Below are 106,094 nucleotides of genomic sequence, written 5' to 3'. Positions count from 1 at the left end.
CCAGCACACTGTGCGTACCTTCATTTCTTAACATAGGCAATGGCTTCATAAGGAATTTCAATGAATAGAGACACATAATAAACATATCTATACAGGAGATCCCAGTTTTATCTTTTTGGATTCCCATATTCCTACCATCCCAACACATTTACACTGCTGCTCACTGATTGGCTACACATAGGTAGTTTCATTCAGGAAATTTGAGATTTTTTTTTTTGTGTTATTGTTGTGAACATCAATATTTAAATAAAAGCTGTTATCAGCATAGCTTTGCAAAATTTTGGAATATCAATTACAGTAAGTTCTAGAAACTTTCAGTTTCTCTGTTTCCTGGTACATATGGAGCCATCTACTTTCTTCCAGTAGTGATTGGACCTATTTTCATCGCCGGTGGGATTGCATACACGGTGCCGGCGATTTGCAAGATCGCCGAAGTTGCCTCGAGAGGCAACTTCTGCCTTTGTGGCGCCGTGTATGCCATCCCATCGGCGATTTACATTCTCGCCGGTGGGATGGCATATCGGGGAGATTAGTCGTCCGCAACAAGGGAGATTTGTCGCGGGTGACTAATCTTAGCATGTGCCACAGCCCTTATGGGGCTACAAGATATTGTACAGTTACAAGACCTAAGCTTTCTAATCTTTTGTTTATATTTATTCAGATTTTTAGCTACAAATAGTGAAAGAGTGAAACAAACCACAAGACTATTCACTTGTTTTAGTGGTCTGTTTAAAGTGAAAGCTTTTATTTATTGTATCACTGGTGACACACAATTTTAGGGGGGAAAACGGGACCCGGAAAAAAAAATTTGCAGGTGGGGGCCACAAAGTTACATCTGAACAGCCCTATGAGTGTATTTGTCATTTAGGCACAGGCTAGGGCAGCGTTTTTCAACCACTGTTCCGCGGCACACTAGTGTGCCGCGAGATGTTGCCTGGTGTGCCGTAGGCAGGGCACCAATGTACTAGGGGGGCACTGCTCTTGGCACCAATGTACTAGGGGGGCACTGCTGCTGGGCACCAATGTACTAGGGGGGCACTGCTGCTGGGCACCAGTGTACTAGGGGGGCACTGCTCTTGGCACCAATGTACTAGGGGGGAACTGCTGCTGGGCACAGAGTTAAATTTTTTAACATTTTCTAATGGTGGTGTGCCTCGTGATTTTTTTCATGAAACAAGTGTGCCTTTGCCCAAAAAAGGTTGAAAAACACTGGGCTAGGGGACAAAACAGGCCACAAGGACTGGGAGAGGACTGGGAGAGGACTACATTGCTTCCTTGAGCACAACAGTGCTGCGTTCTCCACATTTGTACTGAAGCAAACATTGCCCAGGGCATAAATGTAATTTTGCTCAGTTTTTAGAATGCGTCTAAATGAATTGCTGACTAGCCATGCAGGATGTGGATTTAATATATAGCTGGTATTAAAGGGGTGAGGTGGCAACCCTACTCCCAGGGCAAGCCCCAGCCCCATCATCTCCTCGGCTGGACACAAAACACATATCCCCCCCCGGGCACGAGACTTGCGCACCAAATACAGACAGCCAAAACTATGGAAGGCAGGCAGAGTTATGTCCCAACATCATTATGCCCTAGGCATGTGCCTTTTCCTACTTCTAGTTCCGGCTCTGCTTTATGACTCCTTTTGTGCATAAAATTGTAAACAAACGGGGCTATTTATAAAGTTTTTGCAGTGCATTTTTTTTTTTGCAAATGCGTGTTTGCACGTTTACCCCTAAATGCTTAAAGTTTGCACTGCTGTGTCCATCTTACCTTTTTTGCAAATCACAGTGAAAAGAGGACTGCACACAAATTCGCAAATGAGTTTGCAATCTACATGAGCATGCCCTCTGTGCATGTTTATTATCTGCAAATATAGCGCCACTAAAGTTGTGGTGTAACTCGCAGTGCGAGTAAAAGTTTTGCAATTATGTTTGCACTTTAAATGCACCAGTCTTTATCAGTTTTAGAAATATAAACACGGGCAGGGCAAATATGTTCACTGTGCAAATAATTCTGTGCTGCGTGAATTTTATAAATGATCCCCATTGTTTCTACAACATGTTCTGCCCAGTCAAATCCCTGATTTGGCCCAGGCTTAAGTCACTTCCTCTAGATACTTTTAGACTTGCAAATTTAGACTGTTCCATGAAAAATGGGCCAGGTAGGTGTAGGCAACAGGACCCTGGGGCAAGCTTCCCCCTGAGGGCATCAGTGCACACTTATACTGCCCCATACTTATCTTTAGGAAGGTATAACTTGGTCTGTCCATGGAATACTCATTGAAGAAAAGTCCCTTGGAGTGTACAGCTGCAGAACAGCTGTCTGATGGAGAAGCTTTGCTGAGGCATTCAGTATAGCCTGTACAACCAATATATAAGGAATGAATTGTGAACACAGTGTGCCATGATCTTATATCACTGTTGTCCATTTGAAGAGTAAACAAATAAAAGATAAATATATGCTTTTTACCATGTATGCTATATGAATACTGTGGGATCAGAGATCTAAAGGGATTGAAGACATGGAAAATCAGTTCCAAGGACAAAGAATAAAAATCATTAGGAATCCAGAAATGGATCAATCTGCAGTTATTCATTTCTTGTTTCATAAGAGCGTTTGCCGCTTCAGAAAATTGATAAACTCCAATTTCAAGAGCAGATTCTACCGTTGCCTCATCCGGTTTTACTACATCATTCGTGGTCTTACCAAGGATTGCATCCTAATCCTCTTCATTAAATGACCCTACCAGATGTTATCAGGGATGCATTAAACTGGCTCTGGACCTCTGCGTACTACTCCCAGAGTGGACCTTCAGTTAATAAATTGTTCCAAGCGTCCCCATACAGATGCAGAGACAGCGAGACGCAGGACGGTATTGCAGAGCAGCGCACACAGCACATCTGGTATGCATTACAATGCTGCTCAGTGTTCCATGTGTTTTACTAGACAAGCAAACAAAAGCCCAGCTAATCTTTTCATTAAATATACCTTGATGGACATATTTGTTTAAAATAAACAAAGAATTTGTAACTCAGTGTCTGAAATGTTCAGCAAAATCCACTAAAAGCCGCCCATATCATTTCTGTCTGGAGTTATTACTAAATGGATGTGTGAGTAGGCAGTGCACTAAGGGATTTAGTCTCAGTTTTGCTTTCCAGCGAATGCAGCCACTGACTCTCCAGATGTTGTCTGCAGGCTGTTCAAGGGTTCTGGGAGTTGTAGTTCAGTCAAAGATTAGCCATTACTTATTCCAGTAAAAGACAGCTGAGATTAACTCCTTTCTAACTGAAAGTTACCTTATGTGAGTTGCGTAGATTTAGACTCATTTATAAAGGAGGTGCTCGGGCATTTTAGTATTGACACTGTCAGATGCAGTCTTAGTAAACTGAGGGATTTGGAGTGCCCAGAACCCAAAAGAACCACTGCAGTACATACAGGTCTTTTTGCCATTTTGCGCTCAAGAGCTCCAAGGTGGCAGTAGTTCTAGGTTTCCCCAGCATCACTCATCATAAGGGGCACTACTGAGACACTGGTGCTTAGTGTAACTATGCACAAGAGTGTGTTTGGATGCAAGTAACTTTAATGATGCCTCATTATGCTCACTATTTGCATCCATTTTAGCACATCCACACTTGCAGTTGGAAATAAACCTTACAGTGTTGGGCCTGATTTAACTTTGCACCAGAAAATTCCACCCCTTAGGGCTGTGACACACGGGGCGTCAAAATTTCCCTTGTCGCGGGCGACTCATCTCCCGGAAATGCCATCCCACTGGCTAGAATGTAAATCGTTGCTGGGATGGCATACACGGCTGCGGTGCGTTTTGTGGAAGTCGTTGAAGTTTTCTCTCAAGGCGACTTCGGCGACTTTGGCAAATTGCGCTGCCACGTATGCCATCCCACCGCCGATTTACATTCTAGCTGGTGGGATGGCATTTCGGGGAGATTTGTCGCAGCGCCCTTCGTGCTCATCAACAAAGCACAGAACAAAGGTTCTTTATCTCTGTCCTGAACTGTATCTGCATTTTGGATTTCCCAAACTGACTTTTGGGTCAGATCATCATGACTGCAATTGTGTATGAGACACACACAAGCTGTTATTATTGAGGTGCTAGAAAGCCGAATCTGTTTCCCTGTATATATTTTCTGTACTTTTATGCTGATAAACAGACCTGCTACATTGTTTCATGAGTCCAGAAGATGGAAAGGGGTAACATCAACTTAAATTAGATCTACAAATAACTTTAAAACCTGAAAATATTTATATTATGTATATTAGAAAGAAAACAGTGTGGGGTGGATTCCCTTTATATTTATTTTTAAAATTTGGCATATGTTTGCCTATAAACTAAGGCACTTGAACATGAACCATTTGTGGACCAGGAATATTTGGGAATTGGTCCATAGGGGTACAAGTACAGTACATAGCATAGGGGTGCAAGTACAGTAGATAGCATAGGGGTGCAAGTACAGTACATAGCATAGGGGTGCAAGTACAGTAGATAGCATAGGGGTGCAAGTACAGTACATAGCATAGGGGTGCAAGTACAGTGGCTGCACTGAGCCCTGGGACCTAAGCAAGGCCAGGAGTTCAGATATCCACTAGATATTAATCCTGCAATTAGTTGGGGGGGGGGGGCGGGTAGTGCTCAACCTATCATGAATGTGTTGGGGATGTGGAATAAAAAATATGTTAGCAATTGTTTTCTGGGAAAAAAAGGGGGACTTTAGTCCAATTTTTCCAAGTGGCCCTTTGGTTCCTGTTTTTCTCAGTTCCACTGATAAATACTTGCAATGATCCTTCTACCCATACTACTAGATCTTGCTGTTCCACACCAATGTATCTGTGCTGCACAATTAGCAAAGGGGATGACAGGCAAAACTGCTGCAATATTACATTTTAGGCATTAAATCATTCAGCTCAAATATGTGAAACCCCGGGCCCCCATGCTAAAACTACCAGTATCCAAAAACAAGCAAGAGCAGGAGGACTCAAAGCTTTATTATTTGTCTGACAGTATGAAGGGTGCCAGCGAGTACTATTAAACAACCAGCCCTGAACCTTTGGCTTTTTAAAGGATTAGAAAAAACAATTCTCTTGGCAGCGAACATACAAATTAAGGGTTTGCATACATGACAAATTAGAGTTTAGTATACAGAATCTGGGGAAAGTGCATTTTGACTGCCATGTTTATAATGAATGATATTGTTGGCAAAATCCACACTATTTGTCTATAACCGCTAACTCCAAAGGAAAGTAAATATGATTATGCATGAATGGATGGATGGCGAATTCTCCCACTTTCATGCGTGAAACTCATTTGTTTATGTACCGTACTGCTGGATAGAATATCCCAAATCCAGAGAGGAGAAGAGAAGCGCACGGAGTAACAATCTGTGACCCCAAACTGAACATACAAATATTTTTCGATTGTCACATTTGAGAAATAAAGGACTTTGCACGCAAGGAATATCCAAGGCAACAGGATAAACATGTGTAAAGCATTTAGGGCTTATACGTAAGTGTACACTGTATGGAAGGCATATCAAAGATGAAGCTAAGCAGATGTTTTGGTACCTAAAATCACTCATGTAAATTGTTTAGCTTGGAAGAAAGGGTGGCGGGGTCTGGAAATTAAACTGGAAACTGGTACTTGTAGAGCTAGGGCTGTTTTGATGGACTGTGATTGCCTGTATTCTTTTCTTGGTGCCAGCAGTATGTTAAACATAGCTGATTTGCATTAGTCCATTACAGACCTCCAGGCTTTTCCCATAACTGGGCTTCGCAATTAAAATCACACTGAAAAGATAATGACCTCAGCTCTTAGCTAATGGAACAGTCCAACAGGAGGCAATGGGGATATGCTTTAAAGCAAAGGGGATTTCAGTCTATGGTATAGTCAAATCTAATATCCCCAAGATTCTACTGAATGGTTATATGATTTATACAGATAAAACATTGTGCAGTAAAATTTCCATTCTAAGTTATATCAGGCAAATGGGAAGTCCATTAAGCCTTCAGTGGTCAGTGGATACTGGGAGCTATAGGCTGGTACCAGATAGATGTTTCTAGCTGGATGTCCTATTTTACAACCCTTTTTAATTTAGCTTGAGGTATGTAGCCCTATCTTGGCTAAAGCAGGCAATATAACTGCCCATAGGTCCAATAGTTCCTATGGCTTTAAATCCCTACCGGTGCATAACTCTGTTTGCATAGGTTATGATGCAATGTAGTAGAAATATCAGAGAATGCTGAGTGTTGCACTATAGCAACAACTGGACGACTGCAGGTTTTTTTCCCATGGGAAAAATGTGGCCACAAAAAAAGTTGTGCATTTTTGTTGCAGTTTTATTCCTATGCGATTGCTTTTCTTTCTTTCGCTACTGGCTGGGAAGCTCTTTCATATTCCAATACATTTTAGTTATACACTTTGTTCCCTTTAATTTGTTTTACCTTTTAGGTGATCTCACAATAGTAACACAATTATATGACCATATGATGCCAGAGACAGACAATTATAGTACTATTAAAAAGTAACAAACATGAATTATTTAAGGCACATTTACTAAAAATTTTAAAAGATTGTTGGCATTTTTCTCCCCCTCCAAAAATTGACACTATTCAGAAAGGTACTTGTGTTTATTGTGGCATGTACCAATGCGCCCCTTTAGCCTACGCTAATGAATTACATGCAAGCACAGTCACCAATGCAAGGGAATCCTGCAATTACTGGCAGCCTAGATCTGTTGGTAATTCTGCAGTTCTCTTGCTGTGAGGAAATCAGATGTTAATATCATTCGCTGGAAGTAATGGCATTTCAACACTAAGGGGCTGATTTACTTACCCACGAACGGGTCGAATGGAGTCCGATTGCGTTTTTTTCGTAATGATCGGTATTTTGCGATTTTTTCGTATGTTTTGCGATTTTTTCGGATTCTTTACGAATTTTTCGTTACCAATACGATTTTTGCGTAAAAACGCGAGTTTTCGTATCCATTACGAAAGTTGCGTAAAAAGTTGCGCATTTTTCGTAGCGTTAAAACTTACGCGAAAAGTTGCGCATTTTTCGTAGCGTTAAGTTTTAACGCTACGAAAAATGCGCAACTTTTTACGAAACTTTCGTAATGGATACGAAAAACTCGCGTTTTTACGCAAAAATCGTATTGGTAACGAAAAATTCGTAAAGAATCCGAAAAAATCGCAATACATACGAAAAAGTTGCAAAATGTTCGTTTTCAAGTCGGAACTTTTCCAATTCGGGTCGGATTCGTGGGTTAGTAAATCAGCCCCTAAATCTAGGAAAAGCGCGTCTGGCTTGTACCAAAATGGACACTAAAAATCAGGGCAAATATAACACATCTCATTTCAAAAGATGTTGACACTCGCAAAAAATTACGAAAAAAAAAGCATTTAACTTTTCATTAATTAAAAAAAAAAAGATAAGCAGTATATAAGATTTTGGTTGAGCGTCAAAATCCCTCAATTCATGGACATTTGGTCTGTCTGGGACTGCTGACATCTCAAAACTAAACTGAAACTTGAGAAAGTAGCTATCTTGTATGCTGCTGGTTACTTTTACTCCATCCTTTTTACCTTGACGTTTTTACAGTCCTTGGAATGTACATCTCTGTACTGATAAACCGTGATACTAAACTTGACAATGCTGAGCCGTTCCCCTCTTACATTTACTCTTATTCCCTATCAGAAACCTGGGAATGTGTTGCTTACTGTGTATGTCCCAATGGAGCTTGCAATCTAAGTTCCCCTTCACATTCACCCAACACATGCACTAAGGTCAATTTAATTAATGTAACTGTATGTTTTTCAGTGTGAAAAGAAAACCCATAGAGACAGGGGAAGAATGTAAAAACTCCATGCCGATTGTGCCTCTGTTGAGAACCAGACTCACTAATCCATGCCAGCCACATAAATCCTGGACAAATGATTCAGCCACATATGAGACCAAACCTGAACCCTAATTTGTATCTGTAAAATTGAGTAGCATAAAAACCTGCATCATCTGAATAGAAATGCTTAGCCTTAGTGCAGCCTCAGTAGTGCAGGTCTATTATCACATAATATCAAGGATTCATATTGAGTTTAGCTGAAGGATAAGCAGTTGGAATTTCTACTAATAAACAGTTAGAATGAAGCATCATTTCAGGGTTTCATCACTAAGGCAAGATCATGTATTTAATTTCCCTCCTATTATCTGGTCCAGTGCTTGCAAAGCAGCTAACAGATGTGATGAAAACAGGGTATCTTCTCAATTATAATAAAAGGGCCAGTGTCCCAGGAATTTCATCCTTTTTAGCTACTCTGTGGCAGCACTTTAAAAAAGGCTAGAGGTAGTGAAGGTATAGGGCAGCCAAATGCAACATATCACAAAATTTAGAGAGGACTTCCACTGCCATGGCCAGATTCCCCTAGAAAAATGAAACATTAACCTCTTTAGCATATAAATATATTGTAGAGGCAAATGCTCAATTAAACATGTATGGGACCCCCAAAGGCAAACTTATTTATAGGAAATCCAATAAAACTCTCAGAACAAATAGCCAGAAGCCCAAGGGGCTCGGGCCTTGGGTAATAAAATCCAGTATGAAGCAAATGGGATATGGGAAGGCTAAAGGCTTACTCCCTGAGAAAAGCAAACACAGAGCACAAAAGCTGGGGAGGCAGCGCTGGCGCTAATAAAACATGTATGTTGTCACAAGGGAGCTAAAGGCAGAACTAAACTTCTAACAAAGACATCATATATGGCCCAGCTAATCTGGTCTGGTAACACAGGACACATTGCAATAAAATGCACAGGAAAAGGGGAAGGGAGTAATAACCGCCAGCCTACATAAAGCAACCACACAGTAAAGTTCCAGGGGAAGTCATCTTGGCTGCACTAAAATATTTACTGTACCTGTGGGATCAACCTGTAAAAGGTGACAATACTAATGGGATAAAGTGTGAATGTACATCTGTGAAGGATACTCAGCGGGACCAAACCCCGAGTAACCTAAGCACACAGGGCCAGGGGATGGATAATGGGGAGATTTAACCCTGCTGTTGCTGCATTGCATCTTTAGCCTTGCCATAAACATGGTTAATAGGATATCAGGTTATACTGAGGTCCTAATGTCATGGATGGTTTTAAGGCAGGACAGATATGAGGATGCTCTCGATCTGCAGTTTCTCTAGAGTACGCTTTGGACAGTTTTTGAAACTGGAGAAATTGCCAGTTGCTTATATAAGCAGATTTTAGAATACAGGACAATTTTCCTTTGGACTGCTGACTTTCTGTTCTTGTCGTGGAAGGCTTTTGATTCCCAAGGCTATGCACACAGGTCTTTGTTTTTGGCTTTACCAAGCTACTAAAAGAAAAATAAAACAAAAATTGATCTATGGAGTTTGCTGCTCAGGAACTGACATTGTCACTGTACAGTATGTCAAATATATTTATAGCACTTAGTGCCCATCGGACCTGCATTTGACCTAACATACAGATTAACTTGCTATAAAAACTAGCTAAACTTGTGTGCCACTGTATGCTCTATTGTACATCTATTGCCACATAGAGAATGCAACACTGAGGGCAGAAGTGGGATATACTTACTCCTAAATATGGCATCTGCAGTTCTAGTGGGTCAACAGGAGCTAAGAGTCCTGGACAGCAGCATAATTATATAGCCAGCTTTATAGTGGCAGTGCCTGGAGAAAAGCAGATTCCAACTTGGCAATACTACAAAACAACTGCAACTGTGGGGGGGGGGGGGGGCGGAGGAGATGGAGAGGGGGTCCAGTTAGGCTCATGCTTTCACCTCCTCCCTCCTTTCCACTGCATTCACCCTCCCTGCAGTTGGGTAAGGCATTCTATGCCACCATTTAGCTTCTGCAGCATGACCAGTTTGACCCAAATTGACCAAAAGTATTACAGGATATAACAGTGCCCAATTAGCATTAATCTAATAAACAGATGCAGCAGATGTGTTTCATGCTGTACCAAACATTTAACCATGGACTACAATTAAGTACTGGTGAGTTACCCTTCAGTTTACTGGCAAGAAATTCCAGAAACAGAAGCTCTATGGACCTCATTTATAGATGGCAGGTGAGTGCAAAGTGCAAAAACAAAAAAAATCCTTGGACTCCAGAATAGAGCACAGGGTCAGGCCGGACTGGCAATTTCTGGTTTTTGGCAAATGCCAAAAGATGCCACAGACAGTCCCTATTTATTGAGCTGGTGGAGGCTGTTTGGGATGTTTGGGATGTTGTGTACATGAAATGCCAGGGCCTTTTTTGAATCCTAGCCTTGGCCTGCAAAAGGCCCTGCACTTTCTAATGAATAAAACTGCCCGTGCAGCACTGTATTCATGAAGGGTGGGCTGGGGGTGGTATGTAATGACAGGGCTGTCATGTCCCTTCATGTACTCTCTACCTCATATCTGATCTTTAATTCAACGTGAGGTGCAGAGTGCAGCATGACACCCAGCAAGTAATTATTTAGTAGGCACTAAGGTGTGCAATACTGCATCTATTAGTGCTCTTCATAAATGACCTTTTATTTGTTAAGTTCTATCTGAATATAGATAAACATTTATAAAGTGCTGGGTTTATGCAATGCGGTCCTTCCACGAGAGTAACTAGCTGCAAATTTTTTCTACTGCTTAATAGTGAAAACAAAATTAGGCACAGTCATCACTACAAAATGAAAGAAGCAAAATTAAATAAGACATCCTGCAGCAATACACCTTGTAGATTTATTCTGTATGTTACATAGCATTTGAAAATATTGTTCTATATTTCACAAAGGATGAAAGTATGTTGTTCTAGACCAATGTTATGCACAATTTCTATATGCCCACAAGAGGGCAGCCTTTTAAAGGGCCTTAAAAATACAAAGCTTATATTGGTAATAAAATCAGTAGTCCTTGTATTTCCATAGCAAAGTGGAACCAAAGCAGCTTCACAGCCTCTGTTACAAGGAAGCAAATTATCTTTATTGACATACTAATCCCGGCGCCAGTAGCTTTCATGGTTTCACCGTGTTGGCCTTGTTTACAAATCACTTATTCAATAGACTGCTCACCTCATCTTATTGCACTGGAATTTTTTTTGTTGTTCATTAATGATAATTAAAAACTGGTCTGGTCAGGAGATACAGTGATGTAGCCATAGTGACTGATGTCTAAACCAACAAAAACAAAGAGAGATGGCAAACAACGCACATTCGTTATTGCATATATTTTGAATTCAGTTAGCAATAAGACAGGGTTTTTGTACAAAAAGCTTTCCCAAGCAGGTTCAGGGCAACTGCTGTAGTAATAATTACAAAAGATGATTACGTGAAAATGTCCTTTAAACATCCCCACTGGGAGGTTGGTTATCTACCTTAAGGCATACTAAACAAGGCTAATCCTGGGAGGTATATTTTATTACAGATTAATGAACCAGGCACCTTTGCTACTTATAAAAGGGCATTTTTGCAGAATTCTATTTTTAATCTAATTTTCATTTAATATTCTATTAATATGCCCAAGGCTGATAGCACCTAGGGTGAGCTGAGAGTGTCAGCAGGATGAGGACAAGAGGAAACTGCCAGGACACTGCATAAGATCGACCAGAGATAGTGAGAGGTTGGGTATGATGAGACTTGAGCTTCATAAGCCTATACAGTGGAGGAAATAATTATTTGACCCCTCACTGATTTTGTAAGTTTGTCCAATGACAAAGAAATGAAAAGTCTCAGAACAGTATCATTTCAATGGTAGGTTTATTTTAACAGTGGCAGATAGCACATCAAAAGGAAAATCGAAAAAATAACTTTAAATAAAAGATAGCAACTGATTTGCATTTCATTGAGTGAAATAAGTTTTTGAACCCTCTAACAAAAAAAGACTTAATACGTAGTGGAAAATCCCTTGTTTGCAAGCACAGAGGTCAAACGTTTCTTGTAATTGATGACCAAGTTTGCGCACATTTTAGGAGGAATGTTGGTCCACTCCTCTTTGCAGATCATCTCTAAATCCCTAAGGTTTCGAGGCTGTCTCTGTGCAACTCTGAGCTTGAGCTCCCTCCATAGGTTTTCTATTGGATTAAGGCCCGGAGACTGACTAGGCCACTCCATGACCTTAATGTGCTTCTTCTTGAGCCACTCCTTTGTTGCCTTTGCTGTATGTTTTGGGTCATTGTCGTGCTGGAACACCCATCCACGACCCATTTTCAGTTTCCTGGCAGAGGGAAGGAGGTTGTCGTTCAGGATTTCACGATACATGGCTCCGTCAATTTTCCCGTTAATGCGAATAAGTTGTCCTGTGCCCTTAGCAGAAAAACACCCCCAAAGCAAAATGTTTCCACCCCCATGCTTGACGGTGGGGACAGTGTTTTGGGGGTCATAGGCAGCATTTTTCTTCCTCCAAACACAGCGAGTTGAGTTAATGCCAAAGAGCTCTATTTTGGTCTCATCAGACCACAGCACCTTCTCCCAGTCACTCACAGAATCATTCAGGTGTTCATTGGCAAACTTCAGACGGGCCTGCACATGTGCCTTCTTGAGCAGGGGGACCTTGCGAGCCCTGCAGGATTTTAATCCATTGCGGTGTAATGTGTTTCCAATGGTTTTCTTGGTGACTGTGGTCCCTGCTAATTTGAGGTCATTAACTAACTCCTCCCGTGTAGTTCTAGGATGCTTTTTCACCTTTCTCAGAATCATTGACACCCCACGAGGTGAGATCTTGCGTGGAGCCCCAGAGCGAGGTCGATTGATGGTCATTTTGTGCTCCTTCCATTTTCGAACAATCGCACCAACAGTTGTCACCTTCTCTCCCAGCTTCTTGCTAATGGTTTTGTAGCCCATTCCAGCCTTGTGCAGGTCTACAATTTTGTCTCTGACATCCTTGGACAGCTCTTTGGTCTTTCCCATGTTGGAGAGTTTGGAGTCTGCTTGATTGATTGATTCTGTGGACAGGTGTCTTTTATACAGGTGACTAGTTAAGACAGGTGTCCTTAATGAGGTTGACTAATTGAGTAGAAGTGTCTAACCACTCTGTGGGAGCCAGAACTCTTAATGGTTGGTAGGGGTTCAAAAACTTATTTCACTCAATGAAATGCAAATCAGTTGCTATCTTTTATTTAAAGTTATTTTTTTCGATTTTCCTTTTGATGTGCTATCTGCCACTGTTAAAATAAACCTACCATTGAAATGATACTGTTCTGAGACTTTTCATTTCTTTGTCATTGGACAAACTTACAAAATCAGTGAGGGATCAAATAATTATTTCCTCCACTGTATATATATATATATATATATATATATATATATATATATAAGCAATATATCCCCTTGTTCAATAGGGATTGTGCTGACCATTTTTTTTGCATTATTCTTTTTTTTGTAACTTAAATATTGAAGTTTTTAAGAAAAAAACATTGCACATTGAGTATGATGCATATCAGTTAGTAGTGCCAAAGCATATATTCCGTAAGTAAAATTTAGATTCAAATACAGGTTGATATTATCTGTATTTGTATGATTATTTTAATATTGAAAAAATCTTTTTTTTTTATGGTGTTACTCCTTGATTAAAGAGGGCAAACGTAGAAACTGACATTTCAGCCCAGGGCCAAAGCCACTATTAATCCATCCCTGGCTAGGACATTTCTTTTAAAGGACAGAAATTAATAAATCCACTGCAGATAAATGTCAGTAACAAAAAAAAATCACAATTAAACAAATGGGCTTGTAGATTGTAAGCTTTTTTGGGCAGGGCTTGCTTCACCTCTTGTATCGGTTATTGATTGCTTTATATGTTACTCTATCCAATGTATGAAACCCCCTTATTGTACAGTGCTGCGGAATATGTTGGCGCTTTATACATAAATAATAATAATAAAATGGGCATCATCAGCATGTTGTGTGTTTGAAACCTGTAGCCAGTTGCCCATGAACACAGACCTGCAACAAATAAACACTGGTTTGTCTGTAATGCCTAAACTGCTAAATTGTTTTTCATATCATGAAATCAATTGGAAATGCTGTTGTTCTGAAGAACCTGAGGATAAGGGGGATTACAAAGTGTAGAGGCCTTGCAATGCAGATGAAGATTGTTACTTTGGATAATTAGAGAGAGAGAAAATCTAATGTATTTGTGCATATGTTATAAATTGTTTCATATATTTCATAGTTATCTATAATTTTAAACCATTTATTTCCCAGAGCTAGGGATCCTGGGAATTGTAGCCCAGCAACATCTACACACACATCCCGAACTGGCTATTCCTTAGGCAACACAATTTACAGTAAGTAGCCTTTTGTGCAAAAACAGCAGTAATCTGGAAGACTTAGCACAAAATAATTGTGTGGGCTCTTTGCTTGGCAACCCAGCATGGGACAAATGTACAAACAATGGTGGCTCATAAAATTTACATGACATTTTGGAAACATTTAGCTGCAGCTCGCTTAGCGCTGAATTGAGGTTTTGTATGATTCAGCCATTACAATAAACACTGCAATTGTGCATTGTTCCCAATCAATAAGACCCACAGAAAGGGCTGAAAGGCTAGGGACTGCAAAGGGCCAGATCGTGCATTAAATTCAATATTCTGCTACATGAGTTAGACATGACATATTTATTGCCCTGTACTATGAATATTATTAAGGTAGGGATTACACTGATATTCTCTGTATAAGTATAAATGTTTGGGAATAATTCCTTGCACCTAACAATAACATGTTTTATGTACATGTAATCCTTCAGATCAATCTGAATGTTACTGCAACGTTAATGTTCGAACCCAAATGGATGATTTTATGATCTGCTGCAAGGTACAAACTAAACTATCGGGTGACAAGAAGCAAAATCACTTCCTTTTCAGAAAACAAGTAATATAAAACATGTATTGATACAGTACCATATACAGGACTGGAACACACTGGGACCCTTTAGGAGGGACCTGAGGCTGAAAATATTTCAAGGTAGTGTAATTTTCCCCAGATTTTTAAATATATATCTGTGAGTGCTACAATGCGCTCTTTCATATGATAGGCAGCAAATAGGATTTTGGAAATAAGGTTCCTTTTAGAAGGGATATTATGTTAGTACAGGTGAGAAGTGACACTGGAAAGTCATGCCTTGAAAAAACGATTCCATTAAACTAAATCTGAGAGCTCTTTATGATATGAAGGTAAAAGATTTTCAGCTATACCATTTATAAGTTTTTCCAAAAACACAATAAATAAGCTGTCGAACCAGTTTATCTACAGCTGTGGTGAGCTAAAAATCAATAGCATCTAAACCACCGGGGTCAAGATTGTGGCCTGAAAAATGAATGACAGCTCCCAGCATCCTAGACAGCGCTGAAATACCTCATGAAAGCGCTGAGGGACTGTGGAGCCAGCCGGGGCTCAATTCCCTCCAGCACACGAGGAGTTAACTTGCTAAGCTACTGGGCGGGAAAGAACGTAGCCCAATGACCCGTAGCAAAAGCGTAGGGAAGCAGGGGCATGACAGAGCCATAGGGCTGATGTAGACACTCTCAGCTAGTGGGGATTGGTGGATTCAAGTTGCAGGGAGTAGCGTCAGCAAGGGGTATAAATAGTGAGAGTCTTGTTCCCGCTTCTCAATCCATTTTAGGCAGCACAGTAAAACGCCCACCCTCCCTCCCTATACAGGTGGAGGCACTGAAGTGTTGTTGGCGGGGTGGTTGAGTCTGGGGAAAACAATGGTTGGGTAGGAAGGGAGTTTAACAGTTAATTGGGGCTGGCACACCTGGAACCTCAGGGGTAAGAAAGTGGATCAGGAAGTGAGTTTTGTTGGGTAGGTGGTTCCAGGCTAGAATGGCAGCTGGCGGCGCTAATTGCGCTGCGCAGTTATTGGGTTGATACGGTGTATGGTTCTTTAAGAGCTGGTTGTTTGTTATACAAACATTTGTGTTATGTTAGACTGTGTTTGAGATGTTTATTGTATGATATTTGTTCTCTATGCTATGTTTTAAATAAAAACTTTAGTTGTTGTTAATAAATGTTCTGTGGCCATTTTCATCCCAAGAACTGGTGTCTGTGTGTTTATTGGGGACGGTAAGTAAAAGGAGGTAAGGGGGGGGGGAGTTTTGGTTGGGTGAGTGTCAGGGCAAGATCCAACGATGCTCATGTCAAGACTCATTACTCCCTCCCCCCCTCCTCTTTTGCCTGTCAGCTCTCCCCTGCAACACAGAGCGGCATCTCCCTCCCCCCCCTCCCTGTTTAAGCGCATTTAGCTAGGGAATTATAGGCCTGTAATTTCGCTCAATTTACATGTTTTATGTTTTCTTTCCAGGTTCTGTTTATTCAAAAAAAGAAAAAAAGATTTATATACTGTATGTGTATTTATAACTGGTCTGTCACAGCGAAGGGCGGGTGATAGTCCTTGGCCATTTAATTTCTGGTGTTGTTTGGTGGTTTGCACATGCCCACTGCGTTCGCAGAAGCCGGCATTCGTTATAAAATTAAAAAGTTTGTTGTGATGTTTGGTAAAGTTTGAAATACATGGCAAGGACTATTTCTGATGTTGGACTCTTTAAAGGAACAGTAACATCAAAAAATTTAAGTGTTTTAAAGTAATTAAAATATAATGTGCTGTTGCTCTGCAAAAAACTGGTGTTTTTGCTACAGAAAAGCTACTATATAAATAAGCTGCTGTGTAGCCATGGGGGCAGCCATTCAAGCTGGAAAAAAGGAGAAAAGGCACAGGTTACATAGCAGATAACTAGTAGATAAGCCCCATATAATGGGGGTTTATCTGTTATCTGCTAAGTAACTTGTGCCTTTTCTCCTTTGAATGGCTGCCCCCATGGCTACACAGAAGCTAACTTATATAAACTGTAGTAGTCTTTCTGAGGCAAACACACTAGTTGTAGCAATGCAGGGCAACAGTACATTATATTGTTATTACTTTTATACATTCATTTTTTGGTGTTACTGTTCCTTTAATAAAGCTGTGGCCAGACTCCACCCACAAAACGGTGTCAGTGTGTTTTTTTTGTGTCATGTGGTTATATGGGGGGATAAGGTTGGAAGGGAGGGAATAAGTCTCCGCAGTCACAGCCTGCTAACAGTTGTAGTGCACTGAATTTTACATCACTGCTCAGGAAAGGGTTAATAAGAATGCTTAAAGCATAGATGCCAATGCTAAAGCCCCACAGCCCAGCAATAATAATGCAGACTGCAAATTCAACTGCTACTAGGGCCCTTATGAGTGAACGGAGTCTAGTTTTAATATAAAATAAAGAGCAAACAAGCCCAGCAATTGAGGTTGACAGACTGAGGATTCTGGGAGTTTACAAAGGAGAGCTGTACTTAAAAAATTATATACATGCATACATACATACATACATACCTTGCATTTGTTTATATTTAAAGCCCTAAAGGGCTACTACAAATGTTACTGTTATGTAAAAAAATATTCCTGGATATGTATAAGAAAGCTTTGCGAGACTTAGAGCCTTAAAAATAGGAAAAATGAGAATACCATTAGGACTGTTCTGTGATAAGCATGATATCTGTCTTTATGTGGCTATGCCAATAGCAGTCGCGTATAGAAGATAGCTGGGGGGTGGGATCCAGGTTGCTGGATTTGCTTCCTGTACGATAGGGCTGTATACGTGGAGGCTTGCGGGCCAGATATGGCCCTCCAAAGGGTTTTTATTGCCCCCTGTTTGTTCAGTGTCCATAGACTTCATGGTAGGACATCATCATTTACAGCAGCCCTGGCATTTGCCAGACTCCACCGATTGCCAGTCTGGGACTGGATAGACAATATCAATCTCAGCAACTTCTGGACAAGGAAATCATGCTGTTCTGTTAAGGGCACTGCCTTTAATGATTAAAACATTTAGGTCTGGCAGTCTGTTTGTCACCAATGTGCTTTCAGATTTCTCTCTGACTGTGCTGCTGTCCTGCACATTTGTAAGTCAGGGTGCTGGAAGGGCTTCTCTGTTCTCCTTGCAATGCAGATTTGTAAAGGTTATCCACAGTTCTTCATGATTTATTTATTTGGGTTAAAATTAGATTTGTATTGCGGCTGAAGCTTGCGTTCAGCTTTTTCCTGAAAAATCTTATATTTTTTGCCTTGCTCCCTAATCCACTATTCTCCTCTAAAAATCAATAGATAATGATCAAGCTCATGGCAAATGGGCCCAGGAAGAAGGCCTAACAAAATAAAAAGGAGATAAAACATTATAGAGGAAAACTTAGGGAATGGATCCTCTCTGTTATAGGCACGCTTTGCCTTTGCTCATGTCACAAAGGGCTGAACCAGTGGTCACAAGAAACGAGAAGGATGTGCAATAGCTTGGTACATGTGTTTTCATTATAAATACAACAAAAAGGAAGGAAAAAGGCCTTCTCTGTTTCAATAAAATCATGTGTGACTGCTAAGGTCCAAAAAAGGTCCAGGTAAAACCCTTAATCATAGCTGCCTCTGTTATACCAGTTTCCTGCACATTCCTCTACCTAAATATTGATAATATGGAATAAGCTGTTACTTTGATCAAGGACATAGGTTACTTTTGCTTTAATAGCATGTTGGATTCTGACACATACTTATACCAGATGACCAATCAGGGTCAGAGTTCACAGCTTTCTTATCACTGTGCTGCCGCTTCCTTCCATGTTTAGGTAAGTGACTATACAATAAGGATCCTCCATCTTCCATAATCTTCCATAATCATTTAAATGGAAATGAGTTTAAAGCAGAATTTCCAAAATAAAAAAAAAAAAGAGCAGCATAGAGCAGTACAGGAAAAGAGTTTTCCAGACTGAGGGTGTGAGAGAGGAAGAAAGGAAAAATATTAGTAATATGGTTGGTTTAGGTTAGTGATTTTTTGTAATTAAAAGTTACCGGTATTATTGCTATCAAAGAAAATATCTAATCACAGAACCAAAGGTGTGACTCTCACTTTTATTCATTGCATATTTTTCTTGGTGCTGTATTTGACTGAATATGGAGTGATTAGTTTGTACAACCTTTAGCATTGCCACTTTATTTTGTTAATGAAATGTGTAATATATATTCTTGATGGTTATAGATGGTAATTCACTATGATCAACACTTTTAAAGTTATGGTATCATATGGACTTAATTGAGCCTTGCACATTTGGAGTGTATGTTATTGTTGAACTACAACACTGAGTTGTTCAATTACACTTGACTAGTTTAAGAACTAATATGGTGCTATTTGACTCATTAAGCTTTTTCAGAGCTGATATATTTTATATGTGATTTTTAAAGTGAAACCTTCTGAATATTGGCTTGGAGAGTACATAAGTGATCAGTGTCCAAACACATCTTTATTTTTACTGCTGAAACAGTAGAACACATGTATACAGTATATAATTTCTTGCTTAATTCTTATTATGTGCTTTACGTCAACTTTAATTATACAGATATGGTATCAATTATCTAGAAGCTTGTTATTCAGAAGGCTTCATATTACAGAACGATCATCTCCCATAGAATTTTTTCAATTTTAATTGAATAATTCATATTTTTCAAATTGATTTCCTTTTTCTCTGTACAACAATAAAAAGATACCTTGTATCCCAACTAAGATATAATTAATTCTTATTGGATGAAAAACAGTCCTATTGGGTTTAATTAATGTTTACTTTTTTTTTTTAATTAGACAAATCATTCCATTGCCACTTTAATCTTTTGTTGGGCTTTAACTCTCACTAAAAAGGTTTCTCTGCAGTTTCAAGGGTACAAGGGTGGTATCAGCATATATAATGCATATTCTTGTCTTCTTACAACTAACTATAGCTGTTTGTTTTATGTATTCTGTGTATTACATTAATAAAGTATAACTCTGTTTCCATTCAAAGTTAGACTGGGTTTGGAGTAAAATAATCACCTTAATCGGCTTAAGGGCAGATTAGCCAACAATCTTGGAGTCATGTAAAGTATGCTTTATAACTCAACTTTGATCTCTACTTTCCTGCTCTACAATTTAACTCTTTTCCTTGGGGCGTGTTGGTAAATCAGCAAACTGCTGGGGAAATAAGCTTCCAATTGTGTTCATTACAGGTAGAAAGGAGTAGAACATTTAATAAAAATTGCTCGATATTATAACTTTTGGGTCAGAGCAGAGGGTGAAAAAGTACAAAATTGTGAGTAAAAATGAATATGAGTGAGTTAAAAATGAGTTAAAAAGAACAAACGTATTACGTGTAAAAATGAATACTCTGTGGGACAGGCTACATGTTCTGTTCTTTCTTTCTGTACAGACTGTGTCAAAGATGTTCATGTATATTGTCCTTAGGTTATTTTAATGATAAAACAAGTCAGATCCACAAATTGACTGGCTGACTATGAACTTATGCTACACTCCAGTGACTGATTTACACAGTTCCAACGTTAGAACACCTGACAACTGATGAATGATGTATGCAAATATTCTTCCTGAAAATCATTTAAAGGATATTCACTTTGGGCACAGGAGCATGTTTCATATTTGATGTTATTTTGCCATGGAGTGGGGGTTGGGGTCAGTTAAGGGTATGTTTGACATAATGGGCATGGTCACGTTGAATCAGGGGCTAAAAGTAATTGGATGAAATGTGGAGCCTTTTCTACCTCGTTGACAGAACCCATTCCTTGCTGGGCCCATCTCCAGCTGGTCCAGGCATACAGTGGGTAAATGAAGAGTATGGGGCCCATGATTTTTAATAGTGGCCCTGCATTTGATATTGATAAAATAGGCCGCTGAATGCAAATGTTCCATTTTAAAATCTGTGATTAAAGCATTTTCTTCTAACAAACAGGAAAAATTAGGTTATACAGCTGGATAACATCCTTTATTTTTAAATTGCATTCCTTTAATTAAATTAGTTGCAGGGCTCTGTGCTGATTTCCAGAGAGATGACTTCAATAAGAATAAATTGTCTCTGGCCTGGAATATTTTTACAAGGCCAGCATGTCAGTGTTTCATCAAGTAAAAGAGACATCCCGGGTTTAAATATTCCAGTGTGCAGACAACCAGCAAGTTATGCAAATATCAAACATTTCACATACACAGCAGATGTCTGCCCAACATAGACCCATGCAGGTCTTACAAGAATTATTTTACTGTTTTTTCATCAATGCAGTTTTTAATCAGGGCTCCTAAAGCCCTAGTCCCAGCAGGGAAGCATTATATTGCATCACACATTTACCTATTAAATGCACTAGCTGCACAGCAGCACCTGTAATAGCATAGAGGCTAGTAGTCTTTCAAGAGGTCTGAGGCTGTGGTATACTGCATATTCAAGCTTGTAACAGGCAGTGATCTTGGAAGGCACTGTGGCTGTGAGATGAGTGTAGCGTAGGGATAAATTTCCTCTGGGAATGGACTCTGGCTGTGAGATAGCAGAAATAGAAAGGCAGGTATCAGTAGCCAGGGTCAGAACTAGACGTAAGGAGCAAAAGTACCTGCCTAGGGTGCAGCCTTTTTTGGAAGGCAGTTGCAGAAATATATTTATTGTGGCCTTATGTCATGGCAAGACACTATTTGTTATCCTTATTAGACCAGATCCTTGTCTCTCTTCATGATTTGTGTTAGGTGTTTGTGGTTTTCAGACATGGTTAATGGTGTTTTGAAATTAAGAGGTGGAGCTAGCAGGTAGCCATCCTTGCCTTGGGTTCTAAAGCTCATTGGCTTGGTTCTGTCTGCATCAAATTGGATAAAAGCCTCTAGGAAGGCACTGTGCCTGTGTAATGGCAGAAAGGGAGAATGGGGCCTATGGGAAAGGATAGTGGCCGTGGGACCAAAATATCTATAGGTTCTACCCAAGTACATATCTTAGCATCCTTAAATAGCCAGATGTTTTGGGACATGCTAGAAGGTGCACATTCCCAAATCACTTAATTAGACAGCTCAGTTCCAGCCCTGCTAGTATTATTAACAAAGTGCAAGTATATTTAGCAACGCTAGACAATAAAAGGTCACATGCATGAAATATACATATTACATACAAATACTGACATATACTGGAGGTAAAGATGTCCGTTCTCCTTAGAGCTACACTCTGAAGGGCTATCCCTGATTATCTAGGTCAGTGCATACAGACATAGCAGGATGTTCTGATACACTGCTGTAGGCAGTTCGATATTTAGTAACTGACAGAAAAGGAAAATGCTGCAGTTGCATCCCAGTGTTGTCAGTGGCTCATGGAAACCAAGAGACAATGGGGACTTCACTGTAAGAAATAAGTTCAGTAAGACATTTCCACTAAAGAAACTAATGCACAGTAGTTAAAGGTCAACTATTACATCAAAATGGTTTACCCCACTGGAGGTACAGGCTAAACAAGCAAAAATATTTCTTCAAGAAAACACCCCATGAATGGTCAGGGCCAGAACTAGGTGTAGCCAAAAGAAGCATGTGCCCAGGGTGCAACATTGATGGGGTGCTTGGCACCTCTTCTGCTTGTCTGCTCCTAGTTGTGGCCCATACTATGTAGGTAGTCCTGGATATCTGGAGCCCAAGTCGTGCAAATGCATGCACAGAGGGTGGGGGTGAGGAGATGAGTGGGAAGGGGACAACAGTGAGTGAGAGCTCCCTTACAGTGTGGGCATCACAGAGCTTGTGAGGGGTGTTTCCTTGAAGAAATGCTATTGTTAGCCCTAACCAGAGAGCAGGCTCTTTTAGCCCACACCTCTAGTGGGTGGAAACAATTTTGTTGTATTTGGTTTCCCTATAACCGAGTTATATGTTGTTCCAATGCAAAACAGTTTCCATGGGTTTCTGATACAGACACTAAGGTACCTAGGCAATGCTTGTGAACAACTGTGATGTATTCAAATTTTGCTATGATATAAATAATATAATATGAAAGTTTTTTATACTTGAAAAAAATACTGTTATCATTAGGAGGTTTGTTCATTAAAATTTGAATTGTACTCTTAATAGTTGATAACATGAGAATTATGCAGACTGTTATTTACATCAATTATTTTGGTAAATGAGAAAAATATCATTTGCATAATAATTTGGAACAGGGTGTGTGTGTATATATATATATATATATATATATATATACGGACTGAGAGCCGCACACACCAGGACTTAGCAATAAGTGAAAAAAATTGTATTGAAAAAAATCCAACGTTTCGAGTACTGACTGTACTCTTCTTCAGGGAAAACCAAATATATATATAGCAAAGATAGCAAACCGATTGCGCTCATGGAGGCTCGTAGTGGATGTGGTACCTGCTGTACATCATCTATATATGTATGCACTCTACCCCCATAAAAATCTGGTTAGGTTACTGACCAATAATAGCTAGCAATTGAAAGATGCAATTTCTGGAGGAAATCTTTAACTGCTGGAATTTGGAGAATGGAAGATTATATGGCAGTGAAATATATGAGCTGGAGGAAAGACAAAGTTAGAATCAGGTTTAGTAAAGGGTGGGCCTAGAAACTAAAGCAACTGACAGGAAGCAGCTTACAAGTCTGTAAAATAATTCCAAAATAATGATTTCCCACATACACTGGTAAGTAATGAGAAGAGAAAAAAGCATCAGAGCGGCCAGTTTAATTCTGAAAATAATCCATTATAGACATGGAATGTGTGACCACTGACCTGTGACTAAATTTCATGATACCTTATGAGCACTGATCAAATACTGATGACTGACAGGGAAGTTGAACATAATCATAAGACTGCACTGTACTGAACTGTATCAAAGCAAAGGATGTTGCGCTGAGTGACTGTAAAAGATGTAGGGATATGATGGATATTTAAAAAAATTAAATTTTCCTGAAATGAATATACACAATATTGCTTGCATTGCATGAGAAAAAGAGACGAAAAGAGGTGGAGACTGCTGTTGGTGAGACAGGATTAACTGAGAATAATAGTATGGCACATACTCAGTTTGAGATAATGGGTTTTAAAGAATGGAAAATTAGATAAACCATACGTAAAACAAAAAAAAGTAATTTAAATAGTACCATTTAAAGGAACATTTGGGGCATATGCAGGGCCGAAACTAGGTGTGGCAGAGTAAGCGGCTGCCTAGGGGAGGTCAGTTAGTCACTCATCAGTTCAGAGGACACAAGCAGGTGAACAGCCAGTGGGGGAGTGGGTTGTGAGTGGCGGTGGTGAGGGGTGGCTTGTGAGCATCCGGCAACACATATTCGGAGGGGTAAGAGATGTCAGCATGTTGGGCCTTGGGTGCCAGTACAACTTGGCAATGGGGACATACATTGGCTTGTTATGACAGGCCAAGGGAATAATTGCAGAGCACTAAGGCATGCATAAGCGTACTTCTCAGTGCTTATTCATCGAGCACTTAGTCCCCCAGCGTGGCTATGGTCTGAACATCACCCTGGATAAGAAAACTCTTAACATGAAATGCAGTCTGCAGTGTCAGGGGGTATAGGCCAGCCCTGTGCTTACTGCTAGCCACAAGGAATGCGGAAATTGCAGCACCCTGCCATCATCTGCTGCTCCATAACTAAAATGTATGGATACAGGGTGGAAGGGGGCATGTGCAGTAACCTATAGCAACCAACAATGTTTGCTTTCAAACAGGTGACCCATAGTTCATTGCTTTATTTATTATGCTGTGTATAACAAAAATTTGCAGAAAAAAATGTGTAAAAAGCTATGTAAACACACCGTTTTTACATGGGGAAGCCTGGCAAATGTTGCCAAAATGTGTGCCAAATGTTGTCGCAGTTTTTACGCTGCATTGTAAATCTACTCCCTTTTATCCCAAACTACACAGACCATTACCATTAAGTGCAGATGTGTATGTATTAGACAAGAGCAGTGCTGTTTATATGTACTTGGTTCATATCTTGAAAAAACTAACTATACAGTTCATGCTTATTAATGACTTTTCACCAGCACCAGCAAGCCAGCACCTGAATTTGCCAATGACAGTGCCCTTTAAGTACTTGCCAAGGTAAGATTTTGGCCGTTGCTTAAAGAGGGTTTTCAGGCTTTTTCCTCAAGACCTTATTTGTGGTCTTGAGGAAAATGTGGGAATGTGCACACACACAGCATATAGCTTTTTCTCTACTATATCTGATTAAAAAGCTAGCATATCACTTAATGCCTCCAGTGCCAGCTCTTTTCAAACTGTTTATCTCAAATATATAGGTCAGGAAAGAATGATACCAATGTGGGTACAGCAACTCTCTAAGGGATTTCTCACATTACCTAATATTTTTAGCTATTAAAGCTCAGATGTAGAGCCTTCTATTTAAAAAGAGATAAAACAACTAGACAGACAACTGTGCACATGAACAAATGCAATAACCGGATTCCTCCAACTGTAACAAATGAATATAAAATGCCCCTAATGATAACTGTAATAGAATTTAGGAGTGTTATACATTCATTGCATAACATTTGCTGTAGGTCTGGAAACCTATAAAAATCAGTTCAGATGTTAGTTCTCACAAGACGAGTAAATGCAGCCTGTGGTTTTGGTTGCTATGTGCTTTTATGTTTTAGCAAAAGATTTTTCATATGGCATCATTTCCAGTTGATTTTTTGCAACATATAAAGCTAGATTTTGACATCTGGGTTCTCTTGAAACACTTGCTCTATAGGCAGTGTGCCATAGCCATTGTAATTATAATATAGTAAAAGAGGCAATGACTACAAGTGGCTTAAGGCATTTGTATCACCATAATTTTCCCTAACTGCCGGAATCACAATAATTTGAATACTGTTACACAAAACCTGGATATACACTACTCTATTCAATGCAAGCAATGTATGGCGTGAATGTGTGATCCTTGGTTCAAGCGTGGGCCATCCTGCTTAGAGCAATGGCAACCCATCTCAGACTCACACCGAGTTGTTGTCCGTGGCTTGACCTATGAGTTGTGGTCCATGGCCTGATCACTGAGAGCATAGTGAAACTAAACAACCTCAAAATAGCATACATTTCTCTTTGATGATCTTCTAACACAGGTTATTAGATGGGTGCTCTTTTGTGATACATGTGGCAAAATTGTATAACTATCTGACACTGAGGTATGGGACAATAGCTTGGGTATCCCAAATATCAGCCTGTGTGTTATCAGTCTTGTGCCTTGTACATAATACTGACTACTGTAAATCTTGTCTAATTTAGATGAGCTGAACTGGAATTTGTGTGAAAGAATGCAAATCATATCCAATAATGTGCACATAATGGCTATAAGGAAATTGCCTGAGGCTTATGTTATTGTACACAGACCTGCTGACTTGTAGAATAATTGCACAAATGTTGTTAGTGTGCTCAAGACCTAGAACTGGCCATATAGGTCCAGTACTAGCCACTCCATTGAGATGTAAGCTCACTGGCCCACAGCAGCAAATCATGGATTTAGTAGCTTCTTAGGGATCAGCATTGGCCCCTATGTGAGTTGACAGCTGGATGCCTGGTTGGAGCAGCCAGATTTGGGCCAGTTAGTGAAAAAGTGATTAGTGATGCAATAGGCATGTTATTTTCCAGGACATCACATTGAGTGGCTGGTATCCTGGCGACCAGAACAGAACAGGGTTAATCACGATGAAGATTTACAAATATAGTGAGGTGAGGTGATTATAAAGGCTGTTCATTTTATACCGACACCCACTCAGTAATGCCATAAAGTTCCAAGATTCTCCCCCCCCCCCCCCCCCCCCCCCCACAGACTATCACCTGCGACTAAAGGAGGAGAAGGTATCTGGAATTATATCGGAATCTTGATCAAGAGCAGGACAGTGAGTGGGCTGGGTGTGGGGCGATACCTGCTGGGTAGCAGAGTAGGGAATAGTGGCTTAGTGGTTTGGGGAATTGGTACCAGGATTACGTGTGAGGCGATTGGAATTAATGGGCACAGGTGTGGGCAGTGTAGGAAGGTCAAAGAGATATGTGTCAGGGGTACTGGAGCAGGGGAGGGGCAGGGATGTGCCGGGGTACAGGTGTCTGTGCGCAGGTAGAAGGCATGCAGGGGCAGGGGGAGAGCGGATACAGCGCAGGGATTGCCCAGGTATAGCCAGAGCAGCGCAATAGCCTCCGGGCACAGAGGAGGGGGAGAGCCCAGGTATAGCCAGAGCAATAGCCTCCGGGCACAGAGGGGGGGGGAGAGCCCAGGTATAGCCAGAGCAATAGCCTCCGGGCACAGAGGAGGGGGAGAGCCCAGGTATAGCCAGAGCAATAGCCTCCGGGCACAGAGGAGGGAGAGTGGCAGAACACGTGGAAGGTGCCCTCCTCCCCAGCCAGAGCCAAGTCCCCAGCGAGCAGGAGGAGGAGCTATTGGTCTCTCTGATCAGGTTTCCACACTTCCTCCGCCAACTTACCCGGACTGTGGCTGGGATTTATTCCGGGGGTGCCTCTCTGCCCCAGCGCCCTACCAATGGCTGGGCACGAATGGGACTGGTTCCAGCGGGAGGAGCTGATAGGGCAGATCAGTGACATCCGGGTACAAAACCTGCAAGGTAAGTGCCCCAGCCTGCCCACTGTAGGGGTGAAGGGGTCCCGCCCATAGGGGGCCGCTGTGCGGAGGTGTTTGGGCTCGTTGGCTCGGCCAGGCTGGGGGTTGTTTAGCGCTGTGAGTAGCTGCTAACCTTCCCATCCCCTGCATGTACATTGCACTTTGCCTGAACAAGTGACTGTACGGAGGGGGCGGATTTCCCTGCACATGGGGAAGGAAAACATCCCTGCTGTGAGAGTCCCCTGGGAAACAGCTGTGTGTGTGGCTCTGCGGGCTGGTAGTGATGCCAAGAGGTTCTGCAGCAGCTCGGTTAGTGAGTGGCCACTCAGCTGGGAAGGGCTTGAGCCTCTGAGGAATAACGATCAGTACTTGGAAGCCCATTCCGGGGGCACCGACAGTTAACTCTTTATACCCGGGACTGCTTTCGCCAGCTGTTACAGTGCTTGTGGCTAGTGATTCTTCATCCTTGGGTTAACGGGCTGATACTGGAGGATTCCTCAGCTATTATTATGTAATTACCGCTTATGTCTTCTCTTTAGCCCCTAGAATCTCCCCTGGTGTGTGGAATCTGCACACTAACAGCATCATTTGCATCACAATAATAAGCTGAGCCCTCAGCATGTTGCTGATTGAGTGAATCCCACTTGGGTTTATCACAGCATCACATGCTTCTCATTTTATTGTGTTTCCAATCACACTGATAGTAATGGCCGGCATCCCTGTCTCCCAACCTGTTTTCAAGGACCCACAATTATGTCCAGGAATCAATTTTCATACCTAAAATTGGTTTAAAACCAGTTGCATGCTTCATATGAATGACTTGTTTCTGTTGTACAAAGAAATATTACATTAACCTGCATCTACCAATATCTTCAGTTAGCACCAGATACCCAAAGTAGCCAAACAGATTTGCTGGATATCAATAGGAAGCCTGTGTTTATTATTTGCTCAGTATTACAGAGTTGGATATGGTGGATTATCTGAGTAGTAAACTGAAGGATGATTATTGGAGTCTTGCGTGTAAATTTAGCAATATGTCCCTGGTTTCGCTTTCATTAAAGGACTTTTTTTGGGAAACACAATTCCCAATTTCCTATGGTGTGTTTACATGGTGCCATAGCTATAAGAAGTTGCTACAAAATGTGTTGTAATTTGCCAATATTCTTCAAGATGGTAGCAACATATATTCATTTTTTCTAATTTACCTCTGAAGAAGTAGATTTTATGAATTTGTATTATTATGAACATATATTTACAAATATTGACTGATATAGGAGCCAAAGAGGGCCCTGGTTATTAGAGCTTCCAACTTAACATAGAGATTCTGCATGATTTTAAGCTGCTACTTTCAAAAAAGGCTGTATTTTATCATTTAAACATTTGTTCTTGAGATCAGAGTCTGTGCATACTCACTAAAAGTGAGCACAAGGGAGTCAGATACAAGGATCACGCATTTTACTTTGCCTAATAATACACTTTGGCTGCTGTCCAAAGGTGGCCATAAACTTTACAATTACAATCTTTCCTGTGACCATTGATCACAGGAAAGATCGCTTGTACCCTCAAATATGTTCAGGGCTGAATCGTCAGATATGGAGGTAGAAACAATAGGAAATTTAGCCCTCAACGCTTGCCTTTGCTCAAGTTTTTCTGTCCCTTCTGATTGAAGAGACAACCGATATCCAAGTCTTTTGCAACATCACCCCGTCAATCCATAATACACGCACTGAATATCGTACAAAATGGATAACATTGGTGCATGTATGGCCAGCTTAATACTAAACGGATGATCCTGTATGATGTATTACAGCTGAGTTCATGCATTAAACAGTAGGGATGTAGCGAACCTCAAAAAAAAAGTTTGCGAACCCGTTCGCGAACTTACGCCAAAAAGTGCGAATATTCGCGAACTTTGCGAACCCCATAGACTTCAATGGGAAGGCAAACTTTAAAACCTAGAAAAGCCATTTCTGGGCAGAAAACTGATTTTAAAGTTGTTTAAAGGGTGCCACGACCTGGACAGTGGCATGCAGGAGGGGGATCAAGGGCAAAAATTTCTCTGAAAAATACTTTGTTGACACAGCGTTGCGTAAAACCGCAAAGGCAGCTGGCAGACCTAGCGGAAATACGCAGCGTTTTTTGCTATTTTGCACTATTAGCACCATGGAAACGGGATTTGCTGAAAAATGCCATGTGTGCGGCGTTTTTAGGCCGAGAAAAAAACGCAGCGGAAAAACGCTACTCGAAGCCAAATTGCGAACATACGCGAAAAGTTTTCGAACTCGCGAACACCCGATGTTCGCGCGAATTAGATCGACGGCGAACAGTTCGCTACATCTCTATTAAACAGATTCTGTATACCTTGGGGGTGATGAATCAATGTTCCAGTTTGATTTCTTTCACGTTTTGATTTTTTTAGTGCTAAAACTCAAATTTGAATTATGGTTCTAAAGTTCCAAAAGTGCAAAAACCCAAAAACTCGAATGGAAAACTTTACCATCTAAAAGCTTGCAAGTTTCTACAGAAGTCAATGGGAGTAAGTCAAGCCATATTTTCAATTCGAGATATTCAAGTTTTATTCAAGTTTGTAAACTCGAAAAATAGAGGTATTTTTTATTTGAACAAGTTTACCGCATTAATAAATAAGCGAGCATTCGATATGCATGTTTATTCGGTTTCAGAAAAGAAACTCAAATTCACAAACTTGAAACCTAATAAATAATCCTACTTGTGTTATTGCTGTTCCATTCTTTCAGGCCTATACAGTTTGCATAATTTTATCGGTACATGTATTGCCTTTGCTTGAGAATTCATATTAGTTTTTAAGAAAGTGTGACATTGCCACATTTGAATTAGCCTGGATTTGGTGTTGTGCTGTAATCGGTAATGCCTCACTGTTTATGCAGAACTGCCCATTATTTGTGAAATGTCCTGGGGCAAAATTGCTTAAGGGGGGGTTAATTTACAACTACCAGCATTACAGTTACTATACCTATACTATATTGTACTAGACCTACTAAACTTATTATTCCACAGGTGCATGTTACACTTTCACCATCTTGCATTACCATGCACAATGGTCCACAGATACTGTACGTTCTCCATTGATTCTCAGGCAATAGATAGTCTCAGAATGGATTTAAATGCTTTATCCTTTTAGCATTTATATTTGCTCGTATGGATACAGACTTACAGTCCTACAGGGCAGGAAGAGATACATTAGCACAGCAAAGTCCAAGATTTTCCATGCTGTGGTCCAATTATTTGCTATTTCACATGTTGGGGACCATATTATTAATAAATAATGATATTTGTGGCAATCTTGGGAATTCTAGGGGCCATAAAAAATAGACAGCCCTGAATTACCACATTGCTGTGCAGTGACACATGAAACCCCACTCCATGTCAAAACAAAAGTAAAAGTTAATAAGCCCGTGATTGGATTCAGCTTTTATTCTGAAAATTATTTTGTTCAGAGTGTGCAAATAACTTATGTAGCAAAAAACTAGGTAAAATCTTCCACTCAGTGTTTACTTTACATGTATAGATGAAACGATATACATGATTTATGTAAAAGAAACCAATTTAGCCCCTTTTTCAACACTGATTTAATGATTGGGGCATGTGATAAACATCCCTTGTATATTGTTTTTATTAAGAAATATGTCATTTTTTGTCATTCTGAATCTGAAAGTAAAGTTACATTCTTCTTCCTGTTTTTTCAGCAGAATCAAGACAAATCAGCAGTCCACTGAGCCTCTATATAATGAACTATTCCTTATCGCAAAGCCTAAATAAGGCTGCATCTAGGCAGAGTGTAGGGTTTGTTTATACAGAGGGCTTATTAGTGACCTGTTGATTTGTTTCGACTGTGCTAATTAAAACAATAGGCAAAAAGTATGTTCACTACAAGCCCTATTAATTGAACTCATGTTGAAAAAGAGGGTATACTGCTTCTTTAATAGACACAGTGAGTAATGACTTTGCAACATGATAACTCCACCTTGAATAAACAAGGTGTTTGTATGGGTTTCCTGGACTCCATGTATGGGAAGCCTTATCCTCTTGAATCTGTGTTAGCTTTCTAGTGGCTCTATGGGGCAGATTGATCAACTATAGCAACTATAGCAACTATAGCAGATTGATCATCAGCGTTTTTATAACAGACGGGAAAGCTAGGTCTTGGCTCTAAAATTTAGGGGCCAATGTAATAAAAATTGTAAACAGAAACAAATTGCATAGATATGATATCACATTTGCATATTATTACACTACAAACTAGTGCAAACAATAACTATTGCAACCTTTCTTACTCTGGCATTGGTTCACTTAATTTCTGGATTCACAAATGCTATATTAAATTCACACAAACACAAAACATTTTCCCATTTCCCATATTTTAATTTTATTTTTTATTCCATGTTCTCTTTTCATGCAAAAATAACTTTTTCAGTAAGAACTTTAATTACTGTATATACATTTTTTTTACTGCTGTGGGATGTGTTTGCTAAATACTTTCTGGGTTTGCAAACTATATTAAATTTGCGAAATGACAAAATTGTTTTTCCTCATTGCAAATACTTTTCTAATACCTACCTTAATTACATTCCCCTTTAATGTTTTCAGATAATACACCATATGTAATCCATTAGTTTTGGTTTCCCATTGTTTTTTCTTACAGTAGCAGCGCAAATCTAAAATGTTACAGATTGATACATTAGCTGATACATTTCACCTGTACTCCACTGAGTATGTGCCCCAAGCTTTTCTTGATGTCTTTCACAAAGCAACTGTTACAGTTTGGTTTGTTGCTGGGACTTCTCTGATGCTGCTGGGAAATTTATCAGCTAATGTATCAAATATTCAGTTTTTTTTTTTAGTTTTGAGTGTTTTTTTTTTTACATGTTTTTTATTCAAAAGAGGAATAGAGAAATAGTTTACTTTATGACAACATATGTTTTGTGAAGGTGAACTATCCCTATATACTTGTCTTAGGGGGTTATGTTATAAAATGCACTAAGTTTGCCCAGGAGCAGTAACCAATAGCAACCAATTAGTAGATAGAATTTACTGGTCTCACCTGTTTGAAAGCAAACTTCTAATTGGTTGCTATGGGTTACTGCACATGGGCCAATATTTTTTATTACATGTGGGGTATAATTTATAAAGATGCTGTTGATGTAACATGTATGCAATCCTTTGGAGGCAACCTTAGGCCCAAAGTACAGCAACCAATCAGCAGGAAGCATTTAAAGGACACAACAGTGATCTTATTGATTGCTGTATGTTACATTTGGGAGTTAAACGAACAGTAACAACAAAAAATGAAAGTAATTAAAATATTATGCAATGTTGCCCTGCCCTGGTAAAACTGGTGTCTTTGCTTAAGAAAATATACTATAGTTTAAATAAATAAACTGCTGTGTAGCCAGGGGGATTAAGGAGTAACTAATAATGGGATAATGGGTCCATTGTCCTGTTATTCTTCAGTCGCTATGTTTGAATGAACAAGCACCATCCTACACCAAAAACCTTGAGTGGCTAAGTGGCTATATGTACATAACTTACATGTTCTACCTGAGTTTATTAATACAGACATATGCAAGCAATTGTACTAAGACATAGCCCATAAGTCACTCTGTTGGTCATACTTAGGGCAGATTTATTATGCAGCGTAAACAAGCAGCAAAAAACTTTGGCACATATCACCAGGCTTTGCCATATAAAATACGGCATCTTTTTTTTTTACACATTTTTTCTTAAAGCAACATCTGTCTGAAATTACTTACACAAGGTCTGAATCAGTGTAAAATAAAAGTGTCAGATCTGGTGTTCGAAGGGCGTTAAATAAAGCACTCCTAAATAAATTCACCATTTATTTTACACAGCTTTTTACACCAGTGAATTTGGTTTTACACGGCATAATAAATAGGACCCCATAAAGTGCACTTCCAGTAAAGGTTGCAGTATTATTAGGAAGTGAAAGCACCGTGTAGAAGATCAGTAACTCCAAACACACTTCAGGGGGTCATTCATGTAAATGAATATATAATATATGGGTATCTCGAGCAATGCTATAATGCCTGACCCCTAGGTGGACACAATGCACACTCTCATACACATCAGCCTGCCCCAGATACGCACCGGAGAAGTTGATGGCTTTGTAATCAGAGCAAGAAAACTTTGCTGACCCAAATAGAAAGGTATTAATAGAATTAATTTATTCTTCTGGCTGAGCTGCAAAATTTACTTTCTCATGTCATTCATTTAATCAGTCAGTCAGAACAAACAGGAGTCTTCACGTGAAATACAGGTATATCTCTTCTGGCAAAATGTTTAGAGAATAGCTTTTTTTCTAGTATACTAGCACTATACAGTGCTAAGGTGTTTTAGCCTTATGCAATACCATTGGCAGTAAAGTCAATCAGTGGAGCAAATAGAAGATAAGAGGCCAGTTGGCACTGCTTGTGGCTGTTCAGGCTGCCCTTCATTCCAATTCTTTGAGCTGCCAGTTTAGGAACCACTGCAAGAAGTGACACACATGCACAGATATATTTGCACTGAAGAATGGTACAGTAAAGTGGGCACGAAATACTGTTTCCCCAATTTGCACTAGGATATGTTTGTATGTGGATACTGAACCTGTCATGCAACCCACTTTGCAGATTCCAGATATACCTCTTAAAATAACACTTAAGTATTTCAGATATGGAAATCTATAGGGATATATATCTTTCATAATAAACCTTATTCAAACTATGATTTTTGCAAGAGAGAGAGGCAGATGTTTTCACGCTCTGGATACAAGTAAATGCTATAAATACATATGTCTTTCTCTGCTTATGAGAACAATGGTAGGCAGAACAGGGCTGTGGAATAGTAAAACACTGACATGCACAGCGGTGAGGCTTCAGAGAAATGAAGCTACGAATCATGGGGCAGGGCAGCACATAACCTTCCCTGAGGCTGAGAATGGCTGGCCCTGGTAAGATTAAATTTAGGAAACCTGTGACCTGCACCACGGGGATTATGGAGATAAAGCAAGACAAAGCTGGAGGAAGGAACAGAAAACAACATTTAAGGAGAAGGAAAAAGTGAAGTCAACATTCTCATTTCCACATATCAATTCTTCCTGCTTTGCTGGCTAAATAAATAGGAGGGGCATGTTGTGAATACCAGTCATGGTGCCATTCCTAACAGAGCTATGTGTAAAAAAGGCATGTTTTTGTCATGGTGCTGTAGACATCTTGAATTCTGAGTCAACAGCCTAAGGAAAGGGTTGTCACTACTCTTGTATATAGATTCTGTGGGCCTCTTTGTAGAGAAAACAATAAAAAAATGAAATTCTGTTTTGACAATATATTTGGTAACATTGCTGTGTGGGCAGTATATGTCTCACTGCCCATCCTGTTTATTCTTACAGGTGTTCTCTCATCCTATATAAAATATCTGCTGCTTTGCTGCACAGTGCAGCCTGTAATACAGTTTCATTTCATGCTGTATAAAGCTGATCGGCCGTGGAACTGTATTTAGGATGAGAAAGATTAATACTTGACAGAAGTGTTTGTAGTGAATGGGGGTTCAGTATTGATATAATGTAGCGGCTCTGAACTATGCTCTTTTATCTGTTGTTGAATTAGAACTCCCAGAAGCTTTGGCAGGCAGCTGTAGGTGCAGGTCGGGTAATAATTAGCTGTTAGTTAACTGTCTTTGTCTTGCTCTAATGCACCCCACTCACCCTACCTACTGGTACTGCCTCCCTTTCCTTGTGCAGGGTCCTTGGAGTTTAAACTTATTCAGACCCATTATAGTGAACTGGTAGAAATTGTGAGGCTTGTGTGTAGGCTCCTGAGCTAGAGTTTGGAATGTGACAAATATGGGGCTTTCTGGGTGAGGCCATGACGTAAAGCTAATAAAAATGTTTAGCTCTAAAAAATAGGATTGTTTTAAATGTTTGGCTCCTAAAAATAGGAGCCAGCAGCTTAGTCATTATCAAGAACTAAGAACTGTTCTTATAATAAAAAAGTCTATTCTACTGTACAGAGCTGCGTATATAAGTAGCGCTTTATAAATAAAGATATACATACATACATGGCACACAAATTCATTTTCTAGGTAAGTTGCACCACAAGCCAAACTTTGCAATGCATTCAAATTACTGACTAAGTGCCCCTCTCTGTGTGTGTATTGGAGAATGGGTATCAGAAACCGTCTCCGTCTCTTTAGAGGCATAAACCATCCTGGAGAATGTGGTAGGTACATATTTATTAAAAGATTGTTTTGTTTGTTTTTTTTATTTCAAGTGCTTTTTGGTTTCTAGTCACTTTTTCTCAAAGCATCAAGACACTGGAGTTAAAGGGGTGTCCATCTTTTGCAATGCCCTACCAGAGTAGTAGAATTTTTCAGAAGAAGACACTTTTGCAGTACAGTACATATATGGTATTGCTTAATGCTGATTTATCTGCAATGACTCTCTCTCCCTGCTGCCTGTTTATCAATCTGCACTGAGCCCAGATTTCATTTATGAAGCAGGTATTTTTTTTAAAATGGTCATATTAGAAGAATTAATTCTTATTCAAAGTACTACCACTATGTTAGAACTTTGAAAAAGGTGGACTTCTCCTAAAACTTCCCTTTATAGAAATACTAAAGTGAATATAGATTTTAGGGTTAGATTACTGCACATTACAGCTTGAATTTCGGACTTACACAGGTTAATTTTTTTCCTGGCTAGGAAGTTTAAAGCGGTGCCTGTGGTCAGTGTAGTTATTAATGATGACTCCAAGTAAAATATTAAGTCCAGAATCAAAAATGCATTGAACAGGCACACCACCAGCTCCTGAAAGCTCCACCATTTATATACAGTGTGCTTAGCTGTAGCATAGGTTATGAAATAATGTTTTCATACACATGGCAGCTGTGTAAACATATTCAATATTAGCTTAATTTTTCTATTTCCTATTGTTTATTCATTCCTGCATTGTAAATTATTGCAGATACACTGCAGGTTCATATTCATAATTTCATTTTACAGACACAGTGAATCAAGGACTATTTATATTTGGCAAATCTCACTATAACAAACTCAGCAAGACTGATTAATTTTTGGGTCTGACATTTACTGGGAATACATTGATACAATAACCATTTGTGTTTGGATCTGGAACTCACTAAAACCTTACAGGTTCACCCTTTGTGTTTGGATCACTGCTACTGCCTACTCACCTAAATTTGGACCATTCACTGCAGTGCTGTGAGTACTGTTGCTATAGGATAGGATGGGGCCTATTTAAGGCGTGCTTTCTGGTACAATGGTTCTCATAAAAAAGCCACCGCACAGAAGCTATCAAAAAACTTTTGTGTGTTAAAAACCCTTAGGCACTGCTGCAAATTCTGGACTCATGTGGTAATTAATTTGTTATTGAAATTAGTCCTAAGGGCTGAAATCTAACAAACAAAAGTAATGCTGGGCGCACATTGGACATAGTCTTGGATATTTGACTTACCAAAATATAGTCAGGTATTCTTATAATGTAAGCACACAAGGCTTGTCAAATTGCGCATACCCAACAAACTAGTCTGAAAGCCAATAAATCTGATCTCTATTCATGTAATGTTGTTTTTTTCTGCATGATCAGTTTTGGAATGCTTGTAGCAGAGGTTGTTTTAGGGCCAGACATACACAAAAACTATACAGCTGCATGTATACAAGTTTAGCTTTAGCACAGAGTACAGCAGTAAAAACATGACTTGTCCTCTGCTGGTTTCTTTAGAACAGGGGTCTCCAAACTTTTTTACCCATGAGCCACATTCAAATGTAAAAATACTTGGGGAGCAACACAAGACTAAAACATGTTCCTGGGGTTCCAAATAAAGACTATTATTAGCTATTTGGTAGCCCCTATATAGACTGGCAGCCTACAGAAGGTTCTGTTTGGCAGTACATCTGGTTTTTATGCCTCCAAAACTTGCCTCCAAGCCAAGAATTCAACAATAAGCACCTGCTTTGAGGCCACTGAGAGCAAAATCCAAGGGGTTGGAGAGTAACATGTTACTCACGAGCAACTGGTTGGGGATCGTTGCTTTAGAACACTGCTTTGTGGATTGAAAGTAAGTTATTCTCCTAAATGCAATCTTTAACAACTAGGGGATAATTCACAAATGTGGAGATAAAACAAATTTGGAGTGAGATTGGACAATTAAATGTTAATTAAACACCAAGTTCATAGTTGTCTAATCTCCAGATTTATTTTTTTTACTCCACTTAACACCAAAACGCCAAAAAGTTGTACTCCAGATTTTAAGGTAAAAGTGGTTTTCATGCACAGATATACAGGACAAAGTGCAAAGCAATGTGATCAGTGTGCAAAGGGATACCATCAGTTCATTGCTTACATATGACTGTAAACTGTTATTATAATACATAACACAAGCAGTTTTCTTTAAGGAGCCTGAAATTCGGTCAATGGTTTCTTATTTCAATTTGTCAGAAAACACAGTTGATAAAAACATGTAATTATTTTTCTTTTGTTGCAGAAGGTAATTGAAAGAATGTAATGGTAATTAAGGGGAAGGGCGTTTTGCTCTTAAGATAGTGTTAAATAGTGGTGTGATCTGAAAAACTGAAAAAAAGAAAAACAAGTACAACAGCATTGGGTGATATTAGGCAAGCAGACAGATCACAATGAAGGTAATGCAGTGTTGACGCGGTCCTTTCCCTGATGGGATTTTTAAACCTGCTGATCGATATCTGGCAACTTTTGCCAGATATTGGTTGGGCAGGCCCTCAGAGGGCCCCATACTCGGGCTAATACGCTGTCAACTCATTCCAGAAGGCCTACATTGACTTTAATTAGCGTGTGTATGGCCACCTTAAGTCAGTTACGTTCATGGAACCCTTTTAATAATTACCTACTCAAACTCTGCCCTAGGCTACACATACATATATTTTATTTGAGGGCAAAAAAGTGGTTGCTGTGCATTTCCTGTGTATTTTTACAACAGATATGGTCCTGCTCAATAATTTGGAAATAAGCAAGTGTCGGGCCTTAAGGAACTAGGTTTATTATTAAGTTCTGAACAGGGATGGAATCTAATTAGTTAACTAACATGTATTAGTTCTCCAGTGGAAAGCCATCTATTGTTAGTCTCCCTAAACTAATACATGTTTATCCGGAAACCCATTATCCAGAAAGTTCTGAATTACAGAAAGGCCATCTCTGATAGACTCCATTATAAGCAAATAATTTGAATTTTTAAAAATGATTTCCTTTTTCTCTGTAATAATAAAACAGTACCTTGCACTTGATCCTAACTAAGATATAATTAATCCTTATTGGAGGGAAAACAAGCCTATTGGCTTTATTCAATATTTAAAGATTTTTAGCAAACTTCCAGAGATCCAAATTATGGAAAGATCCCTTATCTGGAAAACCCTGGGTCCCGAGCATTCTGGATAACGGGTCCCATACCTGTACTGTATTTCACCCTCCTTACTTTCATACAGTCAGTCAGTCAATGTGTGGAGACCCCAAACAAGAGATTTCTCAAATCAAACTTTATATTGGACAGATTTATAAAAATGTGAAATTAGAGCTCACCGCAGAAAAATTCACCCATTTTCTTTTCATTCCTATGGGATTTTTAGAAGTATATTTATTAATGAGTTAGAATTCACCATTTGATAAATATGCTTTTAAAAATCCCATAGAAATGAATAGACAGTGGGTGAATTTTTCTGTGATGAGCTCTAATCTCACATTTTAATAAATCTGACTCCTAGTTTATACACACATGATTGGCCTTCACTTCCATGGAGCAATTCAACCAGTAATCCTATGGCTGATGAGTAGGGATCACCGCAATTTATAGTCACAGCAACTAATCGCCCCCATGTGTCTTCGCCCCTAAGGCAGCCTGTTCTGTTGCATTTATAAAAAACAACAATAATACAATATTACTTTATATTACCAGTATTCTGATCCCATTTAACTTCCATTTAATATAAAAAGAAAGTACAAGTGACAGCACTCACAGAATTTTTCAACTGAGTCACTTTGGTGAAGCAAAAAATGATTTATTGATCCAACGTTTCGGTCCTTCACAAGGACCTTTCTCAAGGAAAAGGTTTTTCCTTAAGAAAGGTCCTTGTGAAGGACTGAAACGTCAGATCAATAAACCTTTTTTTTACTTCACTAAATTGAGTCAGTTGAAATACCCTGTGAGTGCCATCACTTGTACTTTCTTTTTATATTAAATGGAAGTTAAATGGGATCAGAATACTGGTAATATAAAGTAATATTGTATTATTGTTGTTTTTTATAAATGCAACAGTGGGGAACCATATTCTCTTATCTGTATATTGTCAGTTAAAGGAATTCTATAGCTGGCCTATTTTACAGTGCATGTTTTCTGTAGAAATACAGGTTTTGTGCTCCTGTGTGATAGGAAAAATATAAAATCAGATCACGAGCACCTATTTCTTTTTTTTCCATGGAAGGTGACCTTGCATCACTGGCAGATAAAAACAGAGTTCACTTTTGAAGTGTTTAAATGACAAAAACAACCAAAATAAAGAAATAGTTCCATATGAAGTAATCCTGCATCTCATTTGCAAAGCATAATACATATATCTATCTATCTATCTATATATATACACATACTTTGTAAGGCCTTTGTTATTGTGTTTTTTCTTAGACTTATTTTTCTCTTTTGCAAGTAATTGCTGATGTGTTGCTGTATCATAAATTATAATTATAGTGCAATAGTGTGATTGCTGATGTGATGCTGTATCATAAATATAAAATAAAAATATTAATACTGTAATACTCTCTTAACTGCCAGGCAAAAAGGGAATCTGAGTTTCTACAGTTTCTGTACTAATGTATTGTTTTGGTGATATGTGGTCACTCCAGCATGAATGTTCAGATATTGACATGTTTATAAGGCTAAACTGCACAGTATGTTATTATGGAAAATCAATTAATCAATTAATCTTCTAATCCAATCAATTGGCCATGGGGCAGCTCCACTCTGTTAGAGGTTGGCCAGTGACTCTTCTGATCATTGACCAACGAAGGTTTCCTTTTAGAATATCAACTCGGATACTGTCTCTTATAAATACTCCAGTGGGTACTAGGGTCACCACCTAGAAATTATGTTTGATGCTAATAGGGAGCAATGACAAAAATATACAAAAGATGGAGACCCACCTGTGTTAAAATCAGTGATTTGGCTAGTCCATGAATGGCCAACTTAAGTAAAGAAGAGACAGGTACAAATGATTTCTTTGCTAAAAGTCTAAGGACCTATATCAACCAGTCAGCAGGTAGCATAAACTCACCAGCAATCATATAATTTGCACTATGGAATACTGTGCCTTGGAGGTCAGTATTTAAAAAGTATTTATTCTATACTTTTATTGTAAGGCTTTGTACAGGTCAGTTTTTTGTTGTTATAATAAATATTGCCTGCCATGGCAACAACTAGATTTTGCTAATGAGCTGCATTTAAAATTTCCCTGTAATTTGCTCAGTTACCTACTACAGGATTAAGGTTACTTTGAGAAAAGGCCTATTCTGGTACTCTCCGGTGTTCTCAAGTTTTGAAGTAAAAAATATTGACATTTACAAGACACCTACCACAAAGTATGCATTTTAAACCTGAAAGATTAGAAATGATCTGGTTTATGTGTATAGGGAAGAAGGATGTGAGTTGTTGCTTGCCATACAGCTTGTTTGCCCTTTTACCAATTTTTTAAGGGAATTGATTTTCATAGGTACAAAAATAATAACTGGACATAGTCCCAGTGGCTGAAACATCCACTACTTCACAAAAAACCTTAGGCAAGATATTATTACATGGTAGTTGACCTAAAAAAAAAGAATATCCTACCTAATTTCTAGCTAATATAGAAAACAAGGGAAAACAATCCAGCTAAAGCTGTCTGTAGTTTGCCTCAGAAGGAAAAATGTCTATATTTATACATGGCAATTATATCTCTGCACTTAGTCATTAGCCTTGCTGTGCTGGGTCTTATATTCAGTCCTATCTGCAAGGAAACCTCCCCGTATGTTTTCCATGTGTTTGCATGGGCTTCTCCCATTTACCCTAGTTTCCTCCCACACTATATACAGGCAGGTTAATTGGCTTCTAATGAAAATGACCTTAGTGTGTGTTGATGTGCTAAGGACTGATCGTAAGCTTCAGCGGTGACATAGACTGTTGTGAATGATGTACAATCACCTAAAATGGCTACAGTGGAGGAAATAATTATTTGACCCCTCACTGATTTTGTAAGTTTGTCCAATGACAAAGAAATGAAAAGTCTCAGAACAGTATCATTTCAATGGTAGGTTTATTTTAACAGTGGCAGATAGCACATCAAAAGGAAAATCGAAAAAATAACTATAAATAAAAGATAGCAACTGATTTGCATTTCATTGAGTGAAATAAGTTTTTGAACCCCTACCAACCATTAAGAGTTCTGGCTCCCACAGAGTGGTTAGACACTTCTACTCAATTAGTCAACCTCATTAAGGACACCTGTCTTAACTAGTCACCTGTATAAAAGACACCTGTCCACAGAATCAATCAATCAAGCAGACTCCAAACTCTCCAACATGGGAAAGACCAAAGAGCTGTCCAAGGATGTCAGAGACAAAATTGTAGACCTGCACAAGGCTGGAATGGGCTACAAAACCATTAGCAAGAAGCTGGGAGAGAAGGTGACAACTGTTGGTGCGATTGTTCGAAAATGGAAGGAGCACAAAATGACCATCAATCGACCTCGCTCTGGGGCTCCACGCAAGATCTCACCTCGTGGGGTGTCAATGATTCTGAGAAAGGTGAAAAAGCATCCTAGAACTACACAGGAGGAGTTAGTTAATGACCTCAAATTAGCAGGGACCACAGTCACCAAGAAAACCATTGGAAACACATTACACCGCAATGAATTAAAATCCTGCAGGGCTCGCAAGGTCCCCCTGCTCAAGAAGGCACATGTGCAGGCCCGTCTGAAGTTTGCCAATGAACACCTGAATGATTCTGTGAGTGACTGGGAGAAGGTGCTGTGGTCTGATGAGACCAAAATAGAGCTCTTTGGCATTAACTCAACTCGCTGTGTTTGGAGGAAAAAAAATGCTGCCTATGACCCCCAAAACACCGTCCCCACCGTCAAGCATGGGGGTGGAAACATTTTGCTTTGGGGGTGTTTTTCTGCTAAGGGCACAGGACAACTTATTCGCATTAACGGGAAAATGGACGGAGCCATGTATCGTGAAATCCTGAACGACAACCTCCTTCCCTCTGCCAGGAAACTGAAAATGGGTCGTGGATGGGTGTTCCAGAACGACAATGACCCAAAACATACAGCAAAGGCAACAAAGGAGTGGCTCAAGAAGAAGCACATTAAGGTCATGGAGTGGCCTAGTCAGTCTCCGGACCTTAATACAATAGAAAACCTATGGAGGGAGCTCAAGCTCAGAGTTGCACAGAGACAGCCTCGAAACCTTAGGGATTTAGAGATGATCTGCAAAGAGGAGTGGACCAACATTCCTCCTAAAATGTGCGCAAACTTGGTCATCAATTACAAGAAACGTTTGACCTCTGTGCTTGCAAACAAGGGTTTTTCCACTAAGTATTAAGTCTTTTTTTGTTAGAGGGTTCAAAAACTTATTTCACTCAATGAAATGCAAATCAGTTGCTATCTTTTATTTATAGTTATTTTTTCGATTTTCCTTTTGATGTGCTATCTGCCACTGTTAAAATAAACCTACCATTGAAATGATACTGTTCTGAGACTTTTCATTTCTTTGTCATTGGACAAACTTACAAAATCAGTGAGGGGTCAAATAATTATTTCCTCCACTGTATGTAAAAAGTGTTGGCCCTATATAAATAAAGCATAATACCTAAACCATTGCTTAAAGGAAAAGGAAACTGGTATTCACTTATGGATTCAATTGACGCCCCCCTAATGTTGGACTAATCACTCCTGCCTAGGATCCAAAGTTATTTATTGTATTCATTGGGGAGTGCCTTGTAAATTGGCCATCTTGAACAGGAAGTAACAAAAAGGCTTAAATGTGAACTAAATCTTAAATTAAGAAGTAGAACAGAAATGTTGCACATCATGTTTTCAGCTTCTGTACCAGCCCAAGGCAACCACAACCCTTCAGCAGGGAAGATCTGTGCCTCCAAAGATGCCCCAGTTGCTCCCCATCTTCTTTTCTGCTGATTCCCTGCACATTCTCTGTACTGTTTTTAGTTACTGAGCTTAGGGACTGTCTCACAATATATGATATATATAGAATTTAAATGAAATGATATAAGTCTGATAACTAATTAATTCATGTAAGTAAGACTGTAAGTAAGAGTTCCCTGTGTTCCCCTGGCTATGTAATATAATGATCACTAGCTGGATCAGTGGCATGACTTCAAAGCACTGGGCCACCCCTGAAAATCATATTTATTTGGGGGGCTTCCAGCATAAACAGCCTCTGCTGACAGCAGCCCCCCCCCCCAACCCCTTGCTTCCTGCCCACCACCTCCAATTTTTTTGGCAGGTGTGAAGTTTAAGGTAGGAGAGGTGCTGCCGCAATCCAGGTCTGCTGTATTGCTGTTAATACAAAAGGTTGCACTTAAATCATAAACAGGGGAATGTACAAATGAAACAGTTTGCTGTTGATTTGCTCCAGTGTATGCAGCCATGTTTCACCTAGGCTGAAATAAGAAAATTAAGCTGTATAAAATTTTATTTTACTTTCACTTTAATAACCCTTTGCATGCCACAGGTGTTTGATTTTTCAACACCTTACGTTGACAGTGTAAACACAAGGCAGCGTAGATCAAAGGAAAACCCAGAACTGTATAATTGATGACATCATCATGATAATACCTTTATGCCGGTGCTGTAAATTGTACAGCAGGTGGCATGAAAAGTGTTAATTTATCATTCTTTTACCACTTCAGGCACCAGCATGTTTGTGATTTGCTGTATTTGTGACCTATTTCACATTTCTGTCATGCACCATAAGGGTTAAAATCTAGGTTCTTTTTTTTCATGCTGTGTTTATACTTCCTTTATTTTTCCCTTTAAATACTATCACCATAGCAACCTGCATCAGCAGACAAGTCCTGCTTAACATTGTGCCGAATGGAGAGACATTATAACAGAGCTGGCTGCCATCATCCATAAATATAGTAATAATTGTTCTCTAGAGTGCTGTGTTACTGCTGGGAACCTATGATCAGACGTTATTATGTGGGTGATGGTGTATGCTGGGTTGAATTCCGTTACTGTCGAATTTTTTCTGTTGCATTAATAGCATTATTATAGTTTATTTATTAAATGCAAGTCCTCACAGTGCAGTAAGAAGGTAAATACAGGTATGGGATCTGTTATCCGGAAACCTGTTATACCGAACACTCTAAATTACACGAAGGCCATCTCCTAAAGAGTCCATTTTAATCAAACAATTCAAAATTTTAAAAATGATTTCCTTTTTCTCTGTAATAATAAAACAGTTCCTTGTATTTGATTCTAACTAAGATATAATTAATTCTTATTGGAGGCAAAACAATCCTATTGGGTTTATATAATGTAAATAATTTTTTAGTAGATTTACAGCATGAAGATTACAGAAACACCCTTTACCTGGAAAACCCCTATAACAGGATAGCAATTCCCATACCTGTAATAAGTTATATCAGTCCAGTAAATGGATGCAGTGTGTGTTTAAGTGGCGATACATGGTGGATCTTGTCCCGATATCTCCACCTACGCATGGGCAACATCAGGCCAGATGTCGGGCAGGCCCATCGTTCATGCCCATACACGGCCAATAAGCTCCAGAATTGGTGTAAGGACTGATATCACCATCTGAAATTGGCCCGTGCAGGAGATCTTATAATCTTGCAGTATATCAATGATTACAAAATAAGATATATGGTCATGGTTTAACTCTTTGACCACCTATGACTGCATAAACAACTAGCTTATGCTGTCATTACTCTGGAAAATTATTTACACACAAAGTGAAAACACACTCCTTCATTTGGAGCCTTAGAAGGTCAAACAGTAATGTAAGAAAGAAGTAATAGGGCACAATGCCATGTTTTCATGAGCAGCGAGGGCTGGCACGTACCTGCTGCTGATAATAAATTCCCCATGTTTTGCACACAGACTCCTGGGACTATTTGGTCACACATTGTGTTCATGCAGGTCACATGCTGCTTTTCTGGCTGTCCCTGCCAAGTGCAAAAGATTCTGTGAGTACAATGTAATCAAACCCAGGCTGTGTTTACACATTTCTGCATGTTAACCTACTGTGTAACAAGGGCTTTTCAGAGGTCAATATGTCACCAAATGCTGTAGACAAGCTGAAATGAGAGGCTACAGAAGTTCTTAGGGCTCTTGCACACAGGGAGATTAGTCGCCCATGACAAATCTCCCTTGTCGCGGGCGACTAATCTCCCTGAAATGCCATCCCACCGGCAAAAACTTCTGCAATATATTTTTACTGAGACCTGCAATGTACAAGTGTATTGTTTGCATTTAATAGTTTCTGTTTATGCCAAACTTTACTATAATGTTTGCAGATACCTCTGCAATTTTAAATATAAAGTTTCAGTAGGTTAAGGCCAGGGTGCTGACTTGGATCAGTATGAAATGCTTGGTGAAAAAACTTTCTCCCAGAATATATGGGATCCTTGTGCAAAATGCTCATGTAAATAGATAACATTTCTGCTTATACTTTGTTCTTTTGGCCTGCTTTGGCTCTGGACTGCAATATAATGGATCCCCCTCAGTAGTATATGGGTTAATGGCTTCTCTGATGGTGCCCCAATTGCACTAATTGCCGTTACATAAAAAATTGTCTGTGCCAGAAATTCTGTGCCTTTTATAGATTGCTGGATCCTGGGAGTTACCCAAGTAACATTAGTTTATAATGTTTACAGAGGAAATTCAGGCTGCTGATTTGTCACTCCTTTGCTTAATAATTAATCCGGATGTGTAAATATTCAGGGTTGTGTTGAAAGCATGGCAACTAATTGTGTAGATATACGTTTCATGCATTGCAGGGTGTGGATCACCCTGCGTGTAAAAACTATGATTACATGCACACATACAGCAGAGCATGGGCTGGGTTACTGCAGTAGCACATTATGATTCCAGGTGAAATCTTGATTTCAGAGCACACCTTCAATTCAATCACATCTGCACTGTGGAAGGGAAGTACCGTGCTCTCCCTGCCTTGCGATGGAATACAGGAAATGGCAATTGGGTATGGAAATTTCTTCTTTTTGTAAATATTTCATGTCAACAAAAAGTACCCAGATTTGCATAGATTAGGCCAATAATACTAAGTCTTTCAGGCAGGAAAAGAACAAGTAAATAGAAGTGACGGCAGTAATCTAGAGAGATCCTAAAATAGTTTAGTAACCCAGCATTAGAGTGAGACAACATGCCCATGGCTAAAAACTCTTTAATAATAAAGTTAGTAATAGTGATACTAATAATAATAGTGCATTATTTGTGTTTTGGGCCTACATCTGGAAAATTCCACAACAGGAGGTGCAGTCAGTGTATTATTAATTCTTCCAACATGTTGCTGCAGATAGACATCTGTAGGTGCAAGACAGTAGAAGCAAATACATAGCTGCTGCATCTTTAGGCATTTTTTTTAATGAGATGGGGGACTGGGAAGAGTTATAAATACATATTAGCCTCAAATAAACACATTATAATATTCTTTAGCTCATGAAGTCACTGCCTTTGGCTTTGCTGTATGTTGTGTCATTTACTTGGATGAAGAATTGCATTTAATTTTCTGTGTTCAGATCCCAGTTTATTAGCCATTAGCATGCTTTTAAACATTCATTCAGTCTCTCAGGATAAGAAGCATTTGTTGTGTGTTTGTGTGTATGCCTATGCATTAGCCGCAGCCAAATGTGTATAAAAATAACTCATCATTCTCCTTGATAATTTTCATTCATTTTTAATATTGTTTTATAATCACTGGGCAGTCTTATAATTATTTTCCACAATAAAAACTGAAATCTCCATTGAATTAAAGACTGTTCAGTTTCATTTGAACCCAAATATTATTTTTAAGTGGTGTAAACAGAATTGCTGAACTTTTGTGGCAAGGGACTGAACCAACATACCATCCAGGGAATATTTTCTTTATATGAATATGTTGATGCGCAGTAATGTGATAATTTCTGTTGTATTCTGAAATGCAGCACTGCGGGAGTCTGAAGCATGCATGTTCTTATGATCTGTTAATGGTGGAGGTGTTCTTGTGGGTAGGGAACAGCAGCAGGTTGTCAGAGAGTTAAAATTGAGGCAAAGCTAGTTGCAGTAATAATGATATATGCTTCAAAAAGCAAAAATACTTTAACTGCTGTGTATGCTCCTATATTATGGGTTTAGCAGTTATTTGATAGGGTAAAAAGGGGTAGCTTGACAGGTCAAAGTCATTTTGTACATAATACTTTTTTATTTTTTACATGATTTGACACAACTTGGCACATGGAACCACTGATAAATCTCCTTTCATAAGGACAGACAAAACCATATTCCTGCCGACTTGCATGTCTGAGCTGATTGAGGCCTGTGCAGGTGTTTGCTAACCAAAAAGCAATAAAAATAAAGTGTCCTTTACCACTGTGGTGGCCTGTCAAACACTTACATTGGCACTAGTTGAATTGTTGGGCTGGCTTGTGATCAATGGAAAAACCAGAATGAAACTTGTGTGGGTGTGGGAATCAGGGTGTAGCCAGCTTCTAGATATAATCCCTAACCTGGTTAAATATGTCTGCTCTAAAAATAAAACATCCGGCAGAGTACTGCAATTATAAAAGTTAGCTAGCTTCTCCCTTTCAATTTAGGAGCACTGCTCTCTCTTTATCTGCTAGCCCAGGGATGTCCATTATGCGGCCCCCAGCTTATGTGGCCCGGCCCCATTATTGGGGCCCTTTAGTACAGCCTACAAGTTGGGTTTTATGTCATCATTGGAGAATTGCATCATTTTCAGCATGCAACACATAAGGTGCAAGCTAGTGCTTAGGCATGCAAAAGAAGTCCCGGAAGTAGTAGCGCCTCAAGGCATTTGTTACTCACATTGCTTCCTTGTGATCTTGTGACCAGCAAGTATAGGCAAACAGAACAGAACCCCCAAAAGAAGAAAAAGGGAGTAATTTTTTAAATTTGCCAGTGGAAAGCCATTTTCTAAAATTTTAAAATGCCTTTGGCATCTTAACCCGTTTTCAGGTCAATCAGTTATTGTGATTTAACTTCCTTTCTTTTGTTCACATTATTTTTATTGTTTTTTCTTTGCATTACAATTAAAGTTATGACATTCTCAATGTAAACTTGAGGTTTGAAGGAGGTTAAGGGAGGGGGAAAGGGAAAACATAAACAACCGGGTTGTGGGGGTTAAAGATATAAGTGTGTAGAAAAAAATTGTCATCTGCTCTCAAGGCTATTACTTTTACTTTGACACATATTAGGTACAATCTTAGTTTTAGCAAAGTTCCTCTAGGACCTGATATTTCATGAGACCTGCTTGGAAGAGATTTCAGATGTCCCAAGTGTTATCAAACATTTCCATGGTATCATCTACCTGAGTCTTTTTTTTTTGTTTGTTTTGACATAGCATATTTTTGTAGCACTTTTGCATAGGAAAGATTGGTCTTTTTCCAGTTAGCTGCTATGTGTATCCTGACGGCCATACATATACAGGCCCGGATTTGGGGCAAGGCCACAAAGGCCTGGGCCTAGGGTGGCAGGGCTTTAGGAGCGGCATGCCGCCCAGCTTCTGCTTTTAATTTGGGTCCGGATCACTGGGGAGGTGCAGGAGACCTAATAGTTTTTAATGCCCCACGCACCGATCTCCAGGGCTCTGGACCAACTACAAATTTTTGTGCATGTGCGCACCTGAGCAGTCCCGAACTGGAGGGGGCGGCAGTGAGCCAGGAGACAGGCGCCTAGGGGCGCCTGTATTACGAATCCGGCCCTGTACATGTATGTTGGATCAGTTTCTGTGCAGGGTTGTTGTATCCTGTTACTATATGTCCAAGAAGCATCACTTGTGGGTTTACTTGTATTTCTGCATGTCGGACATGGGAAAGTAACTCTGCAGTCTTTTTTTTTCATAGGTCTATCGCTTTAGGACATTCCCATCATGTATGCCACATGGTGCCTATATTGTTGCAGTTCTGAAAATTAACCTTATTTCTTAATGTGACAATTCCTTATAAAAATCATAATCAGAGCTTGCCATATCCCAGGTGCCAAGTTGCCATGTGTTTATTCCAAAGCCATGGGGTGCAAATTTCCAATATCGGCTTGTCTCCAGCTGCTGCTGAACCATGTAATGGCACTCCCTCAAGGCAAACAGAATGTGTAGTCTAGTGATAAATGCTCATAAACCATTAGGCATTAGACATTTCTCATTGCATGCATTATGGGTACATTGGCCCATTCTTATTTATAGTCTCTGTCTTTATGTTAGAATATATAATTATAATTGATATGTTTAAAATAAACAGCAAAATTACTTTGTCATTTGCATTTTAATATCTCTCAATTTTCTGAGGCTATTTCCCCTTTGCAAACCATTATCAGAATATATAATTTGGGTGAGAATTCTAGGGATTATGTCCCAGATACTCTTTAGCTCTACCACTTTTGTTATTTCCCAGTAATTGTACAATGTGCTATATAAGCAACCTGAGACATTCAAAGCCATAAAGTCTGTGATCCTAATGCTGAGAGAAAACTGCCCTTTTATTAGCTCAGCTGGACAAGAACCAGCATGTTTAATTACATTCCTCAGCATTACAGCTCTACATATTTGTTAATGGGCAGGTTTCGGTCTGACGCTAAATGACTAAAATGCAAGAGAGTGTGGACAGTACAGTGACTGGCTATTTATTTACTTTCAGAGAGTACATCTTCCTTACATACCAACTAGTGCTGGACTTGCCCATCTAATTTTTGTTTAACTATAACACATAGCATTCACTGAAGGCAGGATTCTGTGAATTTTAGTTTAGCAACACTTGGGGGGTCAATGGTTCCTAATTTACAAAGTAATTTTTAGTTACAAAGTTTACAAAAAAAGTTATGGAGGAGTTATCAGATGACCAAAAGTCATGTTACATAGGACTATTGTTTATTTAGGATTGTACAGCATTCCTCCCTACTCATGACACAGGCTTTCTCAAAGCTTTTATTTGCTTTTAACTGTAACGCAATGTGCAGCCATCAGTCTAATGTCATACTTTACCCATGAGATTTTCCATAATTCCTAATCAAATGTTAGTTAGGTAAGCCATTGCCATGTCAATAAGCCGCTAACTTTGGCAAGTGTGATAAAGCCCCCTGCTTGTATCAGCTTGGGTGATGGCAGCTTTAGTAGACTGGTGTTCCTAAATGGATTTGTCTGTTTTGTTTTTGTTTGAAGCCACCATAAAAGATAAAGCAATGTTACAAAGTTGTTCTTGAGAACTACGTATGTGTAACATCTAGTGAAATCAGACTGGCAGGGCAACCATTGAACCTCTAGATGTATGCAGATGTACCAGAACAATGCAGAGAATCTAAGGTTTGGAAAATCCTGATTATGAAAGGATAATAACCAATGCCTTTTTGAGATTAAGTTATAGTTATATATTTCTGTTCATAATAGTTGCCCTTTAACCTTAGGGTTTAGTTTCCCATTATACTTTAGGAGTCGGGTATGTATAGCAGGGCAATAAAATAAATAATTATCTCATATGCTACACAAAGCCAGCATCCTGAAAGGAAATAAGTTGCAGAACCACTACTAAATATGATATCAACATTCAGATCATTTAGAAGATTAGAGTACCCAATTAACCTAGGCAAAGTTTTTGTGTCCATTTACTGCTTCAGGAATGCGCTCATCACTTTAGTGCAAGGTCTGTATCCTGACTAATGATAAACCTCAGTTAATCTTTGTGGCCTCAGTCCATATTGCCAGGATGTACTTAAGTTGTTCCTGGGGGCCAGTTAGTTCTTAGCGAGATAATCATTGAACAGGATATGCAGAATGCAATGTTACATGGATGGGCAGCCCATGTATGGCTACTAAGAACAATCTTCATGTGCATTTGTATCTGTATGATCTTTCAGCAGGTCCATAACAATATTGTGAAGAGAAAGGAGCAGAGCGGGACCCATGAGGGTCCTGAAAGATGCAATGTTTGTGTGTTTGCAGTTTTTGTGTTCCCCATAGTTTGGGGAAAGGGAAGGGTGGGGTAATGTGTGGCAGGCTCAGAACCCTCGTATTATATCACTGCCTCTCAAAGTAATATTTAGCTGTGTTTTACTGTAACCTTAATAGAAGATGGCACAAACAGGAAATTAAAAATGAAGTTTAGATCTTAAAAGTAGATACACTCTAAGTTCTGTTGATTTGTAAAAACCTTCCAGAATATATTTCTGTATTTTTGTGAATGCTACATAGTATAAGTATATAGAGGTAAGGTTTATTTTGTTATATATTCGTTTTATGTGCTTTGATTGTGCAAAAGCTAGTTGATATGAGAACAATAGATATGAGAACAATAAAGTGTATGGATGTAAAATTGCTTCCAGCAATGATGTTGCTAAAGAAGTTGAATCCCTTCTGCACATTGCTAAACATATATAAATATCCACAAACTGGCTTAACCACATAGTTCCAGAACATGACATCATTTTACTTCATGACATAAGGGCGCACTGAACAAATTACTGACATATTGGTAAGCAGGTATATGCAGCAGTCAGGGGAATGACTAGCATGAAAACAAATGATGTAATAGCTGAATAAATGCCTGCTCTGGATTAATATGAGATTTGATACATCATATATAGTTTTTGAGAATTCAACCTTACTAGACCTGTCAAGGCAAGTCTTTTTGTTAGGTCCTAACTACTTGCTATACATATCATATGGAGTTATTCTTTACGAGTTATTCCTGGTTCTTTTATCATTATTATTATATAAAGTCTCTGTCAACCTTAGTAAATGGAACAGCCAAAGTTCCTTTCATATCTAAAGTCAAAGAAAAGGGAAGCCACCTGAATTAGTTCACATCTTTTATTTCTATTTCTATTTATAAAAAAAAAAAAAATAAAGTAAAAAAATTGTTATGGAAAATCCCCAGGTGCTTAATAGGGCATCCCTTCCAAGATATATAATAATAGCAAAATAAAACAGGCATAAATTACACTAAAAGACTATACTAGTACTTTGTTTCAATAAAAATTTGTTTCAATAAAATAAAGCATAACCGAAATAACCAAAGCTAAATACGCGTTGCTTTGTGTTTCACTGTAACATTCTTAATTACTTTGCAAACTTTAGGCTACTGTATTGAAAGGTTCTCTTTCTTAGCACTGGTAATGATTGTAATCTCTGTCTGCTTTATATCATTGTGCTTGTGTTGGTAGGATAGCTATGAGCCTCATCTGCATCATTTCTTCTGTGTTTGGCAGTAATCCTAAAATAGGAGATCTAATCTCCTGATTGTTTAGGCTATGTTATTATTTGTTAGATAGGAAGTATATTATTATTATTTATATACCACCGTCCATTCACGCAACGATTTACAGAATAAAGAGGTACAAAAGACAAAACAGTTAACATGTACATAAAGACAATTCACAAAATATGGTTTACAGTTACATTTGGATAAGGATTGGAGACACTAGGGGGAGGGCCCTGCTCACAAGAGCTTACATTATATGTACTATACCTACATTTTCTCTTAAAAAGCAAAGGGTGTCTTGTGCCTCTAGCAAAAATCATATTACATTTATGTCTAGGAGGAAAGTGTATCATGAGGGAAAGGTAATTTGTTTTTATTTCTTTTGTAATTCTCTCTCCAAAAATCTTGTAATCCCCTCTCCAAAAGACAGAATTTTGTATAAGTAGTATTCATCTTTAAATCTTTGGTAAATGTGGTGCCATTGTTTATACGGGTATTGGACCCTTATCCCTAAACCCATTATCCAGAAAGCTCCAAATTACAGTAAGGCCATCTCCCATTTTAGTCCATTTTGAGCAAATAATTTTCAAAAATGTGAATTTTCTTTTTTTCTGTTATAGTAAAGCAGTACCTTGTACTTGATCCTAACTAAGCTGCATGAATCCATATTCAAAGCAATCCTATTGGGTTTATTTAATGTTTAAATGTTTTTAGTAGACTTAATGAGTTGTGATTATGAATAGATCCCTTACATGGAAAGCCCCAGGTCTCAAGCATTCCGAAAAATAGATCCTATAACTGTACTACCAAGTAAGCCACATATTTTTTTAATATTTATGATATTAGTGGGAGTTTCCATTCTGTTTCACTTCAGAGCAATGGTTAAATGTCCATTCTCTGCAAGAAAAAGATGTAAGTAATCTATTTACTTAGTTCTTTGGTGTGTGCAGTTTACTTATGGAAAACAATGCCATAATCATTTTCACCTAGTCACATAAAAGTTAAATAAATAATGCAGATTTAGCCTTTTTAATATACAGTACTGTATCTTGCTGATTATGGTGATTGACTGGTGAGTCTACCAAGATGCCAAAACAGCTTCCTTGGGACATGTCTCCTAAACCAGCGTTTTTCAACCACTGTTCCGCGGCACACTAGTGTGCCGCGAGATGTTGCCTGGTGTGCCGTAGGCAGGGCCACAATTTTTACTTTAAAAAAAAAATCCGGGCCCTGTCATTGGTTGCGCCCCGTGTGTACGGGTGACGTCAGTACGCACGTGGCGCAACGTTATAATAGGGCCTGTGTGCCGTCGCTTGTAGGCAGAAGTGCAGAGGCGGCGCGCGTGAGGGGAAGATGCTGCTGAAGCCACCGAAGAGTAAAATGCTGCTGGGCACCAATGTATTAGGGGGGGCCACGGGGCACACTGACTTATGGGGGCACTGCTGCTGGGCACCAATGTACTAGGGGGGCTGGCTCTTGGCAACAATGTACTGGGGGGCACTGCTGCTGGGCACCAATGTACTAGGGGGGCACTGCTCTTGGCACCAATGTACTAGGGGGGCACTGCTGCTGGGCACCAATGTACTAGGGGGGCACTGCTCTTGGCACCAATGTACTAGGGGGGCACTGCTGCTGGGCACCAGTGTACTAGGGGGGCACTGCTCTTGGCACCAATGTACTAGGGGGGCACTGCTGCTGGGCACCAATGTACTAGGGGGGCACTGCTCTTGGCACCAATGTACTAGGGGGGCACTGCTGCTGGGCACCAGTGTACTAGGGGGGCACTGCTGCTGGGCACAGAGTTAAATTTTTTAACATTTTCTAATGGTGGTGTGCCTCGTGATTTTTTTCATGAAACAAGTGTGCCTTTGCCCAAAAAAGGTTGAAAAACACTGTCCTAAACTAATATCATCACAGTAAAGCAATTATTATGTCCTTACTACTTTGCTTATATCAGTCTTTGCACACATCTCTGGGGTGACATCCATTTTCTCCTCTTGCTTAAATGCCTTTGAAAAGTATGACATTGTCCTTAAAGAGAAGAGATACAACTGTAAAACAAAGACAGGGATGAGGGGAGGGGAATAAAGATGAAACAGATGGAGAGGAGTTTACAGAAAGGTTTGATGTTAGATATATTATTAGTAATTTGTACATTGGTGGAATTCATAGATATTTTACATGTGTTATCCCTTGCTTCCTAGAAGGTATTACGTTCTGTATGCCAAGCTTAAATAAGTGAATCCTCAAAGTTTGGCTCACACTCATCTCCCAAGCATCCCAAAGCACCACAACAGATACAGGCAGATGGGGGTCAAACAAGGCATACTGCAAATCCAGAACTGCTGGCAACTCTAGCAGTAACATATGGATTAGGAAATAGAAGACAGAATGGGGAAGATTAAAAATGTTGTTGCTGAAATTACATATCCTTAAAATAGATCACCAGAATGATTCTCTGATTTTCTATTTTCCTTATCTGAAGAGTAAACTGACTACACCTAAATCCCTAACACCTATTTAATATTGCTTATATGAATATAGGTGATTTTAATGGGTGCTAATGCCAAAAGGTGTATTTTTCAGAACCATCTGTGAGATTAGGTTGGGATTAAGGGAATTACAAGCAATGAATGTATCCTTACTAAATCAGAAGCACTGCAAAAACTTTCGGGAAAATGAATGGAAAATTATTAAAACGATTTTCAAATCTAATATGTATTCAGTATATAAGGACTCATTTCAAGTGCAGCTGAGCTCAGATGGGTGTGTAATGATATTATTCTTCAGAAAGAATAAATCATTGGGAGGTACCAATATTAGGCACCACCCAGTGTAATCACTTACCTGATACCTCAAGATGGTGCTCCTCTTAGCAGAAAACTGCACCAGCATGGGATCTTCTTAGCAAGCACCATGAAGCAATCATCTTCCTGTTTCATTATTCTTGCGCATGTGCAGTAAAAAGCAAAACTTTAACGAAAAAGCTGGCCTTTACACATACATGTGTCTGCCCGAGGGCATTAAAGAAAGAGGCGGAAGAAGAGCATTGATATGTGGTCCTCCCTGAAAAGTGCCATGGACTGGTGCAGTTTTCTGCTAAGAGGATCACCGGCCCAGAGTATCGGGTAAATGATTACAATCATTGGGGGGCATTTTGCACATACCAGTGATTCTGGCTTTCCTTCTCCTTTAAAGGTACTTTTCTTCAAAAATGCTCAAGCTTATTTTCTAAGCTTGGGTGTGCCTGTAAATTGTGCCAGTAAAGTTACTCAGAGCAACAATCAACAAATCACAAAACCTTTGTGTTTTCTAACATGTTTTGGTTTGATCAAATATCATTATTGATTCTTTGCTATGGGTAACTTGGGCATTTGGTGCTTTCTAGCAATTGTGATTCCAGTCGTATTTACTGGCCCTACTAAACCATGTCATTATTCCCTGACACTAAACAGGGCATCTTTACCCCTAAGAGGTGCCATTAAAGTGCCAAAGGGAGATCAACCGACCTCAGTATCCAATGCCATCTGTCGTGTTTGTGCTGCATTATGACTGTTGTATTGCTGTATAACTTATAATGTGCAGTTTTTTGGGGGCTTTTTTTGACTACTTTACCCACAATCGTCTGTAAACCAAGATTTGGTTAATGAATTGATATAATTGTGGACTATTTTGGACAGGCCATGTCGCTATCCCCTGACACTATAATATAAATACTAATAATAGTACTTGTATATCTCTATGATGTGCCATTTAAGTGGCAAAGGGTGACTGACTGACCCTAGTATATAGCACCCTCTGTCCTGCTTTATTATAACTGTTATGCTAGTCTTTTTAACCTTTGAATTTTTTGTGCCTGACATGATGTTAGTGTTATACTAGCTAGTAGCTTTTTTTTTTATATCGGTTCCAGCACACATCAAAACCGTGGCTAGTACAGGTGGGGCTTGGGGGGTTCTTCTCTTTTTCGATCTCCTCAGACTATATTTTTTATCATGCTGCTCTTTTCGGTCTTACTAGTATTTTTCTAGTGACTTCCTTGAATGAATATAAGATAAGATATTGCAGCTATGCTCCCCAACTAGTTGGGATTGGGAAAATCCCCTCAAACCCCTTATCCTTGTCTATATAACAAATCTTCTTACACACTATGGGGTAGAGTTAGCAAAAGGGGTTCTCAGCATGAAGCATATTTAGGATAAGATTTGGGGAAAATGCCTTTTGCTCTTATAGATACTACTGCAAGTCAAATAAAGTGGATTTGGGAACTCCATTCTATATAGTTTTGAATTTTTTCCTCAATGGCTGATACAGAAATGTGTTCATATGTACTTTTCGTATGAGTTAATGGGATCCTGAGTAGAGCCCTGACCTCCAGGACCAAAAAAAAGTGCTAGAACAAGCATCAACTTCACACACAGGTCAACACACATATCTCACAATGTATGCAAGCACAAACTGCCTGAATATGCTGTATTATCATATTTGCTATTATTACGCTGATAGTTCTGTTTGTGTTCATGTATTTGCATTTGCTTAAACAAATTATCTAAAAAGAAACACAAATAGAGGCAAATCAAGGCTACTGCCAAGTAAACACACACCCATAGAAAAAGCATATTCTACACACATCAGTTGAGCAGTAGCCCGTAAATAAGCATGCTTTAGAAAATGTCTCTGAAAACTCTCATTAAGGAGCCCTATAGCGATGTTGTTCTTGGTTGCCATCAGTGTCATTAAAAGGAGACAATGGGGTATTTGTTTAGTACTTGTTCCATCAACTCCGTAACAATGTTTCACAATTGGGAGGCTAACAGTTACAACAATGAACAAAGGGGTTGCTGCTGGTGCAGAAAGGCATCGGGATGCCATCATCCACAGCTGGGTTATTGTGAGGTTAGAATGAAGGAGCTTCACCGGCTATAGCTGATTTAATGCACTGTATGTTGAAAAAGAGGAAGGCCTCAGTGGAAAATCCTTTGTTAAACAAATAAGGAGGGTACTTAAGCCTTTTAAAGAAACTGCTACAGCATTAAAGGGAAAGCATGCAATTTTTATACTTTAGGTAGAGATCTGTCTCACTTTATTCTTCAGTAAATGTTAAGTAAAATGAAAGGGATATACACTATTTTGTATGAAAAACCTTGTTTTTATCTACAGTATCCAATTTATTCTATATATATATATATATGTTGTTGTTGCTGCGTTAAAGGACAAGGCAACGCAAAATATAATGTTTTGCCTAATAAAAGAAACCAAAATCCTGAGCAGCTTTGCAATATACATTTATTACAAGTGCTTGCCTGTCCTTTTCTATTCTCTGCCCGGGGGCTCAGACTGTTGAAACAATGTAACACAAGGCAGCAGACTCACAGACCTGTATTGCTGGAGAAGCAAGACCTTTGCAACATTGTTTAATGTAACAACCAGGAGTTCAGCAAATGCTGCTTTCAATAGCTATTACATTTACAAATAACATTTAAAGTGCTACAAATTTTTAATTATTTCATATTGGAAAGTTGCTTAGAATTCTGTTTTCTTTCATTATGCAAAAAATTATTTTTGGGGTTGACATTCCCTTTAATCACTAAATCTGGATGTTCTTCTTTTCATGGATTATAATGCTACTTTTTGCTAAGCATGGTGGATATTATTTGAAAATGTTTTTCTGCATTGCACTTTAGATTTAATTTTTTATTTTGTGGGATGACAATCTGATATACTACATATTTAAAACAGATACTTGGTATAGGGACCTTGGTATAGAGTTGCAGTGCTGTCCCAGGGCTGCACTGCCTGCATCAAGCAGCACTTAGCTGGTTTCATTTCTAAGGCTGATGCCACACGTGGCGTTTTTACGCAGCGTTTTTTCTCGGCCTAAAAACACTGCACAAGCCACACATGGCGTTTTTCAGCCTAGTACTGGTGACGTAAGCAAATTCCGTTGCCATGGTGCTAATAGTGCGAAATAGCAAAAAACGCCGCGTATTTCCGCTAGGTCTGGCAGCTGCCTTTGCGTATACATAGGAATAGCTTGCTTTGCAAGTACTGGCGTATTTTGGCCTACGCTTGAAAAATCCATGCTAAGGTGTTTTCTAGCGTATTTCCGCATTGTGTGGTTTGCTTCGCGTCTTTTCAAGCTATTGCTATGGATGATGATATCAGGCGTTTTTCAGCCGCCGAGAGAATTAGAAAAAACGCAGCGTAAAAACGCCACGTGTGGCATCAGCCTAAGGTTCATGCTTCACTGTCATTCAAAGCTTGGAGTTGTAAAATATAAGTTCCTAGAGCTAGTTTCTAGTGACAGTGGTGTCATCGTTTGAATGCAATCCAAGCGCTACTGTCTGGTGCTGGCTGCAGGGAGTCAGAAATTAGACTGGGCGGTGGAACATGGAGGGCAGCAGGCCTCACTGAGAGGTGGTGGCAGAAGGGCTCACAATTAGGAGACTGTTAAGGGCCTAGATCCATAAAATGTATTTGGGGTCCATGGTTATAATGCTATTATTACTGTAGTTATACCTCTGTTTATGAACATCTTTAGTTATCGCTTACATTTCCTAATCTGGACCTCAGGTTTTCAGCTGGACAGTTAAATGTTTCCAGAAATTGTCAGGGCTTATGAAACAGTAGGCTGTAGATGCAGTTTTCATGTTGGCATTTTTTAAAACAAATTAATTAGAATGGTGAAGAAAAACCAGCTTTGTCAAAATTAAAAATATACTGTACTCCTCAACCCCCTGCAAAAATGTTGAGCCCTTTGGACAATTTTTTAATTTTTTCAATAATGGACCTTACACTAACCTCTTGCTTTATGTAATATTTGTTATTTCAAAGCACTGAACACAAATTCATTTTTAATTTGACATAGTTTTATGTTAAAATAAACTAAATCAGGTTCTCTACCTTTATTTACCAGTATTTTGCACCATCCATGTTTCATTCTGTTATACCAAGATACCCTGTCCCTACTAATGAGAAGCAGCCCCACAGCTTGGTGCTACCCCCCCATACCCCTTTAGGTATGGGTCAGCCATATGATGAGCTTGGTATAACATTGGCCTGCACTGCAGAGTTTCACAAAAGATAGTATTACTTAAATAGAACTATGAGAAAGAACATCTGGAGTTTGCCAAAGAGCATGAGAATATCCCAGCTGTCTTGTGGGAAAAAGTTTTGTCAGATGAAATGAATAAAGATCTTCAAAGCGATAAATATGGCACAAATGTAATATTTGTCCATACAATAAAACACCATATCTATAGTGAGGATTTGGTGGAGAACTAGAAAGTTCTAGTACTTGTATTTAGAACATTATATACGTTAAATGCATTTTGCATTTTTACAAGCTTCCCTGGTAGTCGTTGGTGAGTTTTTATATGACTTTTTTTGTTTGTTTTTAATTTTTATATATGCAATACTAATACATGCAGGGTCGGACTGGGGGGTGAAGGGCCCACTGGGGCTCCTGCCTCCTCCCCCGAGCGCGTAAATTTAACGCGTCAGGGAAGGAACAGTTGGGCAGGGGGAGTGCCGTGCAAGGGTCGGGTCTGGGCCGCCGGGGCCCACTAGATTTTTCCCGGTGTCCTGGCAGGCCCAGTCCGACCCTGAATACATGTTTGCCAAATCAATGTATGGTTTGGTGTGGATTTTAAGAGAGGGAACCAACGACACCTCAGTATGTTGTACATAAATTTAAGCAATAATTTTACATGCAATTAGCTCTGCAGTAATATATAATAACTTAATATATATATGCCCCCACAGCCGTGTGGCTGTTTATTCTACAATCAGTCAATGCTTTGGTCAATACAACTGAAAATCTGAGACCTTATTTCAAAAGGGGGATACACAAGAATCAGCCAACTAACCTGAACAACCCAGAGCAAATTTGCCTTGAAGAATGGGCCCAAATCTCAGAGTGTTCAAAAAATTTCAAAGAGTGATTTAAAGCTTCAATTGCCACAAATATGGCTCTACAAATTTATTACAGTGTGTGGATTGAATACTTGGAAACAGGATACATGGAACAGGATATTGCAGTTATTGTTTATAACATGAATCAATGTCACATACAAGAATTAGGTTTGAGTTTCAGTGCTTTGTACAACTATCACAGAGATGACAATTATAGGGGCAAATTTATCAAAATGTGAGTTTAGTGCTTAATACATAAAAAGTTCCTCACATTCTATTCATTCCTATGGGATTTTTAAGTGTATTTATCAGTTGATGAAAGTTCACCATTTGATAAAAACACTTTTAAAAATCCCATAGGAATGAACAGAGAGTGGGGAAATTTTTATGTATTAAGTCCTAAACTCATATTTTGCTAAATCTGCCCCTTAGTGTAGTATTTGTTATTCAGTAAATACCACAGCATTGATACAGGGTATGAATAGTTTTGCTGAGTGCTGCTTATTAAGTGTAGTTACTTTATACTACCCAGTTTGAACCATAAATACCCACCTGAGTTTATTAAATATTAGGAATACATTTTCTTTTGCACTTTAGTTGTCTGTAAACCACAGCCAATAAATTATACATACTGGGAAGGTTAACATAGATAAACTATTGAGAAAATGAATTTTAAATGGTTACCGGACATAGCTTTCTGATTCTCTTTCCAAATAAACCGATATATCCCAGCTCACAGGATTCTTGGAAGACACTGAAGTATGTATATTTTATATAGCCCTGGATTATGGAAGCTCTTGAAATTCTGATCTGCTTCTTTTTATAGAGAGAATATTTAGTAAGATCTTTGCTTTTTTATCCTCATGAAAAGCCTGTTTCTAATGAAGGCGCCAGAGTTCTTAAAGAATGCTCTATTATCTCCCACCTATATCCTATATGGTAATTATGTTCAGCTTTATGCAAAATTATGTATGTTTTACACATGACGATTCTCACGGGTTGCCAATATCAAGGTATTTTTGGGTGCTTTGGTGCACGTGAAGAGACAGTTTTATCCTTGTGCAACATCACCTATACTGTAATGTTATGGTATATACTATTATTAAAAGAGATTACAGAAGGCCTGCTGTGGTCAACAGGTCCCTCTCTGCCTGCCATAGCTTCTAATACTAGTAAATGGAAAGCTTATTTTTGGATGCACACAGAGTAGTGTGCATCAGGTCAGAGTGTTTTGCAGTGTCAGACAAAACTCCATGTGTGCTACTGTGTAGCTACTTGGCTATAAACTAGGCAGTTGAATCCCCAGACACATTTTGCCACTTCCACTCTGCCCCAAACCTTGCTTCTGAGGATTTTGGGTAGAACTTCTATATTTTTCAGTGACGGGGTAAGCAAAAGATTCTGCTGCAAATTACTGTCATCCAGGACTGGGCTGTTACTGCGGGTGGCTAGGTGGGGGATTAAATTCAGATCAGTCTTGGACATTTCAGGTAAATTGACATGTTTGCACCCCAGCAAGACATGTATAGAATACTAGTACCAATTAAATACAAAAGCGGCAGTATACCTTAAAGGACAAGTCAAGTTTAAAGGAACAGTAACACCAAAAAATTAAAGAGTTTTAAAGTAAAAGAAATATAATGTACTGTTGTCCTGCACTGGTTAAAGTTGTGTGTTTGCTACTGTAACTCTACTATAGTTTATATAAATAAGCTGCTGTGTAGCCCTGGGGGCAGCCATTTAAGCTGGAAAAAAGGAGAAAAGGCACAGGTTACATAGCAGATAACGGATAAGCTCTGAAGAATACAATAGTGTTTTATCTGTTATCTGCTAAGTGCCTGTGCCTTTTCTCCTTTGAATGGCTGCCCCCATGGCTACACAGCTGCATTCTTTATAAACCATAGTAGTGTTCCTGAGGCAAACATAACAGTTGTACCAGTGCAGAGCAGCAGTACATTATATTGGAATTTCTTTTATACACTTGAATTTTTTGGTGTTACTGTTCCTTTAATACACTGGTGGCTTGGCTCGTTGGCTTGGGTGTGTGAACTTTAATAAAAAAATGTCCTATTTTCCTATTGTGTGCATTTACAAGTCTATACATCTGCAAGGAAGTCTTGCAAATTGCCCCCCGCAGTATATTAACCTTTCCTTGTCCTTTAAAAGTACAAGTTGTAACTTGTAAAAACTCCCATGTAAGTGACTTGTAAGACAATCGAACTAAAGGCATTATTGCATACTGTGAGACAGTGATTGCCCTGCAGGACAACTCGCAGCACTTCCCATTGATTTTGGCCGGTTGTTAAATTGAGCGCAGCAATCAAAACGTCCATGTGACACGAGCCTCCAAAATGCTGCATAGAATTACATTGAAAAGCTATATTTTGAAAGGGATAAAAGATAAAAACAAATAAGATAAAGATAAAAACAAATACATGTAATCTTACAAATAATACTTTAGAGAGGAAAAGTAAAAATTTGGACAAGGTCACTGACTTTTGCTGCTGGAATCAGGCAATTAGACCAGTTACTGTCTGAGTGAGACCCTATGTAGTAATGAATGCTTCCATTGTAAGAATTACCTTGTGTCAACATCTGACTGTATTGTTGCCCTTATTATGGTGTGCTGGATTTACAGCTTATCTCACACTATACACACTGCTTTCCCGCTCATGAGAAAAGATCTGGCGCAGTTGAATGGAACTTTGGATCAAGCTTTTTTAACCTGCGTGATTTTCAGTGTATTAATTTGTAATACAGACTGACAAGCTCCAGATTCCAGAAACCTAGAGAGCACTTTAGTGGCTTTACATTTCTCATTATATAGCTGAATACAGTGTGTCCCTGCCTAAAAAGTAAACATTGTATTGGGGAATGAGCACAGTGTTTTAACACTTTCACTACTAGACTGATTTTCACACTTGATTGCCATTATTGCCAGCAGATTTTTGAGGTTGTTATGCTCTTTGGCTTTAGGGGCAGTATCTGGGGGAACTTTTAATTACATTTTTCTTGCATATTTGCATGTATGTACATTTGTGGAAGCTGCCATAGTTTTCACAGCTGAGGTGAACTCAAATATTTTCTAAAAACATTGACATCGCCATCTGCTGGTTTTATTAAACATAGTTATTCATTGCCAATAAAAACACTCTTGTGATGTATATCCCTAACATAAGTTATAAGGGTGCCTGGCCGGCTTGGCCTGGCACTGCTTGGATGTTGCTCCCAGAGGCCTCAAAGTAGGTGCTTATTTTTGAATTTCTGGTAAGGAGGTAAGTTTTGGTTGCATAAAAGCCAAGTATAATGCCAAACAGAGCCTTCTGTATGCTGCCAGTCCACATAGGGGCTATTACGTAGCTAATTATAGCTCTTATTGGTACCCCATGCTTGTGTTGCTCCACAACACTTTTTCCATTTAAATGTGGCTCACGGGTATAAAAGGTTGGGAATCCCTGCTGTAAATGTTAAAGCATCTTAGAAATCACCTGGAAGTTCCATGCCCTGTATAAACTGACTCAGCCTTCAGCTATAAAATATACATTTCATTTATCTTTCTTGAATATTACTTCATTGTATCATTTTAGGTGCCCTTTTTTTGAACCCCAACCTTTAGTTATATCAATGGCTTGGTTTGTAGCCTGGGGAGATCCTTTCCCTTTGAACACCCCGCACCCGTGTCTGTAACCTGCAATTTACTGCCAAAGGTGCAGAATGAAGAGTACCGTCAGATTTCAGCACAGAGTTGTACCATATTAGTCATAAGAGGGAGAACAAATGATGGGTTACATTACACCTTTTATTGGCCAAGGTTACAATGCAAACCTTTGAGACTACTTAAGCACCTGATGCCAGCCTTGTTACAGTTATTACTATTCTGTTAACAACTGGTAGCTCAGCAAAATACTTAAAGTGATACTGGCACTAAAAAACAACTCTTCAAAATCTGAATGTACATAAAAAGTTGCCTTTAGGTCACGTTTATTGTTTTTCACTGATAGATTTGCTTTTGTAATTAATTAACACTTGAAGTCCCTAACCTGACTGTTTTTCCAACCTGACTGTCACTTCTCAGCCTGTCAGTTATAGCTTCTAATGCTAACGGCCTACTGCTGCACAAATGGTAGCCCCCTCATAGAGGAACATGGGGGATCAGATAATGAATGCCCTTTTTTATACAAGACAGCACTTTATTTGCTTTAGTAGCCACAGAATGACACTGCCTGGAATTAGACATCTTGTTATCTACAAAAACCCCTAGATCCTTCTTTATTAAGGATACCTCCAACACACTACCATTCAGTAGATAGTTCGCGTTTATATTAATTCTACCAAAGTGCATAACTTTGCACTTGTCCACATTGAACCTCATTTTCCAGTTTGCTGCCCAGTTTTCCAATTTTGTCAAATCGCCCTGCAAAGCAGCAGCATCCTGCATGGAACTTATAGTTTTGCACAATTTAGTGTCATCAGCAAAAATAGAAACAGTACGCTCTATGCCCACCTCCAGGTCATTAATAAACAAGTTAAAAAGCAAAGGCCCAAGGACTGACCCCTGCGGTACTGCACTAACCACACTGGCCCAATTAGAAAATGTTCCATTTACCACCACTCTGTAATCTACCCTTCAGCCAGTTCTCTATCCAATTACAAATATTATGTTCAAGGCCAATATTTCTCAATTTATATATACTGTATATATATATATATATATATATATATATATATATATATATATATATATATATATATATAAAATATGAAACTCTCTCTTTTAATAGGTTACAAAGCTCTCTATCTGTGGATTGTGTGAATACATTAGCCTGCAGATTACATTATTTTCTTTATCCCAGCAAGCTTATTTCCCTTGAGCTGAGTGTCCTAAAGAAAATTACTAATGAAATTCCAAATATGAAATCCCCTGTGTTTATAGTTTTAGGTGAAATGTATTTTAAAGAGAAAGTTACAGTTGATTTGCTATTATAAAATGAAGCTTTATGCACATACACACTCATACCAGAGTATGTCTGACATACAAACAATTTACATTTTTTTAATATTGTAATTTTTGAGTAAGATGTTTCTTTTGATAATTGACAAGTGACTATGATGACTGACCTCTTACCATGGCCAGTCCTGGTGGCCCAGGGACATGTGGAAATAGGGAAAAAAACACGGCAGGCAGGAAAAACCATAGCCTGGTTTGTTTTTTAAACAAGGGGCAAGCCAGTCTGGGGTATCAAGTCAGCTATTATAGTCACTTTCTACCGTATTGGCACCCCCAGTGGTTGAACCTTTTTTCCCCTTTAAGATTTGCCTGAATGGATATTTGAGACAGACTATAAATATATAAATATATAAACTGAGATTATAAATGCACAGGTTTTTTGATATTCAGTTCCTGACTGTCATCACAGACAAGTGGAGGTAGCCCTTTTTTGGAGTAAAAGTGGTGGAAAACATATCTCCAGATTCACAGAAATCCGCCAAAATTCCGACTCAACCGCCACTTTTCCGTTTTTGGGAAAAGAAAGACAGTTTACAGACACTTTTGTGAATTTGTCGTTTGAACAACATTTATACAATGTTTTAACAACATTTTTTCAAAATGGAGTAAAGCTCAGTGTAACTGTCAGACCAATTCTAAGCTCTTTTGTTTTGTTTTACCCAGTCTCCATTTCACACCTAAGGTAGGGGCCCCATGGGGGAATCAGTAACATATTAATGGGGATTAGCAGCCTATTGTTAGGGGACAAGTCTCTGTCTAACCCTAGAACAATAGGTGCAAAAAGCCTCATTAACATTTTATAAACAAGTAAAACACTAATTAAAAAAATGTTAATTTATATCTTATAAATAAAAAGTTTTTACCTCACATTTGCATGATTATGCTAGTTTTAGCTTAATCAATGCAAAAATAACATTTTGTGTTAATATATTGTAAACATTTTTATTAAAAGGAAAAGTAAAGCCTTTTCAGTCCCCACCTGTTCCCAGCAGCCATCTTGGTGGCACATACACACTGGCACCCAAACTGGGATATTGGGGTACAGGGTTGGACTGGCCCAACAGGGCACTGGATAAAAACCCGGGGGGCCCTAGTCCTGTTGGACCTCTTTTCACCAGGCATGTTGGGGATTGCTGTTGCCAAGTAATGAGTAGGGGCTAGAGAAGACGGTATTTATACCCCTAAATCTTATTACAGAAGTGGAATTACACAGAAATATAGAAAACATATGAAAGCCCAGATTGTCCTGAAAAAAATGATGTATAGTTTCTCTGGACAAACTAAAATAACCCTGCAGGAAATGCCCCAAAGTGAAATGACAAATGGCATATGAAATGCAAAATCCTGCTGGTAAAATCCTTACCCCAAGGCTCATGTAGCTGTGGGACTGGGTCTGATGGCACCGACAGATTTACTAACAGCTAAAGGCAAATTATTAAAAAAAATGTTGGGAAAATGACAAATTCTGAAAACTGTCTGTTTAAAAGACAAATCACAAAAGTGGAGATAGAGGTTTGTGAATTAGGTGGAAAATCCGACAAATCTATCTCCACTTTTATTTTGTCTCAATATCACCACTTTTGTGAATTCGATACAGCACACAACAGCCATGGCTTAACTGTAAATATATCCTATATTTACACAAGAGCCATAAATATCCTGAAAAAAATGTTTTTATTAACTATGCTCAGTGATGCCATTTGTTATTATTGGTTATTTTACAACAGGGGTGTAGCTAAGTGAAGAGTTACGGGCTGATCAGTTGGATCTAACCATGAGGGTTTTAAAAGCTAGCTGGTCCATAACTAAGAAACAATGGTGTGAATGTGTGTGTACTGCTACAGAACCATGAATTGACAAGAGAATACTGGTTTATAAATCGGCAGTAATCTTTGCACAATACTGCAGACTAATTTTCCTTCTTGGCAGAATTAAAAGCCATATTTGAAGACATTTTGTTGTCCTGACATTTGCTTTGCAGGTATATTATTCCCTAAATAAACAGTGATTGGTGATGGTATTAAAGGAGAACTAAAGCCTAACTAAAGAAGCAGGGCAGAAATGTTGTACATTATGTTTTTGGCTTCTCTACCAGCCCAAGGCAACCACAGCCATTTAGCAGGGAAGATCTGTGCCTCCAAAGATGCCCCAGTAGCTCCCCATCTTCTTTTCTGCTGATTCCCTGAGTCCTTGTAGATAATAAACTTGGTGGTAGCAAGCAATGTCAGGCAGCAGCTGCAAGGGCAAACAAGGTTTTGAGCTGTATTAAAAGGGGTATAGATTCACGGGAGGAGGGGGTTATTTTTCCCCTTTACAGAGCGCTGGTAAGGCCCCATGTAGAATATGCTGTTCAGTTTTGGTCTCCAGTGCTCAAACGGGACATTATTGAATTAGAGAGGGTCCAGAGAAGGGCAACTAAGTTGGTAAAGGGTATGGAAAGTCTCAGTTATGAAGAAAGACTGGCCAAGTTGGGTCTGTTTACACTGGAGAAGAGGCGCTTAAGAGGTGACATGATAACTATGTATAAATATATAAAGGGATCATATAATAACCTCTCTAATGTTTTATTTACCAGTGGGTCCTTCCAACGGACACGAGGGCACCCACTCCGTTTAGAAGAAGGGAGGTTCCATTTAAATATTCAGAAAGGATTTTTTACCGTGAGAGCTGTGAACTACTATAAATTCCCTCCCTGAATCAGTCGTACTGGCTGATACATTATATAACTTTAAGAAGGGGCTGGATGGATTCTTAGCAAGTGAGGGAATACAGGGTTATGGGAGATAGCTCTCAGTACAAGTGAGGGAATACAGGGTTATGGGAGATAGCTCTCAGTACAAGTGAGGGAATACAGGGTTATGGGAGATAGCTCTCAGTACAAGTGAGGGAATACAGGGTTATGGGAGATAGCTCTCAGTACAAGTGAGGGAATACAGGGGTATGGGAGATAGCTCTCAGTACAAGTGAGGGAATACAGGGGTAGGGGAGATAGCTCTCAATACAAGTGAGGGAATACAGGGTTATGGGAGATAGCTCTCAGTACAAGTGAGGGAATACAGGGTTATGGGAGATAGCTCTCAGTACAAGTGAGGGAATACAGGGTTATGGGAGATAGCTCTCAGTACAAGTGAGGGAATACAGGGGTATGGGAGATAGCTCTCAGTACAAGTGAGGGAATACAGGGTTATGGGAGATAGCTCTCAGTACAAGTGAGGGAATACAGGGGTATGGGAGATAGCTCTCAGTACAAGTGAGGGAATACAGGGTTATGGGAGATAGCTCTTAGTACAAGTGAGGGAATACAGGGTTATGGGAGATAGCTCTCAGTACAAGTGAGGGAATACAGGGGTATGGGAGATAGCTCTCAGTACAAGTGAGGGAATACAGGGTTATGGGAGATAGCTCTCAGTACAAGTGAGGGAATACAGGGTTATGGGAGATAGCTCTCAGTACAAGTGAGGGAATACAGGGGTATGGGAGATAGCTCTTAGTACAAGTTGATCCAGGGACTGGTCCGATTGCCATCTTGGGGTCAGGAATTTTTACCCCTCTGCGGCAAATTAGAGAGGGGGGTTAGATGGGGTTTTTTGCCTTCCTCTGGATCAACTAGTAGTTAGGCACGTTATATATAGGCATTATGGTTGAACGTGATGGACGTATGCCTTTTTTTAATCTAATTAACTATGTTACTATGTTACTATGCTCTGTGCTGCTGTCACTTACTGAGCATAGGGACTGTTTCACAATATACTGTATATATATATATATATAGGATATAAATTTCTCAATATAAGGCTGATTAGTAATTAATACAGATAATTACTACCTGGCAGTTCTGAAACCAGTGCAATTAGCATCAGAATTTAATAATCAGCCCTGTAGCATCAGCTTATATGACAGACAAATCTAATTTTCTGCTTGATAATTTATTGTGACCCCAAATCTTAGCTTCTCAACTGATGCCCAGAGCATACTGAGTATATGAGTGTCGCCACACTTTCCAAGATGGGGAGCTCCTGCAACATGATTGATGTCCTGGGTCATTACTGCTACTGAGATGCTTAAACTTTAGGCTGGCACATTTACTTACTAGTATATATTCAAGAAACACCACCATGTATACTGGTATATATTCAAGAAACACCACCAAATTCCTTTTATATCTAGCAGCCTCATAATACAGTCAGTGTTTTTATACTATGCATAGTTTGCTAGTTTGCAGTTTTAAGCAACTGATAACTTGAAATAAAGGCAAAAATAAGTAATGTACATGAGTAGTTGGTTATTAGAGGAAATAAATATTCAAAGAAATGCATTGTAGTGATGACAAGCCAGCCTTATTAGCAAGCACTTGTAAGCACATACAGAACTATGGGATACTCTTAGCTCTGCTCATTTTACAGTGCCCAATGGAATGAATGGAAATATGTGTAGAAACATAGCACATTGTACATGGAGCCAGAAGCCTATCACCCTTGTGCTCTGTACAGTAGAATGCACAATTACAGATTTGGCATAGATGCCTATGTTAATCTACAGAGGTGAAGACATAATGGCTTAATAAAAAGCTTACATGCATAGTGAACCTGTTTTAATGAACCTTAAAAAGCTTCTATTCTTTACCTCATGTGATGTGTGAATAAAGAAATCACAGAGCAGTGTTGCAATCTGTAACTGCTTCTGTGGTGTTTTATATTGACTGTGTTACTGGAAGCACTTAACTTGACCATTTGCAGGTCTTTGGATCTATACCAAAAAATGTATATAATAACATTTCACATAAAAGATGCACTAATTTGGTTATCTACGGGCATTGTCATTTTCAAACATAATTTGTTGGCCTGGGGCTACAGAATTGCTTTGGTCAGTCAGTTTAGGGGTGGCCAATGATACACCCATGGGGAGTCAAATGCCAGTGTGCCAAAACTTGCAGATGCTGGCTGCAAAGGTATTTTTTAATGCATCCTTTTTTATATAAAAAAAACTTTGTTTTTCTTTGCAGTTGAAAGAGAAAATGTGCAGAAGAGAACCTTCACTCGATGGATAAACCTCCATTTGGAAAAGGTACAGTAACTGCTGAACCACTACCTTTCCCCCGCTGGCCTGGTAAAAACATTGAGACCTGAATATACAGTGGTACAGTCCTTCCCAGAGAACCTATTTACCACTACACAACTTCAATTAATCAACATTTATTACTACACTAATATAGACATGTGCCTATAGTTGTGTTGGGTTGGAAACCCCAACATACTGTTCTTCAACTTTGGCTTATTCTTCCGCTTCTTCTTATTATTATTCTTAGCGCCCCCCATTTTCTAAACGCTACTCCTCCTACAGATTTAGGGGTACAACACCCAAACTCCCCACACATCTTCGCCCTATAGCGGAGCAGGTTGCTTGTGCTTTTCTAAGCAATCCCGCCCCCCCATCTTTTTGTGGCGCTGCTCCGAACACCCCAATTTTCCCATTGACTTTGACAGGGAAGATTTTCAAACAGTCATGGGCTCAGCCTGAATGAAAATATGATGATTGCTGGATGCCCAAAAGTGGGTGGAGCTGTGAACAGCCAATCAGATTTTACCTATTGATTTGGCGAAAATTCAACCTGCTGCCATTCTCACAGTAATAACACCAGGGCCCCAAACTTTTTACACTTGGTCACTAGGGGACTGCAGTTTTAGTTTTGAAAAGTGGGCAGAGCCACCAACAGCCAATCAAATTTCTCTTATTGATTTTTATTGGTTTGATACCAGAGTTCCCAAACTTTGCATAGTCAGTCACTGGGTGACTACGCATTCAGGTTTGTTTGTTTTTTTTCTAAATGCAAAGTGGGAGGGGCCAACAACAGCCAATCAAATTTCACCCATTGTCTTTTCTGGGGAAATTGAAACTGCTGCCAATCTTACAGCTTTGAAGCTACACTCCCCAAACTTGAATCAAACAGTCATGGGCTCAGCCTGAATGAAAATGTGATGATTGTTGGATGCCCAAAAGTGGGCGGAGCTGTGAACAGTCAATCAGATTTTACCTATTGACTTGGTGGAAATCCAACCTGCTGCCATTCTCACAGTACTAACACCGGGTCCCCAAACTTTTTACAGTTGGTCACTAGGGGACTGCAGTTTTACTTTTGAAAAGTGGGCGGAGCCACCAACAACCAATCAGATTTCACCTATTGATTTTTATTGGTTTGTTGCCAGGGTTCCCAAACTTTGCATAACCAGTCACTGGGTGACTACGCATTTAAGTTTTTTTGTATTTTTTTAAGTTGGTGGAGCCACCAACAGCCAATCAGATTTTACCTATTGACTTTTAATGGGGAAATTCAACCTGCAGCCATTCTCACAGAATTAACACCAGGGTTCCCAAACTTTTCACAGTTGGTTACTAAAGGATTGCAGTTTTAGGTTAGAAAAAGTGGGCGGAGCAATTTCACCTATTGAATTTTATTGGTTAGTGCCAGGTTTCCCAAACTTTGCACATTCAGTGACTGGGTGACATCGTACTCAAGGTTAGAAAAAGGGGACGGGGCTGCCAAAAGCACATTTCTTTCATTGTTTTCAGTGGGGAAATTTTAACTGTTGCCATTCTCACATGTTTAATGCCAGGGTCCCCAAACATTGCACAGTTTGTCACTGGGTGACTATGTTCCAAGTTTAGAAAAGTGGGCGGGGCCAATAACAGCCAATCAGATTTCACCTATAGACTTCATATGATTAAATTTAAACTGCGGCCATTCTTTAAATATTAATACTAAGGTCCCCAAACTTTGCAGAGCTAGTCACCAGGTAACTGCGGTTCAGAGTTGGGAAAAGTGGGTGGAGCCACCAGCAGCCAATCAGATTTTAACTATTGGTTTTCAATGAGGAAATTCAACCTGATGCCATTCTCACAGTATTAACACCAGGGTCACTAGGGGACTGCATTTTTAGGTTTTAAAAAGTGGGTGGAGCCACCAACAGCAAATCAGACTTCACCTATTGAATTTTTTTGGCTTAAATTTAAAACGCTGCCTTTTTCACACTATTTATGTCAGGGTTCCCAAACTATGCACAGTCAGTCACTGGCTGACTACATATTCAGGGTTAGAACAAGTGGGCGGAGCCACCAACAGCCAATCCATTTCCACCCATTAAATTCCATTGGTTTATATTTAACTGATGCCATTATTTAAGTATTAATTCCAGAGTTGTTAAACTTTCCGGAGTTACTCACTGGGTATTTGCCGTCCAAAGTTAGAAAAAAGTGGGCGGAGACACCAACAGCTAATCACATTTCACCTATTTACTTTCAATGGTGAAGTGTAAAATGCTGTCATTCTCACACTATTTATGCCAGGGTGCCCATTTTTTGTCACTGGATGAACTCGACTCAAGGTTAGAAAAAGTGGTTACACCCACCAACCACCAATCACAATTTACCTATTGACTTTTATTAGTTTAAATTTAAACTGCTGCCGTTCTGTAACTATTAATCCTAGGGTCCCTAAACTTTGCAGAGTTAGTCACTGGGTAACTTCAGTTCCGTTCCAGGTTAGAAAAAGTGGGTGGAGCCACTAATCAGATGTCACTCGTTGACTTTCAGTGGGAAAATCTAAATTGCTGCCATTCAGACACTATTAAAACCAGGGTCCCCAAACTTTGCACAGTGGTTATTACTGTATAACTTTGGTCCAAGTTTAGAAACAGTGGGCAGAGCCAACAACAGATCAGATTTCATTCAGTGACTTCACGTTTTTCAACCCAACATAAAGTTTGTTCTCAAACTTCCCTTTCTAGTTTGTAATATTCTCTTATAATGCAATTATTTGTGTGACCCTGCATGGTTTATTGCACAAGAAGGTTGGACTTTAATATTACTTTCTGCTCTGCTGAAACACCATAATGCATATAGATTTCCACTTCCATGGCAATGATCAGAGTAAATGAAAGCTTATTACCACTCTCAGATATTTTTTTTTCCTTGTGCGCAAGTGGAATATGTATGACAAGAACTTCTGAAGCTTTCAGTGGCTTTTGTAAGCCAAGTACATCTATTTCCTACTGTTGGATCTGAGTTAAAGCCGCTATTACAACAGTACAAGAGCCCCAGTGGATTGATCTTTGCACCCACGGATAACTGTGGCTGACGGCTGTCAAGGGTTTTATAAGTATTTGGCATCTGAAAAAGCTATTAGCATGCTAACAATAATTAGATCATACAGAAACCTTCTGGTCTATGTTTATTCTCTCATACCAGCCCCATGAAGTCTTAGGAACATTGCAGGCATAAGAGCTGATTTGTCTGAATATGTTTTTTCTCTCCCCTTTGCTTCCACAAAGGAAAGAAATAAACCTCCTTTACTAAAGCTTCGCCTGCTAATGTCGGTGTGTTCAGTTTAACTGTCAAGCCAAATCACTTATAGGAATTGTGGGAAAATTTACCCTGGGGTTATCCATGAACTAGCAGATATTCCTTTAGCGGCTAAGATGACAGAAATTATAATAGGCCCATTTAACATACCAAGCAACACTAATCCTATAATAAAATATACTCACGCATGAAATTGCATAAACTAACATTAGGTAATATATGCCTTAACTACAACACGTTGATTGATCATTTTTACAGGTGCTGTGTAGCTTTATTATAGCAAATTTATTTTGCATGCATTCTAACTACCCTGCTAAAACTCTGGAATATTGAAGAAAGTATAAATAGGGTTTGTTTTCCATTTCATTCAAAATTACATTGTGCTTAAATGTCAAAAATAGAAAAATAAACAGCACAAAATAAGTATGGCAACATCACTAACAAACACAGCAGCACGGAACTGGATAAACTAATAAACACTAAGGGGCAGATTTATCAAAGTACGATTTTCGTACCTTTAAAAAGCACAATACAAAAAAAAATTTTGTTAAAAAATTCGTATCTTGAAATATGAAAAAATTGTATCTTATAGTATAATGTCCAAAAAGTACGAACAATTTGTATCTGAAGGATCGTAATCTGTAGGAAAACCTTTCTGACTTTGATCCTTCAGTGCATGATTTTGGAAGCCTCCCATAGGACTCAATGGCACTCTGCAGCTCCAACCTGGCCCAAGGAAAGTCTCCCATAGGGCTCAATGGCACTCTGCAGCTCCAACCTGGCCCAAGGAAAGTCTCCCATAGGGCTCAATGGCACTCTGCAGCTCCAACCTGGCCCAAGGAAAGTCTCCCATAGGGCTCAATGGCACTCTGCAGCTCCAACCTGGCCCAAGGAAAGTCTCCCATAGGGCTCAATGGCACTCTGCAGCTCCAACCTGGCCCAAGGAAAGTCTCCCATAGGGCTCAATGGCACTCTGCAGCTCCAACCCGGCCCAAGGAAAGTCTCCCATAGGGCTCAATGGCACTCTGCAGCTCCAACCTGGCCCAAGGAAAGTCTCCCATAGGGCTCAATGGCACTCTGCAGCTCCAACCTGGCCCAAGGAAAGTCTCCCATAGGGCTCAATGGCACTCTGCAGCTCCAACCCGGCCCAAGGAAAGCCTCCCATAGGGCTCAATGGCACTCTGCAGCTCCAACCCGGCCCAAGGAAAGTCTCCCATAGGACTCAATGGCACTCTGCAGCTCCAACCCGGCCCAAGGAAAGTCTCCCATAGGACTCAATGGCACTCTGCAGCTCCAACCCGGCCCAAGGAAAGCCTCCCATAGGACTCAATGGCACTCTGCAGCTCCAACCTGGCCCAAGGAAAGTCACAATACCGAAGCTTGAATGAATCCGAAACTTTTGCACTCGGCACAACAATACGATTTTGTTGCGCTTTTTTGCCGCAAAGTGCGAAAACGTTTCGCAAATGTATGAAAAAGTCGCAGAAAATACGCAAAAGTTGTAATATGAATTTTATGTATTTGGACCTGTCGTACTTTGATGAATGTGCCCCTAGGTTATTGCTCAGACCACACATAGTACAGGTATGCGATTACTTATCCGGGAACCCTTTATCCAGAAAGTTCCAAATTACGGAAAGTCCATTTCCCATAGACTCCATTATAAGCAAATAATTCTAATTTTAAAAAATGATTTCCTTTTTCTCTGTAATAAAAAAACAGTACCATGTATTTGATCCCAACTAAGATATAATTAGTCTTTATTGGAGGCAAAACAAGCCTATTGGGTTTATTCAATATGTAAATTATTTTTAGCAGCCTTAAGTTATGGAGATCCAAATTACAGAAAGATCCCTTATCTGGAAAACCCCAGGTCCTGAGCATTCTGGATAACAGGTCTCATACCTGTACAAGAGTCGTACTGACTGTTACATTATATAGCTTTAAGAAGGGGCTGGATGGCTTCTTAGCAAGTGAGGGAATACAGGGGTATGGGAGATAGCTCTCAGTACAAGTGAGGGAATACAGGGTTATGGGAGATAGCTCTCAGTACAAATGAGGGAATACAGGGTTATGGGAGATAGCTCTCAGTACAAATGAGGGAATACAGGGTTATGGGAGATAGCTCTCAGTACAAATGAGGGAATACAGGGTTATGGGAGATAGCTCTCAGTACAAATGAGGGAATACAGGGTTATGGGAGATAGCTCTCAGTACAAGTGAGGGAATACAGGGTTATGGGGGATAGCTCTCAGTACAAATGAGGGAATACAGGGTTATGGGAGATAGCTCTCAGTACAAATGAGGGAATACAGGGTTATGGGAGATAGCTCTCAGTACAAGTGAGGGAATACAGGGTTATGGGGGATAGCTCTCAGTACAAATGAGGGAATACAGGGTTATTTTTTCCCCTCTGCGGCAAATTAGAGAGCCTTCAGATGGGTTTTTTGCCTTCCTCTGGATCAACTAGAAGTTAGGCAGGTTATATACTGTATAGGCATTATGGTTGAACGTGATGGACGGATGTCTTTTTTCAACCCAACTTACTATGTTACTGTGTAAGAGAAACAGGCAGTACAGTCCACATCTTTTTGAATACAGCTCAAAATTTAGTAGGGCTCATTTACTAAGTACAAGCCAGATGCACCCTGTCCTGCACTTAGCACCTTAGAATAAAGCACATAGACCTGTTTTTCTCCCATGAATACAGTGCTGCCAGTGTTTGCCCATGGGTGTCGCCTATCCTCTCCAATAACTTGTGCATTATTCAGATAGCTAATTAGGAAGTGCCAGCAGGTGCACAGTGCAGCAGAGCCCTGTGTTTGCCACCCTGCCTTTTCTAATTTGTAATCCAGTGAAAAGTGCAGAAATTCTCCAGACACAAGAGCTGTGTTAATGTATTGGGGATGTAATAAATGGGTGCGTGTAAGCCTGTCTAATATTTCAGTGATTTTCTAAACTTGAAATACTAATACAGCATATTATTGTGATTTCTGTATTAGTTATGTGCTCCCTCACCCCAGTCCATAATTACAGAGGAAGTGGCATCAGATCTCCCGCCTCAGGTGACAGATAGGACAGACGTGACCCTCATTTTATAGTTACAATGCAGTCTCTGCCACTATTCATTGACCATATTTACTTTTCACTGGAGTCCATATTTAACTCTAAACATTATATCATTAGGTCAGTCCACAAAAATTAATTATGTTTTCTAAACCTTTAATAGAGACCAGTGTGCATATTGTTACACAATATATTAACAATTATCTCACTGACAATGCACAGAGTGGTTGAAAGATATCACCATTGCTCCTTCCTTGACAGTTGTGCATTTCTATTGCCAATTTGTTTGGTCTCATTGTCTGGACTAAAAATATGGTCTATTAATATATTTCACTAGTGTGTACGGGAGCTTATTGTCTAAACCAAAAATGACAGCAGCTTTCATGTGTTAAAAATCAGATTATATAGAATGAAAATCTACCCATGAGCTGCTACCTTTAGACTACATATAGTAATTTTTATTATGAGGACAAGTAGATATTGTGGATAAAAGGTCAAACCTTGTATTCCATTCACATATCTAAGTGGAAATTTAAAGCACTAGGAAGGGCTAATTTGTAGGCTTCGCCCAATGAAATGAATTGCTATGGGATCATTCCATTTATAATTCCCAGTAATCCCTGGCCTTGTGCATGTGCAGTATACTAACAGGGTAATAAAATAAGTTGTGTAATGTAGCAACCCATAGCAATCAATCAGAAGTTTGTTTTCAAGCATCTGAACAGTAAATGCTGCCGGCTGATTGGTTTCTATGGATTATTAGACAAGTCACAAATATTTCTATATTGTGCAACCCCGGGCTGTACAAGGTATCCTGCGCATGTGCAAGCCCAAATGGTGGTGAAGTGTGCTTCTGGAAATATCTCCTGGCTCATGCATTCATTGATAGTCTGGGAAACAAAAATGGCCTTATAGCTTGGCTCTCAAGAGACTGGGGACTAAGGCTGCTGTGTATAGCATCCCTTAGCCACAAGGAATTACTTTGTTGCAGCTGTTTATGGACATTACTTGTAAATGCAACCATAGGCTTATTTTGTTTAATCTGCTTCTGGTTACATTAAAGCAGAAATGAGAATATCCCATAATTTAATGTAGGTTTTCCTCAGGAGGTGTACCTGGAATATTACTCATAGTAATATTACACTGAAGAAAATAACTTAGCACAGTTGTCAATATAGCACTTTGCTAGCCAGTTTTCATTACCCTCTTCTTTTCTTTACTGCAACAGTTGCTGGGAAAACCTAGAAAATGCCTTATTATATACATACTGTATATGTTTGTATACAGCTTTTAAAAGCTGTAGTAATGTACTATTTATGGCATACCAGTGCAAATCACTCTTCTATTTTTATTACAATAGTAATACATAATGCTGCAGTGTTCTGTTTATTAATGGCATTTGTTGAAATCCATGAATAAAAATGTGCAAATCAGTCTCTGCCTCATAAATATTTTTATATTGCAAATATCATTTACAGAGCATTTAATGTGCATGACATTTAAACAACACAGTGCAAACAATACATTGTAAAATATTAATTCCCATTGTTTAGGACTGGTGTTAATGAATACAGCATTTAGCATTCCTCATCCTCACTAGTTCAGAGGTAAAATGACAAATCATTATTGTAAATCAAGTGACCATTGGTAATGCTCCATCATACTTCCATTGCTCTATCCTTAGGAAACGCACAGGTTGTTTATAGGAAGTACAGAAGAATAACAGTGATGCATTAATGGCTTGTGAGATCAAGCTTATACAAATACAAATGTGGCCCTTGGTGGAAAGGTTAGGGCTTTACTATCACATTAGTTTATACACCTTGGGGCACATTTACTTACTCACGAACGGGCCGAATGCGTCCGATTGCGTTTTTTTCGTAATGATCGGTATTTGGTGATTTTTCGGAAAATTGTCGCCACTTTTTCGTAGCCATTCCGAATGTTGCGCAAAATGTTGCGACTTTTTCGCAGCTTTCGTGCCGAGTACGAAAGATTCGGATTCATCCAAGCTTCAGTATGGTGACTTTTCTTGGGCCAGGTTGGAGCTGCAGGGTGCCATTGAGTCCTATGGGAGGCTTCCAAAATCATGCTAAGTCTGAAAGTTTCGCCCGCCGCTTACGAGCGCTCAATACGAAAAAGTCGCGACAAGATACGAGCGAATTGTAATGGCTACGAAAAACTTGCGTTTTTTCGCGCAAATCGTATTGGTAGCGAAAAAGTCGCGACAATTTCCGAAAAGTCATAAAGGCAACGAAAAAATCGCAAAAAAATACGAAAAAGGCGCAAAATGTTCGTTTTCCAATTTAATTTTTCCAATTCGGATTTGGATTCGGATTCGTGGGTTAGTAAATGTGCCCCCTAGTATTGACTATTTTTTATTGTAGGAGAAAATATGACTCTTTTCATTTTGATCACAGAGACCTACCTTAAACAGTATGGGCATACCTCCCAACTGTCCTGATTTTAACAGCTCAGCCCACAGCCCGGATTCTTACTAAAAAGTCCCTCATTTCTCTATGATCTTCTGCACTGAATGCTAAAAAAGATACAAAGTTTCTCAGACTTAATTAAATAAGTAGCTTTTGGCAGAGAACCCAGAAAACTTAACAAGCAACACCTGCACTTAAGATACAATTGTAACTAATAAGCTAAACAGGTCTCTTGGGGGAACGCGCAGCTGAAAGGGCAATTTCACCTTTTTTATCAAAACTGTAATAACACACAAAACAAGACCCCAAAACCCCCAGAAATGTGATAATTAGGGGGTGTGGTCGAATAATTGTGCATGGTCAAAAAATGTTCACCGCGCTATGCACTGCATTTCTTTTTGCCCCTCTTTACATTTTTCAAATGTTGGGAGGTATGGTATGGGGACCCATAGGTGAAGAATCTCTGTATTAGGGTATACTGCCATTAAAATAGAGGGATATTTTTCAGTTTTATATATCATTTATATAAATGGAGAATGGAGAAATCTTATTTGTATGAGGGAAAACTTCATTTTGGTAAAGAAAAAAAGCTCCCTGACAAGAAAAAAGCAGTTTGGTGCCTTCTCATTATAAAGTGCCATTTTTAAGTAAATAAGTTACATAGCCTGTTTGCTTTCATACTCATTTCTGGTTTATGTTGCAGCTGTGAATTCTCATGTGGGGAAGTATTTCCAAACATCATATGTTGCTTTGAATGAGACTTCCCAGGTCAATGGAATAAATGAGAGGCAGGATTGTGGTTTGTGTCTTTTAGGCCAAGCAAGGTTTGTACTTCTGGCTTGCATCAGTACTCCAGGGCCACATGTCCCACCGACAGCACCTCCCTCCATACTAAGGCTGCTGGGTCAGGGTACATGATAGATTCTTTGGATTAGTGCCACTGAACATTATGGAAGGCAAGGCAAAGCTCAATAAGACAATGATTGATGAAGGACTACTCTGGAATGTTGTACTTTGACAGAGCAGAGCCTGCCACATGTGAGAATTCTGACATTCCTACTTATATGGAGTCATATGTTATCTTTATTTACATCATACGACATGGGGGCCAAAACACAGGAGCGCTGCAGTTTGTGTCTGACTTTGACAAAAAGCAAAATCTACAACAATGTTCTGGAAATCCCTACAGATTTAACAGTAAAGCTTTTCTTTTTTTGTGTATGTAATAGTTTTTATAAGCAGGCTAGGGCACCAAATGGTTGGCTTTACCATTTAATGTACTATATCGTAATGGAAAACAATTAGCAGTGAAGGTGATTCTTCATATAAAAAAGGGGGCGGCCACAAATATTGTGTGTGGAAAGACAAAAATTAAGAAACTCCAAATTAATATCCACTGAAATATTAGGTTTGTATCAATGCTGGAAACAATGGAACACTGTTCAAAACCTGTTGTCAAAATTGGTACATTAACCTTTAACTACTTTTCTTAAAGGGTTCTAAACCCAAAAATGCTTCTTTTCCCCATAATAAAAGAAAATGTAATTTTAAGCAACATTATATAATTAAATTTTTTAAACATATTTTAAATGTTTTGGTTTAAAGTTATTTGTGAATGTAATTGCAGTTAAAAGCAGTATTTGTTTATCCAGTTCTGTTCTTTAGGCTTGAGTCTTAATACGTTGTAGCAAAATCAGTTCTCCTCTAGGTCTTTCAGTTAGCTGGCTTCTACTACATTCTTTCAGAAGTCAGAAAAACGAATGCAGAGGATGTAAGCAGTCGATGGATAGCTGCTTTTAATTAGCAATTACATTTACAAATAACTTTAAAACCATTCAACATGTTAATTAATGTATACTAAAAACTGCTTAGGACTACAGTTTATTTCATTACAAAAAAAAGTTTATGGATGAAGACACCTTTTAAAAAGGATCATAATAGCTTTTCTGCCCAAACTGCAGTACTTTCCACAAAATAACAAAACCCTTTTTATTTTGATGACTTTATGGCTTACTGAGATGTGCTAAAATCAGCACCATTCATTTTGTTTTTTTACCTAAAATTCTGTGCACCTTATGCACCCAGCAAATGTACTCATAACAGTAGTATAATGAGCACAATTAGGCACAAGTTCATTGTGTATGGCATGTTTATGGGCATGGTTAAGACCATTTTGAGCATTTATATCTGTGACTTAACGTTGAACCCTTGGGATTCGGCATATGTTTGCAAGAAAATGCAATAGGGTTAATTTAATGTTTAAATGTGTTTTCAAGCAGTCATAAGGTATGGTGATCCAAATTACAGAAATATCCTATATCTAAATAAAAGATAATAAACCAATGATAAACAAAACTCCAAAGAATTAAGAGGGGTTCCCAAACTTTTTCATATGACTGGACCTGCGTATAGTTAAGTGTCACATTCTCTAATTCTCCAGGTCTAGGTTGTAGCTACACCAATACAAAAATACATTACACAATACATGCATGTGTCTGTAAGCATTACTATAGATAAGTATCTGTAGTAATGCTTGCACAAATGTGCTACCTGTGCCTGAGGAGCAAGGGAGCTCTGCCTTAACCAGAGCTAGTTGTGTGTGGCGTGCCAACTGAATTGCATGGAGGGCATGTAAGTGTACGTTTGCAGTTACTGGCGTGCTTTAATCTTTATCACATGTTGTTATTTATAATGTTTATATTGTTATCTCTTAACGTGTGTTCCATTTCTAACAGGAGCAGTTACTATATTTATGATACCTGGAGTATGGTGGGGGGAGGCAGAACCCAGGGGATAAACATAGGGGGATACAGAAAAGGGAAGGCACGTGTGATGACCAATGAGCTTTATGAGTTATTATCCCTCTCTTGTTTTCACAGCGCAATCCTCCTATTGAAGTAAAAGATTTATTTGTTGATATCCAAGATGGGAAAATTCTAATGTCACTACTGGAGGTCCTGACTGGGCAGAGCTTGGTAAGTGTTTATTTTTCAGCATAATGATATGCTTTAGCTTGGTTTACTGTATGTTAGTTTGCACATTAAATAAAATAACTATATGAAATGCACTGCTGAGCCTGAGATTAAAGAAGAGATATGTAAATGGATGCTGGAAGCTGTTGATCAGCAATGATCAGGCACTGCAGGTCATTTTGTCATCCTTGGGATAATGAATTTGTGTAACCATGTATAACAGTAATAAGCTGTATTTTACACGAACTCAATATGGTTTGGTGAATTCTTACATCTTTTTACATCATATTTATTTCAAATGAGCTCAGCTTGAGTTCTAAGTGTATGAGCTTCTGCACTTTTAGCTCTTCTGACTTACCTGCATCATTTGTTGGGATTATGGCAAAGTCAAACATTCACTCATTCATAAAAGGAAGCAATTATGCCCAGTGATCGGCTGAAATCAAATTGTCTCTGTTTCAGCTCCAGGAATACAAGCCATCTTCTCATCGAATATTCCGTTTGAATAATATAGCGAAAGCCTTAAAGTTTTTGGAGGACAGCAATGTAAGTTCTATACACTAGCAACTGTATTTCCATTTTCTGCCATAAGTGACAGATTCCAGGTATGTTAGGACCCATAAAGAGTTTTGTTGTACAAGCTGGCTGTACATAATAAGATAAAGTATGGATGAATCTATATTCCTTGCTTCTCTTGCTTTGACAATCTTGTTCAATGTGTGGCTTTTCTGTGACTCTGCAATGTATTGATGGGGGCAAGTCTAATGAACTTGGGAATTAGACTATGGAAAATTATTGTTGGTCTTCTAGAAGTAGATAATGGCAAGCAAGACATCAAGCTTAAGAAAGCAAAAGTAATTTCCAAAGAATAAATAAAGTAAAATAGAACAACAGCTATGGAATCTATTTGCTTTAGTATGTATCCACCACATTTTGAGTAACCAATATGTGATCTGTATTCTTTATTATTTACCACAAATAAAGCAGTTAGTATGTGATCTGTCTGCTTAAGTATGTATCCACCTCTCAACCTTGTAAGAAACACTCAGAGTAGTACAAGTCCCTTTGAACGAACGCAGGTGCATTGTTGCTGCGGGGGGGGGGGGGGGTCATGGGAATTTGCAGTGTATTGCAAGGGCCTGATTTACACAACAGAGACTGTTCATCATTTACCTTAGTCCCTTCTGTAGTGGAGCTTACAGTAAAAATTCCATAGCGCACCCACATGTCATAAGGACAGGAGTGAGCTAACCTTGGAGGACTCTCCCTAAAAAATAAATGCAAAGCTACCAAGGTTGCAACAATTTTCTTTTGCAAAAAAAAAAAAATTAATGCATCCTTTCATGCATGTACATGGAATTAAATGTGGTTGGGCTCAAATTTTCCACTGGTTTCACTGAACTCAAAATGTATCTGAAGCCTCTCTGTTCTTCACGCCACCCCCTTTTGTTATAACAGTATTTATTGCAACTTAAACCTTATAGTAAGATGGCTGTTAATAGAAAGGTGTGTGCATGTGCGGATTAATCTGTTCATTTCTGCTTAATTTTTAGCTACCATAATGCCCAGGTTATCTTGGGTAATATGTGTGAAAACATGCCAACTGACTACTTTGAGCTAGAAATTTTATACCAACTGCATAGGTGATGGTTTGTGTTAGCAGAAAGACTCTTTCCCCCAGAGCCATGTATTGTGCAGAGCACACTCTATTCAAGGATAAATTGATTATTTTTTTGTTTGAATATTGTATCCTTACATAAGGATTGCACTTTGTAGGTTTTCTTCAGACTGAAATGCCTTTAATGAATTAATAATGCAATTTCTTGAAATATTTTAGGTAAAACTGGTTAGCATTGATGCTGCAGAGATAGCTGATGGAAATCCTTCTTTGGTGCTTGGGCTTATCTGGAACATAATCTTGTTCTTGCAGGTAAACATATATTAATGATTATTCATGTTAAAATGGCAGCTGCTATAGTACTTAGTAATGGGGCATGAAAAGAGATAATTTTAGAGAAGATATTATAATACATAAGAATACTGGTCAGTGAGAAAGAGGGAACCTACATCTGCAAGTGCAGTGAGCAAAGTGCAATCTCTGTCCTGGAAATGATGCAATTCACATACAAAAAAAAACAGAAATGTGATTTGCCAACATGGCTACTATGGTAGTTACATGGAAGTTGCAGGACACACTAATTCGCAGACACCCACAATTATCCTGTGAGTTGGTTAAGCAGCACTATAATGTGCTTATATGTAAATATGAATACCAGGAAGCCGTATGAATGACAACAGTTTCATGAACATGTAGATCAAGCAAATAACCTGCTTTGGCACCTGCATTTGATATTGCCTTTGAATATCTCATTCAGAAGCAGAGCAGCCTGGTGCATGCACTAGGGCTTTGATTCTGTTTCTGAAGGACTGCTTATTTCTAAGTTTCAGTCAGGAGCTACAATGCACTGAATAATTCTGATGAGACAGTTAATTAGATTTCATAGAATATCACAGCAAGAAACCTGTAGGAGAAGAAAGGTAGAGAAGGACATGTGAAATGCATAAATAGGAGCATGCATAACAAGGGCAGGTTATACATAAACATAAAATAAAATTATTCCGTTTAAACATGGATTATTATAAGGGGAAGTAAACTAACCCATATCTACTGGAAGAATTTTGATTTAATATGTATGCGGCGTTCCTATACCACCTCCTCACCAGATGTAAAATCAAAATTATCCATGAAGATAACATCCAGAAAAAAGGCTGAACGCTTTCTTGGTCTCCTTCTGATGAAAGAATTAGTCAGGCATCAGAATATCCACTTATTATTCAACAAACAGCCACACTGTTTTACAATTAGTCAGTAAAATCAATAGTAGGATACAATATACAGTAATACAAAATGAAAGAAATATCCATTTATAATGCAGCCCCCTATACAGTATATGAAGTGCAAGAACGGGGCATTTGCAATCACATCAGGCAGTAAACTAACCTGACATAATTTCTTCATTTTCTATTTGCAGATTAAAGAACTCACAGGCAATCTCAACCGAATGTCATCCTCGTCCAGCCTGTCCTCACTGCCCAGCGGGCCTGACTCTGACTCGTCTCACTCCAGCACTCCCAGTACAGAGAAAAGCTTGTCTGTTTCAATTAAGGATCAGCGCAAAGCCATCAAAGCGCTTCTGAACTGGGTTCAGCAAAGGACAAGAAAGTAAGAGCACAGCACTATGTCTGCTTTCATCTTAACATGGTTTTAACAATCAAGGCCACATTTTTACCACGTGATTTTCCAAGTTTTGTAATTCTATTTAATTTCTTATGAAGACATAATAGTGTTATTTGGTTTTCACTTCAATAACGGTTCCATAAACCTAACCGTGGATCAAAAAAACACTACATCTATAGTGCTGGCACTAGAGTAAATCACAGCCAGTTGCGTGGATTATATGATTAATGGCATTTAAGGGTTAAACAATTTGCCTTTTATTGTGCCTCTCTCCAGTGTATTATTTTTATAGACTTTCTGGTTGTGGTGATGCAAACTCATAAGTGAATAAATTCACAGGATAGATGTAAACTACTATTATTTTGTAATAGGTATGGCCCAATTACAGGTACGGGGTCTGTTATCCAGAAACCCATTATCCAGAAAGCTCTGAATTGAGATGAATTCTGTCTCCCATAGAGACTCTCCCATTTTAATCAAATAATTAAATTTTTAAAAATAATAAATCAGTACCTTGTATATAATTCCAACTAATTAATCCTTGCTGAAGGCAAAACTATCCTATTGGGTTTATTTAATGTTGAAATTATTTTAGAAGGCTTAAGGCATGGAGATCTAAATTATGGAAGGACCCCATATCTGGAAAACCCCAGGTCCACATTCTGGATAATAGGTCCCATACCTTTACTAGAGTAAGCAGCAAATAATTCCAAACCGGAAGCAGGAGGACAGAAGTTACATGATTCCAAAAAAAATCCTATTATTACCAATATATACATCATACTAACAGTTAATTTCAAGGTGAGCACAATGATCATGGTATACTTTTCTGCTTCCTGGCTGTGCTAGTCTGCAAAATAAAGGAGCCATTTGTCAACAGGCCATCAAGACAAATGGATGTAATAGTTTCTACTGGTGTGCATTTATAAACAAAATGTGTAGTCTTCAGAATTTGTGATATATCTGTTTTGTTACTTCACTAGGGTATTAGACTGTCACATCTAACACCAATTTTGCAGTTGACGTCTATTAAGTAAAACCATTTTATACAAAAGAAATCATCAAAGTTTATATACAATAACATATTAAAATAATATCAGACTATTAATGTTTTCTAAACAGTGTTTTTTTGTTTGTCCCCCTTCTTGTTAAAAAGGTATGGCGTTGCAGTGCAGGATTTTGCTAGCAGCTGGAAAAGTGGCCTTGCATTTTTGGCACTTATAAAAGCAATAGACTCCAGGCTTGTGGACATAAAACAAGCCCTGGTGAAAACTGCAAGGGAGAACCTGGAAGATGCCTTTAGAATTGCACAAGAAGAGCTCAGTGTCCCAAGGCTTTTGGAACCAGAAGGTATGCTCCAATACAAATTTAATTTTACATTATACTTAGAACATTGCATAAACAAGGACACACTGGGTGGTGATTGGCAGGGTTATGACTAAGGGGAATATTTTTTATGCTGTGTAAAAATAATTTGCAGAAAAAACGGAGTAAAAAGTTGTGTAAAATAAATGGAAAAGATCGCCGTCTGAACGCCGGATATTATGCCGTTATTTTCCATAAGTTCCAGTGGAAGAAAAAACGCGTAAAAAATTACGACGATTTTACGCCGTTTTTACACGGCGAAGCCTTGCGATGTGTCGCAAATTTCTCGCCATTTTTTACATAGCATAATAAATATGCCCCTTAGTGTGTAGGATTGTTGGACTTTGCAATTTGTATATCAGCTTTGTGCATTGTATTCCTGCAGTAAATAAGATAACATCTATCACAAGTATTTAAATAGCAACTCTTAGGTTAATATCATGTCAACAATATTTGACAATATCCTGTCAGTTAAAGTCTTCTCCTTTGACTTCAATTAAATTAGCCACTTTAATGGCATGGTACACTCTGTAAAATCACTTGGTTTAAACCTGTGTTATTATGTTACTGTATTTGAATGTGTACCTGGCTATTAAATTATGAAGTAAAAAAAATGTTAGCTTGGAAAAACCCTCATAAAAACTAGTGCTGTGTGCCGCCAATTTTTACACAGAATGTTAAACCTTTTTTTCATGCCAGAAATTTTTTCCTGAATTTTTCCCTATTGAATTCAATGGGTTGTGCCAGCTTAAGAATGGTGTAAAATAATGAAGTCGTTTTAGGAATTAGTGTAGTGTGAAAACCTCTATAAATTAGCTCTTTGTAATGGATCGTTTCACAGCACATGGTGTTAATTCAAGAGTAGGGACAACAACTGAGCTTTATATTTGTGCCATTTATTTTACAGCAAATTTTACACCCTTTTTGGCATAAAATTTTTTACACAGCTTTAAAAATGTCCCTTGTGTGCCATTGACCTAAAATGCCACTATAATTTCAATGCCAGAATTTGGATTTGAGAGGGCTCAAGACAAGAGAAGAGTTACGGCCAATATTATCTATGGTTTATTTCGTTTTTTATAAGTTGCAAATGAGTCATGTTTATCCTGCTCTTCCTGTATGTTTGCTGGAATGCAAGTAATATGAATGCCAATTTATAGGTAATTTCTCATAGACATTGAGTTACATTCATCTCAGTTTTTCTATGTTTTCTTCTGCAGATGTAATGGTTAACTCGCCTGATGAGCAATCTATCATGACATATGTCACCCAATTTCTGGAACACTTTCCAGAACTTGATGCAGTAAGTATCATATTTGATAGATAGATAGATAGATAGATAGATAGATAGATACGCTATAGGGAATACATGTTTAGTGCAGCTCAGTAGCAATACAGTGCAATAATACCCATTCAAATCCTTATTTCCCAATGCAAATGCGGGGAGAAGAGGTTCTGACTATACTTGGCACTTGAACTAAATGTTCTGGCTATGAAAATAAACTGTTAAATCTAACAGGAGTATACACTTTTGTTGAACATTAAGTTACTTTTTGATAAACTTTACAGTTGAATGATTAACTGGCCTCACATTAGTCTCTATAATGTAACTTGATCCTTATATTATATGATTGCTCCTGCATTAGCTAAGAGACATACATGTCTAATAAGCAGTACAGAAGTCCTTCAGATGTAGCAATATAAAGCGTTTGTGATGTTCTAAAAGCACGGGGAGTAAGATACTATAATAAATATGTTAGGTATAGTGAAGAGTAGTAAATGCAATAGAAAGTGAATTATTTCACAGGTCCCATTACTTCTTGCTGTTAAAGTAGTAACTCCATTATTAAACAGCTGGAAGCACTGCCTTTAACAGCAAGAAGTGAAGGGACCTGTGAAATGATTCACTTTTTATTGCATTTACTACTCTTCACTATACTATCCATTTATGGAAGATGCTTAATTAAGTTACATTATGTCACAGAACTAATCAGGTTCTAACATTGTTCTATTGCCAATGCAAGTGTAAGTGCTTTTTAGCCAGAAAATCTCACATTTTTTTTTCTGTATGTTTTCCATTCAAGTGAAAGGAGCCAGGGGAGAAGATTATAGGTGTTTTTCAGTTGGCTAAAATACACCCAAGTGCCCTGTGTGACATGGTCCTTAAGGCTAATGCCAGATGGGCTGATCCTCACCCTGCAGATAAATACAAACCGAGAATCAGCCCCGATGCTGGCATCGGTGAGGTTTCAGCACTGAAATCTGCTCTGTGTGCCTATACCTGGGCCGACACTCTGGGTGCAGGAACAGGGAAAGACTGATGTTAGAGTAGGCCGATAATCAGTCCTGTCTGGTATTAGCCTATAAGTATCTGACATTCAGTTATGCATAGACAACATCTGTGCTGTACTCATTGGCTACACTAAGTACTTGCAAGTGGGTGAGAAACAAAAGATAATAGATCAAATGCCACCTACTGACTGGAGACACAACCATTCACACCAGTGGACCTCTAGTATGGTCTCAGCTGAGGTTATCAGTGCATTACTTTGGGATGTCATTAATTCATCCAGAAGGCTATAGCAAGAGGGCAGTTTGAGACTTGGATCTGAATTTTAGGTCTCTTTGTATCACCTGCAAACAACTGGGGCTGATTCTTGGTAAGCAGAAAAATGCTTTACAAGAATCAGCCCCTCCGCTCTAAAAATCTTAAAGTTGAGCCTGCACCTTTAGGCACTTAATCAACCAGGGTGCTGGCAGACCCAGCAGATATCGGTTAGAAATGCAAAGTCTTGTGTTTTTGGCTGATATCTCTGGTGTCTGCCTGCACCCGGGTGGATTCAATGCTTCCAGGTTCAGCCACAACTTAAAGATTTTGAGAGCAGAGTGGCCTTACTGAGTGTATAAACAGTATCTAGTAGAATTAAGTCTAAAACAACTGGACTTTTTCTGAGTTTTTCTTGAAAACGTTTCACCACTCATCCGAGTGGCTTCTTCAGTTCAAATGACTGGTAGGGAATTCCCCGGTATTTAAACTCTTGATGGTAATAGAGTCACAGACATCCAATCACAATGGTTCCATTGAACTTGTTCAGTTAGGTGTTAGCTGAAACTGACAGGTGTAAGAAGGTATGATCCAATCACAATGGTACCAAGATTCTCATTGATGAAGGTGTTAATCCTTCAAAGTACATGACTGGAAGTGTGAACTGTTGTGAAACTGCCGGGGTAAGGATGTCAACGCGCCATTGTATGTTGGTGACAAGCGGTGTCTCAGGCCCCCTCCTCTGTTCAGGGATGGTTTTTCCAGGTTGGCATAAATGGCCTCTTTCACACCTCTTTCAAACCATCTGTCCTCTCGGTCCAAAATATGCACGTTACTGTCCTCAAAAGAGTGACCTTTTTCTTTGAGGTGTAGATAGACCGCTGAGTCTTGTCCTGAGGAGTTTGCCCGCCTATGTTGGGCCATTCTCTTACAGAGAGGTTGTTTTGTCTCCCCAATGTATAAGTCTGAGCACTCTTCACTACACTGGACAGCATAGACCACATTACTTTTCATGTGCTTGGGTGTTGGGTCTTTCGGGTGCACCAGCTTCTGTCTCAGGGTGTTGCTGGGTTTGAAAAACACAGGAATGCGATGTTTGTTGAAAATTCTCCTAAGTTTTTCTGATGTTCCAGCAACATATGGAATGACTATGTTGTTTCGCCTGCTGTGTTCCTCCCTTCTGTTTGTAGGTCTGGTCTTTCTGTTGGTCTTTGATTTGGTTTTGATGAAGGCCCAGTCTGGGTACCCACAAGTTTTCAGAGCTCCTTTTAGATGTTTATATTCTTTCTCCTTGGCCTCTGCATTGGATGCCACTATATGAGTGTATAAAGTAGATGTTTTCTGATTTATATTTGTAAATGTTTATAATTAAGTAGTTACTATTTTGCAATCACTAATAAATATTGTGTAAATTTCAGGAAGATTTTTCTGACCATTTGGATTATCTTCCGTTGGAATCTACATTTGTACACTATAAAGATGGACCAGCCGAGGAGGAAAGCAAGATTATCACTTTGAGTAAAGAACCTGATGTTCAGGGTGATATCCATTCACCAGCTACTCATCCAGAGAGATACCATTACCCTGAAGAGTTAATTGCCGAATATTTCCATTCTGATTCTCATAGCAAAATAAATGATTGGTCTCAGTCAAGGAGTGAGCATAACCAGAGCCCAAAAGGGAACAGTACAAAAGAAATCTACAGTATTTTAGGACAGGAAGTGATTCCCTCAGATCATTCTGATTCCTCCATGGAAAGTCCTGCAGAAGAATTTGGTGGCATTGATGAAACCACTGAAGACAGAGAAACCTTAATTCAACCATCCGTGGTCTTTAATGGAAGTCATGCTAAAAATTGTATTTCTTCAGATGAAAATCGCCCCGTTTCTGCCTCTGATAAACTATACAAATCTACCACACATAGCAACTTAAAAAAAATAAATGACATTGATCCATTTTCTTCTATAGATGTTTATACAGCTACTGATAAGGAACCCACTTCAGTGTCCAAAGAATCAACTAATACGTATTCAGAGACAGTGAAATCTCTGGAGAAGGGTCCTGTAGAGGGTACATCATTCATTAATGGCAATGGTCTCTCTCCTGGGCACAATGATAATGTAGATGATGCATGTAAATATATTCCACATCATGCAAATGCCACAGGAAGTGACCATGCAAAGCAGTTGACAGTTTTTCAACCATATAGAGCATCTGCTGTCAAAGAAAAGTGCAAATCCATAAATGAAGGACACTCTGTAGATTCAGTTTCAGACACAAATGTACAAATTCTTCCACCAAAAAAATCAGATGCTATTGACACTATTGACAATGCAGATTTACCTCTGATTTCAGTTATTCCTCATAATCTGTTTTATTATCCTCATTACAGTGTCCCTATTGCAGATGTTCTGCATGCCTTTGCTGAAAACTCCCCAGGTGCACCCATAAGTAGCAACATGGCATCTAGCTTTCCCCAGGAAAAAGATCATGATGTAATAGAATCTTATAATCAGGACTGCATGCAGACATATAACAAAGAGATGGCAGATAAGGAGCTTAACACACAGTTTGTGGATGAAGCACAAGATTTTAGCCATTCTGATAACCCCCCAGAACTGTTGAAAAGCCCATGTTTAAGAACAGCAAATGGCTCTACTCAAAATCCAGCATCTCAGACCAAAGATTCTGTAGTGGAACCAACTCACTCAGACAACACTCAGGTAAATCTGAGGTACACAAGGCATATGCGGTGACTATGGAACTATGACTATTTAGTAAACTGAGAATCATTTAAAAATATTAGTAGGATCCATTGCTTGCCATTTGCTCCTGTGCTCAAAATTCTGTTTGCTATAGGATGCCTTGATATAACATACAAATCAATGATGTGTGATATCTGCACTGTTTTGATTTAGAGCTGAGTAATGTAACAACATATAGAACCTATATTTTCAGGGATCATAGTAAACACATTGTAAATTGCAGAGTATGGAGCAGATATTTAAAGAAGCATTGGAATGAACTGGAGCAGGGAGATGGAAAAGTAAAGTCAGACATGTAATGCAATTAGGTGGGAGAAGCAAAAGGCTGACAAATGGAGGGAGGAATGGGTAGGCATGTATCAAAGCGATTATTAATAGAAGAAAGCAGTGAGCTGCAATATACTGAAAATGAGGAGCAGAGGTAAAGGAAGGAGATGCGACTGACATACCAAGTTAAGCTAGTACAGGTATAGGACCCATTATTCAGAATGCTCGGGACCAAGGGTATTCCGGATAAGGGATCTCTCTGTAATTTGGATCTCCATAGCGTATTCATACTAAAAAAATCAATAAAACATTAACTAAACCCAATAGGTTTGTTTTGCCTCCAATAGGAATTAATTATATCTTAGTTGGGACCAAAGGTACTTTTTTATTACTACAGAGAAAAAGGAAATCAATTTTAAAAATCTGAATTATTTGATTTCAGTGGGGTCTATGGGAGAAAGGCTTTTATGTAATTCTGAGCTTTCTGGATAATGGGTTTCCGGATAACGGATCCCATACCTGTACTATGGTGGGTGGAAGAAGGGAGAAAGCAGCATGCTTTGTTAATGAAGAAAGCAAAGATATGCTTTGTTTTTATGTAAGATACTGCTGTGAAACCAGTGTATTTTTTTGTGTATACAGTGATGATATGTAAATATTTAATGTGTGCAAGAGCCATCTAGACTGTTATAGCATGTTAATTTGGGGGAAGTGTCGGGACTGTTCCCTGTGCTTTGCTAGAGGCCAATATATGAATATCTCTGTTCCTTGGTAGACCATAATGTCATAGTTCATGTAAATTTATATAATCATGTAATTTGTAAATTTCAGATTTCTGAAATTCAGGAAGGACAAAGAATGGCAGCAGATAAAGATTTTAAAAATTCTAAGAAGCTTTCTTTCCAAAAGGCAGAGCCTAAAGAAGATTTTTTGCTAACAGAGGATAAACTACATGACACAGCGCTAGAGCGAAAGGGGGAAAGCCATAACGTTCTTTCGCTCCCTAGGTACAGTATAAAAGAAGCCCTTTTTCTGGGCAGCTGCACACACCATAGATTTCTTATATGCCATATATTTATATGTCTCAACTTATTTAGTAATGTACTACTGGAATCAGAGAAAAGTACTTTCTAATCATGCATTACACTGTTTTATTTGTAAACAAAGAGATGTAAAAAAAAAAACAACTAAATTTAAAAACAATGCTAATGTTGTTTAGTCCTCTATTCTGTGATGACATACAGTACATTACTTAGATTCAATAAATGTGTGGTGGAATCTTTTTAAAAACTATCTTCACTTAACCTTCAATACATTTCTCTTAGTACCTGCAGTGAAATTGAGAGAGATACATCTGTACGTCATAGGCGAAAAGACTGTGTTCTGGATACGAAGGTTAGTACTGCAGAAGATACTGTATATAATAACATAATAATAAAATAATTATCATGAAGCTATTTAAGTTTATATAAAAACTACTTCAACACAAAATTATTAGAAAATAACATGAACTTTTACATATGTTAGAATGTGCTGGATCCAAACACCAAAAAGAATAATGAACAGCATGATCATATAAGGTGAGTTTATCTTAATACACAAATGCAGAAAAATTATTATATATATTATATAACTTCTTGAAATGTTTGTATGTGTTTTATTGCAGTACTGTACAGCAAGCAGTATGTGGAATCAGTATTAGCAATATCTTTTGTTATAACAAAAATATTCATATGAGTTGAGAATTGGAATGCATTACAGTATGTAAGGGAGTAATCATTTTTTACAAGCCAACTCTGCAGGCCACATTTGCGTCAGGTGACTTACATAGTATGTATCACCTTCATAATCAATGCAATCTGATTTGGACCCTCCTAGCTGTTGTAGCTGCACTTTGGTTAAAAATATAAGTGTTCAAATGACTTGCAGGCAGTTTCCTAGAGAAGAACTGGAATATAATTCCAGGGAGGCTGTTGCCTGCTGCAACTCCTTCCACTCTTTACTGCTGTGCTGCAAGTTGGAGAGATATCACCCCCCCCCCCACCCAGCAGCCGATCAGCAGAACAATAGGAAGGCAGCAAGATAGCAGCCCCCTGACACCTGTATTTCTAAAAGTGGTAGATATGAGAATAGCACTCAATAGAAAAAAATTAAGTCCAAATTACTTTAACTGATATGTCTGGAGACATTTTAGAAAACTTACTAAGTGACAGGCATGTAAGTCGCCGGCGGGATGGCAGACGCGGCGGCGCGATTTCGCGCAAATCGCCATCCCGCCGGCGACTTACATGTTCGCCGGTGGGATGGCAGGGGTAGGCAACTCGGGGAGATTAGTCGCCCGCGAACAGGGAGTTTTATCGCGGGCGACTAATCTCCCCCGTGTGCCAGAGCCCTAAGTCTAGAGTGGGTTATACAATGAGATGTACTGCTTACCACTCCAATAGGGGAGCATATAGAAAGTGTGAACTGTTGAGCTTAAAGTCTAAAGGTGGCCATACACGCACCGATTATATCGTACGAAACCTCGTTTCGTACGATATTCGGTGCGTGTATGGTATGTCGGCGAGTCGACCGATATCGCAGGTAGCTGTTGATATCGGACAACTCGCCGATCAGACCAGTTTGAAAATTTTGATCAGGCGCCATAGAAGGCGTCTGACCAAAATCTCCCTTCAGCGCTGAATTGGCAGAAGGAGGTAGAAATCCTATTGTTTCTACCTCCTTACCTGCCGATTCAGCCCTGAACGGTGTGTGGCGGATCTGACGATGTTTCGTGCGACCGATGGTCGAACGAAACATCGTCAGATCGCCACGTGTATGGCCAGCTTAACAGCCATTTATAGCTTTACCACATTTTTTTTCCTTTCCTTTAGTTTCAAGAAAATTGCAGACACATGTCTGGCCGAAAAAGTCACAACTCAGCCAGAAGATGCACCTTCATCTGATTCATTTGTGAATATCTACATCACCATTCTACTTTGGCTACTTTTGTACTGCGTATTGATTCTTCCTGAGCTGGATATGAAAAAAGTTACTTTTTTTGCAAACAATCATTAAGACCTCCAGCAGTTGTATATATGAGAAATATAGCTGCAAACTTTCCTCTAGCAATAAATTAAATGTGCTGGTGTTCATGTGGATATGCATCTCTCAGTAGGGTGTAAGTTTGTGCCTTTGTTTAAACAAACTACTGGGGTACGTACTGTAACAATGCTTACAAAACAAGTTGTAAGCATTTTTATGTTAAAACCCCATTACAGACTCATGGCTTTATTTGCCATAATTGTCTGTAATGTTTAGGAGTTATTATCATAAGTCAGCTTGTTTTGTCAATGCTGGGCTGTGTGAATACAGATTTAACCTTAGAAGTAACTGCTTTACACACATCATTATGTTACTATAATCAAGCCAGCAAACATATGGCATGTTCTCATTTTGGTCCCCCGTATAGAAACCGTTGAACTGCACTGTATAACCACCAGCAGCAATCTGACTATTCTGCACTCTCATTGCAGTATTTACTAGCCTGACTTGCAAACTAGTATAAAAATGACGACACCATACTGCGCTACTGCATATACAAACAGATATGCAGTGAAACCCAAAATAAAGCTCCTAGGGATGAAAAACTGTAGGTGCCAAAAAAATAAAAAAATGTCTGAAGAGAAACACAGAAAGAAAAGCTTATACAAAAGGGAATATATTATTACCTAAAAGCTGGCAAACTTTTTTTTATATATAATAAAGCATTAAACCTTATTTTTTTGGTTACACATCTTAAGTAACACTTATATTAACAAATTGATAGTGATGAGCGAATCTGTTCCGTTTCGCTTCGCCGAAAAATTCGCGAATCTTTGAAAAGATCCCCGAAACGGCCAAAAATTCGCGAAACGGAGAAAGTGTCGTGCGACAAAAAAAATTGTCGCCCGCGGCTATTATTTTGTCGCGCGCGGCTCTTGTTTCGTCGTGCGGCTCTTGTTTCGTCGTGCGGCTCTTGTTTCGTCTCCCGCGGCTATTGTTTCGTCGCCCGCGGCTCTTGTTTCGTCGCCCGCGGCTCTTGTTTCGTCGTGCGGCTCTTGTTTCGTCGCCCGCGGCTATTGTTTTGTCACGCGGCTATTATTTCGTTGCGCGTGGCTCTTGTTTCGTCGCCCACGGCTCTTGTTTCGTCGCGCGGCTCTTGTTTCGTCGCCCGCGGCTCTTGTTTTGTCGCGCGCCTATTATTTCGTCGCCCGCAGCTATTGTTTCGTCGCGCGCGGCTACTGTTTCGTCGCGCGGCTACTGTTTCGTCGCCCGCGGCTATTCTTTTTTGACGCCGGCGACAATTTTTGGACGTGCGGCGAATTTTTCCATGGCGAAATTTTTCATCCGTTTCGCGAAACAATCCGCCAATGGCAAAACGCGGAAATTCGCCGCGAATCCATGCCTGGCGAAACTTTTCGCCCATCACTACAAATTGACACAATTGAACATATAAAGTTGAGAAATGAAAATGTTCCCATGGAGTACATTTGGTTATTCTTGACCTTGCTTTGTGCCCACATACAGACTACCACACAAATGCCCCATACAAACTGGTACCATATGTAACTGGAATCATATCATGTAGAGCAGTGATCCCCAACCAATGGCTCGTGAGTAACATGTTGCTCACCAACCCACTGGATATTGCTCCCCGTGCCTCAAAGCAGGTGCTTATTTTTCATTCCTGGCTTAAAGGCAGATTTAAGTTGCATAAAAACACTGCCAGTCCACATAGGAACTACCAATTGCCAATCCCAGATCAGATTTGGCACCCTCAGAAACTTTTTGCATGCTTTTGTTGCTCTCCAACTTTTGTTATTTTTGAACATTGCTTACGGGTAAAAAAGGTTGGGGGATCCCTGATGTAGAGTCGTATCAGAAAACTAAGGTTGCGGAAGGAAGAAGTTCAATTTTTACTCCCTGATCGTCAGAGAAGCTCCTACTTTTTACCATATTTTATACTCTTTATTTTATGTTTCTGAATTCTCACCAGTTAGAAGTTTCCCCTTTGTTTTAAAAGGAGCCTTTAATATAATGAATGTTTTTTAGCATTCCTGCATTTGTGTTGTGGTGTAAGAATGGAATGGATAAGAATTGATGTTTCCTTGGTAACATATTTTTTTAAATTGATTTGACTAGTTAGTGTTCTTGGGACAGATATATGTTTTTTTGCATGTAAGTATGAATGTTTTATTCACTGCTACTTATAGAATCGGCCCACAACCAATGAAACAATATTCAAATTGCACTAAACTGAACACTGTGGGTACTGGAATCAAATAACTTTAGGTGCTGTACTACATAAGACTTTACATGATTTCTCATTGGAAGGCATGACCTTAAAAAGGAGTACTGCTACTGATTTCTAAATTACAGGTGTGTACTAAATACTGCGGGTATCCTATAAATAGGGATGTCCAGCTGTAAGCATGTATCCCTTAAAAGAATTTTTATGCCCATGTCTATTTTTTTTTCAAAAAACCCCAGTAATACTTGGCCCTAAATGATGCGGTTACAAAAGATAACTGATCCACTTTCTAGGAAAATGTAGATGCCGCCACTAAATTGCTGCAGCTCATACAGGTGCCTATGCCTTCCCAATTTCTTTCAAAAGCCAAACCAAAGTGTGAAGGTGCTTATAACATTTTTAGAGCTCTAGGAATTTAAAGTTTATTATCAGTCCTAATACTCTAAAACTTATGCTGTACAAAACTATTTCCATGCTCCACACCAGATGTATACTAAAGACAGATGGAGTTCACTGTTCTGGGGACCAGAAATGTTTTAAGGGCCAATAACACGTTCTTTATAGAATTTTTCTTAGCAGTAACAAATATTATACATTAAAAAGATGGAAAAGACCAAGTATAATGCAAAATATTTAGTAGCATAGTCAAAAATAGCCAAGCTTCCCAAATCTAGACATGTCTGAGTTTGCAGAGAGCCATGATTCACATTTGACTGTTGTATATAATGTTTATGTACTTAAACCCACACTGATTATGTGTTATCAGACATTGGTGGGTTGGTAAAGCCCTACATATTGCCTCTAGGGTTACTAAGGAGCTTATTTATATACTGTAAAAGGAAGAATGTTTAAAACTAACAGATTTTACAAGGCACGATAACACTACATTATAATGAAATATGACATGTTTTATGGCATTTGCATTAATATTCAATTCAACATTTTTTGCTCAGTTGTATTTTTAATTAATAGCTGGGTTTACAGCCTTGGTACTTTTCACTGTAAATTTTTCAAAATATAGAAAGCTTGACAATAATAGATACTATTTTCCTTAATAAATCTGTAGCTAACAAAAGTGAATTCATTGAAGAATCTTCTTTCTGCCCCCTGTCAGAAGTGGTCTTTCTATAGTGTTGTAAATGTGCTTCAGAACGCAAAAGCAAGAAGATTTAGAAACTGTTTAGACAGTTTGTAAACTGTATTGAAATTTGATGGATTTGGTTTGATCTGACTTGCTTGGAAAGCACAAAGCTCAGTGTACGTGCTGCTTATGTAAAGAGAGCTTCATTTTTAGAATATTTATACAAAATATATTTATTAAAACAATTTCAGGTTATAGGTAATCATGGAGAGTGTACTGTTCTGTTTTTGTACTTTTCGTACTGCAGAATATTAGAAGATTTGGCGACCTCTGTTCTGTAAAATTTGTTAATCCATATTTTGCCAGAGCATCTATAACTGTATAAAAAATATAGTGATGGTGTTTCTCTTGCCTCAGTAGCCAATAAATGATGGCTTCTATTAGTACTGTTTATAAAAAAGAAATATGGGCTTTAAATATGTGTTTCTTGTTGAGCCTATCAGTCCCTGCAACACAAGAACAGCACAATACAGAAAGGGTGTCTATAATTTTACAGAGGAACTTGTATTTTTGTGACTGCCTTTTGTAATTTTAAGGTTTGCATATTTAAGAACCAGACTGGTGCTCAGTATTTTTAAGAAGGATTATCTAATGGATGGTGGGCTTCCAAAATTACCAGCTGTATTTGCACTCTACATAAATGTTATTTTTCACAATGGTTGCAGAATCAAGCAATGCACTAACAATGAAATGAAGTATGATATCCTGTGTAAATATTGATCATTGATATATCTTGTTATTAAAAATATAAGTAATTCAACTGATTATTTTAATAAATAACAGTATGACTTGTCATTGAGTTGTAATTTATTTTCAGAATACATACCACTACACACTTTTTCACATAGGATATGAGCTAGGATTTCAGCTGCTTTGCCAAAAGGAACCTAAGGATGCCATGGGTATACCACAGGATAGCTGCTTCCATACTGGAGTAAAGGTGGCCATACACGGGCCGATTGTAGCTGCCAATATCGGTCCCTTGGACACGCCCGACCGATATCTGGCCTGAAATTGGCTAGATATCGATATACAAATAAGCTATTATATTCTGTTGCAGGCACATATCCAAATTGTACATTGTGCTATAAATTAAGGGGCAGATATTTCAAATTGTGAGTTTATAAAAAGTCTTCCACGTTCTATTCATTCCTATGGGATTTTTAGAAGCATATTTATCAATGGGTTTACCAGCTGATAAATATGCTTCTAAAAATCCTATAGGAAAGAGTAGCTTTTAAGGGGCATCAAGGAAATGCCTGGCTGCAAGTTCAAGAGCACTAACAGGCACTAGAGCAGCCCTTTAGTGCTTATGTATGGAGTGTCTCTGCTCAGGGGTGTGCTGCTCTATGTACAAAGAACAGATCAAAAATATGCTGGTTCATTTAAAGAATGAATGTCCTTACCTCCTGCCACAGAGTGGTAAGGATAGAGTCCTGATGCTCCACCTCCTGCTGCTCTCTAGGGAAAAATGGGTCTGGTAGGGGCAGGAGTGGGACAACCCTGTGCCTCCCCCTGTCCACACTTTGCCTAAACAGCACTGACTAACGCAGTCAGTGGTGCATTGGCGATGGGAGCCACTAGGGCCTGCAGCAATTTGCACACCCCCGGACGTAGTGTGCATAATGCAAAAAAACTACTACTTATTTGTGCATGCTGTGTTTGGGTTCACAAATGAGCCCTACTTTCTCCTATTTCAACAGCTTGGGTGCTATTATCATATCTACCACCAGGTGGAACATGGGAGCATTCCAACTAGTTTATTTTGATCTATAAAATGCTGGAACCTTCAGCCTTCAGGTAACCTGCTTTTTAGAAGAATAAATTAGAATCCGGGGTGTCAGGATCCATTGCCTCTCACTGTCTCTCACTACATGAAATGTATCTGGGGTGTCATAATGCTCTTTGTCTCTCACTGCACAATGTATTTAGGATCTGGAGACACTGTTCTTGAAAAGTCACAGCACCATTATCTACAATTGTATACAGCATATATAAATTTATGCATGTATTTTATCTATAGAGGGCTACTTGTGCACGTAGCACTGTATATTTGAACAATACAAACAGGATGAAGCAACCAGGGTAAATACAATAATAAAATAAAAAATAAATAAAAGATATAGTTTCATTCAAGATTACGTTCTTATTATTAAAGAAACAGTATAAAGGGTGCCCCTGCTATATCAATATATGAGCATATGTTATTCTATAAGTGCTTCATAGATGACATACTTTTAAAGCATTCAGGTTAGCTGGGACAGCAGAAACTTTAATCAGGTACAAGGAAGCAAATAAAGCATGCAAAAAAGCTATCAAGCAAGCTAAAATAGAGATGGAAAGGGATATTGCAGCTAGGAGTAAAATGAATCTGAAATTATTTTTTAAATATGTAAATAGTAAAAAAATTAAGCAAGAAGGGGTGGGAACCTTATTATCACAGGGGGGTAAGTTGGTTGATGAGAACAGGGAAAAAGCAGAAATTTTGAACTCTTATTTTTCATCACAACTACACAATTGATGAGCCAGCTAATGAAGGCTTCCCTTTTAATAGACCCAATTCTAGTAATTTAGCTACTGACGCATGGGTCACTCGAGAGGAAATTCTAAAAAGACTTGAACATGTAAAGATAAACAAAGGTCCAGGACCACATGATATTCATCTCAGGGTATTAAACTTCATTTTTCAGAATTCACTGAGGTCTGGCATGGTGCCGAGACTGGCGAATTGCTAATGTGGTGCCATTATTCAAAATGGGATCCCATTCTCAGCCTGAAAACTATAGGCCAGTTAGTCTGACATCAGTGGTAGGAAAGCTCTTGGAAGGGGTAATGTAATGTACTTGAGTACATTGCAAACAGATCTTGCCCAACTAATTTAATTGCTTTGAGCAGGGGTGAGCAGGAACCTCAACGCTGGAATGGTAGTGGATGTTATCTACTTAGACTTTACTAAGGCATTTTATACAGTACCACCATTTGTACTTAGACAGAAAACTGGCTGAAGGATAGATTTCAAAGAGTGGTGGTAAATTAAACATTTTCTAATTGGGCCAGTGTTGTTAGTGGGGTACTGCAGGGGGTCAGTCTTGGTTCTCTGCTTTTTAACTTGTTTATAAATAACCTGGAGGTGAGCATAGAAAGTACTGTTTCTATTTTTGCTGATGATACTAAATTGCACAAAACGATAAGTTCTGTAGGGACCCATAGGGTTAAACTGCCATATGGCTTCACTTCCCTACCTCTTCACACATTCCTTGTTACTGGGCAGAAGCCTTTGTAACAGTTTACAGTTATACCTTATCCTTTATTGGCCCACATGGTTGTCCACACCCCTTGTATTGTGTCTAGCAAGGATGTGTGGCTTCCTCTTTGGCTGCCTGTCTGTTACCCAAGAACAGCTCCACTGAGCCCGGGTGCAGAAATAGGCCCCAGCCAAGCAATTGCCCCAGACTTCAGATCCACTCTGGAGAAGTCGGGGACAGGGCCCCATGAACGAGGACAAGCAAGAATAGCAGCACTTGTTATAGCACTCTCTATGAGAGTGAGGTAGTTAGACCTAGATAGCAAGAGCAGCTCAGCCCCAACTGAAAGACAGCTGGAAGTATTCCTTTCATTCGGCAATGTTGCCTTAGCTTAGGGCCACGGATAAGTGACAGGATACAGGTTAGTATAAACCCTGATCCATGCCTAGCCATAGGACCCACAAAAGTTGAAGGTTATCAACCTGAGGATTGGAGTAACTATTCAGTCTGCTTTCCAAAGTGGTGCCAAGCTGACAGGTACTTTACCCTGCCCAGACTCTACCAAGAGGTGGGATAAACCGGTGGTACCCCCCTTTGTTATCCTCAGTTGGTTCTGCTATATCTGCTTGTCTATGTGAGTATTGATTCATCCCTGTACTTATAACATCTGTCTTGGAAAATAAAGAGTTACAGTTTGATTGCAAGAGCTCCTGGCGTCCATCTTACATAATCTAAGCTAACACACTACACAGTGGCAGTGGGAGTTGTAGTGCAACAACATCATCCAGCTATTTCCATCCACATAGCGAAGGCCCATTCCTTAGAAAGAGAGTCCCAATGTACCCCATGCTCTATCCATAGTCGTGGTTTGTCTAATTATAGCCAAAAAGGGGTTACAGTTCCATGCAGGATGCTGCCACTTTGCAGTGATTTGATTAAATTGGAAAACTGGGCAGCAAAATGGAAAATGACTGTCAATGTTGAACAGTAAGGAGCACTGAGCACTTTGGTAGAAATAAGGCAGATAGGGGATGTTCTTTTTTCCTATAAAAGCGCACCAGAGGCCTCCCCTTTAGATTGGAGGAATGGAACTTCCATTTGAAGCAGCGTAGGTGGTTTTCACAGTGAGGGCAGTGAGGCTGTGGAATGCCCTTTCTAGAGATGCTGTAATGGCAGATTCTGTTAATGCCTTTAACCTTTTTACTGCCAACGACGTATGGGATACGTTGTGGCAGTAAAAGGGCTTAAATGCCAACGACGTGCCCCGCCGCTGCAGAGAGTTTCTAGAGATGACAGCCCCCCTGGGCAACGAGCCAGGGGGGCTGTCATGTGAGTCCTGCGACATGATCGTGTCGCAGGACCCTCCAGGAAGCAGCAGACGCGATCACATCGCGTCTGCTGCTTCCTACTTCCCCCCCTAGAGCCGGCCCACTGCAGTCTGGAGGAGGAGGCGATCGGGTCTTCAGGACAGGTAAGGTGTTTTTGTTTTTTTTTTGGCATTTACACACTTACACACTTACACACACATTTACATACATTTATTCACACTTACATACATTTACACACTTACAGCACACAATTTAGCAGTTTTTTTTTCATTTTTCACACTTTTATACATTTACACTCATATACACACTTACACACTGTCACACAATTTTTACACATGTACACACATGTATACACAAACACTTTGTTTTTTTTTTTCATTTTACCACTTTGTTTTTAGTTTCTTTTACCTAAAAACTGTTTATTTTGACAGCGTGACTATTGGATCAGATATTCTGACCACTAATTACACTGTCATGTGACTTATTTTGTTGTTTCACTGATTTGCACAATTTTTGTGGTTTTATCGCATTTTATCCCTGTATAAGTGTTCCTAATCTGTTTTTAGCGTAGCTTTGCCAGGTGTAACTTTGGTGTACAAAAATAACTTTACCTATTTTGAATTCATCAGAATGTGTACTTTCCAAAAATATATGGTTTTCTGGGGGTCTCTGTATAGTTAGGGGGGGGGGGGTTACTGCACATAATACTCTGTCAGGGGTCTCTGTGTGCAAAAGCTGAGTTGGCAGGCGAGAAATCCATATGCGCTATTTTCGTTTTGGGGTCAGTACATACCGCAGACTTTGGTATATCTATGCATATTGGGCATCAAACTGTTCAGTAGGCCTCTGGTGTTCCTATTTGGGGTGACTTGCCTTTGTACGCACAAAATTGTGTGAGATAAATACGGCAAATTGCAACATTTTTAGGCGATTTTCTGAAATGTCATAAAAACCAATAATTTTAGGAAAGCTCTGCAGATTGGTACTTTGGTGTAGAAAGGACTCTTTACCCTTGTTGGATTTGTCAGAATGTGTACTTTCCAAAAATATATGGTTTTGTGGGGGTCTCTGTATAGTTAGGGGAAGTTTCGGCACATAATACACTGACAGGGGGCTCTGTGTGCAAAAGCTGAGTTGGCCGGCGAGAAATCCTTATGCGCTATTTTCATTTTGGTCAGTGCATACCGCAGACTTTGGTATATCTATGCATATTGGGCATCAAACTGTTCAGTAGACCTTAGGTGTTATTTGGGGTGATTTGCCTTTATCTGATCTTTATCAAGAAATTGTGAGAGATAAATGCAGCAAATTGCAAAATTTTTATGCGATTTTCTAAATGTCATATAAATCTGCAAACTTAGGGAAGCTTTACGGCTAGGTACTTTGGAGCAAAAAGAAATGTTTACCCATTATAGATTCGGGGGGATGTGTACTTTCCAAAAATATATGGCATTCTGGGGTGAGTGTACTTTTTTTGTAGCATTATCCCACATAAAGGATGTAAATGTGTTGATTTTGCAGGAGCTGAAATGACAGAAATGATAGATCATATGGGGGTAAGGGGGACATGTCCCCATGAGTTGGACGTAAACCCTAACTATTTCTCTCTTTGACTTGCCTTTCTCCCTTGGTACATGAAGTAATCTCTGTGCCATCCTGTTATGCATTCTGGGAGGTACGTATATATGAAATAATCTGTCATCCTGCTATGAGTTCAGGGGTATTTATACAAGGGCTTGCCACTGTACCACCTTACTAGGAGTTCTGAAATAATACTAAAAGCAGGGTGGTCTCCCAAATTGGTCCTACTGGCATGATTGCAGTTAATGGAGTTCTTATTGGGTTAATAAACACAGTATCAATTTACTGCAGTTATACTGGTATGCCTAGGGTTTATATGCTGTTATCCATTTTACTTAAAGGAACACTAACACCAAAAAAATGAGTAATTAAAATATAATGTACAGTTGCCCTGCGCTGGTAAAACTGGTAATTTTGCAACTGAAACGCTAATATAGTTTATATAAATGAGCTGCTATGTCAACACGGGGGCAGCCATTGAAGCTGGGAAAAAGGAGAAAAGGCACAGGCACATAGCAGATAACAGATAAGCTTTGTAGAATATAATGGGGTTTTATCTGTTATCTGCTAAGTAACCTGTGCCTTTTCTCCTGTAAATGGCTGCCCCCGTGGCTACACAGAAGCTTTATTTACATAAACTATAGTAGTCTTTCTAAGGAAAA

At 39.0% G+C, this 106,094-nt stretch overlaps 1 protein-coding gene across 1 annotated transcript; it reads left to right on the top strand.

Moving 5' to 3' along the window:
• Positions 1-27,024: 27,024 nt before the first annotated feature.
• clmn (calmin (calponin-like, transmembrane)) lies at positions 27,025-96,665 on the top strand. The gene is made up of 13 exons (XM_002936068.5): positions 27,025-27,433; positions 70,863-70,924; positions 82,593-82,688; positions 83,148-83,231; positions 84,523-84,615; positions 85,718-85,908; positions 87,080-87,273; positions 88,509-88,591; positions 91,252-92,556; positions 93,697-93,872; positions 94,191-94,260; positions 94,393-94,445; positions 95,739-96,665. Exons 1-13 carry the CDS (start codon positions 27,352-27,354, stop codon positions 95,920-95,922), a joined length of 2,673 nt encoding a protein of 890 aa, XP_002936114.3. The 5' UTR covers positions 27,025-27,351; the 3' UTR covers positions 95,923-96,665.
• Positions 96,666-106,094: the final 9,429 nt, after the last annotated feature.

The sequence above is a fragment of the Xenopus tropicalis genome, chromosome 8, assembly GCF_000004195.4.
Source record: "Xenopus tropicalis strain Nigerian chromosome 8, UCB_Xtro_10.0, whole genome shotgun sequence".
In the NCBI taxonomy this organism is placed as follows: Eukaryota; Metazoa; Chordata; class Amphibia; order Anura; family Pipidae; genus Xenopus; species Xenopus tropicalis.
Note: the sequence above shows the minus strand (reverse complement) of the source record. Positions and strands in the feature narration are given on the sequence as shown.

Coding starts and splice junctions, on each gene's coding strand:
- clmn (XM_002936068.5), top strand. CDS start 27,352: ATGGCTGGGCACGAATGGGACTGGTTCCAGCGGGAGGAGCTGATAGGG. Junction 70,925..82,592: donor TAAACCTCCATTTGGAAAAG/GTACAGTAACTG, acceptor TTGTTTTCACAG/CGCAATCCTCCTATTGAAGT. Junction 92,557..93,696: donor CTCACTCAGACAACACTCAG/GTAAATCTGAGG, acceptor TGTAAATTTCAG/ATTTCTGAAATTCAGGAAGG.